Genomic DNA, 144,179 nt, shown 5'->3' on the forward strand with positions numbered 1-144,179 from the left:
TTCGGCCTCACCTCTTTTGTGGGAGTTCAAGTCACGCTCAGCCATGCTAATTAAAAAAGCCCATCCTCTCACTCAGAGCCACGAACATGACTTCAGCCACTTTTGCTTCCTGGCTGGGAGAGTTTGGTCAATGGCCACAGGGGTGAAATATCCCTGCTGGGAAATGAATCTTGACTCAAGTGGTCTATTTATGGTGAGCTATTAAATACAAGCAGGAACAGCTGCAGCAGGCTCTGCTCTTTTCTTGGTGGCCTTTAGGGGAGGATCCCTTCTCCCTGCTCCTTGTGCCAAACTCTGCCCCACACTGGGGCTTGGCACGTGTGACAGACATAGCCCGTTAGAGTTCCTTCCATCCATGCATCAAGAGCGTGGAACATATTAACTGTTTCTCACACCCCTGGCTTAGGATCTGTTGTCAGTTGGTGTTCACGTGTGTCTTTCCATGGGCTTTCCCCAGCTCTGTGCAAATAGCTGGTTCAGCAAACCTTGATAGTACTGACCAGTGTTGTTAAGTGCTAGAGGCTGGAATGTCATTGCCTTGGTAGCGCTGTTTAGGCTGCTCAGTGCTTCTGTCCTTGGAGCAGACAAGGCAGCCCGCTCATTCAGCAGACTTTGATGTGACTTGTAAAGAAAGACCCACAGGCACTGTTCAGTGACAAAGGCTCTCGGCCAGGTTTATTGCCATCAAGACACAGTCCTAGCACCCTGGCTCTGTGGTTACAGGTACGCTAACACATGAGCTCCCCAAGGCAAGGAACAGCTGAGTCATTGCTGGGACTTTCTACTGCCCCATCGGCCAAATAAAGAATTAAGGAGAAGCACCCCGACATTGATAGGCTAAAACGAACAACTAACATACACAACTCACATACCACCTTATGTATTTCATGACATTGGTTCTTTACCTTCCCTTGTTCCTAATATCTTGGGCACAACATCCTTATTCATTGTTTTGTCAAACCATCTTATCTTGTACTAGATTGGGATGTATTATCTGTACTAGACTTGAAATATATTTATATAAATATCTGGTGTCTAGCACACTACCAACAACTGTGCCAAGTTCATGTACTGGACAGTGAACTTGTAAGCATCGGCTTGACTTTGGTTCACAGCCTGTCTGGTTCAGGTCTTAGATCTTGCACCAGGCTCAGTGCTCCAGGCTCTCTCTCTCTACTACAGGATCATTATCCCCATTGGGCAGATGGGGACAGAAAGGCGGGAAGAGACTTGCCTCCGGCCATTCATAAAATCACTGCAGTGTCAGGAATAGAGCCCCCAGCTGGCACTATGCAGAAGGTTTGAGTTGCACCTTTGACGCACTAAGAATCTGCCTTGGTTGGAGCTTGCACTGCACTTGCGTTCTATGTTCTGCTCCGGTCACTGACCTCACACCCATGTCTGGAGCTGGTGTGAGCCCAAATCATGGCTGTGAGCTTCCCCTATGGTCAGAACTCACTAAACACAGGTCTGTTCAAACCCAAATGTCTCCAAATTTCAGAGCTTGCAAGCCCATGTGCAGGGAACTGGTGCCAACAGAAAAATGCAAGTAATTATTTTGAACCAGACTTGTGAGGTCTAGTCCTGGCTCTGAATTTCCTGCATTACCCACTAGCCCAAATGTGATGGCCAACATCTTAGCTGACACACTGGGGACTGAACCAGAGACCTCTGGAGCTAAAAGCACAAGCAATTGTAACATTTTGTGGTGCAATCCAGACCAGTGAGGGGTTGTATCATGACCCGCCTTGCAAGCTGGGGTGCATCATGATGCTCTGCTGTTGTAGCTCCCAACCTGGGCTATTCACAAACAGCATGCAGGTCACACCCTGACCATCTGTTCCCTAGACAGTGCCAGATCATCGGCTCTGACCCCAGCAGCCTGTCTACAGCCCCACTCTGGCTTCCCCCGGCCCTGTGAGAGATCCTGACCCAGGACAGGATCAGCCATCATCTTGCTGGAAGATGGGGGAGGAAGGTGAGAAAGGCCATCCTAACAAAGCCTTGAAGCAAACCTTGCTAGACTAAGTTTTAGACTTTTTGATGCATTTTCATTTATGGTAACCATTTCTAACTTTAAGCGAATTCAAGAATAAGAGAGAAAGTCCTATCTTCTTTTGTTAATAAATTTGTTTTATTTAATCTAAACCAGCAATGCTGTGTTTGAGCTGAATTGTTTGATAACTCCAGTTAAAGTAGCAAACTATTGAATATTGACACATTACAGGAGCAATGGATCTTAATACCTAGATTGCCCAGAAGAGGGCTGGACAGTGCAGAACACAGGCTTGAGGGAAAATCTGGGACTGTGAGTGTGCTGGGGTCACCCTGCAGGTAATAACCCAGGCTGCTGGAAACCAGAGTGTGGCTGGTGTCTTGCTGACAAGCTGCTGGGACCTGGGCTGTGGCTATACATAGACACTCAGGGTGTGACTTGCATGCTGTTTGGCTGGTTGCGAGCAACCCAGGTTGGGAGTGACAACATCAAAGCATTGTGAGGCACCCACGGTCATGGGGCAGGCTGTGACACAACCCCTCATGGGTCTGGATTGCTGAATGTGACACTGACCTCCCCACCCTGCCCACTAATGTCCGTGGGAATCCATCAGCAGCTGTAGAACTACTGTAGCCGCTTAAAATGTGCTCTGGTTCCGGTGGGGGCTCTATTTCTCTTTGTTTGGCCACCCTCAGCTCAAATATTCAGCACTGCTCTACCCCACATGGAATTTAGGGTCAGTGGGTCCACACCAGCCTGCTTCCAATCCACACTCACCACAGCCAAAATGGGCTCTCTTCTCTGCATTCCAGGCTTGCCCACCTGCGGGGCAGGGGTGGAGTTCACACATTGTGAAGTCCCAATAAAGGGGGTTCAGGTAACATAGAATGAAAAGGTTCTGTCCAAGTTACTAGCACCATGTTTCCCCTGATTCATTGCCGACAGCTTTGGGAGTTAGCACAGAAAGGCAGGGCAGCCCCTTGTTGGAGGAGCTGATAGGAGGGAATGGGAAGGAGAGGACTCTGACGCAGGCCTCAGTCATGCTTTTTGACATTACCCACGGAACATAATTGGGACCAGGCCTTGAGTAATTTGCTTAGACTAGCAATAACACCCGCCGGGGATGGTGCAGAGTGTGGGGTGACACCAAGAGGTGACGGGGAATGGAAGTGCTTTAATTTAATCAGTATGAATATCCCGAGTGCACAGAGCTAGCCAGTTATTTAAGCACCATCATCACACACTGGCAGGGAGAGAAAGGCTGCGAAACGTCTCCAGTGGGAGACTTTCACATGCCTGGGTTACTGCATGCCCTGTTATCTCGACATTATTTCATCCCTTGATAATAATTTCCATGCTCAGAAAGCAATATGAGTTGTAAGTGACCTGGAATCATTTATCAAATCTGGAGACATTGTTATTCTATTTTTGGCAGGGTTCAGCTCTTTGATTATGTGACCGCAGATGTGTACATTGCAGTGGCTGCCGTTCCGCACAGGCACTGCAGATGGGCCACCAGGCTTTTGTTTTCAAGCAAAGATGGAGCTTATAATAAGTGGAGTAGATTGGCAGCCCCTGGGAATAACCAGAGCTGGTCGAAAAATCCTCAGTGGAACAGTAGCTCAGAGGAAAACACTATTTCATCAAAACTGAAACTTTTTGTGGGAATATGTTGATTTTGATAACATTTTTTATCACATTTTCTTTCTTTGCTTCAGCAACATCAAAACATTTTATTTGGATTATCATTTTGATTCATTTTGTTTCAACTTTTAATACTACAATTACATTTATATTATATCAAAATATTATCTATTATAGTTAACATTTTATACACGATTATACTGTTTTGGCATTATTGGAATAAAATGATTTGATATGATCAAAACAAAATGCTCTGATGGTACCCAACTGAAATTATTCATAATTTCTGTTGTGTGGAAAATTTAAACATTTAAACATTTCATTCCAATTCTAAATGAAAAAAAAATTCAAAATGTCAGAATTTCCTGCAGAACAGAAATTTCATATTCCTACCCTGCGCGGGGCTGACAACTCAGGCTGTTAGCCCTGGGGTAGTGGGCTCGGGCTGTCAGCCCGGGGCGGTGGGGCTCCAGCTGTCGGCCCGGGATGGCGGGGCTCCAGCCGTCAAAGGCAGCAATAGGCATTGCATTGCAATGCATTGCCTACACAGACACTGTGTTGACCTAACTACATCGACCTAAGCACTACGCCTCTCATGGAGGTGGAGTTATTAGGTTGATGTAGAGGGCGAGTTACATTGGCGGGAGGAACACTGTAGTGTAGACACTTACTCAGAGCTTGTCTACACTGCAAAGTTAAGTTGACTTAATGTAAGTTGACATCCAGTCTCCTCAGTATTTAAGTTGGTTGCGTGTTTCCACACCACACTCATTGTGTCAGAGGGACCTGGTAGTGTAGATGCCTACATTCTTGGGTCAACTTAAGGCGGCTTCCATTGACCTAAGTGTGTAGTGTAGACCAGGCCACAGTTAGGACGACATAAGCTGCCTTACGTTGACCTAACTCTGAAGTGTAGACTAGGCCTCAGTTGAACCAGGTAAAGCATGGACACAATAATCCTCACCTTTCTCTCAAAAGTGCTGTGAGCTCACCAGAGAGAAAGTGTGAAGTATTAAGATCTTTTATAATCCTGTTACTACCTTTATTTCCTTCTCTTATAGATTTGAATCCATGCCTGATTAGCTAAGACCTTCAGCCTCCCAAGGCAAATACATGGACTGTCATTCAATTTTGGGTGAGTGGATCTTTTAGAGGAGACTTTAGGCTGTCAGCTTTATATGCTTTCTCTGGAACGGAAGCTCCCCTGGCACTTTTCATAAGACCAGGGATTTTCCTCAGGATCTGTCCTTTCGTACCATGTGCAGTTGTATGCCAGTGGTGCTGGGTATCTACAGTTTGTGAAGAGCTTCTAACAACAGGTTTAAACACAAGAACAAAGGGGCAGTCAGTTAAATGAAAAGGTGGCAAATTCAAAACTGCAAAAAGGAAATACTTTTTCTCCAATGTGTAATGAGACTGTGGAAACCACTGCCACAGGAAGTTGTTAAGGCCAGAAATGAGAGAGATTCTTGTTATCCTGCAGATAACAAGAATATCCAGAGTTATCATAATGAATGACAACTAGTGTTCTGGAAAAGAGATTAAACTTCATGCGTCAGGGATTAAGCTGATCTCTTAACTATTCAGGATTGGAATGAAAGCCTCTTGTGGGGCAAATTATCCCCAGTCTGCTACTTCAGGGTCCTAGCACCTTCCTCTGATGCAGCTAGTATTAACTAAATGGCATGGCATTTTCTACATTCCTATACTCTACACATCAAAATAAACAAATAAATATCAAAGTAAAATATCGCCTTCCTCTGTAGCATGGGGCACGGGTCACTTGCTGGAGGATTCTCTGCACCTTGAAGTCTTTAAACCATGATTTGAGGATTTCAATAGCTCTGATATAGGTGAGAGGTTTGTTACAGGAGTGGGTGGGTGAGATTCTGTGGCCTGCGTTGTGCAGGAGGTCGGACTAGACGATCATAATGGTCCCTTCTGACCTTAAAGTCTAGGAGTCTATGATTTCTTTATCCTGTCATTCACCTCAAACTCTGTATAGTGAGAGCCATTTTTAAATGTATTTTTTAGAACATAAATCATCCCTATGATGGGTTCAAATCCCCACAGGTGGACTGTATAGTCATAGGGCTAGATTTTCCCCTGGTGTAACTCAGGGTAAATCTATTAAAGGAAATGGTGATGCTGATTTTCACCGGGGGGGAGGGAGGGAGATACCTGCCCATATCAGAGGCAGGTATCAGAGATGGACTGTCATACCTGCCAGTCCATCCCCCCAGCCAATGCAGTATTGTGCCTTACAGTAGATCTTCTGTGGCAACAGAGCTAATATGATCCTGAGATGCATAAATAGAGAAATCTCAAGTAGGAGTAGACAAGTTATATTACCTCTGTATTTGGCACTGGTGGGACCCCTGCTGGAATACTGTGTCCGGTTCTAGTGCCCACAATTCGAGAAGGATGTTGATGAACTGGAGGAGGTTCAGAGAAGAGCCATGAAAACAATTAAAGAAAACATGCTTATAGTGATAGACTCAAAGAGCTTAATCTATTTAGCTTAACAAAAAGAAGGTTAAGGGGTGAGTTGATCACAGTCTGTAAGTACCTACCCAGGGAACAAATATTTAATAATGTCTTCTTCAGTCTGTCTAGCAGAAAAAGACCTAACAAATCCAATGGCTGGAAGTTGAATCTGGACAAGTTCAGACTCGAAATGCAGCATCAATTTTTAATGGTGAGAAGAATTCACCATTGGAACAACACTTCTCCATCACTGACAATTTTTAAATCAAGATTGGATGTTCTTCTACAAGACCTGCTCTAGGAATTATTTGGGGGAATGTCTCTGGCCTGTGTTAGACAGGTCAGACTAGATGATCACAATGTACCTTCTGGCCTTGAAATCTATGAAACTATTAATCTATGCAGTCTATGTGTATCTATTAGCATCTCTGGTGACACAAAATGCCTGTGGCCACACGGCTGCATAGAGGAGTCCCGGTGATGACCTTGCTGGCTGCCATGCCAAACACATCCGCTAGAAGAAAGAACCATGCTCTCAAACTCCTGCCCTTCATCCCAGAAACTTTACCCTGGCCTTTGCCCTCCCATCTCCAATCAGAAACCACACATCACCATCAGGCAAAATGCACCATACAGAGCAAGAGCGTTTTGCTGCCCACCAGTGCTAGTTAATTTGCCCCCAAACACAGAGAATTTGGGAAGCAACTGTGACCACTTGCACAGCAAGTGAAGAGACAGCACTTCTGGTGGCTTCAGCCCAGTTCCCAGTAGCCATACTATGCAATCGCCCTCCTAGCTGGAAATGACTGACCCTGTGGTTGGCAGCCACAGCAGGGAGGTCAAGGGCTGAGTAGGCTGTGGAGCTCTTCACAGCAGTGGTGGGTCCCTCTGGGTTCAGCTGGAGACACCCTGGCAGAAAGCAGCGTCTGAGGGACACTTACCCAACTGTGACTGTTCCATGCTGCAACTGTGCAGTCTCCTGGGCTCTCGTCTTGGCTCAAGCACTGACAGCTCCTTAAAATTTATAGTGGAAAAATTACCCTTAACAAGCCTTATTCTTGGTGGCACCGGCATAAAGCCTGTGTCACTGCACTGACACCAGGGCTGTCGCTCCAGCCAACACGAGCTGGACCCAGATCTTTGGGTCTAGGCCCCACCCAAAGATCTAGAGGGGTTGGAGGGGGCGTATAGGGATCAGGGAGTTTGTTCCAGCCCATTAAAGAATGCGGGGCCAATCATGAAAGGTGGCCCTGGCTCTGGGTTTGGATGTCCAACTCCCCTTAGTTGCTGGGATCTGGTTTGGGCCCATCTCTGCTATCCAGTGTGATGAATTGCTGAGTCACACCCAGGGAACTGTCACATGACTGACTAAATCAGAGAAAGGGGAAGAGGAAGAAACTCCAGTTAGGGCCGTATGCTCACGCCTGAACCAAACGAGGCTGGTATATGTGGGAGGGGGAGCATGAATTTACTCTTCCTGAACCCTGTTCTTCCCCCAACCCCTGTTTTCAGTGGGGAAGGAGCTTGGCAGAGAGGTGGGGACAGAGCCTGGGAACAGAGCCTGGGAACAGACACACTCCCCTGGCCAAAGAGCTGAGCCTCCCCCTGAGGAAAATCCATGGTAATCTAGCGTTGCTCTGGGTGGCAGGGGAGAACAACCCACAGCCACAGCTGGCCCACCAGGCAGGAGTGGGGTGGCCAGGGCTCTGCCTGGAGGGGCCAGCAGGCCACATGGATTCCCCAAAACTGTTGGGATGGAGGAAAGTTTTCCCCATAGGTCTTTGCCTGTTTGTGGTTATGGAGCATCCTCTCTGCCCCCGCCATGTGCCGGTATCACCCCTTCCCCTCAGGGGACATAACATCAGTGTAACTGGGGTAGCATCTGAGGTTAAAACAGGAAAAGAACAGGCTAAGAATTATTTAGACAAGTTAGGTGTCTTCAAGTCAGCAGAAATACATCCTAGAATACTTTAAGAACTAGCTGAAGAGATCTCTGAGCCATTAGCGATTATCCTTGAGGACACCTGGAAGATGGGGGAGATCCCAGAGGACTGGCAAAGGGCAAATATAGTACCTATCTATAAAAAGGGGAATAAGGACACCCCAGGGAATTATTGACCAGTCAGCTTAACTTTGGTACCCAGAAAGATAATGGAGCAAATAATCAGTCAATCAACTTGTAAGCACCTCGAAGAAAATAAGGTGATAAGTTACAGTCCCATGGATTTGTCAAGAACAAATCATGTCAAACCAACCTAACATCCTTCTTTGACAGGGTAACAAGACTTGTGTCTAGGAGGATGCCAGTAGATGTGATATAATCTCAATTTTAGTAAGGCTTTTGTTACTGTCTCACAAGACCTTCTCATCAACAAACTAGAGAAATATAGCCTAGACAAACCTACTATATGGGGGGTGCGCAACTGGTTGAAAAAAAGCATATTCAGAGAGTAGTTATCAGTGGTTCACAATCAAACTGGAAGGGTATATTGAGTGGGGTCCTGCAGGGATCTGTCCAGGGTCTGATTCTATTCAATATCTTAATAAATTATTTGGACAATGGCAGAGAGAGTATACTGCGGAACTCATTGCCAGGGGATGTTGTGAATGCCAAAACTTATAACTGTGTTCAAAAAAGAATTAGATGCGTTCATTGAGGATCAGCCCATTAGTCAAGATGGTCAGGGATGCTACTCCATACTCTAGGTGTCCCTAAGCCTCTGAATGCCAGATGCTGGGACTGGCCAACAGGGGATGGATCACAAAGCATCTGGTCTTGGCCACTGTCAGAAGACAGGATTCTGGGCTAGATGGACCATTGGTCTGACCCAGTCTGGTCGTTCTTATGCTTTTACTTCTAAAGTGTATGAACGATACCAAGCTAAGAGAGATTGCAAGCTCTCTGGATGACAGGATTAGAATTCAACATGATCTGGACAAACTGGAGAAATGGTCTGAAATAAATAGGATGAACTTCAATAAGGACAAATGCAAAGTACTCCACTTAGGAAGGAATAATCAGTTGCACAAATACAAAATGGGCAATGACTGCCTCGGAAGGAGTCCTGCAGAATAGGACCTAGGGGTTTTAATGGATCACAGACTAAATATGAGTCAACAATGTAACACTGTTGCAAAAAAAAAGAAACCTCATTCTGGGATGTATTGGCAGATGTGTTGTAAGCAAGACACGAGAAGTCATTCTTCCATTCTACTCTGCGTTGATAAGGCCTCAGCTGGAGTACATTTTTTTGATTCTATGGGAGGGCAAAAAAAAAAGATCTGAAGTGAGACAAATTGACTGAGTCAAACTGATGTGAATCAGATGTCTGAGAATCCTCCTAGGGTGGCACCTGAAGCCCTCTGGGAGCAGCAAACAGCATGGTTGCCAACAGCATTCAGGCTATCACCAGCACATTGCTGCATAAACAACAGTAATGATGCCTTTTCCCCAGTCTAGATCCATCATGGGGATGGGTTCCCAGAACATGGGCTCTCCTTGGCAACTGTGGGATGTTTGTTGCTGTAACCCTTCTGCCAGGTGATGCTGACAACAACAAGGGTTGGGTTCCAATAGCTAGGGGAGTCCATCTTAACATTAATACACTGGCTCAAGCCCCACCTTCTGGGATCAATAACTAACTCCCCAAAGCTCCCTTAATAGGCAAGCACTAAGTCTGTGTATGAGACCAGGAAAGGTGTACTAGGGAAAGGGAACAGAGGGTACACAGCATCAGCTTGGGAAATCATAGCAAGGATCATGACTGGTGTAGAGAAAGTAAATAAGGAAGTGTTATTTACTCCTTCTCGTAACAAAAGAACTAGGGGTCACCAAATGAAATTAATAGGCAGCAGGTTTAAAACAAACAAAAGGAAGTATTTCTTCACACAATGCACAGTCAGTCTGTGGAACTCCTTGCCAAAGAATGTTGTGAAGGCCAAGACTATAGCAGGGTTAAAAAAAGAACTAGATAAATTCATGGAGGATAGGTCCATCAATGGCTATTAGCCAGGATGGGCAGGGATGGTGTCCCTAGTCTCTGTTTGTCAGAAGCTGGGAATGGGCGACAGGGGGTGGATCACTTGATGATTACCTGTTCTGTTCATTCCCTCTGGGGCACCTGGCATTGGCCACTGTCAGAAGACAGGATACTGGGCTAGATTGCCCTTTGGTCTGACCCAGTATGGCCATTCTTATGTTCTTTTCCAGTTCAGCTAAATTGCAATATTATGGGTTTAAACTCGGGGTGGGACAAGATTTCCCTACATGTGCGCGCATTTTCAATTGCTATCTCTGCCCCAAGAGAGATCTTCAGTCAGTGAGTGAGGGGTCCTCCTTTAGCAGCATGCTGGGGCAGCAATTCAGATGGGAGCATAAAGATCCATAGTGCTACATGAGAATGGAGAGATGCCCGTTCTCTCATTCTTTGCTAGAAGTTATATTCTTTTGAAAGGCCCTTTAGGGTATTCCCCAGATGTAATTGCAAAAGTTCTGTCCCCATACCCAGTGCGTAACTACTGGCTCTCGGTCAATGTGGTTTATCGGGTTTGTTTCAAAACATTTCCACTCAAGCTTGGTACGGACTGTACCAAAAATCTGAGTTTCAAAATGCTGCCTTTGCAATTGTGATATTATTGTTTTCTAGTCCTTTCCACTATTTTTTTTTTCCTGTTGATATGGACAAGCAAGAGACTTGGGAAACAATAATAGAAATGCTGTGTAAGTTTATCTTAGGTATATTGGCCCTAGGAACTTTGCTGATTATCTTGGCTGGCCTTGGACATTTCCTCTGGCATATCTATAATTGATTTAAGAAACACACACATGAGAGCCAACTCTTAATACTGTAGATTCCACAACTTGATTCTAGGTATGCAGCCAAATTCTGCCTTAGCCTTCGCTAGCGTTGCACCAGTGTAACGAAAAGTTGGGGCTCTTCCCACAATTCAGGGGTATTTGATCTCTCTGAGATATATTCCATATTGATTTTAGTATTCTACCTCTTGGCTACAGTTTGAATTTCTAGGAGAATTAAGTGAGGAATGGGAAGGAAATTATGCCGCATCAATCTAATCTAATATTTTAAATCTGTTTTAAACAATCAAATCTAAAATCTACTGTTTCATCAAAAAAGGGACCCCCCCCCAAAATCTGGATATTGGCCCAAATTCTGATACCACTGAAATATCTCGGGGTGTTGCCAAGAATGTTATGTATCATGATTTGGCCCATGGACTCAGTATAGCTTGATCCTAATATGTATCTTAAAGGCCTTTGACTAACACTCAGGACCTTGCCCTGAGGTGTAAATTGTATCACTTGTTCACTGCAGCTTTCTCTGTGATTTCTGTATGAGCCCAATGCAAAGTAATTTTTCAAGTTATTATTATTGCTATTTATAATTCTGTTCTTTTGTGGTGGCATCTTGGGGGGCCCAGTCATAGATCAGGGGAGAAATCTTGTCCCCATTGAAATCTATGGGAGTCTTGCCATTGATTTCATTGAGGTCAGAACCCATTGGGCTAGGCACGGTAATGACAAATAGCAAAGGACAGTCCATGGCTCTTACAGTCTACTACACAGTTATACTTTTACCTTCAGCATTAATCCTAATTTAAGGGTGCAGAGCTCTCTGCAGTGTCAGACGGAAGGGAGGGACATTCTCACAAATGGAGCTACCGCCCTTTTCTGTGCACTTAGTCCCCACCCCACATGGAGCAGCCCCCCTGTAAAAGCCTTAGGATTTGGCCCATTGTCTCAGCAAACTGGGGTGACATCTCTTTCAAACAAAGTGTGCTTTGGCTGTTACTAAATTTATATTTTTGGGCCCTGATCCTGAAGCCCTTACTCTAATGGGCCAGATTCTGAGCTCATGAATACAGAAAAACTTAAACGGAGTCAACTGAATTCTTTGGAATTCACTCCATCACAGCTGACAGCAGAACCCAGCCCAGTGCATTTCAAAACAACTCTTGCCATCTGTTAAATGGTCTTGGACCAATGGTAAAATAGGATGAAATTCACACCTATGCAAGGGCTCAACACAAAATCTATGCACCCCTCTGCTGGTTTTCTGCACTGGGGGTGCCTTTCACCCTTAGAAAATGGCAAATCGGAATGAGAACAAGAATGAATCTGCAGCCACATGTGGCTCAGTACATCCCTCGTGCAAGCCCACTGGAGTGGAGTCAGTGGATGAATTTGGCTCACACTGCTTCAGGCATGTTGTATGAATAAACTGCAGACACATTTGCAAGCAAGAAATCCCTTCATTGTACCTGCAGGTAGAGGGGCTACTGCAAATGCTGCATGTCTCCTGGGCGGGTAATGAAGGCCAAAAAAAAAAAGTAAAAAAAAAAATAGGGGAGAATATTTAAATGCCTGTAGGATGTGCTGTGGTTTTACGGTGGCTGGTGCAGGGCTGTTACCTGGCAGCTCTGGAAACAAGTAAGAGATTGCTTGGTCTTAGCTTTCAGAGTCACATGGTAGGGGATCCAGGCCTGATGCACAGCCCACATGCTAGTCAGTGAAAGGGAGGCCGTCTTGACAGTAGCTCCGAGACAGATGTAAGTTTTCAAGCTGGTTTCCCTACTGAGCCCGTTTCCACTATTTGAATAACATTAGCAAGTCACATTCTTGGCACGTGTCAGGCAATGCCACGTTTCTTTCATGGAATTTCCATCGATTAAACGGAATGAGTTTTCATTGTCATCAGGGGAAATCTGGGCCAGAAATGCTCTGCCAAGCCCATAGAAATGTGTCAGCCAGCTCTGCATGGGGCGGCTTTCCTGTTTATGTTGGGAAAGGTCCACTTCCAGTGAGGTCTGTGGGCCTGATTCCGCTCTTGCTTACAAGGGTATGGATCATGGCTGACTCCACTGATATCTACAGGGTCGCAACCACACCCTTTTATCTATCAGCCTAAAGGTTCCCTGTTGCATGGCACAGAACTGCTGCCATGTTGTCTCCTTCCAGAGGCTGGCTGACCTGATCTCGGTGAGCCCAGAAGTTCACAGAGCTGCATCAGGTGCTTCCAGACAGGTGGCTCTATCCAACAGAGGGTCTGATTTGACTTACTGACAGTTGCAGCAGCCTGTTACCAGGCTGTATTCTCTTCACAGTGCCGGTGTATGAATCCAGCAAATCGAATGCAATTAGAAATTATGTCAATGCTTCAAGAGAACAAGCCTCAAAGTGCAGGAGGAGGAAACCACCCAGCTCATTACATTTCTCAGCGGAGGCACACACTAACGAGCCAAAATTCTTGCATTTACGTCTGTGATGCTCCCATGAAATCCAGTGGGTTTCCTCGCTGTAAATGAGAGCAGCATTTGACTGGAGCCACAGAGCTGGAATCCAGATCTGAATGTTTCCACCATTTGGGGTGGGTGGGATCTTGGTGTTTGGTTTGGCCCATTTTAGAGGCAGGGGTTAGCAACAGAGTTCAGATCCAGACCCAAATCAGGAGTGTTTGGAGCCAGGCTAACAAGGATTCTGCTTAGCCATTCTCCCAGGGCAAGATCCACGCTTGCAGGGAGAACAGATCATCACATGGCTTGAACTGCACCATGACGATCCAGAAGCAGAATTTTAATTCAGATTTGGCTATGTTATTCTGTTACAAACATTGAGATTTATTTTTATCTGCCACTTTACATCCTTTCATCCAGCTAGGGGGACTTTGCTTCTCACTCTATTGAACTAGCTGCCTCTGTTGGTGTGTGGCCCCCCTCTAAGACAGCATGGTGCTTTGTCCTCTGATGGCTAGACCAGGCTGATGAGTCTACTCCTGCCTCTGAGGTAATGGTCCTGATTGTGTAGCTCAAGCAGTAAAACCTCGCACTTTTCAAGCCAGAGGTCCCAGGTTTAGTCCCCACATACAGACCCAACCAGAGACATAAGTACAAAGCTAAACTGAGGAGGTCTGGGTGGCTACAGCCTAACCTTTGTTGTAGTCCTACTGAAGGGACCTAGTGATGCTCTCAGATATTGTATGCTGGGACAACTGCAGACCCCTCCACATGCTCTGTGCAGAGTTGTGTCATCTTAACTTTCCTGGAATTCAAGGCACATGAATAACATTCCATTTCCCCTCACGCTTCTGTTGTTCCAATTGCATTCACTTTTGTTCTCCACAGTATCGTTTGTATGTGAGCCATGGAGAAACGAAACCATAAAAATACAAAACTCACAGAGTGTCTATCAAGAACAGAGAAAAACTCCTTAAAAGCAATTTTGGAAAGAAAAAAAATCCATGATGTCCTGTCCCCGCCCCATTCCCACCTAAACTGTAGTGTTTGGGACCAATTCAGGAACATAAGAATGGCCAGACTGGGTCAGACCAAAGGTCCATCTAGCCCAGTATCCTGTCTTCCAACGGTGGCCAGTGCTAGGTGCTTCAGAGGGAAGGAACAGAACAGGGCAATTATTGAGTGATCCATCCCTTGTCACCCAGTCCCAGCTTCTGGCAGTCAGAGTCTAGAGACACCCAGACCATGGGGTTACAGCCCAGACCACCCTAATTAATTGCCATTGATGGACGTAGCCTCCATGAATTCATATGCTTTTTGAACCCAGTTATACTTATGGCCTTTACAGCATCCCCTGGCAATGAGTTCCACAGGTTGTTGTGAAGGAATATTTTTTGCCATAAGCTTTCTTACCAGGGCCCGGACCCCCGTCACAAACATTGATGACATTTCAAAATAGAATGTAATAAATCCAAAGCCCCCTATGACTTCCAAGTGTGAGATTTTCAAAATCACATGGTGCTGGCCTAATTCTGTTCCCACTGAAGTCAGTGGGAGTTCAGCCATTGATTTCAATCAGAGCAAAGTCAGATGAGCATCCCACTCATATTTGTTATTGCGGTGTACACGATACCTCTTGGGGTGACATCAGAAGAGAACTCCTCACATCCTTCTGTGCCACAAGCCCAGCTTGCTATCTGCCACATGCACTAAAGGAGACTCTCCATTAGCTGTTAGAAACACAGGGTCTATGGCACTGGGTTGAATATGACTGATTTCGGCTACCAGATGATGCTGGCACACACCAGCCAGCCCATTACAATGCATTTGGTTTGATTAATATATTTTATAATTTGCTAGCTATATTATAAATTGTCTCAGAATACATTCTTACTATGGAATAAAAACGTAACTTGGGGAATGAAAATGGGTTCTTCAGTCAGATGACAAAACAAAACGTCAAGCATTTTTGCTGTGTATTTTATGTTAAATACATTTGACCTCCAAAAGGAAATTGGAAATCGACCAGCAGCTGGATTTACATCAGGTTTAGAACAGGTATAACTCAGTAACAGTCCACAGCATGTTCTTTTTAAATAACTGGTACAATTTTATTTGGTTCATTTTAACATTGGTTCATTCTCTCCCCAGCACAGGCTGGATTCTTACCTTGGCTTCGGACCTGCAGCCCCCACTGATTTCAGTCATAGATGAGAAGCTCTCAACAAAGATGTCCCCATAGTTCTTCAGGCACGAATAGGCTGTAGCAGCCAGAGCACAAGACTGGGAGTCAGAGCGCCTAGGTTCTATATGATCTTCCCTGATTCACTCTCTGCCTTTAAGTAAATTACTTATGGGCTGTCTTTTATGTGGACTCACCTCCCACCATTCCAATGCACCTCTGACCAGTCTGGCCATGTTCTCCTATCTGAAGAGTCAGACTAATAACCTTTCTCCACCTCACAAAGAAACGGGGAAGCTGAATGTATCTTTAGTAAGGGCTTTGGGATCCTTCCATGAAAGACGCGATAGAAACTCAAGGCCAATATGCACTTTTGTTCTCTGAGTTACTGGCCTGTGCCCTGGAGGGATGTGCAGGGGTCAGCCTGGGAAGGAATAGTCACCACTAGAGCTGGGCTAAATTTTGTAACCAAATAATTTTTGTATCAGGAAAAAAGTGAGTTTGTTGACATTGAAACTGACAGTTTCCGGCAGAAAATGTCAAACAAGTTTTCTTTTCCATTTTCCAAATGGAAAATTTGAAACAAACAAATTGTTTTCAATTGATATTATGAAATAATTTAAAAAAATGCTAGAGAAAAAGGGGGGAACCCTGAAAATGCGGAAAGTGAAAACGGAAAACTGAAATTTTTGTTTTCCAAAAACGAATGTGAAAAAATATTGGAAGATGAAATGAAACCAAAAGGTTAATTTCAGAAAGTCATTTTGAAATGGAACAAAACAAAACAGGATTTTTTCTTTCAAACGCCCCTTGCAGAAAACCTGCTATTTTTGAATGGAAAAATTTTGAAAGGGGATTTTTGCCAATAACATTTTTCATGGGGAAAGTGTGGGTTTCCTAGCCAGTTCTGTACCCCACAATCGACAGAGCAGCAGTGGCCATTAGAGAAGGCTTCTGGGGATGACTGTAGGGCACAACAGACTCCACAGTTCTGGCATTCCCACTCCATAGTCTTTCAGTCGTGGATCATTAGTCCTGCTGCATCTCAAACCCACCTCCTCCCTGGCACCAATCCTTCTCTCTGTAACACAGGGTTCACCCACGGAGCTGAGCTGCATAGACCGCAGAATGTTGGAGGTGGCTTTTTTGGTGCTGGCTTCGTACCTGTATGATGAGCAAACAAGAGACCTCATAGTCTTTGGACAGTTCCAAAATCCCTGTTGCTTGGGTGTGTTTCATGGTGCTGCTGGCAGGTGCTCAGCTCCTCCTCCTTGGGCGCTAGAGACTAAAGTTCCTTGGCGGTGCCTCCGCTCGGACATGGGGCTAACCACGGTAAGGGAGTGGCTATCACACTTGAGCCCACAAATAATGCGAACCACTTAAAACAATAACTATAAACTGTATATTTCTCTTTGCTCAAACCCTGACATACAAGGAACACAGCTATGACATGATAAAAAGCATTATTAATATCGCTAATCATTTAATATTACCCTGGCAAGCACGCTCGGTCATGTGACCACACACTCCCTCGGTGTTCCTACACAAAAGTGTCTCTCCACTTCCAGTCTGTTTGGTGCCCAAATCTCATGTACCTGGATGGTGTGTGTGAAGACACTGCAGGCCTGGGAGGGGATGCTGTTAGAAACATACTGTATTATACTGGGAACTGGCGGTGCAGGGCTTGATGATCCAGGGAGATGAAAGCCCTGTTGCAGATGCAATGTGCCATAAAGGTGCGAGATTAAACTCCACCTACCTACCTATCTGTAATGCAAAGGACTCACTTGGGTTCCTTTTCTGGCTGAGCAGTCAGAAGACTGGTGCAGGCTGGCAGGTCCTCCCTGGTGATTGCTGGGGAAGGACCCACTGCCCGCCCCCTTCTGGAACAGTGTCTTGAAAGCTTAGAACCTGCGGACTCAGTTGCAAGCAGGTTGGGTCTCTGGATCCAAACTCCTGGATCCGGTGTGGGCTGGCTGCAGGCGGGTGGCAGGAGGGAGGGGCTGTCTGGGAAAAGAGGAGAAGATTGTCCCGTGCTGCCGGCTGGGGTTACAGATAGGCCAGATGCAAGGGCTGGATGTGCTGTGCTGGCCAGCCGACAGGTCTCTGGTGCAGACAGGGAGCACTGGGCTATTCACAGCCTCCCTCTCCTTTCCTGGGCATCCAGGCTCTGCACCCATCAGAGACTGCTTGCAGTCTGCCTTGCTGTCTCCTGCCCTCTGATTGGGGACTGCTGTTGTCTCCCCTCCTCCCATTACTTGAGGGAGGAAGGTTGCCGGGGTGACTGGCGGGGTTGCATCCCCATCCCCCTTCCCCTTCCCTTCCCTCCTGCTGTTGGGAAGTCACCAGTGCAGGGCACTGCCATGGACCCCCAGGGGCCCATAGGTATGTCTCTTCTCTTGAGGCACCGCCCCCTTGCTAAGGGGTGGGAGGCTACACCCTCCTCCATCACCCTGTGACCCAGGGTGCCCCCTAGAGCTGTGCTGCACAGACCACACCAGATTGGGACCATGCTGGCTTCTCCACCCCTGCACAGCAGAACCACATGCCTTCCATTGAGGCCAAACCACGGAGGTGGGGGCTATTTGTTCCTTAATAGGCCACTTGTCTACTGGGAGCCGGAGGAAGCCAGCGCGAGTGTCTGGAACCGCCGCTAATGAGGAGTGTTTGGAGAGTTTTCCAAGGGGGAGTCAAAGGCGGGGGAGCAGGAGGAGGTCCCATGGCAGGTAACACACATTTGCTGGAAGTCAGCCTCAGTAATTCACTGCTCACCATGACTCGCCATTCAGAGAAAAGCCTCCAGCACAATACCAGCCAGAGCTGGTGTGGGCACAAGCTCAATCGTTCAAAGGAAACATGAAAAGGTAAACACCAGTCCCTGGGTGCCTCTGCCTCCCAAGCATCGCCCCGCAAACGAGGCCAATTAGGCTCAGAATGCTATTGATTGATGAAATCCCCCCTTTCACTCCAGCCCTCTGGCTGAAATAGACCCTGTTGGGCATGTAGCACAGGCTATAAAATAAATACTGTACATGGGTTTATTTTTGAAAGCAGTAAAGAGTGAGGCTTTATTTTGATTCAAAGCAAACAACTGCTAATGATCCCCCCTGCCCTTTGCTTCCAGAGTCATCGGATTTTGGACTTTTTACAAACACTTGTAAAGAACTGTATTTTGGCCAAACACAGAGTCATTTTTCATCCTAAACTGTACATCAGTGATGGCGAACACACAGAATGTTTGTGGCAGGAATTCATTGGTTAAAGGTGCTGTACACATGGGACCGTTTCTGTGTCTGGAAAATCAGGACTAACATTCGTTTTTAAGACAGTATTTTAAAGACTGGATTAGATAATAAAATCCCTCAAACTGTGCCCAGCAGAAGAGCTCACGCTCTATCAAGTTTGAAATAAACTTGGAAGCTGCTTCAGTGAACTCCATCTCCTTTCAGGCCCCACAATGCCATGTGGTCAGAATTGTGTGGCTGGATCATTTTGCGTCATTCGTTCAGTCACCCACCAGGCAAGCATAAAGAGCTTTGTATTATGTACTGATGCAATCAGAAATAGTAGGTCTATTATATTATTCCTCTGAGGGAAGTAACTATGATTTCGGCAGAGCTGCATGAGCGATGGACTGATTAATCATTTATGGGAGGACCCACATCTTTTCCACCTTGTCCTGCAGGACAAATTTGATGAAAGGTAAAATTTTCAAAAGTGCTTGAGTGACTTAGGAACCTAAGTCCCACTTTCAAAAGTGACTTTGAGCACCTAAGCCCCATTGACTTTTAAGGAGATTTTGCCTCTTAACGTGCCTCAGTCACTTCTGAAAATGGGACGCAAGCGCTTTTGAAATCTGACTCTAAGTCCCACTAACGCCACGCACAGATTGTGCTGACTTGAGCTGGTTGAAAATTTTTTAACAAAACATTTGTCAGAAAATGTGGCTGCTTCAAAACTGAAGTTTTCTTCTGGAAAAGATCAGTTTGGGTGGACTTTGCCATTGGGAAAATCCTAATGAAACATTTAATTCAGTGATGTCAAACTGTTTCATTTTGGAGGCGACAGGGAGCTTGGCTTGTTTAGCCTAACTAAAAGAAGGCTGAGGGGAGATATGATTGCTCTCTATAAATATATCAGAGGGATAAATACCAGAGAGGGAGAGGAATTATTTAAACTCAGTACCAATGTGGACACAAGAACAAATGGATATAAACTGGCCACTAGGAAATTTAGATTAGAAATTAGACGAAGGTTTCTAACCATCAGAGGAGTGAAGTTTTGGAATAGCCTTCCGAGGGAAGTAGTGGGGGCAAAAGATCTATCTTGCTTTAAGATTAAACTCGATAAGTTTATGGAGGAGATGGTATGATGGGATAACATGGTTTTGGTAATTAAATATTCATGGTAAATAGGCCCAATGGCCTGTGATGGGTTTTAGATGGGGTAAGATCCAAGTTACCTGGGAAAGAATTTTCTGTAGTATCTGGCTGATGAATCTTGCCCATATGCTCAGGGTTTAGCTGATCGCCATATTTGGGGTCAGGAAGGAATTTTCCTCCAGGGCAGATTGGAAGAGGCCCTGGAGGTTTTTCGCCTTCCTCTGTAGCATGGGGCACGGGTCACTTGCTGGAGGATTCTCTGCTCCTTGAGGTCTTTAAACTACAATTTGAGGACTTCAATAGCACAGATATAGGTGTGAGGTTTTTTTTTTTGTAGGAGTGGTGGGTGAAATTCTGTGGCCTGCGTTGTGCAGGAGGTCAGACTAGATGATCATAATGGTCCCTTCTGACCTAAATATCTATGAATCTATGAATTAATCCTGGTGTCTCTCTGGGCACTCTAATGCGTCACAGGAGGCTCACGAGGTGCTGAGGTGTCTCAACCATAGGGATAAACAGTGCACACCATAAGATGTAGTAAGTAGGAAGCAGATCCATAGGGGAAAACAGAGGCCTGAGGGCTCAGGAACTACAACTGCCAAGAGGCACCGTGACAGTTATGGGGGTCGCATACATTAACATCCACCCAAACCTAACAAAACTTTTCAACATTTCTGAATAGAAATATTTGTCCTAAACATTTTTGGGGGGCAGTTTTGACTTTTTGTCCCAGTTCAGGCTGAAAACAAAAGTTGAAATAACAGAATTTATATTTTTTTGATCCCCCATATTGCTTACCAATGTAGATTTTTGTTGTTGTTACATAACAGCACTCAAAACTAAAACAATGTAAAACTTCAGACCCTACAGGTCCACCCAGTTATACTTCTTGTTCAGCCAATCGCTAAGACAAACAAGTTTGTTTACATTTACAGGAGATAATGCTGCCCTCTTCTTATTTACAATGTCACCAGAAAGTGAGAACAGGCATTTGCATGGCACTTTTGTAGCCGGCATTGCAAGGTATTTACATGCCAGATATGCTAAACATTCGTATGCCTATTCATGAATGCCCAGCATTCATGCTTCAGCCACCATTCCAGAGGACACGCTTCCATACTGATGACGCTCCTTAAAAAAATAATGCATTAATTAAATTTGTGACTGAACTCCTTGGGGGGGAATTGTATGTCTCTTGCTCAGTTTTACCCGCATTCTGCCATATATTTCATAGAATCATAGAATCTCAGGGTTGGAAGGGACCTCAGGAGGTCATCTAGTCCAACCCCCTGCTCAAAGCAGGACCAATCCCCAACTAAATCATCCCAGCCAGGGCTTTGTCAAGCCTGACCTTAAAACCTCTATGTTATAGCAGTCTTGGATGATGACCTTGCACATGCTGTTCATTTTAAGAACACCTTCACTGCAGATTTGACAAAACATAAAGAAGGTACCAATGTGAGATTTCTAAAGATAGCTACAGACTCGACCCAAGGTAGGCTCTGAAGTTTTACATTGTTTTGTTTTTGAGTGCAGTTATGTAACAAAAAAATCTACGTCTGTAAGTTGCACTTTCACGACAAAGAGATTGCACTACAGTACTTGAACGAGGTGAATTGAAAAATGCTATTTCTTTTATCATTTTTACAGTGCAAATATTTGTAATAAAAATAATACAAACTTTGATTTCAATTACAACACAGAATACAACATGTATGAAAATGTAGAAAAACATCCAAAATATTTAATACATTTCAGTTGGTATTCTGTTGTTTAACAGTGTGATTAAAACAACGATTAATTTTTTAATTGTGATTAATTCTTTTGAGTGAATCACGTGAGTTCACTGCGATTAATAGACAGACCTAATATATATATATATATACCCTGTGGCAGTAACTCCCAGAGACCTACTCCCTCACTGGGTTTCACAGTCCAGGTTCCAGTCCAAGCAGGAATGTCTATATTGCTGTTTTTAGTCCCATAGCGTGAGTCCAAGTCAGTTGACCCAGGCTCTGAGACTTACTGCAGCATGGTTTTTTTTCCACAGTGTACATGTACCCAGAGTCTGTCTACCCTAGCAGTAAAACTGACTCTTTTATATCTCAAATACAACATTTATGTCTCATGAGACAACGTGGGTGTCCCTTTTTCCCTTGCTCTTGCCCACACCACAGGACAAGTCTTAATAAAAATAGTCCCTGGCCCCTAATAATCATGGGTGGAAACTGCACGATGCAAATTAAAGGTGACATTGGTAGATCGAAATTTTTTTGACATACGTTTTCCACAGAGAATTAGAAAGCTTTGCAAACAGATCCATAGCTTCGAAAGGCCTTGCCTACTTATCACCTCTCCCTCTCTCCTCCTCCATCTGTCTTCTGTGGGGAAAAAAATCTCCTCTGCTAGAGACCTCTCATGGGAAATTGCAAGGAGAAAGAAGCCTTTTTCCAAAAGGTTGTGGTGTCAACCATCAGCCACATACTGCAAAATGTCTCCAAACTTTTTTTTTCCAGTGGAAAATTGGGGTTCTGACTCAGTGAACATTTCCAAGAGTTGTGTCCATTGCCCTTGAATGTTTTTGACTTTTCATTGGAAAACTGAACATGAACCCCCCATAATTTTAACCCCCCAAATTTTTCAGTCTTTGATTGAAAAAACCCTCCATTTTTTTGGATTTTTTTTTTTCAGTGCAAAGTTGAAATTTTCCAATGAAAATTTTGATAGAAAATAAGGGAAAAAATCATTTTGTTAAAATTTTCAGCAGAAGAAAAAAACCAAGCACACCCCTGCATTTTTTCAACTAGCTCCACTTTCAATCTTATATTTGAGATTCACTGGGAAAATGACTCAGTGATCTGGTGGAAGTACATAAAAGGTAGAAGATCATAGAGAAGCTCAATGCCACAGATCTTGTCATGAGGAGGGCAGATTCAAAAATCATTAGGCCGGAGTTTGAACTAAGCAAGGAACTGGCACCAAAGGGAGCAGAGGATTCACCATTAGTGGAGTTACCTGCTCTCCATCGGCCCACCACTTTCTCAGCTCTGCAGGCCTAATCCAACTCCACTAAAGTCTTTCCATTGACTTCAAGAGCTCTGTTATTTTTGGCCTTCTCAGAAGTTTCCACAGAGCAAACAACTCTCAGCTGAGTAAGTGCCAGCAGCTCAAGTATGAGACCCAGCTCATTGTCAGATTTCTCAAAATGTTCACCTCTCAGGTTATTAAGTTTGGTCTTTGCCCCCATGAAACGCATGAAATGAATCAATATCTCTTGCTAAAGCACAAAGGAATTCTCTGGCTTCATGCCTCATTGAGACACCAAAAACTGAGCAGGGAGGTGCAAGTTTCTCAGTCCGGGATCGTATGATAGTCCAAACATCAATGCTGTATGTACAGAAATAATATCCAGAAGGCAGATCTATTTTAGCACTTTCCTGTCAATACATTTTCAGCTGTTATTACTTTTAATAACCAAGCATATGCTTAAAGGGCCAACACTTGGAAATATCATTGGGCCTGCACAATATGCACGTGCTAACAAGCAGTTGTGCATGCAAAATATGTGTTTTATATGCAAAAACATTACTTGCATGCCAGTCGGTGCATCCATTGACCCTTACGGCACATGCAAATGCCTGCTTTATGCATTCAGCTATATTTTTGTGGGTAGAAGTGTATGCTTGAAAAATAGAACCTCAAATCTTTTGTTGTGTATTATTCATGATCATGTGGTTCTGAGCTGGCGCAAGCTGGCCCTTGTGAAGTCCACAAGATGCAATGAAGGTCCAGTTTGTTAGCATTGCTGCATCCTTTGGATAGTAAATTTGGCACCCTGTGGAAATGATGTCCAGCCAGCAACGTTTACCTTTGTTCCTGCACATTGTGACCCATCTATGAAGCTTAAGTATATATGGGTGTGACTGTTCATCTCTGAGAATAAATAAATAAACAAGGAATGTGAAGACAAACCACATTTCTTCTTCATGGAACAATTTACCACGCGATGTTCTGACCAAATAGCTAAATCAGCAACTTGGTTATAAAATTGGTATTGACATGGGATGGACACAGATCAGAAATTAGCCAGGAATTTCTTCCTGCATGTATAGAGTTGCATGTTTAGGAGCATTCTCAAAGGTTTGTGCCTTTCTCTGATACAAGAAGAGTCAAATGCTTTCAGGAGTAGGATACTGGACTAAGGGGCTGATCCAACGAACTATGAAGTCAGACTCTTTCCACTGACTTTAATGAGTGTTGGAAGAGACTCTATGGGTATATCTACACTGCAATCTAAACCCAGGGTTTGAATTCAGGCTCAAGCCTAACCCTTTCCCCTCTTCCATCTACACACAAATTGCACTAACCCAGGGCTTGGATACAGGACCCCCCAGGGTGGAGTCCAAGCCTGAGGCAAGCCAGGACCCATGGTTCAAGCCCTAGTGCTTTGTAGTGTAGACGCAGCCCCACTGGACAGGTACTGTAGTAGTCCGCCAAAAGTATTCACAATCCTGTGGACTGACTGACTTTGTCTTCTGGACAGTCAAGTCTGGTGGCCAGTCAAGTTATCCCACATTGCACCACAAACAAAGGGCTACAGTGGCCACATTTTGGGAAGATGCTTGGAAGTCTGGGAGATGGGTGGCATAATGCATTGTGGACCCCAGAGCCCCAGGTTGGGACCTAGGGCTCAACAATTCCTAACCTGGGGTTACAAATGAGTGTAGACGCTCAAGCCCTAGGTTAAACCCAAGGTCTTGGAACTCGAGTTCTACTAATCCTGGGCTTATATTGCATTATAGAGTTATCCTGAAGGGACCAGTTTTCTCTATCAATTCTGCTATGTTCCCAAGTCTGCATATGAAGAGCAGAGACATTTGCCTCACCTCAACATATTTCCTGAACCTGTGGCCCATGCTAACATTTACAGCTAAATCTAAAGCAATAGTTGGGGGCTGCTCCGTATCTCACTCTTATCACGTGTTACTTCCTTCAAGACAGGAAAGGCCTGCTTCTGATCTCACTTTCGCTAGCTTTGTACAAATACGACTCCACCTAATTCAGCTGAGTTAACTGGGATCAGAATCATGATCCAGATGTCTTTCAGTTATCTTCATGTTTATCAGAATGATTGCTTCCTGCCATGTTCGTTAATTATCCTGCAGTGGGTTTATGCAGACATCTATCATGGTGCTCTCTCACTCTGGCATATTAATTACAGCGTCCAGGTTAGCTGCACCAGCCACAGTGTATAGACTGAAAAGGTGTCTGTTATGTATGGTTCATACTGGAGGTAGGTTATCTTCTTTATCAATGGAAAAACTAATACGGAATCGCTGGGGTTTTTTGGTCTATTATTTTGCTGACTTTCAAATACACCTGGGCTCAGAGTCTAAGCAAGGAGGGCAAGAGCTCGAGTTTGATTAGTGAGGTTTTGGTTCCTCTTAGCATCCAAAATAACAGCAAAATTACACCATAATTAAGGAGGTGGAGCTCCTATGGAAAGCTCTGAGCTTGCTCTTTAGTGATATAAATGATGTACAATTTCTACCTCAAGTGTCAGAAAATGGCCATTAGCAGTAAAGCAGAGCACCTGTCTGATGGGTTTTCCTCCTGAGTGTAACTTACTGTAGGCAAGGAGGGCATGAAAGGGGAGGTAGCAGAAAAAATAGCCAGCAGGTGGATGAGCTGCTTTTTCTTATATCCCCCTGGCAGTTGCTTTTCCCACTGGTCCACTGTCACAGGGTCTGAGCCATGAATGAATTTACCCTCCCAACACCCATGAAGTGGGGAAAGATTATTATCCCCATTTTATACACAGGAAACTAAAGCTCACAGTGCTACTGTCACACAGTCACTTAGGCGTGGCGATGCTGAGCGTCACAGCGACGAACTTTTAGGTGCCTAGAAAATCACTGGGATTCACAGAGCCTGAGTCTAGTGCCCAGGTATCCTATACAATGCATGGGGCAAGATGGATGCCTAAGAAGGGGATCCACAAAAGCCAGCACACTAGGTGGAGCCATGCTTAAACTAGCCAATAGGAGAGACCCATGACAGGGTGTGTCCTAAGCCCCACCCTGCTCACAGAGATAGGCACCTACTTCCTGGCTGCAGGGATTCTCAGCTGCAAACACTTTCTTGGGGTTAGGCAGCTGTGTGATTTCTGCAAGGAAGCTGGGGTGGGGAGTGGGGGCATGGGGGAAGAACAATCTCCCTCATAACTTGTAGCCCAGCGGTTAGGAGACTCACCTGGGATGTGAGAGAGCCAGGTTTAAGTCCCCCTGTGACGGTGCCCCCCATAAGGCTTTATGGAAACATGCTTATGAATATATATGACATAACTGTAATATGTTCTATGTTACATATGCCATGTAACATATCTATGTAAAGGTTATAATCTACTGAATCTATTAATCCTATTTGCATGCATGTATCATTTTTGTATTCAATGTTATGAATATTGGCTGTGTACTGGCTTGATTTCTAAATAACGTTAGTAGAGCATTTGGTCCGTTCCCAGAGAAAGGAATTCGCAAAGTTAAGTGCCCAATCAAGAAGCACTTAAGGAACAATGCATCTTGGAATGCTCCGATCCACATAAGAAGTCCTCCTGGAGACATTCAAGATGCCACATGGGCAATGGCTTCTGCCTGTAAAAACTGTGAGTCATGCATGGACATGTGACTTGCCCAGGTGACTCCAGAACTCCATCTCAGAGCTGGACTTTGCACAGGAGAGAGGAGGGGGTCTCCACCCACAAGAGAAAGCCCATTTAAGCCCGTGGGAGACCCCTCCATTTGGTTTTCAGCTGGCTAAGCAGATGGCCTCTCTACCCCCAAGGATACCTGATAGAAACTGGAAAAAAGACAGTAACTACAGGGGGTGTGAGTGAATGCTGGACACAGACTAGAAAGAGACCAGTCTGCAAAAGAGAGCTTACTGGAACTGGTGACGATTTATCTGTATTCAGTTTGATTAGACATAGACTTGCGTGTTTTATTTTATTTTGCTGGATAATTCACTTTGTTCTATTACTGCCTGGAACCACTTAAATCCTACTTTCTGTATTTAATAAAATCACTTTTTACTTATTAATTAACCCAGAGTATGTATTAATACTTGGGGCGGGGGCGGGGGGGGGCAAACAGCTGTGCATATCTCTCTATCAGTGTTATAGGGGGCAAACAATTTATGAGTTTATCCTGTATAAGCTTTATACAGGGTAAAAAGGATTTATTTAGGGTTTGGACCCCATTGGCAGTTGGGCATCTGAGTGTCAAGGACAGGAACACTTCTGTAAGCTGCTTTCAGTTAAGCCTACAGCTCTTAGGGGATGTGGTTCAGATCTGGGTCTGGGTTTGCAGCAGGCTAGCGGGTCTGGCTCAAACCAGACAGGGCACTGAAGTCCTAAACTGCCAGGGCAGGAAAGCAGGAGCAGAAGTACTCTTGGCACATCAGGTGGCAGCCCCCAGGGGGTTTCTGTGATCGAACCTATCACTTCCCCCCACCCCCTGAGTGGGAGAAGGGATCTGAACAAGGGTCTCCCACCTCTCAGGTGAGCGCCCCTAAATACAGTGGAACAGCTGCAACAGGACAGATGGGGAGCCCCACATCACAATATGCCACAGACCAGTGATTAGAGCACTTACCTGAGAAGTGTGAAACCCCTGGTCAAATCCCTGAACCCCCTCAGGCCAAGGGGGCACTTGACCTGGAGGTCTTCACATCCCAGGTGAGCGTTCTAATGACTGGGCTAGAAGTCATGAGGGAAATCCATCTCCTCCGACCCCCCTGCTCTGAGCACACTAACGGGATCAGGCTCTGCAAGTGAGCGAGGTGGAGGAACCCGTCTTGCCTGGTTCATGCAGCGCTCTGGGATTAGGTGTCCAGACACCTGGGGTGGGCTGCAGTGCACATGTGCAGAGGGAGAAACGCAGGCAGCTAGGGAACTGTTACATGTTAAATGCAAAAATGTAGGTGCTGAGCGAGTTTAGGTGCCAACAGGGTTTAGTGGCAGCTGAGCAGCTGTTTTGTGAATCCCAGTGGGGCCTCGTTCTGGGATGTAGGCACCTAAGCGTCCTTTAATGAATCAGCCCAGAGAGATTGAAGCCTGTGGTAGAGGAGACTGGAACCTAGATTTCCTGAGTCTCCGCCCAGTGCTGTAGTCATGAGATCATAGACCCAGTGTAGCCCCACTCCCACCTGCGGGCATATAAATTAGTGTCATTTCGCACACTCACTGAATGCCACTTGGGTGTTGATAATAAGAGAGACCTAGGGCTGATTGTTAACAGGAACACATACTCTGTGAGTAAGCAGTGTGAGACTGTAGGGGGAAAAAAACCAAAGCAATATTTTGGCTGAATATGCAAATTCATCTGGTCACAGACCAGGGAGGGAATATGTCTTTTTATATGAAGCTGCCAAAACCACATCTAAAATACCAAGGTCCGATGTTTAGAGTACATGAATGAGTTTCAGGACTAGATCTGGGCAGAACGGAGAAGAGTTCATGGAAAATTTCAGTGAAAATGAAAAAGTCATTTTCATTAAGATTTTCCAAGGAACATTTTGATATTTCAGTGAAAATTTAAATATTGTAAAAAGTTGTCTGAAAACCAAAAATCTTCCTTTTAGCAATGCTGCCACAGTTGCCCCATGATCTCATTCTCTTCTATGGGTTGGGCACCCTGGTCAGACGACATCTCAATTTTACACTGAAAAACAGTTTAGATGGGAAATTAAAAAGAAAAAAAAGCTGTTTCATTCAGCCATCAAAACCATGATTTGACCCGGACAAGTGGAATTTTCCAAGCTTGAAGTCACTGACTTCTCAGGGCTTTGTTAGGCTTCTATAATTAATCTTTGCAAAGGGTGCTGATATCTTTGCATGACAGTCACTATATTTATATGCAGATTATTATTAATATTGCATTCAGTCCCAGGCCGCTCATTACAAAAAAACAACAACAACAACAAATTGGAAGGAATTCAGAGAAGCACAGTAAACATGATTGAGTGGCTAGAGGGTCTGATTTACGGAGGGGCTATTAAAAGAACTAAATATGTGTAGCTTGGCCAAAGTACAGCTATGAAGGGGATCGTGGCATGGGGGGCTGTAGGACAGACATCCACAAGTATCTGACGGGGGCTCACCACAAGGAGGGAAAGGAATTGTTTGGTGCTCTCAAAGGAGGGCTAAGTAAGAGTAATTGGCTAGAATTGTGCGGAGGACAGTTCAGGCTCATTCTCAAGAAGGACTGAACACTAAGAACTATGGGACTGTGCAATAATCTCCCACGGGAATCGGTGAAAGCTCCAGATCATAAGTAATTTAACAACAAGCAACAGGCAAAGCACAGGGACGACGTTGGAGGGGACAATAGTGTGCTGGTCATTGGAGAGAGACGCAGTGGGTCAGACTTACAAGGGCCATTTCCAGCCCCAATTTCTACGATTCTAGCACAATTCAGCTGTTCCTGTGAGTTGTGTGAGCGCAAGGAGGACCTGGTGACCCCTGGTAATGGGTTGCATAAACAAGAGACCAGTGAAACCACCCACTGAAAGGCAGCGATTCTCAGCCCACATGCCCCTTCAGGTTATTCTGACCAGCCCTTCCCTGGCTGTGTTTTGGTCACTCAGGGAGAGCCCGGTGAAGAGCTGGTGCAGGGGGTGATCACTGCCATGCTTGATATGTCCAGGAGCACTGAACTGGTGGTGCTGCCCAAACCGGAGCCTCTGACTTCCCTGGCTCCATGGGAGGATCCAGAAGTTGAGATGCCAGAGGAAGAGGAAGAGGAGAGGCAATATCCCTTCCAGTGGAGTTGGAGAGAGCCTCACGCTAATCACAGGGCAGTGTCCCGACACCAGCTACCAAGGGTAACGAGTTTGGGTCGCTGTGAACTTCTGTGACGTACTAAGGCCAAGTCCCAAGCAAGAGCACCATGTTATAACCATAGCACTCAGGAACCCCAAATGAGGGCCCTGTTCTGCTAGGGACTGTACAGATCAGTCACAAGGAAGACTGTCCTAGCCCCAGAGAACTCACAGTCGAGGTTTCAAACAGGATAAGATGAGAGGACAAACAGGATGCGTTGGGAGGCTGAGGTTGCAATAAAACCAAGAGTTTAGCTGTGTAACCCTTCTGCTGGATACAGACAGCAGCAAGGGCTGGGATCAAAGTCCAGGGGTCCCTCTTAACTAGGGTGACCAGATGTCCCAATTATATAGGGACAGTCCCGATTTTTGGGTCTTTTTCTTACATAGGTTCCTATTACCCCCCACCCCCATCCCGATTTTTCACACTTGCTGCCTGGTCACCCTACTCTTAATATTAACACACACTGCTGGCTCAAGCCCCTGTCCAGCAACAAAAACGAAACCTCCCCCTATGGCGTGCTTAACAGGCAATGCTTCCCTATTCCCAAGCACGGAGTCTGTATGAACCAAGAGAAACTGTGTTGAGGGAAAACACAGCTACAGTATATTTATGTGAATAGTAAGTAAATCACCTCCCCCCAGGATAACTTTGGCAGGGTCCTTCAACTCAATTCCCCAGGCACCACTGTGAACATCGGACAAGCAAGTATCCCTTTATCACATCACTTCCCCTGTCCTCATCTGCTACACCCCACTCATGGTTTGGGGTCAGTAGGCACTCAGCCAGGCCTGTCTCCAGCCCCAGGGGAAGTGCTGCTTGGTCCAGCTGTGTACCTGCCTATCCACTCAAGACAGGACTGGTCTGGGGCAGCAAGACAGAGATGAGCTCTTAGAGGGATTTAAGGGGGTCACAGCTAGGAACGCAGAATGTTGCTCACGGTGACAGGATGCTGGGGCTCTACCCTGGAAAGCAGAGACTCTGCAAAGAACTTAGGAGTCCTGTGGGACCCAACTGGACAGGCTCTCCCTGCACAGTGCTGTGGCTAAGAGGGCTACTGTGATTCTTGGATGTCTGAACAGGGGCTTATTGAGCAGGAGTAGGGAGGTGTCAAAAAGTTGGGAAGAGTCCAGAAAGGATTCAAAGGCAGAAGCAGCAAAACTTGGCCATGGCCTGGATGCACGGTTGGTTTGTGTCTGAGTGCTCAAAGCTTGGTATCCTACAAATGGGCCTGACCCATAGCCCCAGGATCAGACACCCCGCTGGGGTCATCGAAAGCTGGGTCTGAACTGTGCAGCCCTGGTCCAGGTCTACTTTACAGCGACTGGTCTGCACATTCTAAGGAAGAATTGTGTTTGCAAGCTGGTGTCTGCTGCATTACAGCAGGGTTTCCCCCCGCTGCCAGTAACAGAAAAACAACCCGGTGCAGCTGTTAGAAGACAACAAGGCTCTTGAGGCAGAATCGTGGCAGCCTGTGGAGAGAGGAAAGCAAGTGCCATAGCTGTATGCTGCACCATTGCTGAGGGAGCTAGTTATCCAGGAACAACATGCGTGCTGGGGAACACCCACCATGGAGTCGCACAGTGTCCCAGGAGGGTGTGCAGTACTGCACAGGACAGCAAGTTCTCCTGGAAAGGGATGAGTGGAAAGACTGTACAAACAAGAGATCAAACAGCATATGGCGTGCACTTCTCCCAGACAGCAAAATGTTTATTCAGAGCTTGGAGCAGGACTGGAATAGCCACAAGCTCTTCAGAGCCACAGTTTGCGCCAAGATTCCCCTCCTTTGGGGACATTGACTCAGAGCCAGTTTATCTTCAATTCTACAGCTCCACAGCCTGATCTCCACATCGCAGACCTTTCCCCATACCGAGTCACAGAGCATCTGTCAGAGAGAATGAAGTATGGAGCCTTTTACCAGCATTACTGTCCGTATCATGGTATAGCCTACCATCCTGCACTGAGATCAGGGCCCCTTCATGCCAGGCACTGCACTGCACATGGAGCGGGAGATATTCCATGCCCCAAAGAACCATCTAGCCAGTCACGGGAAGGGAATTAGGCACAAAAAAGAGAAGGTACTTGCCCAAGGTCACACAGTGGCAGACACAGGTCTCCTGATTCCTGTCCAGGACCTGCCCTATCCGCCAGACCAAACCCAACCTCTCCTGCAGTCACCTGGTCAAACATAATAAGCTCTAGGTTCATCACCACACACACCAACGCGGTAAGCAAGCTCCTCATTATTGGCTCAAAGTCTCATTAGTAGAACTGGAGCTGATCTGGATTTCATATCCCTCAGTGTCTGGGGCCTCTAGAGCTGGGGGTTCAGCCCATTACCAAGGTAGGGGAGAGCTGCAGAATTCCAGTCTGGATCCACATTTGGACTCTGAATCCACCCTTCTGCCCCCCAACCCTTCTGAGTTTACAGCTGTTGGGGTCCATGGTTTTGGTTCAGGCCAAGCTCTGCTCACTTTGGGTCAGTGGCCCTGAGTTGGACACAGTCTCGGGCAGATCCATCCATGTCCCGAAACCCACCAGCATAACTAGCACTAGTTGTCCCTCTTGCTGGCAGGCTTTGCAGAGTCCAGGCACTCGCAGGGGCTTACAGTCTGAATGCCCCTCTCCTGCCTAGATATGGTTGCTCCAGAACAGCCACATGGCTGGGGCGCTGCAGGGAGACAAGTGCTGCCTCTGTCTGCCCCTGCTCTGTGCATGCACAGAAACCAATCTGGCATCTTCCGCCAGGAAGTGTTGATTATGTACGGTGGCCTTCCACAGGGGCCCCAGACTCAGATTATTGCAGAGAGCAAGTCCTCATTGGAGATGGACCTAAGTCAAAACCCCAGGTCCAGAGGGATTCCCAATTCCAGCCTTGCACCTTGGGCCCATCTCTATTGATAACTATTAGTATTGTGGCTTCATCCCATTGAGAGCACCTGTAGCCCAGGAGGACATCAGTGCAGCATTAGAGAAGGGAAAGCAGAGACTGGAGCCAGATCTGCAGGTCCCTCATGGTGGAGAGGAGACAGGCCATGGTAGCTGTCTCCTTCCTCCATAGCCCATTCTGTCTTCTGGATCACCTAGGTCACACTGTGATCAAACAACGAGCGATGTCATGACCTGGAGATGCCACAAGATAATGTGGCAATGTCAAGACTTTCTCCAGGAGGGAGTGGCCAAAAATAAAGACCCATCATGTGAAATCACAATGTTGTGTTTAGCCTACAGCCACTTGGTGGGGCTGGCTCAGTTTCTCTCCCTGGATCTATGGGCCAACATCCCAGCCTCTCTCCCAGATGTCCACGGGTTCTGCCTCTTCTCATGTACTCCTCCTTAGAGTAATTGTACTGACGTTCTCGAGCCAGTGCCTGCTTTCCTCAGTGATGACCTGCCCACTAACTGGCTTTGGCAGTAACTCAGCACCAGTCACTGCCCTGGATGTACATTCCAACCCTGGAGCATACAGCTGGAACTCTGAGCCAAAAGTATGGCTCTGGCAGGCACCTCCCAGACGCTCCTTGACGTATTACCAAAGGCAGCACTGTGATCTCTTGCCAAGCAGCACAGTGATCAACAAATATGGCTGAGGACAGCTATCCCGGGCCACACACGTTCCCTGTCCCACATGCCTGGAGTGGTGACTGTGCAGTGTTCTGATCCAGCCACATACTGTACAGAGGATGTTCAAAATGGGTGCTATCAGGGGCAACGTCTTTGCCAGTACCTGACACCTGAATGCAGAGGAAAGTCTACATTGCACCATGGCAGAAACCACCTGCAGTCACTCTCCTCTTTATCCCGGGGGTGCGGCTCCTGGAGGCGCTGATCCTCTCATACCAATGGGCCCAATTCCCCTCCCATGGCAGAGTAAATCAGGAGTAACAACACCAAAGTGAATGGAGTTATAGCAGTGTAAGGGAAAGGAGAACCAGCTGCATTGACCTCATCGGAGTCACTCCAGATTCATATGGCTAAAAGGGAGATCAGGGTCAGAAACTACAGCATGGATGCAACAAGGAGCCATGCATGCCCGTCCCAGGCCAGAACTTGTCCCTCCAGACTTTGACATCAAACTGAGGCTTCTGAATTTGTTACCATATCGCATCTGCTATTCATTGTGCCTAGCTTGGCTAATTGATCACAGAGTACATTGTGTTAGACTTGCAGTGTCTTTACTGTGTATTTTCTCCTAGTGATCAGTACAGAACCACCACAAGAGCCAAATCATTTCATACTCGCTACTGTGCACAGCATTTTAATTTCATTTTATGAGCTACTGGCTGTGCCATTAAGACATGGGGACTCCACACAATCCACCTCCAAATCTCTCTCTGTTGCAAAATCTAACAGAAAGAATCCAGACAAGGCCAGCATAGATAAGCGCACAGGCTGCTGCAATCTGTAATATGCCACAGATAAAGCAGTGTCTGAGAGGGCTCCTCAAACACTGAGAACGGGCAGCATGAATCCATTACACAATTAACCGACAAAGAATAGACAATAATCCCCAACACATTTTCACTAGGAGATTCCGAGCCATCACTCATTCATCTCATCATCCTTCACATCTGCTTCCTCTCAGTGGCTGTGTTATTAATGTAATGGCAGGAGTCATTAAGAGCTCTCCTTTCATGAGTGGAACTCCCAGTGACTGTGGGAATCCTGCATGCAGAGAAGCTACAGGATTGGGCCCTGACTTGCAACAATTAAATCAATGGAGTTTGACCACTGACTTCAACTGGAGTAGGATCAAGCCCTGAATAAGCAGAGCATGATAAATGTGCATCCATTACGCCAATCAGCTACTATCAAATGATACGTGTGGCTAGCCATCGATCTCTTAGCCAAGGCCCTGATCCAGCAAAGCACCTAACATAAGCCTAACGTTAAACATGCGAGTAGTCCAAATGGAGACAACGGGGCTGCTCCCGTGGTTAAAGTTAAGCATGCACTTAAGTGCTTTACTGGACTGGGGCCAGAGTTTGTAACTAATCGAGATCTTCAGATGGTGTAATTTGGTGAAGCTCTATTGATTCCAAATGGAGCTATGCTGATTTATGTCGGCTGAGGATCTGGCCTCAGACTCTGTCTGCCCCCTAGAAACACTGGTCTCACTGGCCATATTAACCCAGTCTTGTTCTGGGATTAGATTCCCATGCTTTTGAATCTTAGAGCATGACCATCCATCATGAATGCACATCACCAAAGCAGGGGTCTCACTGGCCAAGAAAGGCTTGGCCAATGGTTGCCCGAGTTCATCTCAGGCTCTCAGCTCTGGGCCCCCTTTAGTGTTTAAATACAACCTGTTTCCTGTAGTGCTCTCAGACTGCTCCCTGCAGGCTGTGCTCTCTTCTGGCCTCCTCCTGGGAGTCACATATGAACTATATTCTCTCATTCTTCAACATGGTCAGGCACCTATGGTGTCTGGCTTCCCACATCCTGGTTGTTGAGGTGACTTGATCCTCCAACTAAGCCCCCAAAGTCCACTCCTTCCAGCAGAAACAGCATTCAATGGAAGACACCATTCTTCCATCCCAGACCATGCTGGGCCTGCAACTGTCCTTTCTTCCTGTCTTTAATTCCAGGGGTGACTGCTTCACCTCACTACATGGCAGCATATGGGGAACCCCCTCTCTTCTATGGGTTCCCAGCCATGGAACCCCAGAAGAGCTGAGGCCTCCATAGCCATACCAAAAGAACAACTCAATCTCTTTCCCAAGGCCTCTTCCTATGCTACCAGTTTACCGGGCTGGCCTCCTGCTCTCTGAAAAGAACTGATTCCTTGGGCTCCTCTCCTGGGAGTCTCTCTCTCTCTCTCTCTCTCTCTCTCTCTCTCTCTCTCTCTCTCTCTCTCTCCAGAAGCAATCCCAGCTTCCACCAGGTCTTCCTGAAGCAGCAGCACATCCTTGCTGGTGTTATCTCTTCTCCCTACTACAGCCAGATTTCAGCCACAGCGCTCACACACCCCCTCTCCTCTCCCCTCCCAGACAGCCTTTTTACCCTCCAGCTCCTAGTCACCTGAATCCTTGCCTCCACCTGTGGAGACTGGCCAAATCTGACACAGGTGCTGCGAGTCTCTCTGCCCTCTGAAAGAGCCAGCTCACCCGGTGACAACAAAAACCCTTCCATCAATGATCCCTTGTCAAAGTTCCCATCAGGCTTAGAGACCTGGGCAAAGTTCAGTGCTGAGAAGGGTGGTGGTGGTCAGCACATCCTGAAATACTGTTGGCCAAAACAATTCTGGTCTTTATATATTTTAGTCCCTATGCCAATCCTTGATGTGTCCTTTCTTGAGATAGACCTGAATCAAAACCCTGGATCCAAACTGCCCCAGGCTCTGCAGCATTTCATCTTTGTCGTGGGAGATTGATTCATTAGAAATAATGAGCTCGCTTACACAACTTTCACACCATGACTTCACCCGATCTGCATGGAGATTACATCAAGAGGCAATTCATATCCCTCAGAATCCAGAAGAAACTTCTCATATTAAACTCCTTCAGACTCTGCTGCTAGCCATAAAAAAAAAAAAATCACATTTCCTCAGGGTTGCCAGAAGCAAATGTAAATACAGAAGTTCAAAAGAAGAATCCAGTTTTCACAGCTGCATCTTAGCTAAATTAAAAAAAATATAAAGAAGAAGAAGAAAGGCAAACTGACCTATAGCTTTTACAACAGAACAGGGCAGGCAAAAGTAATTGTTCCAAAGCTGTTCTGGATGTTTTAGGAACTCTATCATTTCCAGATTTGACCAGACTTTTTTCTTTTTCTTTTTTAATTGCATTATTTTAAAGGCAAATACTATTTTTTTTTTTGTTAAAGAGCCTATATGAGCATCAGGTGGCAATAAAATACATATGGAGCAGTTAGAAAAACATGCCATTTCAGCCATAAGTGTGACTAATTGCATTCTGAGCATTGCCTAATTGTGTGACACTGGTTAACTAAACAACAATGCATTTTTTCACAGGCTCTGATATTAGCTCAGACCATTTTGTGACTTTCCCCTCCTGGGAGAGACATCGTATTTTTGAGCATAAATCTAGGTGGGATGCAGACTGGGAGAGGGACTCTTGCTTTGTTTTTGCATGTTAACTGCAGTTTGAAAATTCTGCCGGTTGTCATTTATAGCGCATGATATATTTTAGCGACAGTTACATCTTGGAGAAGGTTGGATTCCAGATCCACACCACTGACTCTTGTATTTATGTATACACATGAATGGGTTTGAATTGTGAGTAGGTATGCTTACCATTGTTGGCTCCAGTTTACTGGTTTCTTGGTATGTGTTTGAGAGATCACACAGACAGAAAAAGAAAAGAAAAAGAAAAAACATTTTGAAAAACTTGTAAATATGGGATGCTCTCAGAGGAGCCACTAATGAAATAAATTCTACAGGCAGTCAAAATACCTCTTCTCCCATCCCCATAACATGGATCACCCTACTGGTAATATACTCAAGGGAAGCAAATTAAAAGGACGTAAAGAAATCATCTCTTTGGAGGAGTGTTTGATACTACACCAGTTGGTGAATTTCAAAACATACAGCTCAACCCTTTGCTTCTAGAACTATGTGTCACCATTCGACAAATGAGAAGAGATGTTCAAATTGTTTGCTGTGAGTAAATGATCTGATGGATCTAGCCCTACTTTTGGTAACCATTTTCTAACAGATCCTGATGTCTCTAAATATATTTGTTTTTCTCAAGTGTTCATCAGATGGTTCAAAGAAACAAATTTCAGCCTCTAGGTTCTTTGCAAATGGTTCATTAAGACCCAAATCTTCCAAATTTGGGGTGCTTTAGTTTTAGGGATCCAATTGATTTTCCAAAGTGCTCAGCACCTGGAAGTCCAGTCGAAGCCAAATCAGGCTCAAAGCATTTCCAGTTGAACATCCAGCAATTAAGGTGCCCAATATAGAGATAGTCTTTGAAAATCTTTTGACTGTTTGGACCCAGATCCAGAAAGATATTTAGACTCCTAACTGCAATGGAAATCAGTGGAAATTAAGAGCCTAAATACCTTTCTGGATCTGATCCTTGATATTCAGTATTCATGATGTGTCTGGTCACCTAAGTCACATTATGTTGTTTCTGCTCTCTGATAGGATAACTGGAACTTTTAAAATGGGCAGTAATGAATGGTAAGAAATGAAGCGAGAGTGAACACTCTCCATTCACAGAGATCTTTGTTCACATGTGAATATTTGCACCAAGAACAGCCTTTGTATGAACAAAAACCTGGCCATGTGCACATAGGCACCTGGTAAAAATATTCTTTTGGGGGACTGGGGGAGGCTGAGCAAAACTTAATTAACTATTGTGCAGAGAGGAGACCCTGGGGGACGTGGCTGGAGTGCAAACCTGCCCCACACTCACTCTGCAGCAATGGCACCTGTCCTATGCGGCTGGGCCTGGCTCCCCGCTCCAGCCAGTTGGCTCTCACCGCTTGCAGAATTCAGGGGAGCCGATCACATGATGCATGTGTAACGTTACACCTCATATTATTCATATAAATATGGTTATGATATGAATATGTGCTAACGAAGATATAGTTTATGCAAGATGGGTCTTGTAAGGTATCATTGGAAAGGTTATAATTTACTGAGTGTGATTATCCAATTTGTATGCCTGTATCATTTCTGTAGCTAAAGCTAGGAATATTGACTATGTAACAATTACAACTGTGTGTGTACTGGGGAGACACCCACCAGACAACTGGCCATCACAGCCTTGAGGGGCCATTAGGAAGAAACAATATGACTGTGAAGATACTAATCTCTCTCCTTCCTGAGAGGCATCCTGGGATGTAGCTGTGACACGACCAGGTCAGGTGGTCCTGTCACCTGATACAAAATACCAGCTTGGACACTGCAGGTACTTTTCCTCTGTAGGGGGATGGGGATCAAACAAAGGTTCCCTGCTTTAGGTAAATTCTTTTTAAGGCTGGGGAGAGGGTTAATCTGGACTCTCCTCCATTGCCTACCCAAGTAGAAAGACTGCTGAAAGTACCTGAAGGGACAAAGGAACTAACCTGAGGGGAAAGGCAGGGTGAATCCAGACTTGCCTAAAATAACATTTTTTCTTCTTGAAAATTACTTCTTGAAACCAGTGTCTTTAAGGTCTTAAGCTTAGTATGAGTGTTTTGTTTTATTTGCTCAGTAATCTGCTTTGTTCTGTTTGCTATCCCTTATAATCACTTTAAATCTGCCTTTTATAGTTAATCAATTTGTTTTGTTTATTATTAAACCCAGTTTGTGCAATATCTAACTGGGCGGGGGGGGGCAAGGAGTTGTGCATCTCTTTTTTCACATTGAGGGAGAGGGCGAATTGTTATAAGCTTGTGCTGTGCAGATCTTTCTATATAGTGCAAGACAGTATTATTTTGGCTTTATTCCCCAAAGGAGGTGTGCACGTGAGTTCTGCGTGAATCCTCTCACACAGAGCTAACTTCAGTATGTGTCTGCAGCTGGGTGTGGCCCTACCTGGGTCCCTCAGCTCTCCAGGCTGGTGAAGCAGGAGGGGCTCAGTGAAACCCCAGTACATCAGATGGTATCCCAGAAGGGGTGAAACCCCAGTACATCAGATGGTATCCCAGAAGGGGTGTCCAAACCATCACAGTGTGCATCTGCAAGCAGGTGGGCCCTCCTCACTTGATGCCATGCCATGTCCTTGGTGCCACTAGATATGGGGCTTCTTCTGATATGCTGGGTGGGCAGAGATAAATGGGGGGGGGGCTCAGACCCTCTAGACTTAGCCACCTGATGCCTATGTATGTGAATAACAAATAAGAAGGGGCAGAAATATTGTCAAACCAAACAGCCCGTCTAAAATCAGGCTGGTACCCAGCAATGAGTATAGTAATAACTGTGCACGGTGTCAATAAATTGTGTAGTCAGTGGCTTGGCCACGCTTTGGTTCTCTATGAAATATAGTCAAGGGACCAAATAACCCATATCAGGCAGGTTTAGTGCTCTAAGCCAATAAGAATATAGTACAGGAATAAGGTTCAATACAACACCAGTGTCCGGGAAGCATTGTTACATTCACCTTACACAGAAGGTGTGCTCCCAAAGTGACACCCCAAAGCTGTCTTTTTATACCCTATCTGTTTCAAGTAAAAGGTACTGTGTACATCACCTGAAATTAGATCTAACCGATCAGCAGTCTACCTTGTTTTTCTGGTGCCATGGTGTCCCTCTTATCTCTTTGTTCTGAACACAGGCATTCCAGGTACTGAAGGATGAGAAGGCACCTCCTAGGTCGGTATTTGGGTAGGACAGTCACGTGTCCTCTTCCTTTGAGACATTCCAATACTGGACTGTGAGAATAACTCCCTGTGAGAATAACTCCCTACCTATTGCTATGGTAAAACCCCCATATGTTTTACTCCAGCTAAAACAAGGTGTTATGGGATACTTGGCATGGGTGAACACAATTGTGGGGAGAGTATAATACAGACTGTTAACATACCTTGCCAACACTTAGGTATAGTATTAATAGAACATATATGTATAGGCTAATGACTTACCAGTACGTTCACTGTAATTTCTCCAAAGGGAAGAACCGAAAATACTGAGAGGAAATGGAATTCAAGGCACTCCATGTTTTCTCTTTATTGCTTTGCCATCTGCGGTTCTGCTTTGGGGGAGGAGGGGTGTCCGTCTGTGTGCGCTCACTATTTGTGTAGATGAAGGCTGCATTCTCAAAATAGCATACTGGGAACTGGCTCACATTGATGTTACTAAAAGCTACATGGCTACATCTCAGGTTCTGCTTTGGAAATGTACCCTAAGGAAATGCCCTGGCTCCTTCCCACATGCTTCCCTCATTAATACGGAGGAAGAGAGAGAGAGAATACTACTAGGAAAAGAACAATCTGCCAAATGCACAGTATGCTGTGCCCATCAGCAACTGCCACACCATTCATGGCATGAATTTCTGTAGATTTCAGTTTAATGACCTGGTCAAACTGAGAAGAAGCCATAAAATACCACTGCAAACACTTGTATAAACAGGACTTTATTTGATTAAACTGAAAACATATTCTGACTCATCATTAGAAAAACAAATACTAGGAGTTGGTTATATGTTGATTAACCTGAGAGTTAGTCAAAGAGCCAGGAAAACATCTGCTGGCTTGAAGCTCTAGCTGCGAAAGAAAATTATATGTTGTTTTGGGTTGATTTTCAAACCAATCTGTGGTTATCTACGGAGTTTGTGATTGTTACTTTGCATCAGATCATGGCCATTGAGAACTTCACGGCAGGAGTAGGAATAGAACTCTGACCCTCCTACATCAAAAGCACAGGCCTCTACCAACTGAACAAAAGGAGAATTGCCACTAGCTGTTTGCAGTATAGGGCTTATGACACACAGCTGAGCACTTCTGATAGCATCCACTAGAGGGCAAGAATTCACACCCAGACTGTTCAGTTCATTACAATGTTACACCTGTTATATAACTTTCATACGGTTCAGGAGCATGCCCAAACCATTCCACCCAGCCACAGTGTTTTCCCCTGTGGTTTGCTTGAGATTCTCTTTTAGGCTAAAAGTTTCACTGATTGCAACTCAGAAGAAGGCTGGGGCGGGGCGGGGGGAGGGACATTTTTCAATCACAAACTAATTTCAGTGAAAAATGCAGATATGACGACACCAAATTATTATTATTATTTTTTAAATCCCTAAAAAATTCCAATCCCCACGCTCCAAAAACTCCAAAACATTCTGTTTTGTTATTTTTCAGAATGAAACATTTCAATTTCTGACGTAACGTTCTGTTCAGAATTTCTTTTTATTTTAATAATTTCAAAACCATGTAAAGAAATGGTTGACATCAAATGAAACATTAGCGTCAACCCAAAATGATGTATTTATTTCTTTATTTTGAATCACCAACAATTATGAATATTTTTGGTTTTGGTCAGATCTGAAACAATTTTTTTCTGGGTTTTCAACACTGCTAACGAATTGAAAAATCCATTATTTACCCTGCTCTATTGAAAAGCTAGAGAGTACAGGTTTGAGTTCATTGCATCCAAGATCTCACCGGAACACAGTTCTACTAATGCACCCATTGGACAGTATACACTACAAGGAGGCTTATCCCATGGGTGCTGAGTGCACACAGCACCTCCTAGGAGATGTTCAGTCTCTCACAGCATGGTCCCTAGAGCTGCCCTGCAAAAACTTTGTGCGTCCAAGAAGAATTTATTAAACACAAGAATTCTGTCTGAACTGCCTCTTGGGCTTCCCTGCAGCTTCTTTTGGCAAAGCTAGCGGTAATGTCTCCACGCTGCTATGATTTACACCTAATATGTCACCTATGACTGTCAACACATCTGCCATCATCAACAGAGTAATAAAATATATATACAGCATATTAGCATAATATATATCATGGGACTCTCAAACAACTCATTCTATGGGGGCATATAAAATACTTCCTGCTATTCAAAGCTTATCCACGCCTCTTTGATTACGTTATACGGCCACAAATCAAGACCCACCTCTCTCCTGAGTTTTATTATTATTGTTACAGTATTTGTCCCAGGGCTGAGATCAGGGCCCATTGTGCTGGGCACTGAACAGACACACAGGGTACGTCTACACTTCAATAAAAGACCCACAGCACAGCAGTGTAGACGTTCGGGCTCAAACTGGAGCCTGGCTTTGAAACCTCTCAAGGAGGGAGGGAGGGTCTCAGAGCCCAGGCTCCACCCTGCACTGCAATTTTGAGGCCAGCAGTCCAAGCCCTGTGAACCTAAGTCAATTGACCCAGGCTCTGAGACTCGGTACCGTGGAGTTGTATTGCCGTGTAGATGTGCCCATAGTGAGAGACAGGCCCTGTCCCAAAGAACTTACAATCTAAACAGACATAGAGGGGCAAATGCTCAGAGAGGTAAAGTGATTTGCTCAAGGTCACACAGCAGGTCAATGGCAGAACCAGGCCTAGAACCTAAGTGTCAGGCCACCAGCCCACATAGCCTAGCCACTGCACCACATTGCTGTCAGATCCTCAGTCCCTTACTCCCTCATTTCAGCCAAACTGGATATACTTCAGGACTAACCCATCTCCGCTGAATCCAAACAGTCTGGAGGAACGTGCCACATTTCATAACGAATCAACAGTCACCAATAATAAAGGAATCCAGTGTCCAGCATATCTCTGACTCACCACAAAGCTCTGGATTTGTGTCAGGGCCTTGGGCCTTTGGACGTGCCTCCAATTCAGTTGGCTTCACGTTTCCTCCAGATCATTCCACCCATCTCGGACAGCTAGTAATGACTGGCCTGGACCAAGCGCTTCCCCAACCTTGGGCTAACAGTGGATCCAAATCCAAAATTCATGGCTCAGGCTTGTCTCTGGCGTTTACCATCTTTTCCATTTAAGGGCCTAGTTCCAACCCCACTTCAAAAAGGGAAAGTAATGACCTCAATGTACTCCTGTCAGAGTGACACATGTGATGGGGAGAACCAGGCCATTTAAGTGTTTAGACGTGTCAGGGTTCTTCTTCCCCTGAAGCCCAGGGCCCTGTGCAGCGAGGTGGGATTGGAGGGCCACCAGCCCCTTGCAGGACAGAGCCACAAGGGAGAGGAAGAGGTGGCAGGCTGTGAGACATGGCATCTCCCCAGCTTCTGCTCTCCTTGGATGAGAGAGGACAGACCCCATCGCTAGCCCTTCCCCCATTATCGAAATGTAAACTTCATTGCACTCAAGTGTCCGACAAACTTTAGAACTGGAGCTGTTTACAGATGTCCTTGAAGTCTGGTTGGAACCACATATACAGTCAGGTCTAGTGTTGGCAAGGATAATGTCCCCTTTGTACATTTATCTTTCAAAGTACATTCACAGACAGCGCTGTTGCAAAAAGGGAATTTCCACTGCTTGCATTCCTGTCTCTGATCCATCCCATTATTTATGTCTCTCCCAGGGTATCTGTGGTTAGGAGAAAGAGTTCAGAAAGTGCTTTCTAATGGGAGACAAACTAAATAAATACAGCAAAATAAACAATGTCAACATGTGGGACTGCAAGCAAACCAACCTACCTTCAAGGAAGGGAAAATAAAGCAATGCATTGCGTTTATAAAACACTTTCCATTCTCAAGTCTCAGAACACTTTACAAACAATCCCCTAGCCTACCTCCATGGAGCAGGTATTATTCCTGTTCCACAGATGGGGGAAACTGAGGCACAGAATGGTGACTTCCCCAGGATCACACTACAAGCCTGCAGCAGAGCCAGGAGGGACTGAAAACTTGACACCTAGTTCAGTGGCTTGGCTCTGTGCTCCCCATTCCTCTTTCAAGGAATGCTGAGGGCTGGTTTGATGGGGGTGGATGAGAGAACAGAGCTTAGATTATATGACTGATTCATAAAGAAACCCATTCATGTGCTACTGCTTTCTCTTTCCCACAAGAAGAGCGATACACATGGAAATTCAAAGGCAACACATTGAAAATGAATAAAAGGAAGAGCTCATGATAATGTGTTTGTTATTAACCCAAATACACCTGGCTTAAAGCTCTGGAGGCCTTTAACATAGGTTTGTTACTTGCCCCATCACCTAACAGCCAATTCCATACATAGCATAGAACTCCCCACCCTCACTGTGCCATTGTTCTGTGACACTTGCTGGGATGTTAAGTCGGACAAATAGCTCAGTGAGATTCAACAAAGGAATAACTACATATGTGATCTGATATACAGGGCCAGATCCTCAGCTGGGATAATTTCCACCAGCTGAGGATCTGGCCCAGAAGCTAAGGCTACACGAGCTAAGATAAAAGATAGCCCTTATCTCACTCCGATACTGCAGAGCACAAGCTGATTGCCTGGAAGCTCTAGGACACAATACCTCCCACCTGCATCCACTTCTCTACAGAGTACAGCACAAATGGCCAGGTGCATTGTGGGAGGACCTCTGACACAGTTAACTTAGGCCAGTGCTTGAGAGTGGATACCAGACTACAGGGCTCTTTCGGTTTAAATTGCCATGCATAAATTTAGGCTGGAAAAATAGAAGAAAGTTTCTAACTATCAGAGGTTCTGGAACAGCCTCTGAGTGGGGGCAACTAACCTAACTAATTTTAAAATGGAGTTTGATAAGCTTATTTGTAATGGGATTATATAATGGGGTTGCCTGTAATAGCAAGGGACTCAACTTGCTGATTTCCAGCCTTCCGTCCTATGTTGCTATGTTACTTCTGACATAGAAACATGTAGGTTCTTCCAACCGAGCCCCTGCAGGTTGAATGCTTCCCAGGAACTTTTCATAGACCACACTGTGAGTGGGGAGGAGACAGACAGGGTGATCTTTGGCCAGAAATATCTCCATGTTTCCCTGGAGCAGTGTCCGTAATGGCATTTAGAGAGCTCAATAATAAAATAAAGCTAGTAATAGTGATCACTTGCATTGCCTTAGCCAGACCTCTCCCCGCGCCACCCCCAAAATACAGAACACTAATTCATCCTCACCATACCCCTGTCAGGTGAATGTTTTTATCACTTACAGATGGGGAAACGGGGCCAGGGAAGTTCAGTGACTCGCCCACGGCAGTACAGAGCTGCAGTTCATGCTCAGGAGTCTCTCGTTCCCAGCTCTGAACTCAATCCCGCTAGTGCCTAGCCAGCAGCTAATTGAGATTGGTTTGAGTTTCAGCCAGCACAATCTCATCCATGGGTGATGATGCTGGCTTCAGGAAGCGGCTGGAAGAAATGGTGGAGCAAATATCATTTCCTCTGATTGAAGGACTACGTCTGCTGTTGATTACTAGGGGTCACAATTGATGGGGGGAATCTAGACACACACACACCCCCAGCTGTTGCTGGATGATGATATTACAGAAAGGACCCAGTCAGTGTTTTACAATCTAAGGATCTGTCTACACTAAAATGCTACACTGGCGTAGCTGCAGGGCTTCAGTATAGACACTACATATGCCGATGGGAGGGGTTCTCCCACTGGCATACGTAATCCACCTCCCTGGAAAGGCCGTAGCTAGGTAGACAGAAAAATTCTTCTGCTGACCTAGCAGTGTCTACACCAGGGATTAGGTTGGTATAGCTACGTCTTTCGGGGGCATGGGTTGTTTACACCCCCAAGAGACGTAACTATACTGAGGTAGGTTTAAGAGTAGCAGCCGTGTTAGTCTGTATCCACATAAAGAAAAGGAGGATTTATGGCACCTTAGAGACTAACAAATTTATTTGAGCATAAGCTTTTGTGAGCTACAGCTCACTTCATCGGATACATTCTCACGAAAGCTTATGCTCAAATAAATTTGTTGGTCTCTAAGGTGCCACAAGTCCTCCTTTTCTTTATACTGAGGTAAGTTCCTAGTGTAGACCAGCCCTGAGTCTAGCTAGGAAGCTGTGTCTTTTCCTTTCCTTCGCGGACCTTACCACTGTTATCCGAGCTTTTGTAACCTTGAGATTGAATTAACACCGTGGGCTACTGTCGTGTCTTTTGGTATTTACACAACAACAGTAACATGAAGGAACCGGAGAGGCACAACTGGGTTCCAAATAACCACGTCTGCTAACAACACACAAACTTGCATGGCCTAGGTACATACATATCGCTCCTCCAGTTGGTTTCTGGCAGCTTTTGTAATATAGAACATGGTGAGCTCACAGACTCCTTAAAGGGATACACTCCTGCTGCTGCACAGTACAGCTCTATCCTCTCCAACCATCCGGAGACTGCAGCTGGCGCAGAATGCAGCAGGCTACTTACTGAGCAGGGCACTGTCCTGGGAGCATGTGACCCCAGCATTCCGGGAGCTGCACTGGCTGCCCATCGGTTTCGGGGCAGTGTTTAAGGTGTTGGTTATAACCTACCATACCATATATGGCTAGGCACCTGAGGGATTGCCACAGCTCTGGTCAGCAAGGGTGTTCAAACGGGATCCCCCCCCTTACAAGGGAGTGGCGAGCTGGCAGGGTGTTCTCTGTGAGGGCTCCAGGACCCTGGAATTCACTTCCCATGTGATCTGAAACAGTTTGAATCTGGTGACCTTACAGGCATGCTGCAAAATCCACCTCATCAATTCCCTGCCAGTGCAGGGGCTTCGGCGTTGGCGGTGTCTTGGTCACTCCTGTTCTCTGCCTGTGGCACACAAGAGTCTCTTGAGGACCGAAATGCTTTAGTTTGACTGAACCCACTGGGCTCAGTATGCGGGTATTTGGGGGGAAATACCCCTGGTCTGTGCTATGCAGGAGGTCAGATTAGATGATCTAATGGTCCCTTGTGGCCTGATCCTCTATGAAACTCAGAGAGGGGGTTTGGAGAGTGTCAAGCTGTATGGAGTGGCTCACAGCCCTGAACACAGACCTCAGGGCAGACTGTCACAAACAGGGCAGACACTTCAAACTGCTGGTGTGTTCCATAATTAGATTTCACCAAGCCAGTAACAAACGTAAACTCCTGGATCACTGTAACAGTCTCACCGTGGAGTCACAGACAGTCCCCTGAGATTCTCCATCTATCTTGCCACCCAGACAAACTGAACGTGGTGATAAATGGTCACTTAAACCAAAATCACATCACACTCAGGTTGCTTCCAGTCCAATTGCCCCAGTCACTTACTCCCAGATTAATTGGTACTCTTGATCCTACACCAAAGACAACGCCTGTAGCCAGTTCTGTGATAAACTATCTAAAGGTTTATTAACTAGAAAAGAGAAATAAGAGAGTTATTTACAAGTTAAAGCAAGCAAACATTTACACACCAATGAGTTAGCAGCTAAATACTAAGGGTATGTCTACATTGGCGGAGTTACAGTGCCGGCAGTTACAGCGCCGCTCAGAGAGCACTGAAGGGAAGCTGCTGTTGTGTGTTCACACTGTCAGCTGCCTGTGCAAAAGCGTGCTCACACTCGTGGCACTTGCAGCAGTATTCGGAGTGGCGCATTCTGGGCAGCTATCGCACAGAGTACCTCTACCTCTTCTGCCACTAAGAGTTGCGGGAAGGAGGAGGGGGTTGCAAGGCACCCTGGGTCCTGTCCCAATGCCCCATGATGCATTGCTTTGCAGCCCAGCAATCCCTGTGCTTCTGTCCCCATTAAGCACCATCTTTCAATGGTTTGTATACTGGGTGCTCTGCCTCTTCGGTCTGCAGGAGTGGATCCCGCACTGTTGACCAATATGCTGCTTGCTCTGACTAACATGTCATGAGTGGCAGTGGAGTTATTCCTTAAACTGCAAAGGCAAGAGGAGTTTGACATTGATCTCACCATGCGTAGTAGCTACGACACAAGATTGCTTGTGGCATTCACAGAGGTGCTGACCACAGTGGAACGCCGCTTTTGGGCTCAGGAAACAAACACTGAGTGGTGGGATCAAATCATCATGCACGTCTGGGATGACGAGCAGTGGCTGCAGAACTTTCGGATGAGGAAAGCTACATTCATGGGACTGTGTGATGAGCTCACCCAAGCCCTGCGGCACAAAGACATGAGAATGAGAGCTGCCCTGCCATTGGAGAAGCATGTGGCGATTGCACTGTGGAAGCTGGCTACTCCAGACTGCTACTGATCGGTCACTAATCAGTTCACAGTGGGAAAGTCAACTGCTGGACTCGTGTTGACGGAAGTGTTCAGGGCCATTAATCACATCCTGCTTCGAAAGACTTTGTGTGTGACATTGTGGGTGGCTTTGCACAAATGGGCTTCCCTAACTGCAGAGGGGCGATAGATGGCATGCATGTTCCAATTCTGGCACCAGACCACCTAGGCACAGAGTACATTAATTGCAAGGGGTATTTCTCAATGGTTCTCCAGGCACTTGTGGATCACTGTGGGCATTTCACAGACATTAACGCAGGCTGATCCAGAAAGGTGCATGATGCTCACATCTTTCAGAACACTGGCCTGTTCAGGAAGCTGCAAGCAGGGACTTTCTTCCCAGACCAGAAGATCACTATATGGGAAGTCGAAATGCCCATTGTGAGATCTTGGGAGACCCTGCCTACCCCTTAATGCCGTGGCTTATGAAGCCATATATGGGGAACCTTGATAGCAGCAATGAGCGGTTCATCAACAGGCTGAGCAAGTGCATAATGACTGTTGAGTGTGCTTTTGGCCATTTAAAGGCCCACTGACGCTGCCTATATGGGGAGCTGGACCTGGCCGATTACAATATTCCTATGCTTATATCTTTGTGCTGTATGCTCCATAATACTTGTAAAGGGAAGGGTGAAAGCTTCACTCAGAGCTGGACCACTGAGGCTCAGTGCCTGGAGGCTGAATTTGAACAGCCAGAGACCAGGGCTATTAGAGGGGCCATAAGGATCTGGGATGCCTTGAGGCAGCAATTTGAAGCTGAATGCCACTAATATTTGTTGCTATGCTTTGGAGTACAGTGCTTGTGTTATAAACATACGGCTAAGAGTAGCATTAAATCCCTCCTTTACCTGTAAAGGGTTAAGAAGCTCAGATAACCTGGTTGGCACCTGACCAAAAGGACCAATGGGGAAAGAAGATACTTTCAAATCTTGGGGCGGGGTGGGGGAGGTTTTGCTTTGTGCTCTTCGTTTGTGTGTTCTCTCGGGAGGCAGAGAGGCACCAGGTCAGTGAAATCCATCTCGTCCAAACAATCCTGAAACGAGTCTCTAATATTACAAAAAGTGTAAGTAAACAAGGCAAGGCACGTTAGGTTATCTTTTGTTTTAGCTTGTGAATTTTCCGTGTGCTAAGAGGGAGGTTTATCCCTGTTTTTTGTAACTTTGAAGTTTTGCCTACAGGGGAATCCTCTATGTTTTAAATCTTATTACCCTGTAAAATTACCTTCCATCCTGATTTTACAGAGGTGTTTCTTTTACTTTTTTTTCTTTATAATAAAGTTCTGTTTTTTAAGAATCTGATTGGTTTTTAGTGTCCTAAAAACCCAAGGGCTTGTCTGTGCTCATCTGGTTTACCTATTTGGTTGGTAGATTATTCTCAAGCCTCCCCAGAGAAGGCAGTGAAGGGGTTGGGGGGATATTTTAGGGAAACAGGAACTCCAAGTGGTCCTTTTCCTGAATCTTTGTCTAACTCACTTGGTGGTGGCAGCAGTACCCATCCAAGGACAAGGAAGGATTTGTGCCTTGGGGAAGTTTTAACCTAAGCTGCTAGAAATGAGCTTAGGGGGTCTTTCATGTGGGTCCCCACATCTGTACCCCAGAGTTCAGAGTGGGGAGGGAACCCTGACAGCTTGTAATGCTAGGAGGTGCATGATTCTTCTTCATGGGGGGATGGGGAGCAATCAACAAAGTCATTTGTCCTCTGAGGTTCTCCAAAGGTTTGTCTGGTGTCTATGGGCCTCCTTGTGTTGGGCAGGAGATAACACCTCTTGTGTCAATCTAGTATTTCACACTTGGTACTGCTTCTCTCCTGGCTGTGGGGGTGTACAGTTTTAGAACAAACACTTAAATATTACCTTATGGCATGGGACACAGATACTATACGTGAGATTAATTCAGGCAGCAACATACAAGCATTTCATAGAGTCTAAACACTAAATACATTCTTATAAGACTAATACCTATTTTGAACAAAACTAACACAGAGATGACCTGGTCTGGTCTCCAGCTGCAAGGTTATCAGTTCGTACCTAATGCCTGCAGCCTGGCTAAGAGCTGGCATATGCCCTGCCCTCATCACAGAGACGCCTGAGAGTTTGCTTCTCAGAATGATGAAGGGGCAAAGGAGTTTGTATAGATGGCTGTCTGACTGAGTTAGTTGGAGTTATTATTTTCATGCTGCTGGGTTTGGTTTTGGGGCAGTATTAATTATGCCTCAGGGTGCCTACAGTTTGAATAGGTGACTTTTTTATTATCGAAATTGAAATAAACAAATCAATCAATCAGCCAATCAGTATTGCCTCTCCAAACCCCAGATTTTGTTTGAAAGTACAGGCTTCCATGTGATCAGATAAGTCATCATAAGTTACTGGAGCTTAAAGCTACTTGCTTCCAATCGCTCCCATGCTTCAATCGCTCCCACGTCTGACCACAATGATTTTGTAACACACCACAACAACGAGCAAATCCCTTCCCTATAAAATAATTGACTTCCAATCTCATACAAGGTTTCACTTTCCTAGCCCGACCCTGTCTAATAAATATACTGGGTCCATTTAAAACAGCAGGTCCGTGGTAGTTAAACGCAAAGCATTGCAATTAAGTGGGAGCAACCTGATTAAAATGTTGTCTTTAATTATGTGCTATCACAAGAAAAAACATTTTATAGACAGGGCCCACCCTCCCCAGGCCAGGCCTAATGCTAGACAGACGGGACCCTGGCCTGAGCCCAGACACTCGGCAGACATTTCCTTCAGACAGCACTTGGTGCAGAAAGCAAGCTGTCCTGTCCCATGTGTATTTTCAGCAGACAAGCCTAAAGACAACACAGTCATGAGCAAATCTGGGGACTGGGGTAGAAACTCATGTTATCTTCAGACACGCCTCACCCCCAGGTCAGCAGGAGTATAGGGTACGAGGTTAGAGTGGGACGAATGCTTGTAAATATGGACCCCATTAACATACAGCATTAATTACATTAATCAGCTCATTCACGAAATGGCTGGGCTGCCAAAACTTTCCATTTTTTGATTAGGGACGGGCAAGGCAATATGGGCATGGGGCCAAAGACCCGGGGGCCCAATTTAGTTTTGATAGATTAGAAACAAGATGAATCTACCCTGGATAGTATTAAAGAATCTTTTATTATGTGCAGGGCTGCCTTTTAATGGCCCAGGGGACGGCACTATCTCTCTGCACTACTCCAACCAAATAGCTGTCAACATTCATAACATCTGCAGATCCCATTAGTCCTGTTGGTATGACAGCCTGGAAGGGCTGACGGGGCCCAAAAATAGCTTGTTTGGGCCAGACTCTGCAAAGCTCTGGGCACCCTCAGCTCACCTGCAAGTCAGCAGGAGCTAGGTGCACTCAGCCCCGCACACGATCGGGCCCCAATCTGTTCCTATGATGCATTCATTCACTCTTTCATTTTTTCTTCTAAAATACTAGGTGCCCTGAGAGCTGCTGTTGTTTCCTAGTGGGCTAATGGTATTTAATTGCTGTCAGGTCAATCTGCCCAAGACAGAGGTACGTAGTGGACCCACTGAGGTGTGTGAAATCCAAGGATCAATTAAAGAGTGAAAAGCTGGCAAGTCTCCCACTCGCATGGCTTCGGAAGAGCGTTCTATTTATTGTTCAGCGGGTGCCAACTTCCTGCTGGCTCAGGTACAGGCAGTGATGAGCTGCCAAAATCTTAACAACGGGTTCCCTCCTCACCCCACGAGGGGGTTGTTGCCCACCCCCGCCCCCCGGGACTCCTGCCCCATCCAACCCCCCGTGTTCCTTGACGCCCCCACCCAGGACCCCTGCCCCATCCACCCCTCTCTCCTGTCCCCTGACTGCCCCCAGAACCGGGCAGAAGGGTCTCATGGGCCACTGTAGTGGGTGCCCACCCCACCCCTGAGAGCCAGAGGCACCTGCCAGGGGGGTAGGTGGGGAGTCCCGGGGGTGCTTACCTGTAGCAGCTCTCAGAAAGCATCTGGCAGGTCCCTCTGGCTCCTAGGGGCAGGGGAGCATAGCTGGGGGGGAGCAGGGGGAGCGGCCACTCCCCCACTGATCACATCAAAAGTGGCGCCTTAGGCACCGACTCCCTGGGTGCTCCGGGGCTGGAGCACCCACGGGGAAAAGTTGGTGGGTGCAGAGCACCCACCTGCAGCTCCCTGCCCCGTGCCCGGCCCCAGCTCACTTCCGCTCCTCCTCTGCCTCCTCCCCTGAACGCACCGCCCCGCTCTGCTTCTCCACCCCACCCCAGCTTCCCGCAAAACAGCTGATTTGCTGACTAACACGGCTGCTACTCTGAAACCTTTCCCTCATCATTCCCTTGCCCCCATCTCCCATGACATTGAATGACATTAGCCTCATATAGCAAACAAGAGGTCAGGTGTTACAGCAGCATTGTGTGATTAGATCATAGGAGTGACTCACAGATTTATATGTTTAGAGATGCTAAAGGGACTGCTGTGACCATCTATTCTGATCTCCTGTGTGCAATATCCATTCTTGATTTAAAAATGGCCAGTGATGGAGAATCCACAGTTATCCTTGGTAAATTGTTCCAGTGGTTAATTATCCTCAGTGTTAAAAATATATGCCTAATTTCCAGTCTGAATTTGACTAGCTTCAACTTGAAGCCACTGGATCTTGCAGCCTCCTTTGTCTATTAGACTGAAGAACTCATTATCAAATTTCTGTTCCTGGCATAGGTATTTGTAAACTAAGATCAAGTCACCCCTTCACTTTTTCTTTATTAAGATAATTAGATTAACCCACATAAAACCTGTTTTTACATAGATAAGAGAAAAATCGTGGCTTGTGATTAGCTCAAAAGAGTTATACGATGAATCAGTAAATCTTCATTGTTTGCCTCCTTGGACTTCAATAACGCTGAGATTCAGAGCAATATTAATCAATCACATTGCATACACAAACACATGAATCCTGACTGATGGCAGTCAAGTTCAATAAAATCTATTATTCCCTTCTGATGAGGCTATCAGATAGCATATGCAAATCATAGGTGAATAATAGTTTTGTTTGTTTGTTTCCCTTTGGATCTCTAATTTAACTCCCCTTTTAAATGTTACTTTAAGCAGAAAAAATCTGAAAACCAGGAAATGTACAAAGTGATCATTATTCCCCTAAATCTAAATCTTGTTTTCTTTACTCTCTAATGAGATTTTCATCTGAGTGAATATTTCAGGCTTTGCCCTTAGATACCACAAATCAGCAGAGAATCAAATTTTGCCCTGTGATATACATATGTGGGATCTACACATATTCATCTCGGGCCAAAATTTGGCTCACAAATACACATAACTAAGCACGAGAGATTAAGCAAATCCCACTACCCTTGCACATGTTTCAGAGGAAGAATAATGTTCTTTGCATGTTGGGAATATAATAAATTCCCTTACCAAGGCGGTAGACACTTTAAAAATACCTATGGTAGCTGGAAAGGAAGGAATGTGCAGCTGTGGTCAAATGGCAAACAAGATGTTAGGACAAATGGAAAATAATACAGAGAACATTCTGCCATTAAATAAATCAATAATGTGGCCTCAGCTGGAATACTGTGTGCATGGCTGGTCACCCCATCTCTAAAAGGATGTTGCAGAACTAGAGAGGAGAGGGGGCTTTGGAAAAGAGGAATGAGAATGATCAAGACCCTGGAAAACTCACCTAAGAAGAGAAATTGGAAAGATTGAGACTGTTACCTTAGAAAGGAGACCAATAAGAGGGGACATGATAAAAGTATGTAAAATAATGAGTGGGACAGAGGCAGTAGACAGGGAGAACAGAAGCTCCCAGTCTCCTAACACAAGAAGAAGGGGACAGTCAATCACATTAAAAGGTAGCAAATTCAAAACCAATAAAAGGAAATACTTTTTCATGCAATATGTCATTAAGCTGTGGAACTCACTGCCAAAGGATACCACTTGGTAAGAAGATACCAAGATTCAAAGACCAGCTGTACATTTACATGGGTATTAGGAATATCCAGATCCACCTCATCAAACATCCTTCAGGGCTTAAGTTGATCTTTAACTATTGGAGATCAAGAGGTTTCTTGCAGGTTCCTCGGATGCATCTGATACTGACCATTGTCAGAGACAGGACACTGGATTAGATGGACCCAAGCCTGATACCATGTGGCAATTCCTATGTTCCTCCAGATAATTATCCTTAAACAGGAAAATTGTCATTAAGTGATAGAACAGTGACTATAAATGGCAGTTGTGATTTTGAGACAGGACTAAGTTACATGTGAGAGCCAAGAATGATTCCACAGAAAGGATAAATCAGAGGCATTCATCTGAGAGCACAGGGACAAATCACTGTGCCAGAAACAGGCTGTGGTTCTTATGGAAAAGGGTCTGCAGAAATGGCACTAACCACTGGACTACAGTACTCAATAGAGCTTTCTGTATAAAATATACTACAGTCGCCTACAGTGAAAGTCTAAAGGATCGGGGTGATCAGATGAAGGAGTTAAATCCTATCTGGCTCTAAGTCTGATCCTAAGATTTTTACTTGTCTTGAAAAATATCCAGTCTTTCTTAGCAGATGCTCTGCCAGGAAACCTCAGATGTATCAGATTCGTCAGGGGTAGAAAGGGAGCCGGGTTGGTTTTGTCTAGGAATGATGTTTGAACAGTATCAGCACAGCACCCATGTAGCAGGGCTCCTGTAGAGACAATTTCACCTCCCCACACACCAACGCTGACTTGACCTGATCTCTCCAGTCTATTGGTTTGCAGATTAGAGGAGCTCTGCCCCCTGGTTTCTTGTTATTTGGCTTTTTTGGTAGGAAGCCTGCATGCTTTCTCTACACAGACTGGATCATTGCCCATCTCCAGTTGTGAAATCTCAGTGAACTGGGTTCTTAAGAAGTATTTAGCCCTCCATACCCACAGGCAGGCCAAGCATTACAGCATTTCAGCCGCTCATGTGACTTTCCAGCATTTCAGTTTGGCATCAGTGTATTTCTCGCTGTTCTGCACTCAGGGCAGGAGCGCTGGCCAGCTGGCTGTGCTCGTCAGCCTGTGTTTCTGCAGCTCGTTCCCTGTATGTAATACCATTCTAAGTTCTCTCCATCAAGATGCTGCAGCAAGCTGCACAGCAGGGGTTCCACGGGGTCAGGGCAGCACCCACAGGCGTGACAGTTGCTTGGGATTGGTGCATTTCCTTGGTCGTCCATTTCCTTCATAAGGGGCCAACAGAGAAAAGTTCCCAGAGGCTACTTCATGGGAGGGAGATGGGGGAACCCAACACAGCTACTTGGTCTTCCCTCTGCCTGACCCAAGGGAGCTCCAGTAGTCCGCACCAACCTTCACATTTCGGTCTCCCTCCACGAACAGCCAGTGAAATTCACAGCCCCGACCCAGGCTCCCCACCCATTGGATGGGGATTGTCACAGCCCAGCTGGCTGAATGGGGAGCCACCTAAGTTAGCCAGGTATGCAGTGCACCGGCCTGACAGGCCAGAGGGAGGAGCCCAGCTCTGCTCAGGATTCTCAGACTGGGTGACACTTGGTGGGGCAGGGGGGGCATGCAGTGTCACATGCCCCTCCCTTCCCCCAGATTTTCTGCTTGCTTTGTACTGAGCATGCTCACATAGACTGGGCATGCTCAGTAACACTGCTGAAGCCAGCTGCCCTCACTCTGCGCCCCCTCCCCGTCACCGGCAGGCATGGGTCATCAGTAGGCCTTAAGCCAGCTCAGGGCTTTCTCTGGAAAAATGAGAGCTAGAGAGAGACCACCCAAAAATAGCCAATAGCCCAGCAGCCAGGGCACTCACCTGGGCTAGGAGAGACAGGGCTCAGTTACCTGCTCCAAATCAGGCCACGTAGGGATGTGAAAACAGGTCTTCCACATCCCAGACCCCTAACCCCTGGGCTGCAGGATGTTCTGGCGGACACCCAACTATTTTCTGTGTGGGTTACGCATGGTCTGAGCCCCACAGGAGAGATAGGCAGGGAAACATCTGGTCTGAGAATCTCGCCAGGACGTAGGTGTGAGCAGGGCTCCGAGAGCTCTTAGCTATGTGGTGGCATCAGAACTGAGGTAGCCATGTCACAGATGGGGCTAGGCAGCAACTGAGTGTGGGGTTTGAGAATGTTAGTGGCACCTTAATGTTGGACTTTGGTGCCTCGTTCCTTGTGAATCTAGCCCAGATCCCACTGAATTTCTAAATCCTGGAGGCTCCTCTGAAATTCCCAGCCTGAGTTGTGCATTCTGTCCTCCCAGAACTTTGGGCCAAGCAAGGCTCCTGATGAAGGGAGTTTGGGATCTGATCTCCTCCAAACAGGTTCAGTGAGTCCTTGCTGCAACAAGGAGCACATTCCTAAAGGGAAGGAGCTGGACCAGCCTTCAAGGGATGATTATCACTGGGCACCATGCTATTATGGTTACTAGAGAAAATTCATAGCGTCTAAGGCCAGAAGCGACCATTAGATTGTCCTGTCTGACCTCCCGTGTAAACAGGCCAGAGAATTTCACTCAGCTACTCCCTTACTGCGCCCACTAACTTGTGTTGGACAAAAGCAGAGCTCCCAGAAAGGCATCCAGTCTGGATCGGACGATTTTGAGAGAAAGAAAATCTACCAGTGCCTAGGGAACTGGTTCCAATGGTCAGTCACCCTCAGTGGTAAAAATGTGTCTTAGAAATTGGAGGGTCTAATTCTGCATCTATAACCAGTGTAATAAACGAGGAAATTATTGTGCAATAGGTATTTCATGTGTATGTGTGTTCAGTGCTACACCAGTGCCCTCTCAGAATAAAGCTGTAGGGTTACTTACTCTCAGCTATTGCTCTGGCTTGGATGAATGAAGATGTTAATTTTCCCCATCGGTCATGCTCAGAGCTGTACGGAGTTTTTGTTTTTTTATTAGATTAGATTAAAGTAAGGGACTAAATTCTGGTTGAAGAGGCTCTCCAGAAGGGACGTTAGAAAGAGCCTCCTAGTAGGCTATCCAAATTATCCTAATTGCCTAATTATTCTTATCACAGTAGCGAATTAGGCTGACTTTACAGCTGCACTCATAAACAGACTGCAAGCTATTAAAGCCTGCAAGCAGCTGGGCCAGGAAGGAGGGACTTGGAGAGACAAGTGGGCCATGGAACTCTTTTACTGAAAGAATTTACTGAGGACAGCAATTACTCAGAGGGAAGAACTAGGGACACAGCAACCCACCAGGAACACAGACAGACAGTGCCAACCACAGGCGCAGGAGTGAATCTGCACTACCAAAATTCTGAAGCCACCCGCTCCCAGCAGATTCCAACCTCTAACCCTTCAAAACCAAACTCACGGTTTCCTCACCACAACCCGGAAAGGCAGGCTAAAAAACCCAACCACAACCCCACTACTGAGAACCTTCACTTCTCCTGTAACAGAGGAGCAAGGGCAGATTGACCAGAGAATATTAAAGGAAAATATTCCCCAGGTGCCACCGTGCATGTCGACACCACAGCTGGGAGCGTGCCGAGGTAGACAGGCAAGCGCTAGCTCGGCTCAAGCTAGCACACTAAAAATAGGACCATAGACGTTGTGGCATGGCAGCAGCACGGTGATGTGCCCAATTCCAAGCCAGTCTGATTCCCTAGGTCTGAGCTCGGGCAGCTAGCCCATGCCATAGCATCCACACTGCTCTTTTTCGCACGCTAGCTCAAGCAGAAGTAGCGTGTCTCTCTAACCAGGCTGGGAGGCAAGGTCCCAGCTGCAGAGTAGACATACCCATAGTGTCTTGGTAGTCAAGTGGACTGGACTCATTTGCTCTATTATTGCACTTTGGTGCCCTTTTCATTGGTGCCCACTTGTAATTGCTAAGGGCCAGATCCTCAGCTGGTGTAAATCCATGTAGCTCCATTGACACTGGCATCTAGAGCCTTAAATAAAGCACAAAAGCATGATATTGCCATGAAGTTATGGCGCTCGATTCACTTTTGCATCAGTGTTAAACAAAAATCCAGACTAACAATCCCACGGCACAGTTGGCAAGGACAGAGATGTTTTTTCTGGTGACACGGCCAAATTCCAGGTTGTGGTCTCTCAGCCTAAAATTCCCTGCAGGGGGCTGGGATATGGAACAGGGAGCCATGTGGCTCTGAACTTAAACAATTGCCACGTTCCATCCCAGAGGTCTGCCTGTCACGGGAATGAGAATTGACTTACAAAGGGCTTTGACATCCATTGAGAGGAAAGCTTCCTTCTAAATATAAGATCCATTGTTATTATTAGTAATATTTATTACTCAGTTTTGGCTCCCAATTAGAAAAAAGCTCGCTATAACCAAGTCCAGAATGTAAACGTTTTGACACCCCCGCAATCTGTGTCCCTTGTGGTGATTGTTTGTGATGGGGGAAGGAGTATATCACTGTTTCTGGCATTGATCCTCGCCCAGACAAATTAGTTGCTTGTGAATAAAAGTCCACGCATTTTCCTGCTGAGGTAGGTCCCAAAGTGTCTGCTATTTGAATTCCTGTAAAAGGACTTTCATGGCTGGAGGAATGGTTAAATAGAAACCAGAAATCGCTCTCGGAAGGGCTATGTATACGTAATTCAAAGGCGACCCAACTGAGTGGTCATTTTTTCCCCATGAGACTGCAAAATTTTGACTTCCCTCATTCTGAAGGGCCCAGTTTGCCTGATTACATCCATCATCTCTTGTCTGTTTCCTGCCAGAAATAAATCCAAGTATTGTAGGCTGCATTCAGCACCAGCATGCAGAATCACAGGTCAATCCGGGCACAGAAAAGAACACTCCTTCCGGAGTAAACTCTACCTTTTCCCGAAATGCCTGAATGCTGTTTTGCGGATGATACTAAACTGGGAGGAGTGGTAGATACGCTGGAGGGGAGGGATAGGATACAGAAGGATCTAGACAAATTGGAGGATTGGGCCAAAAGAAATCTGATGAGGTTCAATAAGGATAAGTGCAGGGTCCTGCACTTAGGATGGAAGAATCCAATGCACCGCTACAGACTAGGGACCGAATGGCTAGGCAGCAGTTCTGCGGAAAAGGACCTAGGGGTGACAGTGGACGAGAAGCTGGATATGAGTCAACAGTGTGCCCTTGTTGCCAAGAAGGCCAATGGCATTTTGGGATGTATAAGTAGGGGCATAGCGAGCAGATCGAGGGACGTGATCGTTCCCCTCTATTCGACATTGGTGAGGCCTCATCTGGAGTACTGTGTCCAGTTTTGGGCCCCACACTACAAGAAGGATGTGGATAAATTGGAGAGAGTCCAGCGAAGGGCAACAAAAATGATTAGGGGTCTAGAACACATGACTTATGAGGAGAGGCTGAGGGAGCTGGGATTGTTTAGCCTGCAGAAGAGAAGAATGAGGGGGGATTTGATAGCTGCTTTCAACTACCTGAAAGGGGGTTCCAAAGAGGATGGCTCTAGACTGTTCTCAATGGTAGCAGATGACAGAACGAGGAGTAATGGTCTCAAGTTGCAGTGGGGGAGGTTTAGATTGGATATTAGGAAAAACTTTTTCACTAAGAGGGTGGTGAAACACTGGAATGCGTTACCTAGGGAGGTGGTAGAATCTCCTTCCTTAGAGGTTTTTAAGGTCAGGCTTGACAAAGCCCTGGCTGGGATGATTTAACTGGGAATTGGTCCTGCTTCGAGCAGGGGGTTGGACTAGATGACCTTCAGGGGTCCCTTCCAACCCTGATATTCTATGATTCTATGATTCTATGATTCTAGGTAGGACCTGAAGTATCAAGATGATGCTCCTTAGCATATAAATCTGATGGGATCCCAGCCCAAGATGGCACGGCTGCAGAAATAGAGTGGTAGCTTAAAGTTATCCCAGCAACCTTTCGTAGATACTTGTTCTTCCTGAAATTAATAGAAATCCCAGTTACATCTTTCATTTCCTTACCAGAGTACAGCATGTGCCTCTTTACTTTCTATGCTGGGATGTTTTCATGTATGCAGTTTTCTCATTAAATGTGCACAGTTCAAATAAATATTGCAAAAGAGCTGTTTTGTACTGGTTACAAGTTCAGAACTGAGATTCCTCAGGTTGCTCTTGTAACCCTAGTAGCTTTGCACCCAGTAATGACTCTGGAGCCTTTAGCAATCGAATGCATTGGTCAGACTGGATCCCCCTGTTCATGCACCCGCTGGCATGGATGCATGCAGTAAATGGGGAAGCTTGTATATAAGCTTGTATATTATATAAGGGTTTGGAATTGTGTAGATGCTGACCAAATCACTGAACGGGAGGTTTGTGCTGAAGGGAACTGAGTTTGAACGGCTAGAAAGCCATGAACACTGAGCAGTTCTAGACTCAGCTCAGTTTTACTTAGTGTTAATTAACAGAGGTTGCAAGGTTACGCTCTGTAATGTCTGCCACTTTCCTAACTGAATGGAGGGGGAGACAAGCAGAACGGGCTGGCTCTCACAGCCACTATACTGTCCCAGGGCCTGTTTCTCGGGCTACGGAGAGCTCAGAGCTCCCAGTGGGAGTTATGGGAGCTCAGCGTCCTGTGTGAGGCACTCTGCACTTTGCTGGGTGGAGTCCCTGCTGCTGGAAAATACGATGGGACTTTGGGCCACATTTTTCCAGGTGCTCTGTGGAACCACTGAACCTCTCTGGATCAGGTCCTGAGCTGGAGTAGGGCAGCGAGATGTGACCAGCAGGCCAATTCAAAGTAAAAACATTTGGCTCTCTCAGAAGAAAGAAATCTTTCAAAGGGGCAAGATAGTTGTGCCAACATTTGCATCTTATTCGGTAGGAAATGTGGGGGAAGCTCAGGTCCTCTGTGCAAAGCACAAGGAACCTGGTTTGGGGCAAGGGTCTGGTGAAGGTATCTCCTCCACTTGGCATCTGGAGATGGAATCCCAGGCATTCCACTGCAGTTTGGTATTTCCATTGTTAGGATATAGATATTCAGGCCTGTCTGCAAAGGCCTGTACTTTAAGAATTTAGGTGTATTCTTATCACTTGGCTAGTTCTAGAGGTATAAAAGAAAGAATCAAAATCACTGTCTGCCAATGTAAGGTCCTTCTCTTACTGTGACAGTGTGAGGCCCTGTTCTTAGGCTAAGGCCTTTGGCTAAGCAGCAGAGGCAGCCATAAGATGGGAAGCGAATGGTCACATCCTCACATTCCAAACTAGTCACATTGAAATAAGGTGCTATTGGGCTGTTAGGCACTATCAGGACAGGATTGTATTCCTATCACCTCCAGAGAAAGGGAAGTGCCTAGAAAATGTAAAAGGAAACTTAGTTTGATAGCATCCTGTCTGGCAAGAACTCACTTATCAATAGCTGGGATGTGAAATCCTCACTTCTGTATTGTTTTGTCATTATAGTTCCCACTTTGCTACTGTTTGTCTGTATAATCTCTGTCTGGTTCTGTGATTGTTCCTGTCTGCTGTATAATTAATTTTGCTGGGTGTAATCTAATTATTGTGGTGGGATATAATTGGTTAGCTAATCATGTTACAATATGTTAGGATTGGTTAGTTAAATTTCAGTAGAATGATTGGTTAAGGTATAGCTAAGAATATTACTATATAAATTAGGGGCAAACAGGAAGTAAGTTGGGATTCAAAAATAAGGAAAAAGGAACTTGTATTTAAGCTTGCTGGAAGTTCACCCCAATAAACATCGAATTGTTTGCACCTTCGGACTTCGGGTATTGTTGCTCTCTGTTCATGCGAGAAGGACCAGGGAAGTGGGAGAGTGAAGGAATAAGCTCTCTAACATCCATAGTCACAAAGAGCACACAAGTTTCACAGGTTCATAGATGTTAAGGTCAGAAGGGACCATCTAGACCGGTCATCGAATCTGACCCCTCTGAAACAGGAGAGTAATTTCACAAGTGATTCCTGCAGTAGACTTGAGCCAGGACTAGAGGGCATGTTTCAAAAAGACATCATGCAGGATTCACCTGTTCTGAGTCAATTTAATATTCACTGCCCTAAGACTTCGGGAACACAGAATTAAAGTTGTCTGGTGTTGCTTGGTACCCATCCAGAATGTGGAGAGTGGCTAAATTTAAACCTCTGACAACCAGGAAATGAAGAGTTAAGCTAACAAAAGCTTGAACATTTGTGGACCTTTGCCAGGCACCCAATATGCCTGTCCCTTGCTCCATACCTTGCTCTCAGCAATGTACGCTTGATGCATGCACTGAACATGCCTGTTCTCAGCTCCCCAGCCCAGACTCAGCAGTTTGTGCCTGTACCACGCACCAGGCATGTCCGTTCTGAGTGCCTATCACAGACCCAGTCCACCATTCCCAGTGCTTCCCAGCAGGAGTTCAGCAAGTGTATCCCAGGAGAGATCTGAATAGCCCTGGCTGGGACTTCCACAGACCTCTCTGGAGCTACAGTGTGGTAACAAGTCCCTCCCATATCACCGCTCCATAGCCCTGACTCAGCACTGCTGACCAAACCGTCCCAGGTTAGATAGCACTGGGGGTGCATTCGCGAGCTGCTGAATTCCCTCCAAAGTGAACATGCCACTCGAACTTGCAAATGGAGCTCCATCCACCCAGAGACACCAAGGGCATGACTACACTTCAAGCGGGGCTGATATTTCCAGCTCAAGGGGACATACCCACGCTAGCTCTGATCAAACTAGTGTGCTAAAAATAGAGCATAACCACAGCAGCGCAACCAACAGGAGGGGCTAGTACCTGTGGTCTCAGAGGGGATCGTACTCAGGGCAACTAGTCTCTGCCCTCCAAAAAAAGAGATAAGAAGCGTACAATTTTGATATTATACTGTGATGCAGTGGGGGCTCTGGAACCCTTTTGTAAAAAAACCCCAAATTTGGACTAAATTTGGTTACGCCTACTCAAAGCCCCCATGAGGCACTCCAAGTATGCGTGCCGATTTTAGAGTATTTAGAAAAACCAGCTCTTAAATCGTTACATGAATCTTCCCTATAGCACAGCTCCCATTTGGCTATAATGTAATCTGCATTTGCAGGCTTGAAATGTCAGGTTTCATGAAGTATGACATATGGGAGCATAATCAGAAGCAGCCTGGATCCAAAATGGTTCACTCCGAAACACAAGTGCCTTTTAGCCGGGATTATTTGGCACTTTTTTGGCGGGTTTGGAATGATCTCAGGAAATGTTGGGACATCATCAGCAACATCGCTGTTAGTTCTATTTCTTTTCGCCTCTGGCAGAAAGGACAATGCGAGGAAACACTTTTTTGGCCGTATGGCCGACTCCCCTGCTATGTCTGCTGACATGCGGGCAGTGCTAGGCCACACGCCAGTTACTGAGTGTGAAATTGGTTTGCAACATGGCATAGGCTGAACCTTTGCAGTTCAGTGCAAGATAAGATTGTTCATAATGTTAGTTTTACTAATTTTTTTTTTTTTTTTGCTTTTGAGCAACAGAACTCATCCCTGAACTAACAAGACCCAACTGGGAAATGTTTAAAACCTCAAAAGACCTATTCTTTTTTAAAATTTTTTAATATATATGTTTGAAACTCAAGCCAGCTATTGTCACTAACCCACAAGCCTGATCTGTATTTCCATGGAATCTAGGCCATTACACACAGCTGTAGACTGAGTATAACAATCCACCACCGACCTTTCGTCAGCATTGCTGAGAGTGGATCGGGAACTTGGCTTAAGCCCGTTGAAATAGAAAGTTTATTCATTTTAAGCTAAAATTCCTTATGCTGTAGAGATACACACATTTGTTGTAATGGGTTTATTTGTGTTTTCTCCATTCTACATTAGCCAAGATTTTCAAAAGAGGGAACCTAAAGTTAATTTCTGATAGCCATGTTTAGGGACCTAAATTAATGGCCTAATTTTCAAAAGTGCAGAGCACCCAGCACCTCCCACTAAAGTCAACGGGTGCTGCTAGGGGCTCAGCATTTTGAAAATAATGCCACTTATTTAGGTGCCTAACCATGGACTTGACAATTTAACTCTTGGCTTCCATTTTGTAAAATCGTGACTGCTGTGGGTATGTCTAACCTGCAATTAAACACCCGCAGCTGGCATGGAGTTTCATTGCAGTGTAGACATACTCTTCGTTTAAAAGAAATACAATGACCGGAGCCTGATCCCGCAGCTCTTACTTGTACAAGTAGACCTTATTCCTGCAAGTAGTCACACTACAGCAAATAGAACGACTTGTATGAATAGGGATGGCTCATGTGGGTGAAGGATCAGGCTCCTTTCTGTGTATGCAGAAGTCACTACACAGAAAAGTCAGTACCTATTGAATTCACAAAGCCACTCTGAGTCTAGCAATGTGTAGGAAGGGATGTAGTGCTAGGCTACACTGATTGGAGCCACTGTAATATTTTGCAGTAGACAGGCTAGTGAAAGCCCAGGCAAGAAATAGGCATCTCGTTGCACATATGTTTTCCTTTAATTATTGCAAAGCACGATTTGGCTTTTCAGGGCCTTTTCTGGGCTAAAGATTGGGAGATACTGCACATAATGGGATATATTCTTTGAACGGAGTCCAATATTCCCAAACTAATTTCCAATCTTCAGAATAAGGTCTGTCTTCTGGGGATAGCAATATCTGTGGTTTCGATCTCTCACATGCTACCCAAATGTTTCCTCATTATGGTCTCAGGTTTCCTTGTCACTACACAGTTTACCCAAGCTCAGATGTAATCAGCAGCAAAACATTCATCCACATGAACCAGGGCCATTTCCCCCCCCCCTCAAGAATACCTCCATGTTTGCTAAATATTTGTCAAGCAAACAGTTCCCAAAACACTGCTGACCATTTCCTCCCTCCTTCTGGTCTACTGCAATCTTTGGCTTCTTCCCTGTGCTTACATTTATTTATCGCAAGGTTTGGGAGATTTGGTGGAAAGCTATTTTTGCCTCTGGGCAGGGAGTTGACAAGTTCGAGACCTAGCTGTAGAACAAAACCAGGCGTTGTGTGTTCACTAACACCCTGTCTTGGTGTCAGGGAGCTTTGGGCTGCTCCGAATATTTCTTCTGCACAGGATACTCAATTAAGATCTTGTCTGGTACAAATATTTAGCCTATGCTCTGCTTTCAAAAACAGGAATGTGCAATGTCTTTCACTGTATCATTTGCAGTTCTGTAATCAACGAATACAACCCGATGTGGATTTCAAAGTGCTTTACAAACATGAATTAATTAAGTCCTACACCACCACGCTGAGATAGGGAAAGAGCCTCATTTCACAGCTGGGGAAACAGCACACAGAGTTGGCCAAGATCATCCAGCGAGTCAGTGCCAAGCCCAGGAACAGAACTCTGAAGTCACAGTTCTCTTCTCTAACCACTAGACTCCACTGCTTCTGTTTATCACCCAAATATGTGCTTGTCACTTCTGCTTATCCCTGTTTTGACGGGTAAATTTGCATTGTCAAGTTTCCTTCAAGGAAAGTAATTTGTAAGGGTAGCATAAAGGCTGTACTTCTTTGCAGCTGCAGCAGCATTCACTTCTTCTGTACAGTTTACATTCCCTTGTAACTTTAGATATCTGGAGGAGCAGGCTCTGAAATTAGCAATATAATCAACAGTGCCAAAAATCCATTGTAGAGTCTATAACAGCAACAGGTGACATGCAAAAACTTCTGAGATTCCAGGCAGATGACTGCTAAAATTTCAGACACTTTCCCAAAATGTATGCTGGTTTGTGATGGCTGTCGAATGTCACTGAGTTTTGTCTGAATGAACAGAGCACTGGTCCCAATGCTAAAAGTTGTGTCCATCCTTTTCTGTTGTTGTTGTTTCCCAGAGCTTCATGCTGGGCTGCTATGGTCTAGTTGGGAGCTAAGGACAGAAAGTCAAACTAGATGATCAAGCTACAGCTGGATGAAATTTTTCAGCCAAACATCTTTGGTGAAAAATGCCGATTTATGAAACCAAGACATCTCACAAATTCATATTGTTTTCGCCAAATTGTTTCCACTGGGGAAAATAAAACAGAAAAAATTGAAATGCTTCATTTAGATATTTTCTAAACAAAATGTTTTGATTTTTCAGTTCAAAATGAATTTTCCTTGCAATATTTCCTTTAATTTTATTTAAAAATAATAAGAAAAAGTTTTACATGATCAAAACCTAAACATGTGGTTGCAAAATATTCAAAAGGAAAAGTTGCATTGGATCAGCATTCATGTCATGCTCCCCATCAGTACCTGACCTGGGCCGGGGAAGCTAATGATCCAACCAGTGGACCAAATTCAGTGATGAAACCTGGTTATGTGCCAGCTGAGGCTCATTGCGCATACACTTAGAAGACCTTTTTTAAAAAAAAAAACCTTTCAATTAGATGACATTTTTGAAAAAAATTCATTTTTGGTTTGACCTGAAACAATTTGTTTTTATAGAGTTAAGGTGGGTGAGGTCCTATCTTTTATTGGGCCAACTTCTGTTGGTTAGAGAGACAAGCTTGCGAGCTTACACAGAGCTTGTCTCTCTCACCAGCAGAAGTTGGACCAATAAAAGATAGGACCTCACCCACCTTGTCGCTCTAATATCCTGGGACCAACATGGCTACAACACCACTGCAAACAAATTTCTTTACGATTTTTCGGAAATGTCCATAAACTGAAAAAAAACATTATTTGCACGGTTCTAGAGCTAAGAATCCCTTCTGGCCTTCAGCTCTATGAACCTGTGAATTACCGAGGTTAGGTCGTTGTGTGCACTGATGAAATGCAGCTTCTTGACCAGCTGACAATGGCAAATTGCATTTCTCGTGAATGGTGCTGGGTCCAACAAATCTTACACACTTTGCTAAAACATTTAACACAATGACCTTTAGCTTTGGACTTCCCTTAGCACTGAGCTGCAGCGCTGGTCACAGAAGTGATTCAAAGTGGCAGCGTGGTGATACATGCTAATCCTTCCAGATCACATTGACTTACTGTACAAGCTGTGGCTTGATTTTTGTCAACTGCCAGAGCTGTGGCTCCAGACGTGTATCAAAAACTCCAGATGTGGCCTTTCTGCTTCATCCCTCAGCCCACCCACCACAAGCGCTAGAAGATCTTGGGGGAGAGCATGACGGGAGCTGGGCTGCAGGGAATCCAGGACAAATACTGTCCGGGAGTCATTCAGACCAGGACCGGGACTTGAAATGTACATTTTGGGACTGTCCGACCCAATTAGGGATGGGTGGTCACCCTACTGCACACTGGCAAGAACCAATGGGTCAAAGCAGGGTGCTGGGCCAGCCCTCTGGGACAGGAGTGTTGTGGCATGGGTGCGGGGCCAGCTCATTCTCCAACACCCCTCCAGGTTCTTCCACCCTCCCCGGTCCTTCCCACCATCACCCCTCACCTGGTGGCAAGACCTGATCTGACCCCTCAGTCTCTCCCATTCCCATGGGGCTGGAGCAGCCCTCAACCTCCCTAGGTCTCTCCCTCCACTGGGGCCTCCTAGCCCCCAGGGACAGGGGAGGGGGCTCTAACTGCAATAGTGCACAGGGCCCCAAATTTTTTAATCTGGCCTTTGCAGCTGATGATCTACCTCTCCCAAGTGAGACAGGCATAGAGAAAGGTGAAGGGGCAATGGAAACAAAGCTTCAGACAGAGCAGCACTGCCTTGGAAGACTATAGAGTCCTAGCAAGCATTGCTGGGCATCTGGCTCAATGCGGGAATTCCCTTTGTGAAAATGCCAAGCCTCAGATCTCCAGATAGCTGCAGGATGGAGAACCAAACCCCATGGAGGAGGAGGGATAATGCTGCAGGAATCCCACCATCTCAAGGGTGCATATTATTATTGTTCCTGTGATATTTTTTTTAATGCACAGAGAGCATGAAACCAAGTACATGAGCACTGCTTTCTTTGTAAGGAATGGTGCTGCCTCAGGACAGAGGGACATATACAATTGTTTCCACAAGGGCTTAGTACTGGGACCAGTAATATCCAGCCAATTTCATTAACAACCACGGGAAGAATGAAATTCAGCAGGGATCAGTTTTACAGATAAAACAGAGCCAAAAAGAGCTGTGATAACTGATCAGAAACAGAGATCAGGAGAACTTGGAGATTTGGTCAGACCTGTGGGAGATGAGATTTTAATGTGACAATCAGAAAGTGTAAGATAATAAAAGTGAGAGCTGGTATAAATAGAAAGAGGTCTCAGATGGAATTCAGGGGAAAGAGAGTTTAGCCAGAAATTTATTACTCCAAAGTAAATGTGAGTTCACAATTCCACAAGGACATTCTGAAGTTCTCACTGACACTGGTTTATATCAGGAAGAATGCCATTAAAGCTAATGGATTTACACTCGTATAAAACCAGTGTGTGAGATTAGAATTGTTCTGTTCGCAGCATACACACAGTGAAGCTGGATAAAAACAAACAGTCTTTCTGAAAAGTTGCAATGTAACGTGACATTATTGCTTAAAATCCAGAACTTTTACACACAAGAACCAAAAAACAGAGAGAGACAAAGCAGGCTGCTCCCGAAGGCATGGAGATACAACTCCTCCATTTTGCTCTAAGCTGGCTTTTGTAGGCTGACTGCTGAAGACCCAGATCACTCTCTAACCTGCAAGCAGGACTAGGAACCTCCCCTCCACACGAGAATTTAAAGTGATAGTTTATAATTTTACCTCAGTTTTAAATATACCACAAGAATCAGGCCCAATATGCCCTGCTGGCCCTGTGCACTGCCTTAGTGAGTCCCCATGTGCACTTTACAGCTGCAGTCAAAGGATACTGATCAGAGAAGAAGGGCTAACATGAGTGAATTGAGTGAGGTCTGTGTTCCCTTTTCTGTCACTGTCCCACCTCGCAAAGGTCAGTGAGGATTAATAAATACCTGCTACTCGGATTATCCTCTCCACTCTGCAGACAGTGGGACAACCCCTCCACCCCACCCCATAGATCCCTGTCTGGGGCCATGGAAAGAGAAGTGCGGCCTCCAAGACATCATTCTCCCATCCCCATTGAAGCTCACTGGAGGATCAAGATCTGTGGCGGGGACAGGTATTTCCGCCAAGGTTTCTACTCTGATGTAATGCTATGAACTATTATGCACATGGTCTCAGTGCCCCAGATACACCCCTTTCCCCGTCCCATCTCTAAGGGGGATTTATGGGAGACATGATGATGCTGTGAAGCCAGGAACTCTGGAACATAACAGCTTCTGCTCAAGCCCTCTGTGACTACCCCAGATCCACATCAACCTCAGGTACCCACTGCCTTGGAGATCCTATCCCTGCCCTTTCCACAGGGATCAGACTTGCCCTCCATCTCCTAGTAAAGATCCAGAGGACACCTGGTGAGGGGAATCTTGCTGGGTTCCTTATTACCTACATGGGTTTCCCCAGGCCATGGCCTATCTGGTTTTATAGCTTGTAAGGCCTGCTGAGATCCTCAGATGGAAGGCGCTGCAGACATGCAACTTATTCTCTGCCAACAGCAAATTGAACGCGACCCCCCAATTCTGTGTGGGGAAGGGACATTTCCAGAGAACTTTTTGTACGATGTCTTGCAGCCAAACCACAGGGTAGTGTTGAAAGACGTTAATGCATCCTTTTTGTTCAACTGGCCAAAGCACAAAGAGCAGCAGGAATAATTGCAAAAGGTCAAATTAAGCTGCAGTCAAGAGTTTGTGGCTGGTCATTAGAAGGAATGTGGCAATACATGTTTACAAGAGGGCTCCAGTACAATGACTCTCCAGCGCAGATACGGGAGATGAGCTTGTGGATTACAGATGGAACGGCAGTGCAGGTCCGGTCTGATCCCCATCAGTGCATGATTCCTGCATGTTGGAACATCAGCTCTGGCTGCCTAAACTGAGCAGTTAGATTCTGGGATTTCCCATGTTGTTACGCAGTGTAACTCCCTTGAGAGATTTATACCAGTGAGAGGAGAACAGACCCTGGTATGTGTATGTGTATGTTGTATGGAGATGGACAGAGGAAAAGGCATTTCTTTCGCTTTCCCCACCACCCAGACACACACGTACGAAATGGTATGAATTGGGGCTTCTTCACCACTGAAACAACTCAAAGGAATAATCTGAAAACCAATGTGCAGTAGGTTTCAGAGTAGCAGCTGTGTTAGTCTGTATTCGCAGGTCCTTAAAGAGCTCATCCCTGCTTACAGGCTTTCACCAATACACGTTTCAGAGACATTAACACTCTGTGCGGGCTGAAGAAACACAGGCCGAAGTCGGTCACTCCCGCACAGCAGTGTAACTCCACTGAAGTCAATGAAACTACTTCAGTGTCTGCCACTGAGAGCCTTGTGATATTATAATGTATTGGTACAAATGATTAATCACTTAGATCTATATGGTGTATTTGCCTTTGGAAACTGAAGTGATTTATAAACTGAATGATTATTCTACACCAGGGGTTCTCAACCTTTTTCTTTCTCCCCAACATGCAATAAAAACTCCACAGCCCACATGTGCCACAACTGCATAGAAAAGCCACGGCCGGCATTAGGGGGTAGCAAGCAGGGCAATTGCCTGGGCCCTGCGCCACAGGGGCCCCTGCAAAGCTAAGTTGCTCAGGCTTTGACTTCAGCCCCGGTTGACGGGGCTTATGGCCCCAGGCTTCAGCCCCATGCGGTGGGGCTTCAGCTTTCTGCCATGGGCCCCAGCGAATCTAATGCTGGGCCTGCTTGGTGGAACCCTTAAACCTGCTCATGGGCCCCCAGGGGGCCCCAGACCCCTGGTCGAGAACCACTATTCTAAACTACATCAGCATTTCTATTAGTGATCACAAATAGATAGATCCTGTCAAACCAACTTGAGATCTTTTTTTGATCACATTACAAGTTTGGTTGATAAAGGTAATAGGGCTGACATAATACACTTAGCCAGCTTTTAATCCATGTGTGCCATGTTTTCATTAATGTGTGCCATGTTAATTTTATATCATTCTAGTTTTTTAATCAAAATGTCTAAGTTATATGTCTCAAAATGTAATTGTAAATGGGGAATCATCATTGAGCGACTATGTTTCCATGCGGTCCCACAAGTATTGGTTCTTGGCCCTAAGCTATTCAACATTTTTATCAATGACTGGGAAGAAAACAAAATTATCACTGTTAATGTTTGCAGATAACTCAGAATTGAAGGAGTGGTCAATAATGAAGAGGACACATCACTGATACAGAGCAATTTGGATGGCTTGGTAAACTGGGTGCAAGCAAATACTATGTGTTTTAATACCGCTAAATGTAAATGTATACATCTGGGAACAAAGAATGTCAGCTATATTACACTAGGATGGACTTTATCCTGGGAAGCAGTGACTCTGAAAAAAAAAACTGGGGGTTGTGGCGGATAATCAGCTGAACATGAGCTCCCAGCATGACACTGTGGCCAAAAGAGCTAATGCGATCCTGGGATGCACAAACAGGGGAATCTTGAGTAGGAGTAGAGAAGTTATTTTACCTCTGTATTTGGCACTGGTGAGACTGCTGTTGAAATACTGTGGCCAGTTCTGGTGCCCACAATTCAGGAAGGACGTTGATAAATTGGAGAGGGTTCACAGAATAGCCACGAAAATGATGAAAGGTTTAGAAAACCTGTCTTATAGTGATAGACTCAAAGAGCTCAATCTATTTAGCAAGAGAAGGCTAAGGGATGATTTGACCACAGGCTATAAGTACTTACATGGGGGGACAAATATTTAACAACGGGCTCTTCAATCTAGCTGAGAAAGGTTGAACATGATCCAATGGCCGGAAGTTGAAATTAGACAAATTCTGACTGGAAATAAGGAATAAAATGTTAACAGTGAGGGTAACTAACTATTACAACAGTTGACCAAGGGTCATGGTGGATTCTCCATCCCTAACATTTATTAAATCAAGATTGGATGTTTTTCTACAAGAGCTGCTCGAGAAATTATTTTGGGGAAGTTCTCTGGCCCGTGTTCTACAGGAGGTCAGACTACATCAGAGGTTCTCAAACTGGAGGGGCAGGCCCCCTTAAGGGGGTCCAAAATGTATTTTGGGGGGGCAGAGAAGCTTTAGGAGGAAAAATGTACTGCACACATTTTACCCACAGCAATGAGTAACTAGCAAAGCTGATTCCTCCAGACATATCAGGTCTTCACATGGCTCTGTGCGTTTTGATGGATTTCTGTGAAGCTTGCATAGCATTATACAGAGTCATTGCCATCTGTACGTTAAGCCATTTGCTACGATGCCTACATTTAATTGTAAGCATTGACCACAATTGCAGTTTTGCTTTTGCTCTTATTACAATGGATCGTTGGCTGTGTTTGAATCGATGCCTCACTGCTTTTCATGTTTAGCAAGAGTTGCAATCCGGTTTTTTTATCCGTATATGTCCTTGTGGGGGGGAGGGGGCGTAAACTACTATAGATACAAAGAAGAGGGGTGCGATCAAATAAGTTTGAGAACCACTGACCTAGATGATCACAATGGTCCCATCTGGTCTGTGAGTCTCTGAATCTATATAGATCATACGGCATTATATAGCCCAGACACAACCTGAGCCCGATCCTCAGGTGCGCTAGGACAGTATTGGGCTAATCTATTGGTACAAAGCTGCCCTAGTTGACCAATCCCACTGGTGGTGTAGAGCCAGCCCAGTGGCTCCTTCCCCATCTCCCTCCCCTATCGCAGAACATGGAGTCCCTACACCCCATAGATTCCCAGTTTCCTGGGGCACTGCCCACAGGCAGCCTGTAGTTTCTGGTAGCAGTGAGACTGAGCTACTTCTGTGTCCTGGATCCCCGCAGTGTCTGAGAGCCTACGTTATTAATGGTAATTGGAGGTCAGATCTGGTATTGAGCTGCCTGAAATCTAGGGAGGCACAAAGTCTATCCTTGTTGAATGCAGCCTGGAGAGTGGCGGTCCCTCAGCTGTCTCTCCGAAGCATGTGGCTGCACTGAATGGGCCTCCATGTCTACGCAGCAAAGAAAAATCCGCAGCTGCCCCGGGCTGGCTGACAAAACTGGGAGGAGAGGTCGATACGTCGGAGGGTAGGGATAGAATACAGAGGGACCTAGACAAATTAGAGGATTGGGCCAAAAGAAATCTAATAAGGTTCAACAAGGACAAGTGCAGAGTCCTGCACTTAGGATGGAAGAATCCCATGCACCGCTACAGACTAGGGACTGAATGGCTAGGCAGCAGTTCTGCAGAAAAGGACCTAGGGGTTACAGTGGACGAGAAGCTGGATATGAGTCAACAGTGTGCCCTTGTTGCCAAGAAGGCCAATGGCATTTTGGGCTGTATAAGTAGGAGCATTGACAGCAGATTGAGGGACGTGATCATTCCCCTGTATTCGGCATTGGTGAGGCCTCATCTGGAGTACTGTGTCCAGTTTTGGGCCCCACAACACAAGAAGGATGTGGAAAAATTGGAAAGAGTCCAGTGGAGGGCAACAAAAATGATTAGGGGGCTGAAGCACATGACTTATGAGGAGAGGTTGAAGGGACTGGGATTAATTAGTCTGCAGAAGAGAAGAGTGAGAGGGGATTTGATAGCTGCTTTCAACTATCTGAAAGGGGGTTCCAAAGAGGATGGATCTAGACTGTTCTCAGTGGTACCAGATGACAAAATGAGGAGTAATGGTCTCAAGTTGCAGTGGGGGAGGTTTAGGTTGGATATTAGGAAAAACTTTTTCACTAGGAGGGTGGTGAAGCACTGGAATGCGTTACCTAGGGAGGTGGTGGAATCTTCTCCCTTAGAGGTTTTTAAGATCAGGCTTGACAAAGCCCTGGCTGGGATGATGTAGTTGGGGATTGGTTCAGCTTTGAACAGGGGGTTGGACTAGATGACCTCCTGAGGTCCCTTCCAATCCTGATATTCTATGATTTTATGACTCAGGCTCGCAGGGCTCGGGCTGTGGGGGGTGTTCATTGCTGTGTAGACTTGTGGGCTCAGGCTAGAGCCCAGGCTCTAGGACCTTGTGAGGGGGAGGGTCCCATAGCTAGGTTGCATATCTACACTGCAGTGAAAAAGCCTTGCAGCCCAAGCCCCAGGAGCCTGAGTCAGCTGGCATGAGCCAGCCACGGGTGTCTAGTTGCTAGGTAGACATATCCATACAGCTCCAATTGCTCCCTCTGACTAAAAGGGATCTAGCGCATCAGAAAATGCTCCTCACTGAAGCTGGAATTTTGTGAGAACAGATCAGTTTGGACTAAATTTTAATCAGGAAGGTGTCTCAAGTCCGGGATGAAATTTCTGCTTCAAGAGAGAGGGAGAGGCCTGCGCCAGAATAGCAAACAGCCTAGTGGCCAGGGCACTCCCCAGAGATTTGAGGAGACCTTGGTTCAAGTCCCTGTTCTGATTCAGGAACTTGTACCTGGATCTCTCACCTCTTAGGTGAGTGCTCTGAGCAGCACCAGGCTATCTGGGGTGGGGGTGCCTCTGTTTATTTATTTATTTATTTTTTTTGTAAAAAAGTTCCCAAAGGTCTCGGTTTCCTTCCAGTGCAGAACAAAACCAAATTTCAAAACCTCGACATCTTTCACGAAATGGAACTCTTGTTTTCCAGCCAGCCCTACTCAGGACATATAGAAATACCACAGAGGTGCCCCTTTCTGAACTCAGGAACATGGAGGTTCTCTGGACCCCCTCCTCTCACTCAATTCATAACATGGGCTGTCATACGGGGAATGAGTTCCTGTAATTGTGAAATCTGAGAGCTGCTAACACAGAATGAAAGAAACTCTCGCCTGAAATGGCCGATCCCCTGCTGCCCTGTGAAATACAGAGACAGCCTTTATGCTTCGGGCTCTGAACCACTTTATAAAATCTTTTTATAGAAACGTGGCTACATTATTAAAAATCAAATGGCTGTTTCAGTGAGGTTCGGAATCTAGCAGGAGAGAAAGCATTTGGGGTTATTTTACATAAAACAACCTATGTTATTTTTCTCTGTTGGATTCTTAAACTAAAACTCTATTAGAGAAGAGGGATTTGTAGGAGATGATCTCTTCTTCCTCTCCACAATTAAAAATGTCAGTGGGAAGTAGCGCCTAATAATATTTCACTGAGCTTTTAAATGGTCTCATCTTACCAATAAAAAAACAGCTTAGAAAATGTGTAAGAGAACAAATCATGATCAAATACCGTGTTGTGTATACGTTGGATCCAAATCCAGCTGAAGCCAATGGTAAACTCGGGCATGGCCTGTCGTTTACTATGTATTTAATATTACTAGTATTGATATCATGGGAGCACTTAGGGACCCCAATGGTGATCGGGGGCCCATTGCACTAGGTGTTGTACAAGCACAGAAGAAAAGACAGTCCTTGCCCCGAAGAACTTGCAATCTAAATAGCAGAAGTCCTTCCTAAGATTGTAAATGAATACCACTGACTTGCAAAACACAAGCGTGTTTTTCTAGCAAGCAACTGGAATGCTCTAGCCAGTTGGGGTGTTAGCCTGAGGCATTGGAGATCTGGGCTGAAGTTTCTTGCAATGCTGCTTTGGGGTTTGTCTACACTGCAGCTGATAGTGTGCTTTCCAGCACAGACAGACAGACACATGATAGTGCACCAAAAATAGCACAGTGGCAGCAGCTGCTTGGGCTAGCCACCTGAGTACCATCATGCCAGACCCTCCGGGCACTTGCTCGGCGGCAAAGTAGACATGTCCTTAGACTCCCTGCACCTCAGTATCCCATCATAAAATGGGGAGAATTGTGCTTCCCTAACCCACAGGGGGATTTGTGAGGCTAAACACAAGAAAGACTAGGAGGTGTTCAGATGCTATGGTAACGTGGGCTATGTAAGTACCAGTGATAGATCTTTACCATAAGTCCTGTAGAGTATGGCAATTTCAATGTACTGAAATATTGTGCTACCTTAACAATATTGCCAGCCTCACACATTCCAATCTCACAAGTTAATCCCACAAATCATAAGATTGGTTTAAAAATCATGAGATATAAAAATACTTTTTATTGGCCTGCTGGTGTTTGGGATTCCTGTTCTCCAGCTTTTCTCTGCAACCATGAAGGCTTGCCAGCAACATAGTATTGTAAATGAAAGCTAGATTCTCAGGTAATCGGATTCTGGCAGCGGTGACATTAAGAAAAACACTAGATATCAGGAGACTTGCAATAAAATGGCTAGCGCTGGTGACAGTGCATTAAACCAACTACCCCAAACTTGCCCGTCTTTGTAGTTGTCTCTCGGTAGCAGGTGATGTCAAAGTGGGCCATGACTTTCAGAAGTGATGACTGATTCTAGGTACCTCGGTGTTGAGGCAACAAACTTGTAACACGTTGAAGGGGCCTGGTTTTCAGAATGTGCTGAGCAGCCACCCTGTGGAAATCAGAGCCCTTTAAGGTGTCACAAGTTGCGTGCCCAAACATCACGAGTCATTTTTGAACATCTTGGCTGTTACTTTTCAGATGACTGCTTCCCAACTCTGTTCATCTGTAGCAAACTTCTGAACAGCTAATAGACTGAACTGACTTACTATTTGCTTAAGATATTTCTATGCCAACTCAGGAGGTTATGGGGGTTGGGGGTGGAGGGAAGCCATGTATTCTCTAAGGAGTGTTTCCAAACCAAAATAACACTTTGCATGTACAGCATCTATAACCTGAGGATTTCAAAGCACTTTATAGAGGCTGGCTGAGTATTATCCTGAATTTACAGATGGAGAAAGGTATAGAGTGGCTACATGATTAGCCCAAAGCCATGCAGTGAGACAGGAGTATATCCCAGGTCCCACTTCTAACCCCAGCACACTGCCAGTCTAGACAGCAAGAGAAAGGAAAAGAGATTGAGCCCCAAAGGAAAGAAGTGGAAAAACAATCATTCAGAAAGCTAAGCATATATGAGTTAAGTGCTTGTCTGAGCCACAATGAATTGATTAAGACCAATGGGTAACAAGGTGCATATTCGTATTAGTACCAAGGAAAGTTGCAAATTAATATCACTGTCTTGCAGTATGTGGAGAAGTTATTCTAGCAATGATCTTGTGCAGTGGACTGGGTGAAGTATGGGAATCAATAATGAAATATTTTGTTACATTAAACTGTGTGTTCTGTGCGTTAGTTTTCCAGCAGCCGTCTTACCACTGCGAAGGTTGTGCATGGGTTTGTTTGACAAGATGGGCCAGTTGATTCCTTTCCAAACCCACTGACATCGTTTGAATGTTGAGAGCACATAGCACAACACTTGGGGATGGGAAGAGCAGAAAATTCCTGTATCCAAATGACTGTATGGAGAATTTTGGGAAGGCTGAATGAGTTCAATTTGGCCATGACACCACAATTCACATCCCTGGGCTTTTGGAAAGAAGTCCTCAATGATCCTAAGAAGCTAGACCCTCAGATTTCCACTCAGCCATCGAAGCTATTTCTAACAGTACAGCACTTCTACACCACTATGAGAGTTGTATCCTGCAGGTGTGCTCAGCAGAGCAGGACAGATAATTTTGGGGGGTGGAAAATGTTGCTGAGAATGAATATATATATATATTTTTTTCATCAACATTTTCAGTGAAAAATCTAAATGTCACCCTTCCACTCAATTGTATGGTTTGTGTCAACCAAAAAATGGGGGGAAAAATTGGCCCAAATCTCCTGCAAACTAAATATTTTGCAATTTTCAACCCAAATGTTTTGGTTTCCCAATAAAAAGAAAATCAAAACTTTCCAAGGAAAGCAGATGCTTTCTGCAAAACTTGTCATGTAATCAAAACCCCAATTTTTCATCAAAAATGTCCAACCAGCCCTAGTGCCCTCTGTGTCCAATGGGAGTTGAAGGCCCACATCATGTCGCAAAACTGACCTCTTGTTCAGTACAGTCACACAGAGAACATATCTTATACTTGGCCATCAGCACCACTTCCCAAAGCACCATGGACCTTCCACAGAACGGCTAGCCAGGACCAACCATACTCAGCTTGTGAGATGTAACTGGCTCACAGCACAGAGTGGTGAACCACAAGGGAGTAGGGTACTAATAGGTTAAACAAATGAAAGCCTACTGCCTCCTGGAAACATCAGAACATCCTCTTGTGGTAAGGGAAGGTGAAAGGAGAAAAAAAGCAAACGCTCTCATTACTTTCCATAAACATTCACTCTGGAGTGACACTGCCAGGAGCCTAACTCCATAACAAACCAAAATATCCCAGCAGGGAAAGTGCACTCATCCATCCAGACATGCTGCTTGTGCCAGGGGCTACCAAGGGGCAACATTATGCCTGGCACATGGGTACTGCAGAATCCATATTGCCACATCCAATACTCTTTGTGAGGGCAGAGAGTAATGCTTGCTTCAGTCCTGGAAGTGACCGGACTCCAGTCTCCTTGAACTGTGGGGCCAAATTCAGAACTGATGTGAAAACTGATGTAAATCCAATCCCTTTGACTAACTCAGGGAATGTCTGTGTTAGAAACCCTGCAGCCAGGGGATGAAATCTGTCTAGTTACACTAACACAAACTCCTAACATACACACTTAAATGTGCTTTCCTGGTTCAGCTTAATTCGGTGATTAACTGAAGAAGTAGGGATGAGATCCCAGACTCCACGGTAGCTATTTAATCTCAGCATTTACTCCCTCCCCCGGGGTGTAAACTGAGCAGGCTGCAGAAGACACATAAGTCTTAATATTTTTGCTTCCTCATTTATTTTCAGTGAGATCCTCTTTGATCTCCAACAGATCCTTGTCCTTTGCCAAATCCACAGCTTGCACAGAGATGTCCCCCCTACCCCTGCCTCCACATAGGGTACTTTCACATGGGTAGGCTGAGAACCAAGATACTCACGTTGCTTTTAAATGAGCCTCACACAGCGCACAGAGGCGTTTAGTCACCAGGCCATTACACCTGGTCAGAGAGCCCCCCATCCCTTCCCTCACTGCCCAGGGCTGACCCCATCTCTGGCCTTGCTGCATTTTCTCTGTGGGTGGCAGCTGGAAAGGAGGCATTGGTGCATTAAGGAAGACTCCCCCCTCTGTTAAACATGCTGGAGAAGCCAGTATGGAGGAAGCTTTGGATTTTTCAGCAAAAAATCAGATTTGCTGACAGCAAAACATTTTGAAAATTTGGGTTGGTTTCACCAGCTTGCTTCCGTCAGAAAAAAACCTACAAAAAATTCTGAAAAAATAAAAATATTTCCATGTTTTGGTTCAAAATGACTTTCCGTTTAGAAATTTCCTTTAATTTTGTTTAAAAAACCGAAAACATTTTAAAATAGTCCAAAAAATCAGAACATTTTGATCTGAAATTAGGTTGTTTGTTTTTTACATTTTTCAATTTGCCAAAAATGTTTAAAACCCCATCGTTTTCGGTTCGATCCAAAATGGTTTTTTTTTTATTTTTGGAATTGCCAGTGATCTGAAAAATCAATTATTTGTACAGCTCATCTCAAGAATACTTAGGGGCAGATGCTTGGCCCTACTGAGACCTCTCTGAACTGCTCTGGTGGTGCAAAACAAACCTGAAATTGAGTTAATTTGTCAGCTGGGGAGAGACCCAGGGTGGGAATCATCCAATGGCATAAAGGAAGTATAGCTACCCACTGCAGACCCCCTCACATGTAGGGGGAGTGTCAGGGTGGGAGAGGGCGCAATCAAAAGCCACTGCACTCCAGTGCTCTCTGGCAGCACAATGGCTCCTAAGGGCTGTTACAAGCCAGAGCAACTTAGAGCATTCCCAACTGCTGCCAGCTGAGTTGACCGTTACATGGTCTGGGCAAGCACTGGCAAAGTGGAGACTGTGATTTGCTGAGTGGGGATTGTGACCACCCTCCTTAAATTCCCTTTGTGACAGGGCCTCCAGAAGGCAAAGGGAAGATTGCAGTGGAGCCTCATCAGGAAAAGCTGTTTGGCTACTAATTGGGAGGTCTTCAGTTTGCTTGAGAGCAGCCAGAATGTTCCAATTCCTCACAGCAGCCTTGGTAGTCTGTGGTACAGAGCACAGGAGTGCAAGACATGGCAAAGAAATGGACTGAAACAGCCAGCACCCCCTTCAGAAAAACAGCATTGACCATGCCAAGGGACTATTGGTGTCCAGAGAAAGAGACTTAGGATGAGGACCTGCTAGCTACTGTAACCAAATGCACCAGAACTGACTCCTGGATCAAATCCTAACATCTGTAACTCCTACTTCAATGGGATCTTTGCCTGAATAAGGACAATTGAGTAATGATTCAGGATTGGGCCACAGACAGCAGGAGAAGCAAACCTCTCATGACGCTCTTCATTTTTCACATCTCAGTTATTGCAATCTCCTCCTCTCTGGCCTCCGAGACTCACCCTTCCCCTCCCTTCAGTCCATATGAAACACAGCCACTGGAGTCATCTCCCTTTCCTTTGGATTTGATCACACCTCCCTCCCCTTCCAAATCCCTCCACTGGCTTCCCATCCACTAAGGCAGCAATTCTCAACTGGGGGTCCGCGGCCCCCTGAGACTCTGCAGCTGAAACCCAGAGAGCCCAAGCCTCAGCACTCCGTGCCACAGGGCTGAAACCCTGAGTCTGGTCCCCCCCACCGCCCCCACTGCAGTGCCAGAGTGGGGCAGTCCTGGCGGGGGCAGCTCCACACACACCCCTTCCTCCTCTCCCTGCCCCTGAGGCCCCACCCCTTGGCCAGGTCGGAGCTGGGAAGCCAGAGTCAGGCAGTGCACACAGTCCCTAATTAACCCCTCCCTGCATCCTGAGCAGTTTTCAAACTTTTTGAGCTAACCCCCCCCACCACCACCACCCACACACAACCCAGACAGGCTGGGTGGCCTGCTGAGGTGAGTCAGGGGGTGGAGGTGGTGCTGCCTTCCTGGACCCTGCTGTGTGGAGCTGGCCCAAGCCCCACTGGCCCCTACCCCCCAAAATAGAAGTTGGACTACGCCTATGCTCGAGGGCCCAGCCCTGGCCCGGAGTCCCAAGTCCCTCCCTCCACCCCCAGCTGGGCCCTGGAGTTTTTATAGCATGTTGAGGGGGGCCTCAGAAAGAAAAAGGTTGAGAACCCCCCACCAAGGTATCACATGTTGGTTCCTTGCTACCACCTTCAAATCTCTATACATCTCCCTTTGCATCACCCCTCACCAGCCCCTCCCCGTCACCAGCCTTCCACCCCCATTGACCCATCTGTTAATCTTTCAGTCATCTCTGTGCTTTTCCCACACAGCCACCCTAATCATTTGACAGCCTCCCTGAGCTCATCCACAAGGCCCAGACCTTGTCCACTTTAAGTCGCTCTTAGAGACCCAACGCTGCCCTGCTGCCCGCAGAGAATCTAGTTGACGTGTATAAAATCCATATTTGTGGTTCCTCTTCCCCTGACCTCGCCTGCCTGTCTAGGACCTCATATGTATAGCCGCTACTGAGAGGAAGGATGGTCCAGTGGTTGGATACCACAGACATCATGAGTGATCCTGAAAAATCACTTATGCCCAGATCCTCAACCTTTCCTATTAATACCTTTGAGGATCAAGGGCTTAGTGTCGCCATGCCTCAGTTTCCCCATCTATTAAATGGGGATAATAGCACATCACTGCCTCACAGGGGTGTTTTGAGGTTAAATCCATTAAGGAGTTCTTAGGTACTATGGGGATAGTAGCTGCCTTAGATAGCTACTGATAATCAGTAATTAGTATTACACATACTAAGTCTGGACCAGGCTTTGCATCCCCCTATGCACACCCTCTGTGTGCTTCATCTTAACAGTGCTGCTCTAGCATCTGCTGGAAACATCAAAAACAGCATGCTCTGGTTGTTAGCATCCTCACCAGAAACCCAGCCACCAGACAGTTACTCTGCTCAGGAGAAATCTGTACCTCCTAGACTTCGGGGAAGTGCTGAGTGTTCCCATGCTGCGCTGCCTCTTCTTGGGGAGTGATTTATGACCCTGACCTTTTTCATCCCATGTTGGCTCACTCTTAAGCTGCTGGGCTGGCTCTGAGAAGGTCCTCCAGCACACTCTCTGAAGAGAACAAATTGCTACATAGGCAGGAGCTGTTCCTTTGCGTTTCTGGAGGGGTGTATCTGCAGAGTGCCTCATGCTGCTGCCCTATGATCTGTGCTGCATTTCACGGCAGCTCAGGTTGCCAGGCAAATGGAACCAGAGTGTAACAGGGTTTTGAGAAAGGGCTGGATAATGTGATGAGCATTAATATTACTGGTAGGTACAGAAACAGCATCAGTGATATATAGGAAATCAGCCATCAAGTTAACCACCAGCAATGGCTGGGGAGCAATTCCACCATCAGCACCTCCATCTTAATGCACAGCATTCTGGGCTGTCGTCTGGAGTGACATCCCCAGATGGTTTCCTAGACCTGGCCTGAGCAACGGCCTTGAGAGTTGCCTTGGTGTTGGTTATGGGCCTAATCCGCCCCCCCCCCACCCCACCCAGGACTTTGACCAGGGACCATGAGTCACAGCTGCTCTGCTAGTGGCTCAGCACAGCTGTGCCTCTTCCCTCCATCCTGATCAGCTGTTTAGAGGTGTAGACAGGAATAGGTATAGTTTCCACCCCTGGCTGATCAGCAGTGGAGAAGAGGAGCCATCACTAGGATGGGCAGAGCCAACCTGAAAATCTTGCTGGAGGTGAGGGGGTTCTAACCACCTGTACAAAGGAGGCTATGCGTGAACATGTCCAGCCCATGCAATCTGAACTCATCAGCACTCCTGGATTATTTTGTTCTATCATTTCCATCCAGAAGCAGAGACATTTTCTGGGGTGATCCTGACCATGCTGCAAGTGGTCTAATAAATTGTAAGCTCACAGGGGCCGGGACCATTTACTACCTTGTGTCTGTGCAATGCCTAACCCAATGGGACCTCAACCTCAGCTAGTCCCTGGGTATTTCCGTCATGTATGTGACTAATAATAATATCCACTGGCTCTGGGAAAAATAGTCCCTAGGAGCTGAATCTCCTCCTCCCACAGAGACACACATGGGACGGCGATCCAGGTGATAGTGAGCAAGCAGTTTACACACCTCTACCTCAGAGCCAAGTGATAGCGGAATGGATCCCTGGGTGACTTTGCAGCTCCAGCTGCTGGTGATGACCAAAACTGCCTCCCCTACAATGGAATGATTTGGGGGGAACTCAACAAAGGGTTGGGAAACTGCAAGGAGACCTCAGTGGGCTTTCTCCCAAACCATTCCATTGGGGTGGGACAGTTTGGGACCGGAGTTTGTCTCCCCCCAACCCAGCCTGCAAACACACACACATGGAATGGGCAGCAGTTTCTTCCTAAAGTCCAAGGAGTCCAGGAACCAAGGGCCAGCTATAGAGACTCCCTGTGCGATCTCTACCCCTTCCCTCCCTTGCCATGTGGTCCCTCCCAACTTCACTGAGTGGCTCTGTTGGAGCTGCCTGGCCAGATTCTCTCTCAGCCACCACTGGCTCCAGGATAGAGAGGATGGTGGAGGAGCTAATGTAGTCCCAGGTTGCATGCCAGGTCTTGTACCAATTTTGCTTGGAAATGGCCCTGGAGTTTGGTCCCAGATACTCCTCTGGCCTTCCCCAAAGATCCAGGTAGAGAAGGAGCCAATCATTCAAAGCTTTTGGCTCAGGCTCATTGCTAGATTCTGACTCCAAATCCTTCCTCCCCATGGTCTTTTCTCCTCCTTCACGGGGCTCCCGGTCTGGAAACCAGTGGTTGTGAAGGAACCATAACCCTCGCTATGATCATCCCTGACTTTCCTGCTTGCAGCACTCAGGAATTGTAATTCCATGAGGACTCTCCCAGGGAACTGTTGATGTGGAGCTCCGCTCTATGCCTGTTGCCAGATGCAGCTTTGGGAAAGTCACCCAAAGCTCAGCCAGCCTCGCAGCTCATGTCTGTTCCTCAGTGCAGGAGAAGTCGACTTGGGGATCCTCTCAGGTGAGAAAGGGTTAGTGGATCCTGGACCTGGTGCATCCTGATGTCGAAGTTTCTCTTTCCCTGACTCCATCCAGTTCACAGTTCACAGGCAGCAGCCTGTGCTGGATCACCACACATGGATCCAGCCTCCGCTTTCACCCCATCTGCATGCTGCTCCAGACTGCCGTGCTGCCATCAAGTCTCTAGCCTGGTGCGCCCCACAGGAATGGCAGTGAAGGAGAGGAAGTTGTCTAAGAGATGGAGATGATTTGCTGTGTGGCTTTTAAATACCGCCTATAACCTCTCTAGTGCTCTCATGCTGCATTTTCTTCTCTTGCTTGCTTTATTCCAATCCCCCACTCTAAACACACTTTTGCTGTTCAGTAACACTTCTTAGCACCCACTTCTTTCATCCAACCGAGACAAGAAAGAGAATTCTCTGCCCACCAAAGGCGGGATTTCCAAAGATGCCAATAAGGAGTACGGTAACCAGACCCCATTGAATCCAATGGGATTTGGACATGTAACTCTCTTAGTCTCCTTTGAAAATCCCATCCCAGTGTATTAGGTTTCTGATCTGTATAAAATACAGAGCTGAGAAAAGTTCATAACAAGTCATTTATGCGGCCAATCTAGCTTGTTTCCTGCTCTCGGGATTTTCAAGGGCAGATCGAGATTTTCTCAAATGAAGTTATTTAAAATGATTTGACAAACATGCTTAAAAATTCCTTGGGTTAATCACAATCATTTCTCTGCAAGTAGCTGATATTCACTACAGTCCAGTCTGTGTCGGGGTGTGGGGGGGGCAGGGTTGGATCTCACTTTCTCCACCCCAACATGCTGTTTTATCTTCAGCCACGATTCTTGTCTGCCGAGTCTCTAGCTGGCTCCATATTGGAGTGTCTCTCTCTCCCAAGCCTGCCATGGAGTTGCAGCTGCCTACATTACAATGGGTTTGGCCCAAAAAACTTGCGTGGTTTGCCCAAAGTCCTACAGGAAGACTGTGGTGAAGCTGGGAGCAGAACCAGGTCCCCGTGAATCGTGACTGCTAGTCCTGTGCCTGGACCACAAGACCATCCTTGCTCACTGGCTGCTTGGTTCCTCCCCTCCACTGTGTGAATCTGAGCTTGTGAGCGTTTCATTTTTACAACACAGTGTCAAATTGTTTGCGTGTTACAGCAGATGCAGGTAAATTACCAGTGCAGCCATGAGTGCTGGAAAATCCAGGTACCGCTAAACTAACGCTCCACCTGGCCTGAGCTAAGGGCCACAGTCTGCACCCAGATGTCCATCCTCTGAGCCATCTCACCACTCACTCACTGAACTAAGCCGTTGAGAGAAAAATATCAAAATGTACAGGCAATAGGCAATCTTCTGAATTGCCATCCACAAAGAGCCTCCTGATCAAATCTGACTTAATCCCATCTAAGTCCCTGTGCACAGAGACCAGTGGGAATGTGCCACCGCTAGGGTTTAAATCTTCACTTTGCTGGAGTTCAAAGGCCGCCCAGAGCAGGAAGTTTTTGACATAACCTCTGACCACCAAAGGACCACAGTTCATTATGCATCAAAGAAGGATCTCCGAAATGGCGCATGCTATATAAGGAGGGTAGCTGAACCACTCTGTCATGTACACATTGCCTAACCCTCTCCGCAGCTTGTTGCTGTACTGCTGTAGGCCGCAACTAGTAACAGCGGGCTGGGAAGCAGCTTCCTGATGCAGTGTAGACATATCCTGAAAGATCCTTCACACTCACGGTCCCTAGTACACAGCTTCAGCCAGAATTAGCCAGAGCAGACACTCTGGATACGGGACTGAGGGCCAATGTAGGATCAGTGGGCTCCTCACCCCCTCTGGCCAGGGCTTGCTCAGCTCGGAACTTTGCCTCTCCCCAACTCTGGGCAGCTCCCTACCCCCACCCCCAGTCAGGCCTCTCACACAGAAATCAGCCTTCTCCAGTCTTCTGATTTCCACCAAAGTCAATAGGGTTCTGACAGAGTGGTGGATGAGGAGAACTGGCCACAGTGCGTTGAGGGCCCAGCTGCATACCTAGCTCGGCCATATAAGCAATGAAATATGCAATCCTCTCATTATTTTTAATCTGAGCTGCCCTCACCAGGCACCTCCCTGTAAACCTCCTCCTGGCCCTGGCCAAGCAGGCCGTGCATCAATGCAGGTGGACGGAGCTCAAGTGCCCGGGGGGCTCTCTGACAGTGGGGCCATGTCCCTGCTCCTCGTTCATACACCCAGGTGGAGTCCATTTGGGCAGTGTCCACCAGCCCCTCAGTCTCTTCTCAGAGCAGCAGGCATTGTCTGGAGGGGGGTCTCTTCTGTGGAGCCCCCTTGGGATCCTTTTTGCTGTCTCACACGCAGCTCAGCACTCGCTGTTTGTCCCTTGAACTTAGTTGACCACAATTCCTTTTTGTCCCCTCCCTCCTCCTGAGGGAGTAGCCAGTATCAGCTCGTGGGTTGCCCCTTTGGGGGTCTTCCCTTCCTCACTGGGGTCACACCTCTCCTGTGCCCAGTATTAACTCTGCCCGAGCCCAGAATATCAGCACCATAGAATCATAGAAGTGTAGGACTAGAAGGAAGCTCAACAGGTCAACTAGTCAAGTCCGTGGCACTCAAGGCAGGACCACATAATAACTAGAACATTCCTGACAGCTGTTGGTCTCACCCCCTGACTTCACTGGAGATTGCCGAGCTGTCCCAGCACTGCTGTGGTGACACAAGGAATCTCTCCCTGAAAGGTGCTGGCGACATTTGGGGAACATCAAAGACAAGGGCTTTGGTAGGTTGCAGAGTAATAATACCTGTGGACCTCTTCTGCCCATCCTCTACCTTCTAGACCATCAACAGGATTCTTAGCTCCAAGAGAACCAGGAACTGCACCCAGCTCTCCCAAGATAAATACCAGCGCTAACTCAGTGCTTCTCCAACTTTATACCAGAAAGATTCCTTCCTGAGCCAGCCCCCCTCCATCCTCCACTGCTTTGCTCTTGAGCAATTTCATAGACCACCAGAAAGGGTACATTGGATCGCCATGGACCACAATGTGACTTAATCCTTAGCCAGGCAGCTTCAGTGTTGTTATCACTTTCAGACATCACAGGTAATTACCAAGGCTCCTGTAGAAAGGCTTAAATGGTCAGCCACTATCACTGCAGCTCATTAATTATAACTCGGATCGTAACTTTGCCTGATTGCAACAGCATTATTTAGAACCAAGGGTAATTTAAGCAATCATGTCATTGCTGTTCTAAGCAGAAAATGCATTGTAATTCCCCTTGTACCCCCCCCCCCGCATTTGGCTTGGCTTTGAGTTGGGTCCTTTTGTGACTGTGGGATTGAAATGTCAGTTTTGGTTTAGAAAAATAAAGGTAATTTGATCCATTCTGATTCAGTTCTGGGGCTGGCAGATGCTGTACAGGGAGCTGGGACCAGATTCCTTCCAGCAAGAGTGCAGACTGGCCAGCATTGCTTATTCATAGACTTTAAAAGGCTGGTGGGCATTCCGCAGCTTATAGAGCCTTCTATTTTAAGGAGTAATTGATGCTTTTCTACAATAATTAGTAAAACCGGATTGAGCTCATATGGCATTTATACATCAGCTTTCAATTACAGAGCTGCCTGATCTAAGATGTGAAAGGCCATATCTGCCACCACAGCCGCTATTCTTATGCAGGAAGAAGGGTCCCATGGGAGGTACAGGAAGGAGGCCCTAAGTGGAAGCCTGCTCACCCCCCAGACCAGCAGATTCCCCAAGATCTGGGTGGATCTCAGGGATCTGGAGAGATCCTGCACCTCTGCATTGGCTCCCGGTTCCTCTCTCCTGAGTGGGTCAGAACTGACTTACCCACCAGAGCTCCCGTTGTGTCAACAGTGAGACAAAGCCACTCTGTGACCAGGCATAGCCCACCTAGGTGGGTCAGCAGACAGGATCAGGTTACTTGAGCTTCACTCTCATTGTTTATGGTATCCCCTGAACATCCTTAATAGAACTAGAGGCATGTAATTCTGCTGCCTTCTGCTTTCTTTGTATCTATAACAGTGGCAGTAAGAGCTAACAGCTCTTGTGAAAAGACAGCAACGTAGATTCAGATTCTGGTCTCAGCCATACCAGTACAAACCTGGAGGGATGCACTGAAGGCAGGTGTAAAAACCTCTTCTGCACAGTGCATGTTGAGTCTGACATTCTGCTTCCCTTACACGCATGAGACAGCAGAATGTGAGAGTCGAAGATAGACTTTGACTTGATGGACAGTCAGCACTGTTGAAATCAGGTCATGTATCTACGAGTCTAGATATGGATTTAGGAACCTTGAAGGAGGCTTTCATGTTTTGGAGATTATCTATTATTGGAGTAGTGCCTTGGAGCCCCACACACAGTCCCCACTCCCACTCTGCTAAGCACTGTAGCAACACAGAACTAGAAAGCTGTCACAATTCCTTGAGGTAAATATTGCTCTGGGACCTGATGCTACATTGCCCTGCAATGTCTTGTCTGTCACTTATACCAGTGCAACGTGCTACCAGATCACACAGGTGGCACTTTATACTTGCCTTGTATCTTCTTAATACCTTAACAGCCTGGAATCTTGACTAAAAACTATATTGAGATTTTACTTCTCTCTAGGGACATGCATATTTTTTTAATCATTACATTAAGTAAAATCGAGTGTGAAAAAGGAAAAGAACAAAATTATCATTTCATTATGTTAAAAATACAACACTTCTGAAGAAAACTACCTTAATTTTAACCTTTTAATGGCATCTTTACATGTGCACAGCATCTCCCCCGCCCAAACCAAGGTTTAGAAATCATAGGCTACCAAAGCATGCATAACTCAAGAGTGGATGTTTTCCTAGAAAACATGGTCTAGCTCAACCAGAAGTTCTGGGCTTAATGCAGGAAGGATTGGATGAAATGCTCTGGGCTGTACAATGCATGTCAGACTGGATAACCATGATCCCCCTTCTAACTTTAAAATGTATGAAGCGATGAGTAATAGCGACTGAGAAGCGGAGAGATGCCTTGATGTTGACGGTAAGATTTAAGGCTGAGGCATATCCATTATTTCTTGCCCAATGTATCTAAGGGAAAGGCAGCAGACAGCTCTGTAATGACATGATGTGTTATTTATGTCTTTTTGCTGCTTTCCACATTCAACATCTCCTACATCCATTGTAGGTCCAACATCTCCTACATCCATTGTAGGTCCAACATCTCCTACATCAAGTTCCAAACAGGAGAGCTGGAAGTTTTCATTTGCTTGCTAATTGTTTTTGTCTGCCGTGATCAGATAAGAGCAAAGATCACTGACCCAGCTCAGAGCTGTGTCTGCAGAAGTATTCCAGAGAGGTAGCTGGGATGCTGTGGACAGGGTAGCAGCCTGGGGTGGCTTTGACCCCTTATAAGTGCAGCCCCTTTTGCCAGTTTGGCCACTTGACAGAAGAGTGGTTCCCACAAACAGCAGCACTGAGGCAGAGACTGTGGAACTGCAAGTGAGCCCGCCTGCCTCCCCTGTGTTGGAGAGACATGAAGCCTGGAGGCCCAGGCCAGGAGCCCAATGGACAGGCCAGGCATCCAAATGCAGGCCACAGAGAGCCTGCCCATGGCTGGGACTGCCCCAGGGTGGGCACTAAGCCCAGGCCAGGCAGCGTTTGTGGGATGAGCTGCCTGCAGGGAGCCAGGTGCCAGCAGCCAAGGGGAAGCAGACCCTGATTTCCTTCCTGCAGCAGAAGAGGAGGCGCCATTTTGTCAGGAGACCAGCCTGGAGCTCCCAGCTCTACAAAGGAGAGACTGAGCCTCAACATGCTGCTGCACATGTGGGACGACTGCCTGTGAGCTCAGCCCAGCAGGCCTCCCTGTATCGGGCACCAGGACATGGCTAGGGACCCCCTGCCCTGAAGAGCACTATTGGCTTCCCAGCAAGGCACCATCCCTTCTTATGGAGCTCCAACAGCCCTGCTGTGGGATGACTCATTCCCCTGCCATTCCTTGTGGTCCCTGCCTTTCTCCCTTCTTATATTCGGTCCCTCGCTTTTCCTCAAATACTACATTTATTTATCACTATCCTCTGGTGGTCCTGAGTTCCTGTTGTTATAAATTGTCATGGCCTAGAGGCCATGGGGGCTCACTATTAATTCCTGCCCTTGGCCACTTGGTGAGGACACAGCACAAAAAACCCAGTGCCATTGATCCTAAGGTGGGTCTTCGCCCCTGACAAGTGAGGAAAAGGATGCTCTGCCCTGTTGGGACAAAGGGCGCCCTGGGAGGGCCTGGACTAAGGACCGGGGCACCCCGGGACTGCCCAGCATAAGCTTTCAATTCTTTGTTTTTTCTTTTGAAAACTTTATTTGAAAACAAGCTGGGGGCAAAACTGTTGTTCATTGTCATGACCCCCAGCAGCGCCAAGCCGCTTTGCCCGCCTCCCAGCAGGCACTCGGGGAGATGCTACCATGCCTCAGAGGGGGGGCTGCATGTGCTCCCTTTGAGTGCAAACCAACTCTGCTGTCTGATGGTGACCGGGTGGGGCCCTGACTCCAGCTCCAGGCTAATCCCAGCCGCACTAGCCTTGCAGAGTCCTGATGCTCCCAGAGAGTAGCCAGCCATTTGGGGAAGTGGCTCCTTTCACCCTCCATCTCCTACACACCAGCCAAGATGTTGCTCCTAATTTGCCCTAAAGAGGTTGACTCTGTCCCTTTAAATGTACCATTTAAGTGTCTCCTTAAGTTACTCTTGAATCTTATATTCACCTCTTCTAACCCCGAGAATTGCCTCAGGCAGCTATTTCAACTGCATTTTGGCCAGCTCGCCTTCCCATAATCCCCTGGGGGAGCTCACCTGTCTGGAGTTACTCTCCATGCAAAAAAAATGAGGAGTACTTGTGACACCTTAGAGACTAACAAATTTATTTGGGCATAAGCTTTCGTGGGCTAAAACCCACTTCATCGGATGCATGCAGTGAAAAATACAGTAGGAAGATATATATCCACAGAGAACATGAAAAAATGGGTGTTGCCATACCAACTGTAACGAGACCAATCAATTAAGGTGGGCTATTATCAGCAGGAGAAAAAGACTTTTGTAGTGATATTCAGGATGGCCCATTTCAAACAGTTGACAAGATGGTGTGAGTAAAAACAGGGGAAAAAGATTAGCATGGGGAAATAGTTTTTGCTTTGTGTAATGACCCATCCACTCCCAGTCTTTATTCAGGCCTAATTTAATGGTGTCCAGTTTGCAAATTAATTCCAATTCTGCAGTTTCTAATTGGAGTCTGTTTTTTAAGTTTTTTTTGCTGGAGAATTGTGACTTTTAGGTCTGAAATTGAGTGACCAGGGAGGTTGAAGTGTTCTCCAACTGGTTTTTGAATGTTATAATTCTTGATGTCTGATTTGTGTCCATTTATTCTTTTGCTTAGAGATTGTCCAGTTTGGCCAATGTACATGGCAGAGGGGCATGTACATTGTCTCCATGCAAAGGCCAAGAACCCCCATAGGAAGTCTTAATCTAAACCGTTGTGTTTGCAAAAGAAAACTCATTGCTAGTGTATTCCTGCTGCTAAGAGCCTCCCCCATGACATCATCATTGGCAATCCTGCAATATGAGGATGATCGTTACCACAGATTTACATATGGGTCCTGAGGTGCTTCAGGAGTCCAATCCTGGAACCACAGATCTGCCTGCAATAGGTACAGACATTTCCTGGCAGGTCAGATGCCTGCTGAGAGAAAGTTCTTTCTTTTTCCTTCCTTCTCTCTCTCTCTTCAGCTTCGAGGGCAAGGTGCTTCTCCTCGAAGCGGGCCACTGCCTAATGGAGGATGTGGCGGCATTGAGTTTGGTTGGTGGTTTGCTCCTCCCAGCTTGTGATGTCCACAACAGTTGTCTGGAGATACTCTTTCAGTGTGTCTTTGTAGTGTCTCCTCTGACCACCAAGGGATAATGTGACCATGGATGAGTTGAGAGTAGAGGGCTTGGTTTTGGGAGGCAAGAGTCTGGCATCCGCACACAATGTGCAACCCAGTGGAGTTGGTACATGAGGATCATTGCTTCAATGCTGGTGATATTAGCTTCAGTGAGGGTGTTGGCGTTAATGCAGCAATCTTGCCACTTGATGCGAAGAATCTTCCTGAGGCATTGTTCCAGAATCTTGAGGACCTGTCAATAGGTCACACAGGTTTCGCATCCATAAAGAAGCATAAGAATAAAAATTGTCAGCAGTAAGTCATGGTCCGTGAAAACGCATCGGAGCAATTTCCCAAAAGAAGCACTTGCGCACTGGGTCCTGTGCTGGATCTCACTGTCGATTTCTGCATTTTGAGAAAGTTGGCTACTGAGGTAACAGAAGTGCTCAACTGTCTCCAAAGTCTGTCCCTTGATGGTGATTTGTGGTGGGTCATGTACAAGGCCTGAAGCAGGCTGATGGAGCACTTTGTCTTCTCAATATTGAGTGAGAGTCCTAGGCTTCAGTAAGCTTGTGCAAAAAAATCCAGTGTGGACTGAAGATCATTCTCAGTGTGCGTGAGGATGGCATAGTCATCAGCATACTGAAGATTAGTAATGGACACCTTGAGGACTTTAGACGTGGAGCAGAGAAGTCGAAGATTAAAAAAGCCTCCCATCCATTCTGTATTGAATGTCAACTCCATTGGGGAGGTGGTCTTTAATGAGGACCAAAATGACTGCTAAATAGATGGAGAACAAGTTTGGGGCAATAACGCATCCTTGCTTAATCCCAGTTTTGATGACAAAAGGGTGCATCTCCAGGCCATTACAGAGAACAGTGGCAGTCATGCCAATAACCTATTTCCCCTGCCTAGCCCAAAACTGTTCCCAGCCAGATGAAAGCCTAGGAAGCAGGTGCACTTCTCCCCTCACACCTCAGAGAAGTGTGATCAGGCTCAGCTAAAACCATTTAAATGCTGATTCTAGGAAGCAACAGCGATTTAAGGCCTAGTCTACACCTAAAAATTAGACCTACCTAGCTACATTGCTCAGGGCTGTGAAAAATGTTATCCCCTGTGCAGCACAGTTAGGTTGACTTAACCCGCACTGTAGATACAGCTTGGTTGACAGAAGAATTCTTCTGTGAACCTAGCTATTGCCTCTCGGAGAGGTAGATTACCTACACTGACAGAAAACTCCCTTCTGTCAATGACGGTAGCATCTACACAACTGGGGCACAGCTGCACCGCTGTAACTGGGCCGCAGCAGCGTAGGCAAAGTCTCTGAAATAAATGATGAGGCCCAAATTCTGCAGTCTAGTGAGTACATGCAAATCCCATCCATGTCAGTGGGAATTTTGTGCTTATTTCCAAGATTAGAATCATGGTCTCTCTTAGCAAGGGGCCTAACAATAACATTATGGTGGGTGTCACCATCTCTATACAAATCTTTTCTGAGTGTGCGAGAGGGGTTCAGTCTGAGGAACTGCTGCCTTGCTGTGAGTCTTGTGATGAGGTTTTTGTTTAGGGAGCTGTGGCAAGCAGCAATGGAGTTTCTTCTCTGCCTTAATCTCTCTAAGTAGAGTCAATGCTGGAGGCAGAGCTGCTCCCTGGGAACCAGGCATTCATGTTTGGGCTGTGATTCCTGAAAGAGGGGCTTGCCTGTGCGTGCTCTTTGTAACCACTTCTGTGCCAGGACTGCTGTATAGAGTGTAAATGAGAAAGCTGCACTGAGAAAGTAACCGCACTCCCTGTCACTGATTTCTCCTCCAATGGGAAAACAATCATCAAGGCCCTGAAATTGGAACTGCTTTACCAAAAGGACAAGAATAATGATAGCACGTTTTGAAAAATTGGGACAAAATAATCCCTGATGCTACTCTATTGGAGGTGGCTGAGTGGCCGGAATGCACTAAGATGCGCTTCTCAAGGCTGTGTAAAGACCAGAAAAGGTGGAGGAAGACTGCTGGCTGGTTTCTCTGGTGTGTTGTGATGTGACTCTAAGCTATTTTGCAGCAGGAGAGAAAGTATGTATGACTGTAGTGCCGCTACACTAGGATGAATTTGCCCCCACTGCTCCTGCTCCACTTCCCCCTGTTACCACTTTCCATTGCTTCCAGATTCCAGAAAGGGATCTTTCCCCCTCAGGGACTCTAAAATGGGGCTCTCCAGATGCAGCTTCCCAATTGGAAGGGGTTTGAAGGTGACACTGGAAAGAGAGCGACAAACACAAAATCCCTTGCTGACATTACAGCAAACAGCTGACAGCGCCATTCCACTGATTTTTTGCTATTTTTAAGGGCTCAGATAAAATTACTGTAAGGGGTCTGGTGGTTTTGCTGAAAAACTGTCACACTGCAAAAGGAAAAAACGGTAATGTGCATTTTATGACTCCTTTTAGTCACTTGATGTTTTTGGCCTTCAACATGCAGACACTATGGAGGTAGTCGTGGAAACCACAAAATGTGCCAATTAACTGTAAAAATAAGAAAAATGCAGCAAAAACGATAATATATTGGGGGAGAGAGTTACTGTAAGAAATATAACCCAAATCTATTGAAAGGAGCACTTGGTAGACCAGGGTCAAGTCCCTTCTCTACTGAAGACTTCCTGAGTGAGCTGAGGAAATTCTCTTAGTCTCTCTGTGCCTCAGTTTCCCCCACCTCTACAATGAGAATAGTAGTACTTCCCTACCTCACGAGGTGTGGTGAGGATAAATGTATTTAAGATTGTGAGGTGCTCAGATACTAGGTCATGGGTACCAAGTAAGTACCTAACATATAGTTGTTCTGTAACTCCTATCACCATAGTATCTAAGCACAGAATGCCAAAAATATCATGGAGAAAAGAGACTGTGGCTAGAGATGGGTTTTCTTCCCCAAATTGTTTGAGGTCACTGGATCTCCACTTGAGTTAGGCCCCAATCTTGCAAACACCTTTAAACAAGTGAGCAATCCTATTGGCTCAAACTCACCCACATACACAAGTGCTTGCAGGTTCAGGCCTTAACCAGAATCATAAACTGTCTGTGCTTGCACCAACTGCTAGCTTCTCAAGGATGCTCTCAGAGTTGCTCCAATAATTTGTTGCTGAACAATATTTGTTGCAAGTGTTGGCAATTTTTTTCCATTGAATAATTGCTTGTGAATAGATTTGTCCATTATTTGCCCTGTTCCATACCCTATCTACAACCAAACTGGGGCAGATGTGGGAGTGCATCTCTCTGGAAATCAATTAATTCTGACACATCAGGGAAATTCTAATCTGTATGTCTAACTCAGCTAGGCTTTTGCATAGCTCTTGTGTGTGGGTCAGGGTGGCTATGCTCAGATCTGACAGCAGGGGGTGCAGTCTCCCTGCCAGCTACAGACAGAAAAGGGGGCTTTTCATGGCTGTGTGGTTATCTGGAAGCCTGCAGGAGTGAACAACAAGGCAGCTGATTGTCCTAAAGATATGAGAGTAGATACCAATGGATATAAAAGGCTACAGTTAGAACAGTAGCAATTTATACCCATTCACTGTACTGTGAAGCAACTGACCACACGCACATGGAAAGGTGCCGGGCAATGAGGACCCGCTCTTGGATCTATTTCAAATAAGCAGTAACAAGCAAATTGATGTTCCTAGAAATTAGAGAGATGGTTCAATTACACAATGTGGGGGTAGGGGTGTTCGATTCCCCCACGTTGGAGAGTGAGTCATCACCGAAGTCCCACTTATGCTCTCACAATAAGAAAAGAAAATGAGGCTTAGATGGGACTTTAGTGATGTGTAGGTCTTGTGCCAATCATCTGCACAGGGGCTAATTCCACCCCAGGTGATCAGCACTTGGAATCCTCTGCACCTGGAGATGGTCGAATCTATCACACCAGGATTCAATGTGACAGCTACTTGGATCTCAGTGATATCTGGAGCTGTAAAGGATTGGATTTTCAAAGCATCTATGTGAGTTAAAAGCACCAGTCTAGAGTTGATTGAAATGGCTATTAGCCAAGATGGGCAGGGATGGTGTCCCTAGCCTCTGTTTGCCAGAAGCTGGGAATGAGCGACAGGGGATGGATTACTTGATGATTACCTGTTCTGTTCATTCCCTCTGAAGTACCTCGCATTGGCCACTGTTGGAAGACAGGATACTGGGCTAGGTGGACCTTTAGTCTGACCCAGTATGGTCATTCTTATGTTCTGTTCTTTTCCATCACCAATTCTTTTGATTGAGAATTGAGTTTTTTGACTGAAATCTTTGTGGCAAGTGTCCACTTTCCTCTACATTTTTTATCTGAGAAGCAGAATTTTTCCTCTCGGTTTCTTCACAAAAAGGCAAAAATTCACCTGCAATATTTAGACAAGAACAAAAATGTTTTTAATCAACATTTTCTCTGGGAATTTCTTTCCCAGCCAGCACTATGGAAACCTCATTGACAAGATCTGGGCACTTAACTCACTTGGGAGCTTTCAAAATCCCTCCTGAAGAGGGACAGGGTCATGATTTGGAAAAGTACCCCTAGCTAGCACATTATTTCTACACGAGCTTTAACTTGAAGTCAGTGGGACTGAAGCATGTGCTTAAAGTTAAGCATACATTAAATATTTATAGTAAGGCAGCACCCAGAAGTCCCAACTGAGGTTGGAGACTCATTATGCTAGGTGCTGCCCAGACACAGAAAGAGACAATCCCTGCTCTGAAAGACTCGGAAGCTAAAGACACAAGCAACTGAGGGTGTGGGATGGGGATCCAACATGCAAATGCAAGAACCCAGCTACTTAACTTTGGTGACCATTGTTCACACATGCACAACCTCCTGCTCTTCCCCAAGCTTAAGTCAGGAAGGAAGTTTCCCCCTGGAGGGGTTTGCCACCCACCTCTGGAGACCTGAGCATTGAGCATCTTGTTAGAAGCAGGTGGGTGTATCTCAGATGATCAATTTCTTACAACCCCATTTGTCCTGCTGTCACCTTCTCTGTCTCTAGACTCGCCCCATCCCCCCTTTGTTGGCAGTCTCAGCAGAGAAGCCAAGGAGTGAATGGGTCACCTCTCACCCCAAGAACAGGCCCCTAGATGTCCTGGGGGAAACGTGTGCTGTACCTGCTCCCTGGATAAGCCAGCTGACAGCCCTGGAGGTTCCAGAGCTTTGGTGCTTTTCATCAGCACTAAACTCACTGGAAGAATTATATGAACAAGAATGATTTTCCTCCAAGTTCCCTGAGTTACAGCCCCCAGGTTTGGCACAAACTGTAAACGGTTTGGAATGTATTAATATAATATCAATTAGAAAACTGAGCCGGCCCTGTGACAGAGGCATTTCAAGCAAGGTCTCCACTAAAAAGTGGAGAGCGGGCAGATTTCCATTGCTTGAATATATGAAGTCATTTAGCAGTGGGTAATATTAAATCCAGACATGTCCAGAATTTAACTCCAATTAGGCACTTCTGGCCTGAGGTGTGGGGCGGGGGGTGAGCAGGTCTGTTGCTAGCAATCTGGACTGTGTTATATTCCCCCCACCCACCGCAAACTATCTGACAAGCTGAAGGTGGAATGACCTGAAATAATAATAGCATTGGCCTTTGACATTATTTTTGCTATTGCTAACACGTCATATTTTTCTGCTTCCTGATTGTTCACCGTTTTCATGTGTTACAATCCAGGCATTTTGGGGTTTCTCTCCCCACCGGCATCCAGCACGGCTTGCTAGCTATCCCTTTGCGTCTAATTCCAGATGGACTGAACCTCTCATATTCTGGAGCCTCTAATACTTTCTGAAGTTATATCACCAAGTAATGATTTGCAATGGCTTGAGATCATGTCTACAGAAATGATTCTTCAGCAAATCTTTTGTGGTTCCAATCTGAGTAACAGTGGAGGAGGGGTGGGATTAGGTACATGCCCTGATTTGTCATCTGGTCACACGTTCTCTCCTTGAAAGCCTAGTTGGAAGTAACAAATGTCAAATTTATGTGTTTAGCTCAGGGGTCTGTGCTGTCAAACACAGTTAAGGCTTCATTCAAACAAGAAGCTCTGCCAGGCTGCTGAAGAATTCACATGCTTACTGCACAGAGATCTAGCTATCTAGGTAATAAATAATAATATTAATTTCAGTAGTAGATCTCAAAGCACTTTACAAAGGCAGTCAATATCACCCACCCATTTCATATCCCGTATGACCCGTCTGATAACCATTAATGGATTGACCTTCACAACAGCCCTGGGAGGCAGAGCAGTGCTAGGATCACCATTGTACCAATGGGAACAGAAGCACAAAGGGCCAGATTTTCAAAGGTAAAAATGCAGGGAAGTGCCTAGTGGGACTTTCAAAAGCACCAAATTATGCATCTTTAGCTGCTTAGGTACCTTTGAAAATCTGGCCACAGGAGTCTGAGTCTTTCGCCCAAAGCCTGACAGGGAGAGTCTGTCTGTCATAGAGCCAGGAAGCAAACGTAGGTCTGCCGAGTCCCAACCACTACCTTCACTGTCACTTTGACCTTTGCTTTGCTTCGCTTCGCATCCAGATGCCTAGGAGTCCCAAGTTCAGGGTATGAAATGATGTGCAGTGCTAAACATTTTGGGCAAACTCCTGCTGCCTTTACTCACATGCCATACGACTGAAATCACTGGGCCAGATTCTGATCTCAGCTAAACCAGAGTAACTGCAGCGAGATCAGCATTTCCTCTGGTTTAAAACTGGAACAACTCCATTTGCTTCTGTAGAGTTACTTGGGATTTACACCAATTTTTCCGAGATCAGAATCCAGGCCAATGGACTTAGCTCACAGCAATAGACTCTAAAGCCAGAAGGGACTAGTGTAATCATTCAGTCTGACTCCCTGTGTAACACAGGTCAAAGAACTTCCCCGAAATAATTCCCAGAGCAGATCTTCTAGAAAAACATCCAACCTTGATTTAAAAATTGCCAGTGATGGAGAATCTACCACAACCTTTGGTGAATTGTAAATGGAGGGACACTGTCAATATGCATGGAAAAAAGTTAAAGTGAGTAAATATGAGAGCCTTACGAAACATTTTGGTTGAAAACAATCCCCATGAGATATGGGTTTAATTGAAACAATTCACAGGGAAATGTCAAAAATATCAGCAGTTTCAAATTAACATTTTCATTTCACTTGAAAATGGGGACGTTTTCATTGTGAGATTTTCTGGGACTTTCCATCCTGACAACATTTTGAATGTTTATCCCATTTCGGGACAAAACAAATGTCAAAATATCAGGGTGGGAATTTATTTTCTAAACAGCCACCACCAGCAACAATCACAGCCAACAACAACAACAATTAATTTAGGGCCAGATCGTGCCTAGCTGCTGTTTAGATGGGGATAAAAAGCAAGGAACTTTCCATTTCCTGTGCTCCCCAAGATTGCTCTCTTTTAGTAGCTTGGGGTGCGAACCACCTCTCAGGGTCATGGCTCAGTCTCCTTCTCAGCAGGGGCATCATTTCAGAAAAATTCTGGGGGGAGGTGGGCAGCATAAAGTTGTCAGCATACAGGACATTCTCTGTTATTCTATTCTATCTGCAAAGTTGGGAGGAGTATTTAGGCCGATGAAAACTGAGTGGGAGCAAACCAACTGCCCCTCTTTGCCCCTCTTAGCAAATGATACCGCTACTTCACAGCAGCCAGCAGAGCTGGCTTGATATGCAGGTGTGATTGTATTGCACCCTCTGAAAGGATTCAATGAGCTGAAAGGCGCTGTGCCTCCCTGAGGCAGAATCAGCCCTGAATGCTATACAGGGGCTAAAAGTCACCATGGAGCCCATGCTTTGCAAATCCCTAATACAAGTCTGCTACCTTCTGTGTGACTAACACCAGTGGTGGATTAACGCAAGGGCCTACGGGGCCTGTGCAAGAGGCCCTGGCCAATTTGGGGGCTCCCTCAGGAGCGCCAGAACCTGGGTAGAAGTGGAGGGGCCACCAGTGCCAGAACTATGGCCCTGCCTCCTGCTCCTTCTTTTCCACTGGGATCCCACCCCCTGGCCAAGCCAGAAGGTGGAGCTGGGGAGTGGTGAGAGCTGCCCAGGGAGCTCAGGTCACTGTGGGGAGCCCCAGACCCTCCATATTCCCCCTGGGCACACCGCTGCCAGTGGGACGCAGGGGTGGGGACTCCGCTCTGGCCTCCTGCCCCCTCCAGGGGGCCTGAAGACATGTTTACAGGAAGATGAGGCCACTTCTAAAGTGTGGGGTGGGGAGGCATGGCCCTCCTGCCCCTCCCCCAGTTCTGGTGCTCCTGGGCCCCCAGGATGTGGGGGGCCCAAATGTTCTTTGTGCCCAGGGCCCTAATAAGTTTTAGTCTGCCTCTGCTAACGTGCACATTTATGGGATCTGGGGCAATGTGCAGTTCTGCATACGTCAGAGTGTGATGTGTTTAGAGGATATGGAAGACTCTAACAGTGTCCATAGACATGGGTGAATATTGCCTTAAATTCATATCCAAATTGAATAGCATGCCAGTGGGGGATAACACTATCTGCAGCACAAGTACATCCTTAAAAATATAAATGCTGTTTTGACAGGCTTTCTGAAAAATGTCTGATAATAAAATCAATAATAGTGGTAGGATCTAAATCCCTAATCACAGATCAGGGCCCCATTGTGGTAGGAATCTTCCAAACACAGAACAAAGACAGCACCTGCCCCAAAGATCTTACCGTCTCAGTATAAGACAAGAGATAATAGGTGGATACAGGCAGCTGTGGGTGAGCTCAAGGGACCAATATGACAATCCCGGTTAACATAATGGGCATCAGTCGCAGCACATCAGCTACATAAGCTGTCAGGTGTCAACCACTCGAGCCCCAATCTAGCAAAGCACGGAAGCCCGTGTAGACAGTGGAAATAATCACATGCTACAAGATAAGCAGGGGCGTAACATAATGTAATTGTGCACCACGAAGGCAGGGGCAGCTGGAGGGAACAGAAAGGGGTGAAGTATGGAGAGCAACTAGTAAGGATGTGTAAAACACCCCCCCACACACACACTCACATCTTAACTTACACTCTCCTGGTAGTCACTATTTCCTGCCACACCCTGACCAGTGCCCCATTTTCTCCCCCAGTGTGTAAGTGACCCTTATTTGTCTCACTCTTCGAGAGAAGCCCTGCTCACTCTTTGGCTGGTTACAACACAGGCGGGTGAATCGGAAGCAGGCAGAAGCAGTGCACCAGGCCTCAGAACAACATCTTGCCATTCGGGGCTCAACCCAAGTCAGAGGGAGTCTGTCCACTGACCTTGTAGAGGTTTGGATCAGGCTCAAGGGCAGAGAGGGGAAGCACAGGCCTACAATGGTTGGGAACCATTGTTTGGGAAAAGGATGTTTTTTCTTGTTCTTGTTTTAACCCATTCTGAACCGAGATAAAGTTCAGCAATAACAGCGCTGAATGCACTGCAGACCTTCACAGCCAATGCCAAGTCCTTTCTATCACTGCTCTTCCACCCACTAGCTACCACCACCCTGTCTACTATCGGAGTCATCCAGCTAGAATGGGTCTCTGTTCTGTGATTATGGGGCCACTGGAACTGTTCTGGATTCAGGATGGGATCAATTCTCCTCTGTATGTTTTAATAAATGTGGCATTATCTCCAAAGAAAGTCTGAGGAACATAATAAATACTGACCCCAAGTTTTGAATTTCAGCAGGACCCGAGTCAATCACTATCCCTTACTACCAGCCCCATCAAAATGGCCACTATAGAGAAGTCTTGTAGAAGTTACTAGGGATGAAATCCAGGGTTCTATAGAAATGACTCAAGAAACCGACAGAAAGTGACAGAGTGTCTGCAGAGTTCTTTTGTTTTCTCCAATAGAATTATGTAGCCAGGATATAATTGTCAATTCCATACAATGGCCTAAAAACCTGAAGAAAGGATCTCATTGGCGATCATATTCTATAATACTTTGTCATAAGGGCATGAACAAGACAATTTTTTATATCATTTACATGTGTCTGATTTTGGTTATTTACCTAGTAAATTGTCTTTATTGTTAATTATTTATTAATTATTTATCTGTTCACCTGTTGCAACTTTATATGAACAGGATTAACCACATTTAATTATTGTGTACAGTCATAATAATCTATATTGCATTCAATACATGTTTATTAACCACCCAAATGGCTGCATTATGTTTTCCTTCACTTTCCTACTCTTCCCCGTTGTAACTTCCTCCTGTTTGTCCTTATACTAATTTAGACACTGATCCTGCAAAGGAATCCATGCACAAACCCTTATGGCTGCACAGAATCCATTGACATCATTGGGACAACCTATGAGCAAGAAGAGTCTGTTTATGTGGCCTTCTTTGCACGATCAGGGTCTTTGACTGCAAGCTCTTCAGGATAAGAAATGTATCATCGGTCTGTATTGTAAAGTTCCGGGCACACTTACATGCCCCGTGTCAGTAGTAACTAATATTAGGATATTTTTATGTTGCTGTATGGAAAAATACTGAAATACATATTTCCTCTCCAGCTCCTGACTCCATGGGCTCCACGTACACACACACACACACACAAAATCATATATGGCCTTCAATCAGCAGCTAAAGGACAGCACCTTCTTCTCCAAAAACAGGCCTTTGCCCAGGACATTGATCAGCTGTTGCTAGTGTGACAAAGTTCCTGTTCTACCTTGGTGGGTCTTGCTCTTATTGGCGGATTTGCTCGCCTTGGAGCTTCACAGCAGCCCTCAGCTGCGCCGTTTTTCTGAATTCACAGTCCAGGTTGACTCCTCCTGTGTCTGACCAGGAATTGGGAGGTTTGGGGGGAACCCAGGCCCGCCCTCTACACCGGGTTCCAGCCCAGGGCCCTGTGGAATGCAGCTGTCTAGAGTGCCTCCTGGAACAGCTGTGCAACAACTCCCTGGGCTACTTCCCCATGGCCTCCTTCCAACACCTTTATCCTCACCATAGGACCTTCCTCCTGGTGTCTGATAACGCTTGTACACCTCAGTCCTCCAACAGTCCGCGTTCTCACTCTCAGCTCCTAGTGCCTCTTGCTCCCAGCTCCTCACACGCACACCACCAACTGAAGTGAGCTCCTTTTTAAAACCCAGGTGCCCTGATTAGCCTGCCTTAATTGATTCTAGCAGCTTCTTAATTGGCTGTAGGTGTTCTAATCAGCCTGTCTTAATTGTCTCCAGAAGGTTCCTGATTGTTCTGGAACCTTCCCTGTTACCTTACCCAGGGAAAAGGGACCTACTTAGCCTGGAGCTAATATATCTGCCTTCTATTACTCTCCTATAGCCATCTAGCCCGACCCTGTCACACTAGTCATAATGCTCATAGCCTTTGTAGCCCTAAGAGTTGCCAGTTCTCATGAGTCTGCCAATATTTGGCATTTATCTTAAAACCCCAGCTGCTGGAATTAAGGGATTCTTTGAGAAGCTCAGCTGTCATCTAACACCCACAAGGAAGTTTCTAGCCCTCATGGTCAGGGGAAGAAAAGCTTGAAAATGTGATCCAGCAACTTTCCTCCACCAGGAGGCCAATAAAAAAAATCCCCATTTATAATATTTTTAAAGCCTGGGATGTTTGGCGGCTGACTTGTCATGTTTCAACTCTTAGGGTTGGCCATACTGAAGACTCCAGGCGTTATTGGGCAATAGCCACAAACCCTTCAGCAGATTTGGCACTCCATCCAGGGTAGGAGAGCAGAGCACATACGGATGACCAAGTATCCTACATAATGTCCCTCATAGGGCTGGTCGAAAAATTTCTGACAGAATAGTTCTCTATTGGAAAACACTGATTCAACTGAACCCAACGTTCTGTGGGGATGTGTTGGTTTAGTCAAAAGTTTTGACAGAAGCCAGGCAGGTAGGCTGGTCGGCCAACCCACCAGCCAGCCCATCCACTAGCCAGCTGGCCAACCAGGTGTCAAGTAGATGGACAGGCTATTCAGCCTCCCAGACTGCCTAGCTGTCTGTTTGGTGAGCTTCCCTGTTCTCTGAGCTGCTTGCACCCAAATGACCGGCTAGCCAGCTTCTCACCTGCCTGTCTCCATGGCTACCCACCTGATGGGCTGCCTAGCCAGCTCCCCTCCCAGAAGGCAGGAAGGGTGAAAAGCCATGGCCCCTCTAATTCCGTGACTAGCTCAGGAAAGTGACGACAGATGACAATGTACACAAGCTGCTGCATGATGACTAGACCAGTGATATTCAAGTGGCTCTTTAATGCAGCTCTTTGCAGCACCTGATATTAAAACACTGTGTGATTTCATTATTAACCAATCTAAGTTATTAACCAATCAGGATACTTTTACTATGTTATTAACCAATTGTAGCTGATAACATAATAATACTTGTATTTTCCCATTATACTGTCTAAATATGAATATATAGTACGACAGTAAATGAAAAAGAGACTGTGGCTTTTTTGGCTAATGCTGATAGCCAGTTTGGCTCCTGAACCACTGAGGTCTGAGTATCATGGGTCTAGACTCTCCTGCGCTTGTTTCAGAAAACGGCCCATGGGCCCTAGAAGAGCATCAGATTCCAGGCTCCCTGCTCAAGGGCTAAACCTATAGAAAGAGCACATTGCATGGCTTTTTGTTGGGCTACTATTTAATACATACATATTACACACCTATACATTAGCTACCCCAAAAAGGCCTGTGTACTGCTGAGTATACAAAGTATGTTAGCAGGCACATGTGCCGGGTATTTACCTAGTGCTAAATACCATGTTATTTGGCAAGCACGAGGGATGCTTGCAGCAGGAGCTTTGGAACAGAAAGAAGATGCACGCTGGAGGCTTTGCATAGCCACTGCTGAGGAGTGTTTGAGTCTCAGAATGGGACAAGGAGAGCAAGGTTGGAGTGCTAATTAGGCCGGACACAGGTTTTGTTTGGAGTAAAGTTGCTACTAGGAAAGCCTCCTATGCGTACCATTGAAAAAGAGTTTGAGTATTTAAAAAGATTGAAATCCTGGGAGATTTCCTAACGACACATCTGTTCTAGCATGTTGACAGGTTTCAGAGTAGCAGCCATGTTAGTCTGTATCCGCAAAAAGAAAAAGGATGCATCCGATGAAGTGAGCTGTAGCTCATGAAAGCTTATGCTCAAATAAATGTGTTAGTCTCTAAGGTGCCACAAGTACTCCTGTTCTAGCATGTTGTGTCCCAACTAAGCAGAACATGCCTTGGCATTGAGCCTGTGACCCAGTGGTTGAGCAGTTTCAAGTCCGTCCAGTAGAGGGCAGCTGTGCAAACAGACACTCCCCGGTTCATTTTAATTCCTTTGCAGACCGAGGCCACTTGTGCAAGGTTGCTGTGCAATGTTAGAGCGAGTGTGAATTAAACAAGCTGTCTCCCTCCCAAGCCCACTCACTCCATTTCCAATCCGCTCCTTCCAGGAACGCCCATCCTCATAGAAGGAGGGTTTTCCCAGGCTGTATGCATGTAGATTTTACATGACTCTGAAGATCACATGGAGTCAGAGTCTCTTTTTAATGTCCTGTTCCCTCTCTCTCTCCTTTCTTCCCCATGCTGGCCTTGCTCCACTATGCGTCAGCCTGGGTTCTGCTGCCTATGAAGCATATAATCCAGTTGTCAGTTCATAAAGCGTGGTTTATTACCCAGAGAATGGAGGTCTAATGCTAATAAGTCTGCAGAAGGTGCAGTGTGGTGCGCCACAAGATTACCATCCCCCCTGAATGGAGAAACCAGCTGCTGTCCTCACCACATGACTGCCGCTCCTGGGACACGGCTGGTTTAGAGAAAACGAAAACCAGGCCCCTATAAAGGTTGTTATTCTTTTACTGGCCAAACATACTCCGTGGCACATGGAATCGGGGAGCCAATGTAGTAATATAGGCAAAGTGGAAAGGCTGCCTGAGGCCTACTTTGTCATCCGGTGCCATCCCATCCTAGATCAGTCACTGCTCCTAGTGGTTGTCGGTATGATTGCTAATCCTAAGTATTTTGTGTGAATATTTTAGTTTTTTTCTCCATTTGTTGTAGAAGTGTCCCAGCTTTTCGATGAAACCCTTCTAATTTATTTTTTTTAAAACTCCTCACTGTTAAAGGCTTGTAGCACTAATTATCACTTTCGGGGGTTGGATGGTTTTTGTTGGTGTTGAAAAACCAGAACATTTTAAACAGAACTAAAATGTTCATGGAAAATTTTCGTTCAGCACAAAACTGCATTTTTCGCCAGAAAAACATAGTTTCACCTGAAAATTTCCCATCACATTGGGCATAGGATTTTCTTCTTAGTAGCACCCACAATAAGAGGAGGTCTGCTCGCTGCCATGAAGAACTCAAATTCTGAACAAGACAAACAGAGAGATGGAGGGTAGGTAAGAGAGGCACAAACAAACAAGGTGCCCCAGAGGAGACCGGCCACAGTTTGATCACAGACAGTTATATTGACCTGATACGGTGGGGCTGGCTGCAATCAGATTGGCTGTGGGAGACAGGAGCCAATGGAAAGGGAGTAACCATGGACAGAGACCCTCACCTGCATGAGTGTTGGTGAAGTGTTTGGGCCAATAAGTGGGGTTGTAACCCAGTGCATGGACTCCTGCTCCCAGTCCCGGGCTCCACTCAGTCCCCATTGACACAGGCTCCAACTCCATCCCGTGCCACCCAACTCTGTTACTGCCTCCCATTGGCACAGGTGTGCCCTGTCCTCACCCACCACGTGGGCAACCTGGCCAGAACTTGATTGGCGCTCAACTCCCGAACAATGCAGAGGCAGTGACTCGAGCTGGTGGCAAGGGGAAGGAGAGCCAACAGAGTGGCAAGAGGCAGCAGCAGCTTTACCAAAAGATTGCGCTCCTCAGCGACTCAGCCCAAGCTTTAAACACATGTTTTTCCAGGGCTGAACCGCCCTGCGGCCCCTCGCACTTTTAGCACTGTGCCTGGTGCTCAGATCTGAGTGGGCCTGGGTGCTATGCCCTTGCTCAGCCCCACCCCAGAATATTTCCATCATCCACTTATGACAGTGCCCCCCAAAGTTTAAGGTGTTTGTCCAAAAAATCCAAACCCCCTGACTTGCCAAAATCAGCATCTGATCCTGAGCTAAAAGATCTGGCAGGTGGAAGGCCCTGGAGATGGAGAGGAGTGATAGGGCCTGCTGGCTCTGGAGCAGCTCATCTGCTGAGCACCCACCATTTTCTCCCATGGGAGCTGCAGTGCCAGAACCTCTCAGTATCAGGCCCTAAAGCTGGAAATTTGTGAAAATCAAACAGGTTTGCGTCAGTGATTTTGGCACTTTGACCTCAAATTCTTTCCTCCGTTCCCCTTTTGGCACTTTCAGTTCCGGTCCCAGGAGGAAAACAGAAGTGAAAATAAAACCCTACCTGACATTTTAGACTCTTGTGAACTCCTCAGCTCCAACGGGGGGGAGAGGTTTTAGAGGGGTGGGGGTTATTCCTTTCAAATAGGCTGGCACATCTTTACTCCGGAGGGGTTTGCTGCCTGTTGTGCTCAGAGACGGAGGCCATCTCAGGGGAAGGCGCTGACGAGTCTGAGCACATTCAGCTGGACTTGGTTTCGGGATGAAAATCCTTCTGGCAGAGTCACCGGCTTCACACTGAACATTTTGAGCCGCCTACAGACAGCATTCAGTGAGGAGCGTTCTCAGGCCACTCACTGAGAAATGGATTAAATAGCCCAAACTCGACAAGCAGAGAACCAGATCTGAACACAGGAAGCTTCTGCGTGCAGCTGATTTCCACGCTTGTCTCTGGCAATCCATCAAAATGTGTGTAACCTTAAGGACAGACTCAGAAAGAAACCGACACCATAGAAAGATACTGAAAGCTGCCAAGGGATAGGGGCTTTCCTCCCTCAGACCCAGCCGGAAACTTCAGCATAGCATCAGCTGAAGTCTCAGGTGCAATTAAGCTAACACTTCTTCTGCTGCTGCTACTACTCTTCAGAGGCTCCAAGCAACCGTCCAGTATAAATAACTGGCCTTAAAAGCCAGGGCCAGAATAACCTTTTTGTGGACCCGGCTCCAAACATATTTGAGGGCCCCCATGGAGGCCATGATGCATGGCACAGGGAGGGTCAGTCCCCAGAGCGAGGGGCCAGCCAAGGGCAATGGGGCATGGCATGGCAGGGGTGGCCCCGCTCTGCCCAGCCCAGTGCGAGGGTATTATGTACAAACCGGCAGTTGCCAGATGCACACTGGCCTGCCTGGCCCTGTACTGCCAGCGTGGTCTTTCCCCTCGTGGGGTGGGCCCATGCCGTGCCACACATCCCCACGCCCAACACAGATAAACAGCCCCCGACTCCCTATGGCCAGTGCCCTCCCCATCCAAACCCTGCCACAAATGCACAGCGCCCTGCACACCACCCCTGCCCACAGCCCCACCACAACTGCCCAGTACCCCACACAGACCCCCCCACTCCCTAGTGCCCCAACACACACATCTTCCCCACCCCCTAACAACTCAGCACCACCCCAGACCCCCCAGATACCCCCTTCCCCCAAGCCCTGCCTCCCGGCTGCACTCACCAGCTCTCCTGGGAGGTGACTGTGTTTGCCGGGCTGCTCCCAGGGAAGGAAATCGCTCCATCTCCTTGGGAGTGGAGTGATCTGGCAGGCCAGGACGTGCCCTGGCAAGGCTCCTTCAGGACCCACTTGCCTGGAGGGGCCCAGCCAAGCCCCCCCTCCTGGCCTCCAACATCCTCCCCGACCTGACTGAAACTCGCCAAGCTTCTGCACCCGTCCCAGGCAGCTCAGCTCTGGGGAGACAGGTGAGGCCCCACAGGTGGTAGGAAGCAGTGACTGCCCGGAGCTGGAAGTGCATGGGAGTCTAGCCAGGGGGCAGAGAGGAGCCCTTGGCTGACTGGCAGGAAGGCCGAGAGGAGCAAGTGGTGGGTGGGGGGAGCCAGCGGCTGGCGGGGTCTCGGGGTGCAGTGCAAGTGGAGCAGGCCGGGGACCCTTCTGAACATGGGCCCAGCTCCATGGCACCACTGGCACCATTGTAAACCCGGGAGTGTTAAAAGCAGCCACAGGTAAACACTGCCAACCTCAGAAACTGATGAGAAGAGTGGCCAGCCTCCAGGTCTCCATCCCTTCGTCCTGCAGTGAACCAACTGCCAAATAGAAGGACCTGGACATGGAGCAGAGCTGATAGGCCCTGCCCGCTCTGCAGTAATGCATCTGCGAAGAACTGGTGGTTTTGTTTCTTACAGTTTTGCCAGCCTCCCGTGCATCCCAAGTCTTGGTCTGTATCACCTGGCCTCAGCGAACTCAGTGATCATACGGCCCAGGACTACTGGTGGGATCCAAGTTTTGGAGAAGGGTCTGATAACTCTGGACTCACCAACCCCAGCTGTCGGTTCAAGAGATCCAGCGATCTAGTAGAACTAAGGAAACTTAACTGACTTTCAACAGACAGTCAGCACGGAGCAGAGAATGGATGAACAGAGGTTTATAGCCCTGACTGTAATTTTGTCCTGATGAATATCTGGGGGAAATGCTAGGCTGGCTATCATGGTACAAATGTCAAATATCAGGACCACAGAAGTGAAAGTCCTGAGCAGTCACAGACCCTGCCTCACATGCAGGGCCCAGACCTATCCATTTATGGAAAGCTTTGGCTTCACAAGAATCATAATTATTCTCCTTTCACTCCTTGACATCTCTCCTCTATTTCCTCTTCCCCTTGTATAGTCAATTCAATTCTATTCAGTTTCTCACAACACCACCATCACCACAGTATCTGATAGGGTTGACCAGGTGTCCGGTTTTCAACAAGAACACCTGGTCGAAAAAGGACCCTGGCGGCTCCAGTCAGCACTGCCAACCGGGCTGTTAAAAGTCCGGTCGGCGGTGCTGTGGGGTTAAGGCATGCTAGTTCCTACATGTCCTGGTTCCGCGCTGCGCCCTGGAAGCAGCCAGCAAGGCTGGCTCCTAGGCAGGGGACCACAGGGCTCCAAGCGCTGTCCCCACCGGTTCCCAGCCAATGGGAGCTGGGTGGGACGGTGCCTGCAGGCTAGAGAGGCATGTGGAGCCTCCTGGCTGCCCAGCCTAGATCCCAGACCTGCTGGCCGCTTCTGGAGTACATGCAGCGCAGTGCCAGGACAGGTAGGGAGCTTGCCTTAGTCCCCCCGCTGTGTCGCTGACCGGGAGCCGCCTGAGGTAAGCCCATGCACCAATCCCGAGCCCCAGCCCCCTGCCTCAGCCCTGACCCCCCCCAACTCAGATCCTGCACCCCAAACCCCTCATCCCCAGCCCCAATCTAGAGCCTGCACCCCCAGCCCAGAGCCCTCACACCCCCACCCCAATCCTCTGCCCCAGCCCGGAGTCCCCTCCCACACCCTGAACCCCTCATTTCTGGCCTCACCCTGGAGCCTGCCTCCCCAGTTAGAGCCCTCGCCCCCTCCCGCACCCCAACCCCCTGGCCCAGCGAGAGTGAGTGAGGGTGGGCGAGAGCGAGCCACTGAGGGAGGGGAAATGTAGTGAGTGAGGGGCAGGGCCTCGGGGAAGGGGCAGGGCTAGGGTGTTCGGTTTAGTGTGACTAGAAAGTTATCAACCCTAGTATCTGAGAACCTTCCAGAAGTGCACTAAGCAACAGGACTAGCATTTGTCCCTTCTTGTCCTCTTAGTCTGGGCTTCTTTTTCCAAATATTTTAACCCCTTCACTGCTGTTGTTTGTGTGTCATTTCATAGGATGGTGGCATTCCTTTGATGTCACTATTTCAAAGATACATACCCAATACACGAGGCAACACCTGGTGTGCATTTCACTCTGTCCATACACCACATATGTTCAGCAGCATCCAAAGGGTTAAATAAAGGCCTGGTCTACCCCTAAAAACTAGATGAACCTCACTACATCGCTCAGGGCTGTGAAAAAATTTTCACCCTGTGCATTAGTTAGGTTGATTTAACCCCCCCTGTAGATGCAGCTAGGGCCACAAAGAATTCTTCTGTCAACCTAGCTACTACCTCCCAGAGAGGTGGATTACCTACATTGATGGAAAAATCCCTTCCGTTGACTGTAGCTGTGCCACTGAGGCTGCTGTGGTGTAGACATACTGGAAAGTGCTTTAAGGAGTTTACAGTGGGGCATGTAGCTGTCAGAATGTGTTCAGGGCCAATGAGTTCAGTAGTTGCCATGGATTGGATTTGGCATTGTACAGCTATGCAGCTGGGGCAGTCTCACCATGAATTCTTTTATAGTACATCTAATTCTTCTCCGCTGAGCAATGAGACTCAGAAAAAGCGGGAGAAGCCATTATTCTGCTGCCGCTGTCTGTTAGATCATGTTTGTCCCTCAGGCTGCAGTAGGACTTTGCATCTGATATCTGGCAAGGTGGCATGGAGTTCAGGCATGGACTGGCATTAATCGGCGTCAACAGGAAAATCTTTGCAAACCAATTTGCAAGGGGACCTCAGTCCAGCCTCTAAACCTGCTGTCAAGGTTCCTTCCCCACTCTGAACGCTAGGGTACAGATGTGGGGACCTGCATGAAAAACCTCCTAAGCTTATCTTTACCAGCTTAGGTCAAAACTTCCCCAAGGTACAAAATATTCCACCCTTTGTCCTTGGATTGGCCGCTACCACCACCAAACAAATACTGGTTACTGGGGAAGAGCTGTTTGGAAACGTCTTTCCCCCCAAAATACTTCCCAAAACTTTGCACCCCACTTCCTGGACAAGGTTTGGTAAAAAGCCTCACCAATTTGCCTAGGTGACTACAGACCCAGACCCTTGGATCTTAAGAACAATGAACAATCCTCCCAACACTTGCACTCCCCCTTTCCTGGGAAATGTTGGATACAAAGCCTCACCAATTTGCATAGGTGACTACGGACCCAAACCCTTGGATCTGAGAACAATGAAAAAGCATTCAGTTTTCTTACAAGAAGACTTTTAATAGAAATAGAAGTAAATAGAAGTAAAGAAATCACCTCTGTAAAATCAGGATGGTAGATACCTTACAGGGTAATTAGATTCAAAACATAGAGAACCCCTCTAGGCAAAACCTCAAGTTACAAAAAAGATACACAGACAGAAATAGTTATTCTATTCAGCACAGTTCTTTTCTCAGCCATTTAAAGAAATCATAATCTAACGCATACCTAGCTAGATTACTTACTAAAAGTTCTAAGACTCCATTCCTGGTCTATCCCCGGCAGAAACAGCATATAGACAGACAGAGACCCTTTGTTTCTCTCCCTCCTCCCAGCTTTTGAAAGTATCTTGTCTCTTCATTGGTCATTTTGGTCAGGTGCCAACGAGGTTACCTTTAGCTTCTTAATCCTTTACAGGTGAGAGGAGCTTTCCCCTGGCCAGGAGGGATTTCAAAGGGGTTTACCCTTCCCTTTATATTTATGACACCTGCACCAGCTATTTAGTCACAGAAGCACTCATGGGCTGTGCAAATGACATTGCAGATATCAGTCAGATAGCTAGCTGTCTAGGTAGCCAAGTTACATGTGCAGGTGTTACTTGTGTGCACAAGAGTCAGTTTTCTTCATTCACTTTCAGGATCGTCTCTGCCTCAGTGGAGCTTTGAAAAATGAAATTTGCTAACGGAATCAGTGGAGCATCTCAGATGTCTGAGAGGGTGAATAAGAACATAAGAATGGCCATACTGGGTCAAACCAATGGTCCGTCTAGCCCAGTATCCAGTCTTCCAATGGTGGCCAATGCCAGGTGCTTCAGAGGGAATGAACAGAACAGGTAATCATCAAGTGATCCATCCACTGCCTCCCATTCCCAGCTTCTGGCAAATGGTCAAACAAGAGACACAAGGATATGATCAATACCTCATGGAGCATCCATAATCTGCTTCTGCAGGAGAGCCAGCAGAAGGCAGTATTAGCAGAGGAACATTTGGCTTGAAACCTGTGCTAGCCAAGATGGCAGCATAAATGGATAAATAAGAGAACTCGAAAGAGAGGACCCAGGTTCACTGTCAGATAATAAGCAGATATTGGCTTCTTGTGAGATGAGCTTCAAGATTTATTGACCCCCTACAAGTAGATCTTGAGAAAGATGAGGCCAAGATCACTGTTAACCACAAAGGGCAATAAATCTCCCTGTTCATTGAAATAAGGATCTACAGAGGTATATATATTCTGGACGCTTTCATTGGAAATATTTGGAAGTCTCTTATGGCCATTAATAGCTGAAGTCTATCCATTACTTTAGACTAATGTTCTACAAGGAAGCCAAAGTTACCAGTGTTAAAACAAAACCTACTACTGATCTCTGATGAGTCAGCCTAGTAGACGAGATTAGCATATGTGAGCTGATTGGCTGCATTAGGAATTATGTGAAATCTGTTATTACCTCAAATGAGCCAATTAATCATTTGTTTCTACAATCTAATTGGTTAACATTGCTCCAGACATCTATATTGTTGTTGTCTGAGGAAATAAACCACATAGTTTTGGAAGAGTCCAAAAGAATTTAATAGGGATGAAACCAATAGACATTAAGTAGGGTTCTACACATTATTCCACGAACGTACAGAAATTAACAGAGACTAAGTTCCTCTGAACATCTTTAAACCCTCCTATAGAACAAAGAATTATAAACCAGCTTTAGAATTCTTTAGATTGGGTTAAAAATTTTATGGAAATGTTATTACTAGAGCTGGCTGAAGACTTTCTGTCAAGAAGATTTTTGATACACCATGTGTTTTGTCAAAATGGAAATTTCCATTGAAAATGTCCAATTTTGACTAATTTGGCTGGGTGGGGAGGGTGGAGTTCATCAAAAAAACTCTCAAAAACTGTTTTTTTTACTTCAGTTTTCAGCAACAACAACAACAACAAATCAGCCAAAAAGTGAAAATATATTGGTTTTGAGTTGTCAGTTTCCAAATTGGTTTGTGGGAAAAAATGCATTTCCCAGCAAGCTTTGGTTATTAACATTATGCATGAAATTCCTCCCCCCGAAACTTTATTAGCAACCAATTAAGGTAATTGAAATGCAAAGCCCACCTATATAGAACCTTAATAACATAGAAACATCCAATGAAGTGATCCCTTAGCAACATGCCTTTGAATCCACATTGCACAATCACAAGAAACTCTTTGTATCGTGTTGAAAACTATATTAAAATCACACGCTATAATTTTAAGTGCAAGGGATTTCCTGGTCTTTCTTGCACACTAGAGAGCTCTCTAGAAAGCATGCAGCCTGGATCTCCAGCATTCAGTCTGCAAAGAGCCAACCTCGAGTAAGGTGGGTTGAGTTGTGCTTCTCTGCCTTAAGGAGCAGCCTGATTTGTCTCTCTCTGGTTTTGGTTCTTCTGTGTTTGGGCTCTAGAGTCTCAGAAATAAAGGTGCCTAACATTTCAACCTTTCAGAAAGAATAGTTTATGTTTTTATCTAACTTCTGCATGCCTATGCTGTGAACAGAACCCTCCCAAACGCCTCCAACATATGAAGAAACAATACATATGCTTCAAACGTAACACCAAACAGTAAGTACAACCTCAACTGTGCTAACTACGGCAGTTTGGCCAACTCTTGCAATTTTATCACAAGTCTCAATGTCTGCCATTTTAGTTAAGACCCCAGTTACTGGAATCATGTGATTACATGAAAATCTCAGCTTACATTTTTTATTTAAAAGTAAATTTCCAGAACACAATTGTGGAGAAAACCTTGAAAACACGAGCCCTAAAGGCTCATAAACTAGAAGACAAATAAAAAGAACCCATATTTATTATTTTTTTAAATCTCATTTGGGACATGTCTCATGATTTTTCAATGCTTGAGGTCGGAAATGGTCTACATGCCATAGACATCTGTGCACTGGGTAAGTGTGTGAAGCATTATGGGTCTATGGAGGAAGTATGCGGTAAGATGGGTTCATATTTTGTCTGTGGGGCTGTGCGGCAGAGAAAATCATCTCTAGCATGACTTTGGGGGAGGTTTCCAAGGGAGTCTCATACTGTGACAATAATTTATCAACAGCTGTAACAACAGCCAATGCTGTGGCAGCCAGAGGGGACCACGAAGGACAAACAAGAGAACATCGTCCCTGATTTCTGTCCCTTGAGGTACTCCCAGAAGCCAGTGATACATATAGGTCCATACCTGTCTGATTCCTCCTCATTCCAAGGACTTCTCTTAGGAGACATTAATAAAAATCAGACAACAGGATGTGAAATAAATAATATACCCTGCCAGCTCAGCATAATGCTTATCTATTACCTAGCTTCTTATAGCTATAAAAATCTATGTAATGCATTAAAAATACACCTAAAGGACATTAAGGTTGCAAAGTCAAACACTCAGACATTAGGAGATGGCAGAATTAAGGTTGCCTGTACAACCTTAATTTGACCCCCTTTTGTGTACACATTATGATACGGTCTTTAATTACATGATCACATAATATTTTTTTCTGCAGAATCCAAAGAAGTCTTTGCATGTGTGAACTGCAATTTTCAGAGGTTTATAATTTGGCCAGATTTCACAGGGATCTGCGAAAGGTACATCCCTGGCACTGGTTGGGGCCACCCCACTGCTAAATTTCAAGCCCCTGCTCTGACATGGAGGAGCTAAAGCTTCTCTAAGGAAGGGTTGTAAGAATTTTTTAACATGGGCAAAACAACATATTTTCCCCTTACCTCATTCTCTGAAATGGCTGAATTGTTTTTTGCTGAAATTTTCTAGAAGAATTCAGCCAGAGGCTGACACCTGGGATGGGAAATGTCAGTCCAAATGGTTAAAGTTTGGGAAAGTTAAGCAACTCAAAACAGGGTCTAATAGGGGAAAATGTTGGGCAATCTTAACTTTAGGCGTTGCCACCTGTCCTACCTCTAATAACGACCTGTAATTAATAATTAATATATAAATATATGCACCTAGGAGGGGCTGTGCTTTGTGCAAAAAAATTTAACCCCTTTTTCCTAGGCAACAGGCATAAATGAAACAAAAGGAGAACTAAGCAACCAAGAAAAGGCATAAAATTCTACTAACAGGACCAAACATACCAAGAAAGAGAGAATATTGGTCATTATTCTTCCGAATTACTTTAAAAAAAAAAAGACAAATTTAAAAGTTATCGCAGAAAACAGTCTCAAAATCTAGCATATGTTTCAATATTTGCTCTTGCTTAGTTCGTGTATAATCTCTTAAACAGGCTGCTTCACTAATTCACATACAGACCATGGAGAAGTGTTACCTGGAGAGTATGTCTACACTGCGATCACGGGCTAGCTCAGGAACCAGAGCAGAGACACTGCAGCAGCCCAGGCTTCAGTGTAGGAGGTTATTTCCCTGAGTAATTTCCCAGGGTTTCTGGTGGGCTTGTGTAGCCTCCGCTGAAGCATGTACTGGTAACTGGGCTAGCTAGATTAAAGCTAGCTCAGGTATGTCTACATGAGCTGCTCTCACACCCTGCGACTGCAGTTCAGACATAGCCTTAGATATAACGTTATGTCCGCTGCAAAGTGCACCAGGAATTTGTTGTATTCGGAGGCCTTTTAATGGGAAATAAGTGGTGTTCTAGGTTACTTATTAGCAATGCTGTTAGGTGTAGTCATAGTTTTACTGCACCAGCAGTAAAGGGATTCAAACACAACACGCACAGCATTGCAAGTCCCAGAAAGAAATGTAATTTAACAACAATAAACTAAATTGTTTAATGTGAGAAAACATTTAAATCCTTCCCCATATCCCTTTAAAAATCACACTGGGCCACATATCTCTGCTCCTTGCCTTGTATATGTAATCAAGAGGGGAGATAGTGAAAACACACAAGGAGATGACAGATTTACAAAAGGAGAGATTGGTAAAAAAAACGGCACCACATTACTGGGATGTCCAACCAGAGATGGGTTATTTTTGGTGGTCCAGTGAACAACTCAATAGGCTTCTCCCATTACCAGGAGCCCTCCACCCCCCTGTTCCTTTCCATGCCAGCTGGTACTCTGCCTTCCCTTGCACTTGTCCGCATTTGGACATTTATTTCCACATTTGTTTTCTGCACAGAGGACCTCTGTGTATATGCAGAAAATATCATAGACTCATCTAAGTATTAATCTCGAATATAAATGGGCATGGATTCGATTTTTAATCAGTAAATGTCTGTAACCATCATTTCACCACACACACCCAAGCCGACAACAAATACCTGCATTGATAAATCTCAACTTTTTTCTTATTTTGCCTATCAACAGATAGGCAAAGTGAGAAAAAACGCTGCATGAGAATTTATTAGAATTTGATTTCAGGCTATTTACTATGTATATTTTGATGTGTGGTGTTGACAATTTGTGTTTTAAGGGTTCTGAAGCTTTACCTTTTTGAATCTCAACACCCACTGCCATTAAATAATTATTGTCTAGCTCCCCCACCACACTCATTGTGTGATACCCCCATAATTTCCCATAACGGAAAATGCCAAGATAAAAAATAGGGAGAAAAATGCTTAAAACCCAGAATTCTGCACAACGATAAAAATTTAAATCTATAAAAATTAAAAAATGCTTAAAAATAAACACTGATATTATCTGTCGAAATTATAAAAAACTCAAATACTACAAAGCCTACATATAAGGCTAGTCCATAACTGAGATTCGGCCTAATGCAGCTGTTCTCATACTGTAGCTCATGACCCCATTTTAATGGGGTTGCCAGGGCTGGCGTTAGACTTTCTGTGGCCCAGGGCCAAAGCCTGAGCCCCACTGCCCAAGGCCCAGGTTACAGGCCCCGCACCCGGGGTTGAAGCCCCTGGGCTTTGGCTCCCCTGCCCAGGGTGGTGGGGCTTGGACTGGGCTTTTGCCCCCTCCCACCCGGGGTGGTGGGGCTTGGGCAGTCTCAGGCTTCGGTCCCCCGTCCTGGGGTCATGTAGTAATTTTTATTGTCAGAAGGGGGTCACAGTTCAATGAAGTTTGAGAAACCCTGGCTTAATGCTATATGACCCTAAATGCTGAAATGGTGTATCCCAGCTATGTGTAGGTTAGAGAGAGCCAAAGGAAAGGTGCAACTTTTCAAATACAAGACATTTTTAATTCCCTGCAACTCCAAACCAGATTCATGTCTCACTTCCCAGGCCAGATCTTGTCCCTTAACCAGCCGGTTGCGAATTCCCCCAGCCTGGGGTGGGGGGTGCCCAGGTGGTATGGAGCTGCTGGAGCAGTTAAGCACCCACCCCCTCTTCGAGCCCCTGGCATAGGGAGGTGGCTGGAGAAATGGGGCATGTGCTTCTGTTATCCTTGTGCCAGAACAGCCTTTTGGGACCACAAGGAGCTGGGTGTAACTTAGAGCAGCCTTTGCCTTTGCCTCCCCCTCACAAGCCCTATGCTGAGCACAGCTCTTCCAGACTCAGGAATCAGGGTTAGAGTATTGGCATGCTAATGTCATTTGTCAGCAAATCCATTTGTCAAATAAGTTGGATGTTTCTACTAAAACAATCAACCATGAAATAGTTAATATCCTCATTTAAATTGTCAACCGTAGGCTTCAGAGTTAACAGCCCAATGAGATGAACACAGTAGTTCACATCCTTCAGAGTTTTTGTTTCAGGCTGCCTGCAGACTCAGGAAGACATCACTGCATTGGTTTTCACTCAGGTCACATTTTAAGGGTTTTCTTTTGTCACAGGCTGGCCAGCCCTTTAAGGGGAGTCAGGCATAGTCTCACCTGCATACCCTCCCAGGTGATCCTGACTGGTTAGGGATCAGAAGGCCTTATTAAATTATTAGACCCAGCTGCAAAGGGTTCATGGGATGCCTACAAAGGACTGTGAAAGCTTAGTTGGGAAAAGGAAGCTGCAGAAGGGGCCGTTGGCTCCTCTAGGCCCTGGAGAAGGTAACTCTCAGGCTGATACCCAGGAGGAGGGTGGTGGTGCCAAGAGAGATGACTGCCTGGCAGAGTTTTTTGAGGGATGGCAGGGAAACTAAGGGAGGAAGAATAGTGCATGGCATGATGGGCCACCCGGGGGTGCTGCAGAGACCAGCCCTGCCAGGCCTCACAACCATGAGGGCTAGAATTATTTTGTTCTTAGATGAAAGCTGCGACTCTGAAGCATCCATTCAGCAACAAATCTATTCAATGACCATCATATTTGTGGACCCTCATTGCAACAGGGATAGAAACCGATCTAGTGAAAAATGTAAACCCTTGTTGGTTGAAAACTAAATTCAGCACACGGAGACATCGTTAAGTACAGAGAGTTGGAGGGTTATATGTTTTCTCAATATTAAACCAGACAGAGACAAAGAAATGTCATAAAACCAGGGCAAATCCTATTTCAATGCTTCTAACTTTAACATATTCAATAGATTCCCTTTAAGCTTTCTCAAATATTGGACCTGAACCCCTTCAGTAAGGGGAATGGGTCTGGGGAGGAAATATTTTGTTTTTCTTCCAAGTTCCAGGAACAAATCTGCATTTTATCAGCACTTTCCAGTGCCCCCTTAAATATGAAGTTGCAGGCATGGCCTCTTTAATCTAATCTATCCATCTAACTATCTGCATGATAGATGGAAGGAAAAAGTATTGTATTTACTTTCCCATCAGAAGGGAAGGGCCAAACTTCGCCCCTATTTGTATCCCTGTAAATCTAGAGTAACTCTATCAACTTTACATCACTGTAAGGGAGAGTGGAATTTGGCCCCTGAGGTTAACCAGCGCCAAAAGGCAAATCATTTGCTTTGCTAATGAACCAATGAACTTCCCTTCTTCCCAGCTACACAAACAGTAACCACTTCATTACCCTGCCAGAGAGCTGCATTTGCTAAAGAATGAAGCTATAATTAAGTAGTGTGATAGCAGTCATGCCCTGGAACAGTTCAGGGCTTTCAAAAAGCTACCTGCACCATAAGAACCGTTAGTCAGATCTTTCTAGGGATGGGTGCAAAGCAGATGAGAAGCATGCAAAAGTATCAGTCTCATATCCAGGTTATTTCAGAAAGAGCACTTTGTACCTGAAAAACCCTGTGCGTATTTTAGACGCTGTATTTGGGGCGTATTCATGGTAGCAAACTTTCCTGCAAGATTTGTCCTATGGGAAACTATTACATTTCTGTATTCTCTTCTCTCTCAGATGCACACCACTATTCCACATAAATGCACACCCACTTCTAGATCTGCACAAACACAAGTGGAGTTTGTAGTAAAACCTCAACACATCTTTATTTTGTTGAGCATCTACCATGCAGGCTGCTTCCCCACATACTTACCAGAGGTAAAGGTGGCAGTTTCAAGTTCATTTGAAAGATGTGCTATCAGGCAATAAACATATCCTTGAGACACAAGACACAGAGAATTTCAGCAAACTCTAAATTTGCACCATATGGTACCAAAATCTGGGTAATATTTATGTTCGAATATTATAGAAGGATACATACCCCAAATCCCTTTTGGGCAGCACTTTAGTTTCAGTGGCTAATCATTATTAACTCCTTAGATATTCATCAAAACACACACTGAGTATAAAGTCCTAATTTTATAGCTTTCCAGTTCTCAGTGAAACAAACTGATCAGTGGAGAAGTTTTCACCACAATGCATTTCTGTAACATTTTTCAGAGTAACAGCCGTGTTAGTCTGTATTCGCAAAAAGAAAAGGAGTACTTGTGGCACCTTAGAGACTAACCAATTTATTTGAGCATTCACAGGCATGGAACTCTATATTCTTTCCAAGGAATGAAAGCTTGCCTTTCCAGTGATTGGGCTGAAAATACTCAGCTGACACCTGTGTAGCACTAGAAGTTAATACCTGGCGCTATTTTTCACTTTTTACACTAACTAATTTTCTCATAGACAACCTAATTTAACAGAGTGTGCATTTACCTAATTGAGTGGGTGTGTGTTATACGAAATGGGCAAAAAATGTCATTTTCCTATAGTCAAAAGGCAAATGAATCTTTTCCATCAGAATGACCTTGAATTTTTAAACTGAGAACAAGAAAGAACAAAAGCAATTTTTTCATGAGAACAGGCACACAATGTGTGTGTCTCTCCTCTGACTGTTTGCACTGAACTGAAAACAAAACAGCTGCCTGTTGCTCCAGACAGGGGAGGAAAGAGCTCCAGTGATCAGCACACCAACCACGGTCTCCCTTCTCCACCACCTTGCGTGACCTTGGGCAAGTCACTTAGCCTCTCTGTGCCTCAGTTCCCCTTCCATGCAATGGGGCTAATAGCACTGCACTGCCACCCGGGCATGTTGTGAAGCTAAATACAGTAAAGGGTATGAAGTGGTGAAATACTACAGCAGTGGGGGCCATATAAGCACCTTATAAAGATTCAGACAGAAATTTTTTTACTGAATTGAAGATGAAGTACAGCCCTTAAAACACCACCCATTCTACAGGGGATTTCATGAACAGCAGGTGAATTCCACTAAACAGCACTGAAACCCTGTGGAGCAGATGGAATTTTAAGGCTGTGGGACAGGACAGAGAGAGCAAAAGGCAAACGTTATCCAGCTAAATCCACCATAGAAAAGTGCTTTTTAATGCCACAGGTTGTCAGCAGCAAAAAGTTCTGGGTTCAGTTTTCTAAGGATTGCTTCTGAAAACTTGAAATAACAACAGCTCAAACCCCCACCCAAAAACTGGGAACCTATGTACACCACCCTGAGCACCCTTGATGGGCAGCACTTCCTCACTCTCAGACACAAAGCCCAGGAGTTTAAAACAAAGAGAACTGGAAAAGGGGGTGACAACAGAATAAATTTGGGAACACCAGCAGTTAATAAATTAACATTATTAGACTCAGCTTGCACCCTCTAGGGTGTTTTAACAATAGTCCCAACTTCAATCCTCTGGCCATTGTGAGTGGCTAAAGCGTTCTACCCCCTTCCCTCCTCCCCACTCACAGTTTGCTGTCTTGGGCTGGTGGAGTCCAAGGAATCTGGCAAGTCAGTGGCTCTGGGGCTGCTCTGTGGGGGGCGGGAGGGCTCTACCACCTGACCCAGTGATTTCAGCTTTGATTACTGGGTAGGGGGGCCCACACCAGAGTCTCTCAAGTAGGTTGCTTCTCTCTGCAGCTTTAACCTCTGGTGCTTCATCACTTTCTTCTTCTCCAGCACCTCTGAACATGTTTTGCTGGATTAAAGTCATAGTGATCCAAGGATGGAGCCTAGAAAAGGATCCGGAGGCCTCACTCGCTGAGCCCTGCTCTAACCATGGAGCTACTGCCTCTCTAATGAATAGAAAAGATAACAGGGTGTACCCATCACAGCGGATACTGGTGCAAACTCATCCCTGTGATGAACACAGTCTACACAAGGTCTGAGCTTGGCCAATGGGCTTGCAGTGTGTACGAGAGTGGGCTATGCCCCTGGAAATGCTGTTCTAGGGATGAGCCTAAACAGACCAAAAGTCTGGGGAAGTTCAGCTCTGGATCTAACCTCCCAGCCTGTGCCCATCAACCTCATTGACCGTATGCCTCAGGGGTCAATAAACTCTGACACCAGCCTCAACAGAAGCACTGTTTGATTGCTGCTGTAGTTGAATGAGGTTCTACAGAAAAACTCCCTCTTTGCTGAGAGATGGTTGCTGCCGTATTGAGAGAAATAGAGACGTCCCAACTGCCGCCAGCTGAAGGGTTTCTTGTGACCCTTCTTTTAATGGCCGGGCTATGGCTGGGACAGCTGCTGTGCTGTGATTTCAGATCCATGCGCCTGACGATTTCCAGATTTCCTTTGGCAACATATTTTTTAATTATAGCTCGTGTTTATCATTTCATTGTCAAGCTGCCTGGGAAAATAGGGCTGTTTGGCATCATGCTCAGAGTAGTAACAATCCCATTCAAAGCAGCCCATCCTTGCATAGCCCACCCTGAATTGCAGCCCTTCTGAACAGTGTTGGGTGGGCAGCCTTGGAGACTGAAGGCCTCTGTTTATCCACAGAACACGTCTGAGCAGTGCAGGCTTCCTGGCCACAGACACATGCCATGCTCCGCCAATAGATCTCACCAGTGACCTTAAAGGACCCCTTCTAGAGGGTGACGAGACCATTAAGCCTCCATGGCCCATTCAGTCCATAGGTGGCATCTGCCCATCCAAGACAGAGGTTGGGCTGAGATGACCAAACAGTTCTGAAGTGTGCAGCCAACATAGGCCCTACCCAGAGCCCCTGGAAATTAATGGAAAGAGTCCCATTGACTCCAGAGGACTTTGGATTAGGTCCCAGGAGCATCCTCTAAGAGGTGACAATTGATATAGAGTTAGACTTTTTGGGTAGTGTTAAGCACTGGTTTGAACTAGCTCAGAGCCTTTTCACAGGGGCTGACCATATTGGTGAATGGAGTTGAACCTTTGTACACTAGACTTGAGTCTTGCTTTCCATATTAAATGATACAACTCCACTTCTGCACATCTGCCAGGCGACTCTCTCCAGTTTTGCTAATTTGGTGCTGGCTTTCTACAAAAGTGACTGTAGTCGGGTCGCAGGGGTGAAGTTGGAGCTGGTGGAATAATCTGTAGTGAAGATGGGAATTTTTCCAACAAATGCTTATTCATTGAATTAATATGTCATCCTCATTCAGCCAGTTTGAATGTGGCCAAGGGCAGAATTTGACCTATCACGCATTGTACTTCATGATCTTCAACTTGTAGCCATCTTTATTAATGACCTGGATGTAGGAACAGGGAGCAGCACACTGATCAAATGTGCAGAGGACACAAAGCAGTGGGGTTTCCCAATACTTTGGAGGATAGAGCTAAAATTGAAAGGAATCTTGATAAATTGGAGAACGGGGCTACAGACAACAAATTACATTTAACAAAGACAAATGTAAGATGCTACACTTAGGGAAGAAAAGCCAAATCCACAAATGGGGACTACCTGGCATGGTGGCAGCACTGCTGAGAAGGATCTGGGAGTTATGGTGGATCCATTAACAGAGGCATAGCATGGAAGTCGCAGGAGGTGATCGTACTGCTCTACTCAGCGCTGGCTAGAGCTCAGCTGGAGTACTCTTCCAATTATGGTCACCAATATATAGAAAGGATGTAGAGAAACTGGAAAAGATCCAGAGGTGAGTGACAAAATTGATCAAAGGGATGGAATGCAAGCCAGACGAGCAAAGGCTGAAGGAACTGGGTAGGTTTAGTTTGGAAAAGTGGAGATTAAGGGGGAACGTAATAGCAGTCTTCAGATACTTGAAAGGCTGCCATAAAAATGGAAAAAAGTTGTTTTCTCTTGCCACAGAGGGCAGGACAAGAGACAAGGGGTTCAAACTACAGCATAGCAGTTTACATTAAATCTCAGGAAAAGCTTCCTAACTGTAAGAACAGTAGGCCAGTAGAACAGACTGCTTAGGGAGGTTGTGGAAACTCCTTCACTAGAGGTTTTCAAAAAGAGGCCGGGCAGCCATCTGTCTTGGATGGTTTAGACACAACAAATCCTGCATCTTGGCAGGGGGTTAGACTAGATGCCCTTGCGGTCCCTTCTAGCCCTATGATTCTGTGCCTGTCCCTCTCTAAAGAAGAACAGAAAAGAGAGAAGGTGGAGATGAAAATTATAATAGCCTGAGATTATGGCATCTATGCAGCCCAGTTCTTCTCCAACATCCAGTATTCTGACCTAGGGATCAAGAACAGTTTTCCAAATCCCTTTGTACACCTAAAGTTCTGCTCACTCGGAAGTTCAGTCCCTCCCTGATAGGCCCAATGCCTCTTTCAAATTTCATTCAGATACTGACTGGGATCAGTTGGCTCCCTGATGGGAAAGGATGATCCCAAGTAGACCAGCTGGTCTGACACCTTCCCATATATAGACATACACAGAAAAGGCCACCAAAGAGCCAACAGGATGCAACCATGCTGGGCCAGGTTTCTAGTGTGCCCCAGAGGAGAAAGCATCTGGGTCTACATATCTCTACAGTGCCCTGCGAAATGGGACTCTGATCCCTGACTGGGTCCTCTAGGGCCTGCCTATAATATAAGCCATAAACAATACTCATCATCTCATTATGCCCCATCGCTCTGCCCTCTGAAGTAAGTCATCATCACAAACCACATCTGCTTCCTTCTCCTGGTTACTGGGATGTCATCAGAAACTCATGATGAATGTGCTGAGCCTTTAACAGCAGCATCCAGTGGCCTATGCAGTGAGAGACACTGACAACGATTGGAGCCAAATTTAGCGATGATGTAAGTGGGCACAGCTCCCACTGATTTCCATGAAAATTGCACCCATTTGCACTAGGGCTGAAATTGGCCCATAGGTTACATAGGGAAATTTCAAAAGTACCTAAACGAACTGGGAGCCAAGGTCTTACTGACTTTCAGTGGAACTTGAGCTCCCAAGTCACTTAAGCACTTTGGAAAATGTTACCCCACACCCACTATTCAACACACAGTATGTGTGCAAAGCCCAGAACACTAGTACCTGGCTCTCAGCTGGGGCCTCTGGGATTCAAATAAATAGTAACAATAATATATGAAAATGGAGTTGAGTCCAGTGGTTCATCTCTCCAGGTTGCCAGTTCAAACCCACTCCATCTGATGGCTGCTTGGGGTCCTAGGCCAGTTCCAAGTGGCTGGATCTCATCATCACAACTGATATTAACTGATCCTCTTTTTGGGTGGTCTCAGCAAAATGGCCATAGAGATTATAGAAAGGTGAAGTTTGTTGTATAAAACTCTGCTGGGTTCAGCCAAGACCTGGGCTAGCTGTTGCCTCAGTTATGGAGCAAATCCTTCCAAACCCTCTGGGATTAATAAAAACAAGGAGCCAAAATTGGAAATGAACTCTTTAATAACAAAAAGCGATAACATGAGGGTGGAGTGAAAATTGGGAAATTCCATCCCACGGGAAATTCCTGTGTTTCAACACTTTTTTCATCGTAAATTCAGACAAAAAGTCAAAATATGACATTTTTTGAAGAATGAAAAGTTCTGAAAATTTTCAATTCAGAAAAAATGAAATGAAACTTTTTGAAATTCTGGAATCAAAAAGTTTTGGTTTGTTGAACCAAATCAAAACATTTTCTTTTGAGTGAGCTCAACATTAAACTACCTCTGTTGGTGTCATGATGCCTTATGGGAGCTGTAGATCAGGTGCCTCAATCCCCTTTTCCCCCCAATGGCTACATACCACAAATTCACTACGTTGCCCATAAGACTCCCATAGTCATGTGACTCTCATGATGTTTGGTCAGAGGGAACCAGGTGGCTTGGTCAGAGGGAGCACTGCAATGCATCATGGGAGATGTAGTCCAGCCAAAGAGCCCAGCTCATAGGGGACAAAGGGCACGTGAGACACGCAAACTACAACTTCCAAGAGGCACAGTGGCACCATAGGGTAAAATAATGAAGACCTGGCTTTTATATGGTGCTTTTTATGCAGTTCAATGTCAAACTATCTTGAAACAAAACATTTTGATTCAGTTCCACACATAAAAATGTTTCCATTCAGGTCAAACTGACCAAAAATGAAATATTTAGTTTAAATTTTCCTGATGGAAAAATCAAAAATGTCAACAACATGGACATTTCAACAACATTGAAATTTTCCCACATAAAAAATTTGGTTTTAAGGAAACTGGATTTTCTGTCAAAAAAAAGAAAACATTTCAACAGAAAGTTCCCACACACTGAACTCAAACCTTTAAAGAAAAGACTTGAAATTTAACATGCTTCAGCTATTAACTCAGAGTCCTCACAGCCAGGAAAACAAAACAGAATGATGTCATCCCCAGTAACACATTGTTCCCCAGCCCTTGTGACTCTGTAGGAGGAAGGAGCTGAGCTCCCAACTTCTTCCATCTTCCAATGGCCATTCCTAGTGGGACAAATCTGGAGCTCTCTTGAGCAGTGACAGGAGCAGGTCCCAAAGTGGCAGCCCACCACTCAAACCTCATTGCTCAGAGCCAGTGTCAGCAGAGACCTTCCCCTCAAACACCAATCTGGAGGCTTCCCCTGACTGATAGTTACCCTCTCCTCCAGCCACATGGAACCTCAATTCCGCTCAGTGGAGCATGCTCACTCCGCTGAGCGTGTTCATGTAGCCCCCTGATGAAATGTTACAGGTCCCCCATGTGCCTGATCCAGAGGATGTGAGTCTACTATACTCCCACTGAGGGAGCTGTGGTTTTTCAATCAAACCGCAGCAGTCCAGGCTTTTAGCTCTGGAGGTCCCCAGTTCAAGTCCCAGTGTGTCAGCCAAGATGGCGGCACCATTGCACTAGTGCCTGCCAAGACCTTCCCCTGCAGGGCGGCAGAGGGTGGGGGTTACAGCTGTACTGCCCTCTCCTTCTGTAGGTGGCTTCTCCAGGTTTGGTTTGCACCACGTGACAGTGCAACGTCTGAGAGGAGTTTGCAGTACAGTGTTGCATCTGGGGACAGTGAGGGCTCCAAAGCTGTCAAACTGGCATTAAATTCACTCAGAAAGTGTGATTTAAAAAGTAGTGCTCACCCACCTGGCTCACCATCTAGTGCAATGAGTAACCAAGGTGTAGCAGTGAGATGTTGTAAAAATACCAATGTCAAGTTGCCTGTTTTCCTGAACAGATGTCTGGATTAGCTAGCATCTCTGTACAGCCTAAAGCCACTCCGCTCTTGTTTGGGGACCTAACACAACTGGCTAGTGACCAGAAATTGCAGGAATGATTAGAAAACATCTGTTCCCATGTCATATGTTGTACTATCCACATTCCATCAGGTTTGCTTCACATTACTCTTTCTATAAATGTCTGGTGAATTGGTCCCTCTGGGATCCAGTTCAGCTTTGGAAGAACATAAGTATAAAAGGAGGAATGAATCGAGGGAGCTGATTGCATTGCAGATTATTAGCATGTCTTCTAGGGGAAGACAGTTCTCTGTGGACCTATCTCACAGAATCAGTTCATTTCTTCTGCTCCAGGAGGAAAGATTTATTTATCTCAGATAATGTAAAAGTCCCTCCACTATGTCCATAACCTGAAGCTGAAGCTTCTTCTGAGCTACTACTGTCACTGGTGACAAGTGAAAGCAAACGGAGGGAAGTGGCCTCAAAAAACAATCGGAGGCGTGGATGTAAGTGAATGCATGTGGAGATTTAATCTCCCCTCTTGTAGTTCTGTATTTATACTCCCATGCTCAAAATGTTCAGGGAGAACCGAGTGAGAGCCTGCCCTTCTATTTCTCAGTGCTTTGCGAACAAAATGCTACGTGGCCCAGCCTCCCAGAGCTGCAGTGTGCCCACTTTGGTGGTTTGCACGGCTAATGCTTCACCCTAGATGTACAAGTGACCGGTAGCTCTTAGGCCAGGAGCATGAGAGCTGCAGTGCAGCTGACAGTCACAGACACGAGAGATGGAGTGGACTGAGGCTGGATCTCTGATTCAAGGCTCTGGGCTGGGGCCCCCCATGAACACACACGTTTTAATCCAAGGAGGCTTGTGGGAGCCCCCACCCCAGTCCTCTGGGATCTCTTCCATCCTCCATGTGTTCTCAAAGATAATCACTTATGGCTCAGAGATCTCTTCAGCCAGTTCCTTACGTATTCTAAGATATATTTCATCAGGCCCTGCCAACATGAAAACATCTAACTTGTCTAAGTAATTCTTTAGTTGTTGGTTTCCTAGCTGAGCCTCAGATCTTATCCCATTTATACCAATGTTCATTATGTTAGTTGTCCAATCACTTCTAACTTTTCTGGTGAAACCACAAAAAAGGCATGTAGCGTTTTGGCTATTGCTGCATTTTCTGCTATTTCTGCTAGAAGAGATACTCAGACCTCTGTGGTTCAGAAGCCAAATTAGCAATCAACTTTACCCAAGAGGGTGAATTCATTGTTTCATTTCCATATATATATATATATATATATATATATATATATATATATAATTCTCACAGCAAAATGACTGACCAAGTATTCTGTAATTGGTTAATAACATAGTAAAAGCATCCTGATTGGTTAATAACTTAGCTTGGTTAATAATGAAATCACCCAGTGTTTTAATATCATGTGCTGTAAAGAACCACAGGAGACACATTAAAGAGCCACTTGAGGCTCCCGAGCCTCAGTCTGAGTATCACTGTGCTATATTTTTTCCTGTCTCATTGAGTAATGGACCTACCCTATCCTTGGTTTTCCTCTTACATCTAATGTATTTTCAAAAAGTTTTCTTGTTACCCTTTATATCCCTTGCTACTTTAATCTCTCTCTCTCTCTTTTTTTTTTCTTTTTTTTTGCCTTGGCCTTTCTGATTTTGTCCCTATAGGCTTTTTATATTCATCCTTCATAATTTGACCTAGTTTCCACTCTTTTTTTCAGTTTCAGGTCATTGAAGAGCTCCTGGTTAAGACAGGGTGGTGTCTTACCACACCTCATATCTTTCTTATGCATTGGGATAGCTTGCTCTTGTGCCCTTAATAATGTCTCTTTAAAATACTGCCAATTCTCCTGAACTCTTTTTCCCCTTAGACTTGCTTCCCACAGGATCTTACCTACCATTTCTGAGTTTACTAAAGTCTGCCTTCTTGAAGTCCATTGGCTTTAATCTGCTGTTTTGCCTCCTATCATGAACTCTTATTTAATGATCACTTTCACCCAAGCCGCCTTCCACCTTCAAATTCTCATCCAGTTTCTCCCTGATTGTCAGAATCAAATCTAAATCAGCCTCTTCCCTAGTCACTTTCTCCACTTTCTGTGATAAAAAAGTTGTCTTTAATGCATTTCCAGAACTCGTTGGATAATCTGGGTCCTGCTGTGCTATTTTCCCCACAGATGTCTGGGTAGTTGAAGTCCCCCATTACCACCAACTCCTGTATTGTGGATGTTTTTGTAAGTTGTTTAAAAAAAGCCTCATCCATCTCTTCTTCCTGGTTAGGTGGTCTAGACCAGTGCATTGTGCTTTAATAATTACAACATCCCTGTAATGGATTTTGTCCTAAATTGCTAATATGGACTCTCAAACTTAATTCCATTTTTGTCTGGGTCAACATCAGGGCCGTCATCTGGGAGGAGGTATTATGGACCCTAAGAGGCCTGTTGACCTCACTACCTTCCAGCTCATCAATCAGTGGTGATTTAATCAGATGAGAATGCTGTTTGCTTTCCTCACTCCCAGGAGCACCACCTTGACTTGTATTGCTAATGGGGAGAGGAATCCAAGAGACCCATTTCACTGGTTGACAAGGAGACTTTATTCCACACTAAATATGCTCTTAAGTGAGTGGCAGCATTTTTCCTGCTGCAACTGGATTTACTTGTCATGTCAGCTCAGCCCTGATTCAGCCCTGGCCATTGGACAAGGACGAAGTCCACAGCTGCCTGGCACTCACACTAGAGAATTTTTCAGAGTTGGTTTTGCCCTCTCTGTGCGTTATCAGGAAATGGGACTGTTTGTGATTATGTCTAGCAAAAACGACTGTTGGGAGGATGTCAAAGTGGGCTGCGTCTGGTTTTGCTGCAGATAAGCCCTCAGGAGTTGGGCTGATTCAGCAAAGTTTATCCAAGTTATTCCAAATTTTTCAGTGACCAAAACAGGGCTGCAAATCTCTTGAGAACAGACTTTCTCCAGAGATTTCTGAGTGGTCTGGAAAGATCACCAACACAGCCTTCCTTACAGTGTTTAAGTACTTCTGTTGCCAGTTGTGACGAAGTGAGACTGTTCTTAATGTTTCCTCTGAATAGTGTGGGGGTACCTCAGTTTCCCCTACGCAGTTCTTAAGTATCTAGGTGGTGGGATAAGGGTGTACGATCGTTGCAGAGCCCTAGAGGGCAGGTGTGTGCAGGGGTCTGGACACAGAGGATGGCCAACACCCTGTTTCCCGGCAACTGATGGCCTGGGCCCTTCCCCCCTGCAAGGTGAGAGCTAAAGGGTTGGAGAACAAAGGAATCAGGTGACCTCCTGGCTGGGAAAGGGACAAAGCCCAGAGGAGGGGGGGCTGGAGGGAGTTTCAGTTTGGGGCTGGCTGGCCCATAGAGTGAAGGGCAGATGTGGTTGTCTGGCGCACTGCCCCCCAAAATGGACCCAGCTGAGGGGTCCCATTCTCTGCACCTACAAGCTCTGTTTTAGACCATGTTCCTGTCATCTAATAAACCTCTGTTTTACCGGCTGGCTGAGAGTCACGTCTGACTGCGAAGTTGGGGTGCAGGACCCTCTGGCTTCCCCAGGAGCCCCGCCTGAGCGGACTCGCTGTGGGAAGCACACGGAGGGGCAGAGGATGCTGAATGCTCCGAGGTCAGACCCAGGAAGGTGGAAGCTGTGTGAGCTTTGTGTCCTGAAGACAGGCTGCTCACAGGAAGGCGACTGCCCCAGAGTCCTGACTGGCTTCATGGGGAGCAGTTCCAGAGCATCGCCCAGGGACTCCGTGACACCAGTCTTGGCCAAAACCACACAAATATTTATAAAAAAGATATTCCCCATTCTCCTCTACAACAGAGCTATGGTCATGTTTAGGACCATTCCTGTAGCATTTTGTAGGGGTTTGTTTGTTTAATAAGGAAATTTTCAGCTTGCATTGCCAAACTGTGGGAGAGAAATTATAAATTTATTTGAATATTTTGAACCTTGGTTGAATTTTAGGAGAAAAATCAGGAGTGAGAATATCAGAACCGTCAGACCGGATCAGACATCTGGTCCACTATTTAGTCTTCAATAGTGGCCCTAAACAGCTTCTTCAGAGGAGGGTGAAAGAAACCCTGCAGCTGGCAGCTCTGAGGTATCCTGTCCACACAGAGAAGTTTCTTCCTACTTACACTCATTAGAGGTCAGTCTATCTATGCAGGAGGGTTTATCGCCTTTCCCAAGCTCTTGTTTTTAGAATCCTCCTCATCATCCTTCTGGATGGTCTCATTATCCATAACCAATCTTCCTCTGAGTTCATGGCCTCACTGATATCTCGTGGCAGTGAGTTCCACAGGCTAATTTTGCAGTGTGTGTGAAAAAACTATTTCCTTTTAGCACTTTTATTTTTGCTGTCTCTCAGTTTCATCAAATGCCCCCTTGTGCTTGTGTGAAACAGTGCAAATAGAAGTTTCTGATCTCCCTTTTCTAGACCATTCATGATAGAGGTATGCAGAATAATGTCCCTTCTTATTTGTCTCCTTTCTAGAATTAGCAGAGTCCCAGTCTTTTCAATATCTCCTCATACTGAATTTTTCTAGGCCCCTAATCTCTCCTGTTGCCTGAACCCACTTCTAAATCTGATATATCGTTTTTGAGATAAAGTGACAACAATTGAATACAGTGTGTGGGGTAAGAGCATCCCATTAATTTATATGATGGCATTACAATATATTCTATATTTTTCTCCATCCCATCAGTCTCACTGGAAGGAGCAATCATAGAATATCAGGGTTGGAAGGGACCTCAGGAGGTCATCTAGTCCAACCCTGCTCAAAGCAGGACCAAGCCCCAATTTTTGCCCCAGATCCCTAAATGGCCCCCTCAAGGATTGAACTCCCAACCCTGGGTTTAGCAGGCCAATACTCAAACCACTGAGCTATCCCTCCCCCCCTCAATTAAGCTAACCAGTTTAAATTAGCCTCGCTTGGTTTTGTCTTGGATGTGACTGTTTTGTAGTGTTTGTACCACTTAGGCCTGGGCTACCCTTAGACATTAGATCAACCTAGCTACAGCGCTCAGAGCTGTAAAAAATTCACCCCCTGAGCACCGTAGTTAGTCTGACCTAACGCCTGGTGTAGATGTGGCCACCTCTCAGAGAGATGGATTAATACCTCAATCTAAAAAAGAGTTGACACCGCGGTGCTACCAGGGCACAGGTGCAGTGCCGTAGCCCTGCCGTTGTACCAGCTGCAGCGTAGACATCCCCTGAGGTCACTTTAACGCTGAGCCCTAGCCTCCACAAAGCCTTGGTATCAGTGTAACTATTTCAGCTGAGGTGTGATTTTATACCGATTTTGTTAAACAGATACAGCCCCTAGTGTGGATGCAGCTATATCACATTGAAGGTGCTTTATACTGGCCACATTTATCTCCCTTCCCTATGGGAATGAACTATTTTCCGGTATAAAGCACATGTATACCAGTCTAGCTGCATCCACACTGAGGGGCTGTACTGCTTTAATTATCATGGAATAGTTAAAACAGGGACATTTTGGGGGGTAGATAAACCTGGTCTTCACTTAAAAGTTAGTTTGACATAGCAAAGTCCATCAGAGGTGTGAAAAATCCACACTCCTGACCCACATAGCTCTGTCTGGGGTGTAAATGCAACTATGTCAGTGGAAGAATGCTTCCATCAGCAGAGCTGCTGTCATATGGGGAAGTGCTGTTCCTACCCTGACAGAAAAGGCCTCTTCCATTGGTGTAGGCTGCCTTCACTACAGGGCTATGCCAACAGAGCTATGCCAGTGTAGTCTCTGTAATGTAGACATGGCCTAAGTGAATAAAGATATTGGGGCGGGGGGTCTAAACCTTGCTTTCTTTCTAATTGGCTTCTTGACCAAGATGTGTATTTTTTTGTTCTCATCGTAATGTTCCAGTTTCTCAATGAAAAACTAGAAACTGAAAATTATGACCAAAAATGGGTTTTGAAAAACTGAACACTTTTCTGCTTTGGGGTTCAGTTTGTCATTGAAAACATGGTTTTTATTTGTTCAGGAAAATTTTCCAAAAAAAAAATGCCCATAATTCTCCATGAGAATTTTATTTTTAAAAGAGTGTTTTTCAGCCAGCTCCAGAGGGATATTTTTAAGGCAACAGCAGGGACCGAAAACTGAGGGCCTGAGCAGCCTTTACTGGGTGAAGACAGAGGGAAGCACAACCACGGTATGATGGGCCAAGCAGATAGGAAAGCCAGGTATCTAATTTTCTTCCCCGGGTCCCATAGTCTGCCACAGTCTCTATGCACCAAGGATGAAATGAACTCACTTACAAATGGCTACCTAATTTAACTCCTTTGCTCCTTTCTAGAAAATTCATGAATGGATTTGTGTGGGGACAACACCCTTCTCCCCCACCAAACAAGACAAAAAGTCCTTTTCAACCTAATGTATATAAAATCTGCACTGGAACTTGTGTCTCAAGCTTGAGTCCAGAAAAAATATGAAGTGAGGGAAGAAGCTTAGAACAAAATCTGCAACTTGGCCTTAACTCTAGTATCTCTCTGGCAGGTATATTTCCTCCTAGGACTGACTACTCCTAAGGCAAAAGAAGACAAAGTAAAGGCAGGAGGAGTTTCAGCACTCCACTGCTCATATCTCATTTCAGTCCATGCCATTTGGAATGTACTGCAACCCAGGTGCCACTTCACAAATACGTGGGGTCACGGGGGTGAGGAGTCAGAGCACCGGAAGAGGAAAGGGGACGGGGGGAAAAAATATATCACCAACCATTCATTTACTTTCTTCTGACTCTGCCAGCTAAGAGGCAAAGCCATCACTGGTAATAAAGTGTAATACGACGGCTTTAAAGTGTTGGTTAAAGGTAACTGCATCACCACCTGCTTGATTTCCCCAGGGTGTAAACTGATATGCAAACAGTGTAGATCATTTCCATCTGCTGGGGCTAGAGGGGGCAGGAGGATCCCTTTAAGTTTTATTTACAAGCCTGTGTTCTGAGGAAAACCAAGCAGGCAGGACATGTCTCCCTGTGAAAGGAGACACTGTGTTCAGAGACAGTTCTTCCCCAAACACTGCAGCATCTATGCTCACAAAGAGGAGACCCGGTCAGTGTTTTTCATATGAAAAACTTTCTCATCAGAAAACACGGTTTCAGCAAATGCAACATTTTCGGTGGGAAAAATGTTGATTTTGACAAAACCTTTTGGTTTTCCGTTGGGGAGTATGATGTTACACTCCATATGCTGTATGGAAATATGCTTATGAATATGACATAACTGGAATATGATTTACGCTAAATACCCCTTGTATGGTGTCATTAGAAAGCTTGTAATCTACTAAGTGTGTTCATCTTATTGGTTTGCATGTATTATTTCTGTGTCTGGAGTTAGGAGAATAAGATATAAACTTGTATAACTGATGTAAACATATTAAGTGGAAGCCATTAAGGGTGCTTCAGAATCAATGAATGGTAAATGGCTCTGTTTACTTGCAAACCATCCTGTGTACAAAGAAAAGGAGTACTTGTGGCACCTTAGCGACTAACCAATTTATTTGAGCATCCTGTGTACGTGTGGGCCAGCCCAGGAAGAATGGAGGCTGGGGTCTCACAGGACATGTGGCCATGTCACATGATGCTGGAATCCATCTTAAATCTGGTACTTTTCCATTTAGAAGGAGGGGTGGGGACCCAGAGAGACAAAAGATTCCCGCCTTGTGCCAAAGCTATAAAAGGGGGTGGAGAAGGACAAAGTGGCTACAAGTCATGAGAAAACCCCTAGTTACCACCTGAGATGGCTGCTGGAACTAACAAGGACTGTTCCGGGGACAGGATTGGGCCCAGACTAAGAAGGAATCTAGTCTGTGAAAGAAGCTTATTGGAACATCTCTGAGAGTGAGATATTACCTGTATTCAGTTTCTTAATGTATTAGGCTTAGACTTGCATGATTTTGCTTTATTTTGCTTGGTGACTTATTTTGTTCTGTCTGTTATTACTTGAAACCACTTAAATCCTGCTTTTTATACTTAATAAAATCACTTTTGTTTATTAATGAACCCAGAGTAAGTGATTAATACCTGGGGGAGCAAACAGCTGTGCATATCTCTCTATCAGTGTTATAGAGGGTGGACAATTTATGAGTTTACCCTGTATAAGCTTTATACAGAGTAAAACGGATTCATTTGGAGTTTGGATCCCATTGGGAACTGGATGTCTGGGTGCTGGAGTCAGGTAGCCAGCAGAGCTGTTTTCACTTAAAGCCTGCAGCTTTGGGGGCATGGCCCAGATCCTGGGTCTTTGTTGCAGCAGGCTTGCATGTCTGGCTCAACAAGGCAGGGTTCTGGAGGTCCCAAGCTGGCAAGGAAAACGGGCTCAGAGGTAATTTTAGCACAACAGGTGACAGTCCCAAGGGGGTCTCTGTGACCGAACCCATCATGCAGAGATTCAAAATGCAATTTTTGTTTCAGGCTGATCTTTCACAATGACAGGACATTTTTTATTTTGAAATGCTGATTTGAGATGAAAAATGTTGCCTCAGGTCATTTTCTTTCTATAGAAAGCGCCAACATTTTCCATTTCGACATGTCCAATTCAAACCTCTTCAGAAGTTTGTGCTCCACAAAATGTCTCTATATTTCAACTTTCCTTTTCAATTCAGGGAGGAAATGTGTTTGGAAGGGACTAGATTTCCTGTACTATGAAAATTCCATGTTCAACCAGCTCTAACAACGAGGCAATGATCAGTGATAGAGTGAGATGAAAGGAGACCTGGGTCCAGGCCTGCTAGAGGGCCCCATCAAGGAAAAGGACCCAACTCTCAATAAATGATTGCTACGCTCCTGACTTAGTGCCCTACCAATACTACTTCCTGGGTCCTGAACCTGATCTGTGGGTTCTGCCTTAATCCACCCTTGGACATGCTCCTTGCTTCCTAACCAGGGCTAGATCAGGAAAAGCCACCATAGAGTGGGTAAGTGGTCTAGGTATCAGAACACTGGAGTTTCTGGCCTTAACTCTGACCACTGATCGTGGTAGGGTTGCCAGTTTTGGCTGGATGTATTTCTGGAGGTCTCATTACACAACATAATCTTTAATTAAAGATTAATCTTTCATTCCTGGAGACTCCAGGCCAATCCTGGAGGATTGGCAGCCCTAATCTGTGGTGTCTAGCATAATCGGCCCCCAATCTCAGTTTGGGGTAGGAATATAAAAAATAATGATAAAACACTAAAATGACAATAAAAGATAAATAGCATATTTCATTTGAGGATTTCAAGGACAGCAGATGGCCCAAGTCACAATATGTGGGGGTGCTCTGGTCTGAGCCATTATAAAGATAAAAGCCAAGTTCAAAATTTGGATTCAGATTCAGTTCCCAGCCTGAGGCTCAGGACTGTTTGGAGCAGAGGTTTTGACTCCGGCCCATGTGTAATATGTAAAGTCAAACCTCTGTCTGCTTCATCAGAAATGTCTCTAAGTTCCTGCAGCCCAAAGGCAACATAAGACTATCTGGTGCCAATCAGGAAATCAAACCCAGGCCCAGTTCTTGTCAGGACTTCAGGGATGATTAATGGAATTACACATGTGAAGCATGAGAGAGAGAAGGACGTGGGGTCGAGGACACTGACAGAGCAGAACAGACACTTTGGGGATGTGGAAAGGCCACTTGCTGATGGGGAGAGTTCTAGGACTTTCATTCCTGACTCAAAGAAAAACAATGGAAACAGGAGAGGGGAAAGGGAAGGGCCAAGAACTTCGCTCAGTCCCTGAGGCAAAGCAGTGATGCTGATTCATATGGAATATAAAGGCAAAATCCCCCTTGGATCCACATGGGAAATTCCCGAGCCAATAGTCTGGCCCTGTTGCGAGATCTGGCCACAGATGGTGAGCAGAATACGGGCACCAAGGTCCAATGTGCACAGAGGGGAATACACTGAACTCTTTGAAATTAACTCCTTGGCTGTGACCAGTCACTTTGGGGCCTGTTGTGATGCCTTTACCCACATGGAACAGTGCAATAATGCCTGACACCAGGAGTAGTAGTGCCATGGAAAGCAATGGCAATGCTAATGCTTGTGAAGGAAGCAACACGCTACTCACTCTAGGCAAGGAGATCCCAGTCTGACCCTTTCTGAGCTGCGCAGTCACCTTCAAGCACCGCCCTGTTCTGAAAAAGGAGCCTTAAAAAAGTAGCATCGTGGAGCTCTCTATTTACTACCTCTCAGTGATGCCAGACCAAATGTACTCAAGCTACAAGCTAAAAGAGCCAGCCTTGCAAACTCATCCTGAGAGCTGACAGTCAAGCCAGGCTCATCCTAGCTCAAGCATTGTCCCCAACAATACAGGAACTGTGATGATGCATGGGCTAGAGTAGCACCCGACTCCTCCCCCTGCGCTGTATTGGGGATGTGGGGCTAATTGGAGCAAATAGGGTTCAGTGCTATGATAATTGTTCAAGTTAGCAGATATTAGTCTGAATACACACAGGAGGCGCCATCATCACTTTCCCCAGGCCCGCCCTCTACTCTGGGTCCCAGACCAGGGGCCCTAGGGATAGCAGTAAACCACTAGAACTAGCAGTTCCTTCCCCTGGGCTACTTCCCTCTCCTGCCCTTCAGCTTGTGGGACTTCCTGCCCTCCCTCTGCACAAACCAGGTGTCCCTTTACCTAGGGTCTTGGTCTTCTTAGCCCACCGCAGCACTTCGCCAAACTCTCCTCTGCTTCCCTCCAAACTGCTCTCTGCTCCAACACCAATCCACTATGTTTCAAGTCCTCCAAACTGCTCTTTGCTCCAATGCCAATCCACTCTGCTTCAACTCCTCCTCTTGTCTGATTGAAGCAGGGGGGGGTTGTCATGTGACTGGCTTCACGTGCTTTAATTGGCTTCACATGCTTTAATTGGCTTCAGGTGCTTTAATTAATTTATAGCACACTTTCTTCCCTCTACAGGGAATAAAGCTCCCTTCTAACACTCTCCTGCTGCCCTCTGGCCATGCTATATCACATATTCTCCCCTCCCCGCCCCCACTCAACACCATGGGGTTGGGCTACTTGGGATGAGAGGCAGTGCTGTCGTGATAGGCCATCAGCGTTGCCGTGTTGGCTTCCAGCCCTATGCTGTACCCAGAAATGGAAGGGCTGCAGGGATAGGAACCATCTAGTCACTCTCACATTCTTCTCCTTGTTTCTGTGCATCCACTGGAGCGGGGCGTGGTCTGTCACGAGGGTAAACTGCCACCCCAGTAGGTAGTAGTGGAGAGTCTCCATGGCCCATTTTACCACCAGACATTCCTTTTCAACGACGGCATACTTTTGTTCCCTGGGGAGGAGTTTCCAGCTGAGGTACAGGATCAGGTGTTCCTCCTCCCCTACCATCTGGGAAAGGACGTCTCCTAGCCCTACCTCCAAGGCATCTGTTTGTAGGATGAATTCCTTCTCAAAGTCTGGGGCTATGAGTACTGGATGACAGCAAAGGGCTGTCCTTAAATCTGCGAATGCTCCTTCCGCTGCATCAGTCCACTTTACTATCTTGGGGCCCCGAGCTTTTATCAGGTCCGTCAATGGCCCTGCTCTTGTTGTGAAATGAGGGATGAATCTCCCATAGCACCCTACTATCCCTAGAAATGCTCTGGCCTGCTTTTTGGGGACCGGTTTAGGCCAACCCTGTATTGCTTCCACTTTGTTCCACCTGGGTTTCACCAAGCCTCTCCCTACTACATACCCGAGGTATCTGACCTCAGCTAGCCCTATCATGCACTTGAGAGGGTTGGCAGTGAGGCAGGCCTTCCACAGGGCTTCTAGCACCGCTTCTACTTTTCCGAGGTGCGTTTCCCAGTCAGAGCTATGGATGACTATGTCGTCTAGATAGGCGGCGGCATACTTGGCATGGGATGGCAGCAATTTGTCCATAAGTTGTTGGAATGTTGCAGGGGCCCCATGGAGTCCAAAAGGGAGGACAGTGTATTGGAACAGGCCATTGGGTGTAGAGAAGGCCGTCTTCTCCTTGGCATCCTTGGCCAGGGGAATTTGCCAATATCCTTTGGTCAGGTCCAGAGTGGTTAGGTATCGGGCCTTGCCTAACTGATCAGCTAGCTCATCAATGCGAGGTATCGGATAAGCATCAAATTGGGATATTTCATTCAACTTCCGGAAGTCGTTGCAAAACCTCAGGGTGCCATCAGGCTTGGGGACTAGGACGATAGGGCTGGACCACTGGCTGTGGGATTCTTCAATAACCCCGAGTTCCAGTATCTTCTTCACTTCCGTCCTAATTTCTTCCCTTTCAGCTTCCGGTATTCGGTGCGGTCTTATCGTCACCCTTACTCCGGGACTGGTGACAATATGATGTTGGACCAGTGTCGTATGGCCCAGCTGTGTACAGAACACATCTTGATTCCATTGGATCATATCAATGACCTCTGTTCGTTGTTCTGGGGTTAATTCGGGGGATATCCTAACCTGCCCCATGGGTCGTCTGTCTGGAGTGGAGCTCCCTGATTGACCAAGCACGTCTCTCGGTCATGCCAGGACTTCAGTAAATTGATGTGGTAGATCTGCTCTGGCCTTTGGCGGTCTGGTTGTCTGACCTTATAGCCCACCTCCCCAATGGCTTCCACTATCTCATACGGCCCATGCCAGCTGGCCAGGAGTTTGCTTTCTGCTGTCGGCACTAACACCATCACCCATTCTCCTGGCTGAAATCTTCGTACTTTCACCCGGCAGTTGTAATATGTCCGCTGGGCCTCTAGTGCTTTTTTCAAATGTTCTCATACTATGGGACTTACTCAAACTATTCGCTGTCTCATCTGTGTCATGTGCTCAATGACATTCTTTCCTGGGTTGGGTTGCTCTTCCCAATCCTCCTTGGCAATATCTAATATTCCATGTGGGTGGCATCTGTATAGTAGCTGAAAGGGAGAGAAACCAGTGGACTCCTGGGGGACTTCCCATATTGCAAACATTAGGTACGGTAGAAGGGTATCCCAGTCTTTTCTGTCCTGTGCTACCACCTTCCAGATCATACTTTTAAGGGTACTGTTAAACTGCTCGACCAGGCCATCTGTTTGTGGATGGTAGACTGAGTCCGTAGGGCCTGGATGCGGAGAAGGGAACATAAGTCCTTCATTAATTTCGACATGAAGGGGGTTCCTTGGTCAGTCAGGATCTCCTTAGGGATGCCCACTCTGGCCAGAACCTGAAATAGTTCTTTTGCTATTGCCTTGGACGTGGGGTTTCTTAAAGGAATGGCTTCTGGATACCGTGTGGCATAGTCAAGGATGACTAGTACATTTCGGCGGCCCTGTGCCAATCTTTCTAGTGGGCCCACTAAGTCCACGGCTAGCCTCTCGAAAGGGACTTCAATAATAGGCAAAGGTACTAATGGGGCCTGCAAGTGAGGTCAGGGGCTATGCAACTGGCATTCTGGGCAGGAGGCACAATAGCGTTGGACCTCCGCATGTATTCCTGGCCAGTAAAACCTTCTTAGGACTCTATCCAGTGTCTTGTCTACTCCTAGATGTCTCCCAAATAAATTACTGTGAGCAAACTCTAGTACTACCCTTGCGTGTTTCCGTGGGACTAAGAGCTGTTCTACTTCCCCTCGTATTTGCGCTATCTGGTACAACAGATTGCATTTGAACACATAATATGGCCTTGGGCCTTTGGTCTTTCCCTCCACGGGTATGCCATTTACTTCCACTACCTCCTCCCTCACATTCGCGTATAGCGGGTCATTGGCATGGTCCTGCCCGAAATTCTCACATGTGGTACCGATCTGACCTAATTCCAGGGGACCTATTTCAACTCTGCCCCCTGGGTTGCCCCTACTTGGGCTAGGAACCGCCTCCGAGTCCTCACTGGCCTGAATTGTCTCCTGGCCTCCTGAACGGGTTCACCTACCAACAAGGGAGGCTTTCTGCTTCTCTGCTAGAATCCAGGTCCCTAATCTTTTATCTGACTTCCTTTCCTGCCTAGACTTTCGGGGTTTCCCGGGGGATGAAAATAGCTCTGGGGTAAATCCAGCAAACATTGGGGTGAGGCTATCTGTAAGTGTCTCAGTCTCAGCCCGGGGGTTGCTACTCTCTCCTGGCTCTACTGCGGGGAGTAAGCTCTCAAACCCTGGGAAGTCCCTACCAATTAAGACTGGGTAGGGGAGCCTGGGGAGCACACCTGCAGTTACCCTGGTAGTGTTCCCCTGGATCTCAATCCATACTGGGATTGTGGGGTAGAAATTTACGGTGCCATGAATGAACATTACCCCTGTGTTTTTGGCCCAGGTTAGTTGGTCTTGCCCCACCAACTTCCCTGAGACCAGCATGACAGCACTCCTGGAATCCACTAATGCTATGGTCTCAATACCATTCATTTTTACCCACCTTGTATACCCATGCTGGGTCATTGCGGCCCCTATCAGGCCGATTAGGCCACATTGCTCCCCATGATCCCCCAGATTACACTGCATAGGCTCTTCCCTGTTGGGGCATTGGGCTGCTATATGTCCTAATTCCCCACACTCGTAACACTGACCCCTTACCCTGGTTGCCGCCCTCTGCCTGGGGCTATTTGGCCAGCCCCCCGAGCCCTTTCTTCCCAAACCCCGAGGTCCCTTCTTGGCCTTGGGCCATTCCTCTGTGTCTTTCCTCCCAGTTATGGTTCTCCTGGAGTTCTCGATGGTCTGGGACCTTCGGTTTGGGACTGGCTTCCTGGTTTGCCGTGTCTCACCCCCTGGGGTCTGGAACAGTTCATGGACTGCCAGCTGACTTTTCACGAGGGAGACCAACTCATCATAGGTGGAGGGGTCATTCTGGCCAACCCAAGCCCAGAGGCCTGGTGGTAGCCCCCTCATATACCGGTCCAGTACCAGGAGCTCCATCATTCTCTCAGAGCTGAGGGCCTCAGGGCGCAGCCTTTTCCAGGTCAGGTGGATCAGGTCAAACAATTGCAATCGGGGTGCCTTGTCCTCCGTATACTGCCACTCATGGAACCTCTGGACTCACAACGCCGTCGTTACTCGAGATCTCGTCAGGATCTCTGCCTTCAGCTGGGGGTAATCTGCTGCAGTCTCCATGGCCATATTGTAGTAGACCTTCTGGGCCTCCACTCACAGGAACGGGGTGAGGATACCAGACCACTGATCTTGGGGCTAGGCCTCCCACAGGGCTGCTCTCTCAAAAGCCAGGAGGTATGCCTCCACATCATCCTCCCATGTCATTTTCTGTAGGCAGTGGCTGGCCCGTATGGTCCGGGTCCTGTCGCAGTTGTGGTTCAGCTCCATAAGGGCCTTCATCTGGTTCACCAGCTCCTGCAGCAGGGCTCGGTCCTGGGCAGCCTGACTCATCAAGAGACAATTAGTTTCCTGCTGTATCCGAGTCGCCTCCTGTTGGGCGGTTGCTTGGACCCGGGTAGCCTCCTGCTGAGCCGCGGTGGCTGGTATTAGGGCCTTGACAATGTTGTCCATTTTAGGGATGGGATGGTTTTGGCTACCCCTGGTTTAAATCTACAGCCCAGTGATCCCACCCGACACCACGTGTGGCAAATTGCCAGCACTACTATGATAGGTCCTGCGCTTTCTCTTCTTGGGGGAGGGGGCATTCAGGGCGCCGTTTCTCGCCCCTGATCTGGGGTATCAACTGTCCCACTAGTATCCCAGAGAAGGGGAGTGGAGAGGGAGGGACCCAGGCCCACCCTCTATTCCGGGTTCCAGCCCAAGGGCTCTAGGGATAGCGGCAAACCACTTGAACTAGCAATTCTTTCCGCTGGGCTACTTCCCTCTCCGGCCTTTCAGCTTGTGGGGCTTCCTGCCCTCTCTCTGCTTGGGCCAGGTTTCTCCCAACCCCTTGTGTCTGTGGAGTCCCTCTGTTCTGCACAAGGCGGGGTTTCCCTTTATCTAGGGTCTTGGTCTTCTGGCCCACCACAGCCCTTCTCCAAACTCTCCTCTGCTTCCCTCCAAACTGCTTTCCTTCCAACTGCTCTCTGCTCCAACACCAAACCACTCTGCTTCAACTCTTCCAACTGTCTGACTGAAGCAGGGGGGTTTTATCAGGTGACTGGCTTCAGGTGCTCTAATTAATCTATAGCAACCTCTCTTCCCTCTATAGGGAATAAGGCTCTCATCATCCTGGGGCTTACATATCTCCCCTCTATCATTCTCCTGCTGCCCTCTGGCCATGCTGTATCACAGACCAGTGGATGCAAGGATCTACCGTCCTTCTGCAGACTTGTTTTCTTAATAGAATGCCTACAGAGAGTCATTATTGTTAATAATTGGTATTACAGATAGGTTACTGAGGCACACGAAAAGGTGAATGACACAGTCCAGGGGTATAAAATCCCAAAGTATTCCTGCCCCCAACCTCCCTAAGTTCACATTGCTTCTCCACCCAGGTCATAATTACCCAGATCATCGAGACCCTTAAGTAGAAAGCCCCCAAATTAGTCTGGAAAGTTGAGCCCCCACTCCACAGTGAAATACCCTTTTAAAATACATTCACAAGGCCAGCACCTGAGGTTGCATTTTGCTGGCATTTCAAAGAGCAGCAGAACAACATCAGAATCAGCTGCTGGGGGGGAAAAAGTTTCCTCCCCTCCCCCCAGCTGCTTCTTTCCAGGCAAAAAGCCACTCTGAATTAAGCAATGAAAACAAGCCTGAAGCTGGAGGTGCTAACTCTCCACTGAGCTCATTGTCAGCATCTTACTCTTCATTGCAG

Source organism: Eretmochelys imbricata, chromosome 7 (assembly GCF_965152235.1).
Source record: "Eretmochelys imbricata isolate rEreImb1 chromosome 7, rEreImb1.hap1, whole genome shotgun sequence".
NCBI classification, from domain to species: Eukaryota; Metazoa; Chordata; order Testudines; family Cheloniidae; genus Eretmochelys; species Eretmochelys imbricata.